At 43.8% G+C, this 144,179-nt stretch overlaps 1 protein-coding gene across 1 annotated transcript; it reads left to right on the top strand.

Annotated features, from left to right (window-relative positions):
- The first annotated feature begins 47,825 nt into the window (after nucleotides 1-47,825).
- On the top strand, nucleotides 47,826-122,046 carry AHR (aryl hydrocarbon receptor). The gene is made up of 11 exons (XM_029070839.2): nucleotides 47,826-48,009; nucleotides 62,766-62,953; nucleotides 91,958-92,070; nucleotides 96,200-96,289; nucleotides 99,368-99,491; nucleotides 102,286-102,416; nucleotides 104,822-105,024; nucleotides 106,348-106,457; nucleotides 107,081-107,222; nucleotides 110,269-111,490; nucleotides 119,240-122,046. Exons 1-11 carry the CDS (start codon nucleotides 47,951-47,953, stop codon nucleotides 119,405-119,407), a joined length of 2,550 nt encoding a protein of 849 aa, XP_028926672.1. The 5' UTR covers nucleotides 47,826-47,950; the 3' UTR covers nucleotides 119,408-122,046.
- The last annotated feature ends 22,133 nt before the right edge of the window (nucleotides 122,047-144,179 follow it).

Below are 144,179 nucleotides of genomic sequence, written 5' to 3'. Positions count from 1 at the left end.
TGCGTGACTGAGGCTGCAGGGACATACGGCCAGCTTGGCAAACGCTTTCACCCATCCCACCTCAGCGGAGCAAGTCTTAGGCCACGATATTCAGTTGTACGAAGCAGCATGGCCTAGTGGCTACAGCCCGGGCCTGGAAGTCAGAAGTTCATGGCTTCCAATCCCAGCTGTGCCACTTGTCTGCTGTGTGCCCTTGGGCAAGTCATTTCACTTCTCTGGACCTCGGTTACCTCATCTGGAAAATGGGGATTGAGACTGTGAGCCGCACATGGGACAGGGACTGTGTTCAACCTGATTTACTTCCACCCCCCGGCCCCCTCAGTTCTTAGTACAGTGTCTGACACATAGTGGGTGCTTAACAAGTGCCACAATTATTATCATAATTATTATTATCATTGTTATTATTATTATCACTGACTTCATATTTCCCTCTCCTGCAAGCTCCCAGAGAAGGAGCAGGAGTTGGCCATACAGTCTCTTTAGGATGTAAATTTGAGACCATAAAGAGCCCTTCCCCACTCTCTTCTATTCAAACTCACGGGGATGTTATCACACACCTTCAGGAACTCTTGTGGAGTCTGCTGCGCTCCGCTGCAAACAGGTTTTGGTCAGATGCTCAGCCCGGGTGACAGAGAACAACCTGATTATCTGCCACATTATCCTTCTAGACCTCCCTCTCCCTCTGGGAGAGAAGGCAGCCCTGTGGCCAAGTTGAAATCGATCAGTGGTATTAAATGAGGGCCTTGTGCAGATCGCTGCACTAAGCAATCGCAAGAGTATCGTACAGTTGGTGGACATTCTCTGCCCTCAAGGAGCTTACCATCTAGGGCTGGTTGTCTGGAGACCTGCGTCCTAATGTCGGCTGTTCCGTTTGCCAGTTGTGTGAGAAGCAGTCTGGCCTAGTGGATAGATCACGGGCCTGGGAGTCGGAAGGATCTGGCTTCTAATCCGGGCTCTGTCCCTTGTCTGTTGTGTGACTGGGCAGTTCACTTCTCTGAGCTTCTGTTACTTCATCAGTAAAATGAGGATTAAGAATGCGAGCCCTATGTGGGACAGGGACAGCGTCCAACATGATTATCTTCTATCTACCCCAGTGCTTGGTACACGGTAAACACTTAACAAATACCATTATTATTATCGTGAGCAAGTCACTTAACCGCTCTGGGCCTCGGTTCTCTTATCTGTAAAATGGGGATTAGAGGTTGTCTTGCCTCTCCCCCTTAGCCTGTGAGCCCGATGGGGGACAAGGACCTTGTCCTAGGTGATTATCTTGGATTTACCCCAGCCCTCGGCTCATCGTAAGTGCTCCTCAATCCCAGGTTTTACTATTACGTGTTTTGGATCTGCTCCACTCCAGGGAAAGTCAAGACAAGAACATTCACCATCCCACATCCCAAGTTACCTGACCCTAGCAGTGTACTGCCAATTGGCTAGTGGACGTGAGGTGGGGACCGGTCATTCTCGGTCTCCTTCGCTGGAGCCTCCTCCCCCTCCCATCCTTTAACTGTTGGAGTTCCTCAAGGGTCAGTTCTTGGCCCTCTTCTGTTCTCCATTTACACTCACTCCCTCGGTGAACTCATCCGCTCTCACGGCTTCGACTACCATCTCTACGCAGATGACACGCAGATCTACATCTCCGCCCCTGTCCTCTCCCCCTCCCTTCGGGCTCGCATCTCCTCCCGCCTCCGGGACGTCTCCACCTGGATGTCGGCCCTCCACCTAAAACTCAACATGAGCGAAACTGAGCTCCTCATCTTCCCTCCCGAACCCGGTCCTCTCCCAGACTTCTCTATCACCGTGGATGGCACGACCGTCCTTCCCGTCTCTCGGGCCCACGATCTCGGTGTCATCCTTGACTCGTCCCTCTCGTTCACCCCACGCGTCCTATCCGTTACCGAGACCTGCCGGTTTCACCTCTACAATATCGCCAAGATCCGCCCTTTCCTCTCCACCCAGACGGCTACCTTACTATTACGGGCTCTCGTTATATCCCGGCTAGACTACTGTGTCGGCCTTCTCTCTGACCTCCCTTCCTCCTCTCTCGCCCCGCTCCGGTCTATTCTTCACTCCGCTGCCCGGCTCATCTTCCCGCAGAAACGCTCTGGGCATGTCACTCCCCTTCTTAAACAACTCCAGTGGTTGCCTATCGACCTCCGCTCCAAACAAAAACTCCTCACTCTAGTCTTCGAGGCTCTCCATCACCTTGCCCCTTCCTACCTCTCCTCCCTTCTCTCTTTCTACCGCCCACCCCGCACGTTCCGCTCCTCCGCCGCCCACCTCCTCACCGTCCCTCGGTCTCGCCCATCCCGCCGTCGACCCCCGGGTCACGTCCTCCCGCGGTCCCGGAACGCCCTCCCTCCTCACCTCCGCCAAACTGATTCTCTTTCCCTCTTCAAAACCTTACTTAAAAATCACCTCCTCCAAGAGGCCTTCCCAGACTGAGCTCCTCTTCCCCCTCTACTCCCTCTGCCATCCCCCCTTTACCTCTCCGCAGCTAAAGCCTCATTTTCCCCTTTTCCCTCTGCTCCTCCACCTCTCCCTTCCCATCCCCACAGCACCGTACTCGTCCGCTCAACTGTATATATTTTCGTTACCCTATTTATTTTGTTAATGAATTGTACATCGCCTCGATTCTATTTAGTTGCCATTATTTTTACGAGATGTTCTTCCCCTTGACGCTGTTTATCGCCATCGTTCTCGTCTGTCCGTCTCCCCCGATTAGACCGTAAGCCCGTCAAACGGCAGGGACCGTCTCTATCTGTTGCCGACTTGTTCATCCCAAGCGCTTAGTACAGTGCTCTGCACATAGTAAGCGCTCAATAAATACTATTGAATGAATGAATGAATGAATGAATGAGAAGGCAGGATAGTAATATTAGTAGTAGTAATAATAATAATGGTACCTGTTAAGAGCTTACTATTTGCCAAACACCGTTCTAAGCACTTGGGTACGTACAAGTTAATCAAGGTGGACACAACCCCTGTCCCATATGGGGCTCACACTCATCCCCGTTTTACAGATGAGGTACCTGAGACACAGAAAAGCTAAGTGACTCATCCGAGTTTATACAGCAGGCTTGTGACGGAGCCGGGATTAGACCCCAGGACCTTCTGACTCCAGGCCTGTGCTCTATCCACTAAGCCAAGCTAAGTAGTTGTGGTAGGTAGAACAGTCTTGGGATTTAGGATGCACAGAAGAAAACAATCTTTCATGCCTTCTGCGACCCTCTCCACTGAGCCCTCTCCTCCAAGAGGCCCACCCTGACTAAGCCCTCTTTTCCTTCTGCATCACCTTGACTTTATCCCTTTATTCATCTCGCTTCCCAACCCCACCGCACTTACTTACCTATCTTTAGTTCATTTATGTTAGACTGTAAGCTCACTGTGGGCAGGGAATGTGTCTGTTATAAGTATCCAATAAATACGATTGACTGGAATGGGTGACTAAAGGTCAATGACCTCACACCAGGCACTGCGTAGGTGCAGGATATTAGTCTTCAGAGGGGGAATTGGCTATTTTTATGCTTTGAAGTAACTGTCACACACTTTAATTTATCACATTGTTTCTCACTGGATATAAATACATCATAACTTAAATGATTCCAGCTGTTGTTTGGATAAATTTACAAGCAATGATTACATTAGGGAGACTTAATCCTCCTAGGTTCTCTTGCCATACAGAGTAGTCACGTTTTTCAGTGTTGTATCAAAGCAGATTTCCCCACTGTCTTTCAGATCACCAGTATGCAATTTTAATCATAAATCACTACTTTGTGCACTAAATGGTTCCCAGCCTAACATCTGAAGTTTACTTTTTTTTTTAAAAAAAAAGGCATTAAGTGCTTACTATGTTCCAGGCCCTGTACTAAGTGCTGGGGTAGATGCAAGGTTGGACACAGTCCATGTCCTCCGTGGGGCTCACAGTCTTAATCCTATTTTACAGATGAGGTAACTGAGGCCTGGAGAAGTGAAGTGACTTGCTCGAGGTAACACAGCAGACAAGTGGCAGAGCCAGCATTAGAACCCTGACTTTTCTAAGAACGCTGTTCTTTCTAACTCCCAGGACCGGGCTCTAGCCTGGCCAGGCTGCTCCAATTTCTTCTTTCTCTGAGATGGGGAATTCACAGTCAATCACTTTCTGATAATTAAAATCTCTCCCCTCCCCATGAAAGCACTTCAGAGAAGCATTGAAAAGTCACAGCGCCCATTTCCATCTCCAGAAGCAGGGTGGGCTAGTGGACAGAGCAGGGGACCGGGAATGAGAAGGACCTGTGTTCTAATCCTGGTCTGCCGCATGTCTGCTGTGTGACTTTGGGCAAGCCACTTCACTGGGCCTCGGTTACCTCATCTGTAAAATGGGGACTGAGACTGTGAACCCCATCTGGAGCAAGGACTGTGTCCTACCCGATTGACTTGTATGTAACCCAGTGCTTAGAACAGTGCTTGGCACATAGTGAATGATTAAGAAGTACATAACTATTACTAGTAGTTTCTTGTATCATCGCACACCTTCTCTCCACAAACTAAGCACTTTGTGGATGTTTTGTAGGTTTGTGAGGTTTTTAGAGTCAGAGAGCAGATGCTCATTCCATTGGTCCAAGCTGCATCGTTCATGCCTCTTATTTTCTGGGTGCTCTCTGAGTCACCCCGTTGACACTTTCCTGAGTTTAGGCCGTATTGCGGTTCTGTAAGCCCGGTATGAGAAAGGCAGCTACTGTATTTAGCAACAGCTCCCATAAATCATTCTTCAGCTGCCTTTGAGTCGTAAACCACCTTCTTAAATAGACTTGTCTGTCAGTGTTTTTATTGGCTCCAGGTAGTAAATGTCAGCTGTTGGCCCCGCTGTAAGAATTCATGTGGGCAAATCGGATTTTTCTTTTTCGGTCTTTTTTTCTTCCGAAATAGATTCACGTACGACAAACAGCCATGCGTTCTCCGGGTCCTTGTGCATGGTTAATGAAAAAAGCTCAGAAGTTGAATTTGAAAAAGATACTTTCAGAAAGTCTCCTCGCTGGGCTCCTGAGGGCAGTGTTGACTTCCGAAGGCCCGATTCCTGCAAAGCATTCCTAGCTCTTGGAAATCGCCGATTAAGAAGAGAAGAAAAACTGTAACCAAAAGGAATAATGTCCTGTATCCCTCTCTCAATATGGCAGCCAAGGATACCTTTTCCCAACTCCCAATCTGTGCGTCCGTTAAGGGACTAAGGGCTATCTAGTGAATCACCACAGGATTTAAGCTATAGGCCCAGGGATGAGATAAGACTTCTCTTTTGGGCAGAACATACTGTTAACTGGAGCTGTCCTCGTGGGGTGTCCGCCCAGTTGGTCAAGACTGACCTGAGAGGAATAAAGAAAGGAGAATCAAAATGGCCTAGTGGGCAGAGCAAAAGCCTGAGAGTCAGATAGACGTGGGTTATAATACCGGCTCTACCACTTACCTGTCGTGTGACCTGGGGCTAGATACTCAACTTCTCTGTGCCTCAGCTATTTCATCCGTAAAATGAGGATTAAGATCGTGAGCCCCACGTGGAACATGGACTGTGTCCAACCTGATTAGCTTGTGTCCACCCCAGGGCTTAGAAGAGTTTCTGGCACACAGTGAGCGTTTACCAAATGCCATAAAATATCATTTTGACATTGAATCTCGGCTGTGTGTACTCCATTTCTATTTGGATATTCACAGGGACGTGAAGAGCCTACACTTTGCCAAGAAAACTACTGTTTGAAGAAAGAGGAAAAGAGCAAACCCAAACTCTATATTTCTTAGCAAAGAAAGCATCCGTAGCCTGTTCCCCCATTCCTCAAAGGAGATGTTTCGAACAGCAGTGTATCACAGTTGATGCAGACCGTGGACAGCCATCTCGTCTCTCCAGTCAGACGTGATTATGTCAATCAGGTGTGTGCAACCCTGTCTGGCTCCTGGTTGGTTGTGGCGTCTGTCTGAATGTCAGCTGCCGCTTCTCAGTTTGGGGGACTTTTAGCTGCCGTCATCACCCACTGCTAGCCTTACCTGAATTCTGGGCACTTTCCTAGGGCCGCCAGTCAATCAATCTATCGATCGAGACCCCTCCCCCCTTCACCTCTCCGCAGCTAAGCCCTCTTCTCCCCCCTTTCCCTCTGCTCCTTCCCTTCTCCCAACCCATCCCCTCAGCACTGTACTCGTCCGCTCAACTGTATATATCTGCATCACCCTATTAATTTTGTTTAATGAGATGTACATCACCCTGATTCTATTTATTTGCCATTGTTTAAAGGAGATGTTCTTCCCCTCGACTCTATTTATTGCCATTGTTCTTGTCTGCCCGTCTCCCCCGATTAGACTGTAAGCCCGTTAAAAAGGCAGGGACTGTCTCTATCTGTTGCCGATTTGTACATTCCAAGTGCTTAGTACAGTGTTCTGCACATAGTAAGCGCTCAATAAATACTATTGAACGAATGAATGAATCAAGTGTATTTTTTGAGCACTTACACTATTGTGGCATTTGTTAAGTGCTTTTACTGTGTTCCAGGCACCAGGGTGGATACATGCAAATTGGGTCAGACACAGTCCATGTCCCACAAGGGAATTTACAGTCTTAATCCCTATTTTGCAGATGAGGTAACTGAGGCCTGGAGCAGTGAAGTGACTTGCCCAGGGTCACACAGCAGTTGAGTGGGGGAGCTGGGATTAGAACCCAGGCTTTCTGACTCCCAGGCCCATGTTAGAGTACTGAACTAAGTGCTTAGGAGAGTTCAATACAACAGACAAATTTAGCCGAGAAGGAGGGCAGGTCTGAGGGGGTAGATTTACTGAAGGACAACCTCTTGGTGAGGATAGTGGTGTTGTCCAGAGGCAAGAGTGCTCTAGTCCCAGCTCTGGTATATATTGTAAATTATATATTATAAATTATTTATTCATATTAATGGCTGTCTCCCCCTCTAGACTGTAAGGTTATTATGGACAGGGAACATCCCTGCTAATTTTGTAGTGTACTCTCCTAAGTGTTTAGTACAGTGCTCTGCACATAGTAAGTGCTTAATAAATACTACCGATTGATTGATTGGTACTGTCCTGTTGTGTTGACTTGGGCACTAATAGCAATAATTACGGCACTGGTTAAGAGGGCACTGGTTACATGGCCTAGTGGATCGAATGAGGCCCTGGGAATCAGAAGGACCAGGATTCTAACCTCAGCTCCACTTTGTGACCTTGGGCAAGTCACTTCACCTCTCTGTGCCTCAGTTATCTCATCTGTAAAATGGGGATGAAGATTGTGAACCCCGTATAGGACATGGACTGCGTCCAACCTGCTTGCCATGTATCACCGCCCAGTGCTTAGCACAATAAGTGCTTAACAAATTCCAATTAAAAAAAGAAGTGCTGGAGTAGACACAGTCCCTGTCCCACTTGGGGCTCACAATCTAAGTAGAAGAGAGAACAGATATTGTATCCCCCTTTTACAGAAGAGGAAATTGAGGTCCAGAGCAATTAAGTGTCTTGCCCAAGGTCACCCAGAGAATTAAGCTCTCTCCGCTCCTTAGCCCTGTGCTCTTTCCATTAGGCCATGCTGCTTCTCAAGTCCCTTAACTTCTCTGCACACAGTTCTCTCCTCACTAAAATGGGGTTAACATGACTGTGCTCACTCCCTCTTAGATTATGAGCCCTGTGGGACACTGTGTCAGATCTCTTGATCTTCTATTTACCGCAGTACTTAGCATAATCACCGATAAATAAATGCTATTATAATGAGTCCTTGAAAAATAATTTGACTATCCTAGGCAGCTTCCACAAGTCCTGAGTACAGTTTTACTTCATGCAGATTTAAGGCAAAAATGTAGTTCCCTAAGGAGAAAAGAGTGGACTAGAGAAATACTTGTTCCCTGCAGACTCGACCTCGTGACTTGTTCTTATTTATACTTAGTATACTGCTCTGCATTTAGCGATGGCTCCATAAGTACTGTTGATTGACTGCCTACCAACTGATGGCATCTTCATATACGCCTTTGAATTATTTGTGTCTGTGAGTAGGAGTGCGCTGAGGGATGTGTGAGAGAAAATATAGGTAAAGTGTTCCTAATTCCTATCTTTAACCACGGACTTGGAAGGAAGCCATAGGAAGATTGTCTCCCACACTGGAATTCTATTTCTGTTGCCTAAGATGGTGTTACCACCTGTTTGGGTTTGACATGAAACGTATGGGAAGTTGCGTGACTCTGTTCAGTCCCTGGAACAATCATTAGAATCCAGAATCTCGCTCCACCTCAGGAGCGGCCTTGAGCTCCCGGGCAGCGACTAGGGATATCCTCAAAGGCTCCAACGCATTTTTCTTGTTCTTATTTAGTACTTACTGCACACCCACAGAATTCTGCTTTATGAACCTCACTTTCACACAGTATGACTTCCCCACCCTTTAGAAGCTTCTAGTCTAAAATCACTCATTCATTCATTCAATAGTATTTATTGAGCGCTTACTATGTGCAGAGCACTGTACTAAGTGCTTGGGATGAACAAGTTGGCAACAGATAGAGACAGTCCCTGCCTTTTGACGGGTTTACAGTAATAATAATAATAATAATGTTAGTATTTGTTAAGCGCTTACTATGTGCCGAGCACTGTTCTAAGCGCTGGGGTAGACACAAGGGAATCAGGTTGTCCCACGTGGGGCTCACAGTCTTCATCCCCATTTTACAGATGAGGGAACTGAGGCCCAGAGAAGTTAAGTGACTTGCCCACAGTCACACAGCCGACAAGTGGCAGAGCTGGGATTCGAACTCATGAGCCCTGACTCCAAAGCCCGTGCTCTTTCCACTGCGCCACGCTGCTTCTCTAATCCCAGTCTAATCCCAGAATCCACATAAATGGATCTTGCACAGATCTGATTATTCACTTCTAATTTTTTTTCACTTTTCCCCTTGGGCCTTCTGTTCAGCTTTCGTTTCCCTCTAGACTGCAGATTTGTTATGGACAAGGAATACTTCTACCAGCTGTCATATCGTCCTCTCCCAAGAGCTTAGTACAGTGCTGTGCACACAGTAAGCACTCAAAAATTACAGTTGATTGATTGATTGTTAGATTTCTCTTTAGTTCATTCAATCTGTGGTATTTATCTGTGCAGAGCACCGTACTAAGTACTTGGGAAAATGTAGTAGGTAGAGTTGGTAGACATGATTCCTGCTCTCAAAGAACTGCAGTTTATTAATTCATTCATTCAATAGTATTTATTGAGCGCTTACTATGTGCAGAGCACTGTACTAAGCGCTTGGAATGTACAAATTGGTAACAGATACAGTCCCTGCCCTTTGACAGGATTACAGTTTAGCAGGGGTTTGGAAAAGAGCTACTTCGGGATTGAGAAAACCAAAGACCCTTATTGTACATAATCCCTGCTGCTAACAGGAAGTGTAAGATCGTGGAGGGTTTTGAATAAGAAAAGAAACCTGGAGTTTGGGAAATAGACCATTCTTGGCAAATGGAACAGGGAAACATGTCTTCCACCGTTGTTATATTGCACTCTCACAAGTGCTTAGTACAGTGATCTGCACACAGTAAGTGCTCCCTAAATACCGCTGATTGATCAGAAGAGGGCATGAAAAGACAGAGCCTGGAGTGAAAGAATTTGACACGAAGGCCTGTTTGTTTGCTTGACAAGAACTAGTGTCCAGAAAACGGTGACTGATTCGCTAAAATTAGATGTGTTACTCCACCATTCTGTTTTCTTTTTTAAATATACAAATCAGGATTAAATAAACAAATAGAGGAGCTAGTGTAAATTTGCTAGAAATCTTTCTCCAAGATCTTGTTTTTACAGAGAATATCAGTTCATATTAGAAAACTGAAAATGTTCCTCTTGTTCCTATTATCTGTTGCCTTAATTAAGACAGTATGACTTGAGTGAGTACTATATAGTTTATTCTAATAAAGGGCATCTTTATACTAGATACTATTCAGGCCTGGAGCTGATCAAAGGAAGCCTTTTCAGCTACAGCTGTGATGAGTGAAGCAATAATCCAAATTACCATCCTGACTAATGTCTGTCACCTGTTATATGTTGTAATAGAACACCAAATGCTCCCACAATAATGATGTTGGAAGTTGGGCCTGGCCCCTATTGTTGAAGGCTCTAATCTACCAGCTGCAGAAGAAAAAATTACCAAACCATGTATGTGCTTTGGTGTGATGCAGTGAGAGTGGAAAAGCAGGTGCTGATTTAGTTTTGGGTCTTAGCATCTGAAAACCAGAGGAAATTCAGTACCTATCCGAGATGATACTGAGTAAATCCAGTTCTCCTAAAATGCAGGAGTTGTAAACTTTTGGAATCCCGGATTAAGGAAAGTTCACACCGTATGTATGACTCACAGGACCTGATTACCAACATGCGCACATGACTCTTTTTGTAGGAAGACCATGTCACTTGGAGTCGGGGGGACCTGGATTCGAATCTCAGATATGCCGCAAGTCTGCTGTGTCACATAACCTCACCGAGTTAGTGTTAATTGAGTCAATAGAGAAGCAGCGGGCCTGGGAATTATTCATTCATTCAATAGCATTTATTGAGCGCTTACTATGTGCAGAGCACTGTACTAAGCGCTTGGAATGAACAAGTCAGCAACAGATAGAGACAGTCCCTGCTGTTTGACGGGCTTACGGTCGAATCGGGGGAGACGGACAGACAAGAACGATGGCAATAAATAGAGTCAAAGGGAAGAACATTTCGTAAAAACAATGGCAACTAAATAGAATCAAGAATTAGAGGACCTAATCTCAGCTTCACCACTTGTCTGCTGTATGACCTTGGGCAAGTCACTTCATTTCTCTGTGCCTCAGTTACCTCATCTTTAAAATGGGGATTAAGACTGTGAGTCCCACATAATAATAATAATAATGACCATGGTATTTGTTAAGCGCTTACTATGTCCGAAGCACTGTTCTAAGTGCCAGGGGTGGGGCGGGAGGATACAAGGTGATAAGGTTATCCCAAGTGGGACTCACAGTGGACTGAGTCCATCCTGATTATCTTGTATCTACCTCAGCATCTAGTACAGTGCCTGGCACATGGTAAGCACTTAACCAATACCATTTTGAAAAGATAGTATTTATTATGTGTGGGACACTGTACTAAGCACTTGAGAAGGTAGAATACAATGGAGTTGGTAGATGTGATTCCTGCTCACAGGAACTTACAGTCTGCAGGGGGAGTCAGACATCCCCCTAATAGAGTAGGGATAGAGCAAATAGTAGAATAGTAGAATATAAGAAGATTTGCCGAAGTACCATAGGTTGGAGGGAGGACCAAAGTGCTTAGGTGTTCTTAACTCCAGAATGTACATAAGATACCTGCTCTCATTGTCTCTTAGATCGTTAACCCTGTGAGGGACAATGACTGTGTCCAATTCCATTATCTTATCAACCCCAGTATTCAGCGACATGCTGGGCACTTAATAAGTTATTCATAAATACTACTATTGTTCCTTATTATTATTAGTCAGCCAGTCAGTCATATCTATTGCCCACTTACTGCGAATTATAAAATTATAGTTCAGTAATATTCAACTCACGATGTCCACATTAAACTCCAACCATAGGGTTCCAAGACGTTAAACAGAAGAATTTAGCCCAGAGAGCTGGGAAGGAATCCTTCTAGTCTCAGGATCGCCTATGCGCAATACAGTTATTATTGGCAACCGACCACATTGAATGTTACAAAAATCACTCTTTCCTCCTACCTGGGCAGCTCACTGTAAAGCTGGAGATCTAAAAATCCAAATAGAGAAGACCACCATGGCTTCTGTAGACTGTAAGCTCATTGTGGGCAGGGAACAGCTGTTTATTTTACACTGGGCTCTCCCAAAAGCTGAGTAGAGTGCTCTGCACGCAGTAAGTGTTCAATAAATAAAATTGACTAACTGATTCTGTAGGACTGACCAATAAGGATGCTCAACTTGGCACGAAGCAAGAGATCAAACAAAGCAGCATAGAATCTAGTCCACACTTAGAGCTGCCAAGAGCTGAACCTACTTGAAGTAACATATCTGCTTCATCAAACAGTTCCATCTACACCGATACGATCCCTACTAACGCAGACCAAAAGGGGTTCAGACAACCTAATCTTGATCCCTGCTAGATTATAAGCTTCTTGAGGGCAGGGAGCAGGTCTACTGACTCTACCGTACTCCCCAAGTGCACAGGATAGTGCTCTGCTCAGAGTAAACGCTCAATAAATACTATTGACTGAGTGGAGGGTAGCCCACCTTCCATCATACCCATTCTTTAGAGACTTCTTGGGAAAAGGGAAAGAGCACAGACAGGCTCCCATGCAATTTTTTTTTTTTATTAGACAGCCAGGATGGAGATCATTAGAATGGATTGGATATTCCTAAAATCTCAGCTGGAATAGTCTCATCAGTGATCTCTGAAGTTAAACACAGTGTTGCCCACATGGTAGGGTGCTTTTCTTAAGGAATACTATTGATCTGGGATTTGGATTTGTGAGAATGTGAAAAGGACCTGTTTCCAACCACTCTGCAAAGCTGTGGTTATGGTTTTGAATTGGGGAAGCAGCATTGTCTAGTGGAAAGAGCGCAGGCCTGGGAATCAGCAGACCTAGGTTCTAATCTCGAATCTGCCACTCGCCTGCTGAGGAGCCGCTTAAGTTGGACAAGTCATTTAACTACTCTAGGCCTCAGTTTCCTTGCCTGCTAATTAAGGATTAAATGCCCTTTCTCCCTCCTACTTAAAATGGGAGTCCCAAGTGGGATAGGAAATGTGTCCAACCTGATTATCTTCTATCTACTCCAGTGCTTTAACATAGTGCTTGACACATAGTGAGCAAGGCTGTAATCTCGATGTGGGCAGGGAACATCACTGCTTATTGTTATGTTGTACTTTCCCAAGCGCTTAGTACAGTGCTCTCCACACAGTAAGTGCTCAATAAATACAACTGAATGAATGGACTAATACCACTAATCATTGTTATCTTTCCAGCATTATCACTACACCATCAATTAGCTTGTATTTTTAATTATTGTTAACAATGCAGCTGACAGCACCTAGACATAATAATAATCTGTTAAGCACTTACTATGCGCCAGGCACTCTTCCAAGCACAGGGGTAGATACAACTTAATCAGGTTGGACAAAGTCCCTGTCCCTCATGAGGCTCACACTCTCATCCCCATTTTACAAATGAGGTAACTGAGGCCCAGAGAAGTTAAGTGACTTGCCCAGGGTCACACAGCAGACATGTGGCAAAGATGAGATTAGAACCCAGATCCTTCTGACCCCCAAGCCCATGCTCTACCTACGAAGCCACACCGCTTTGGGTAGCGTGGCTGAGCAGATTGAGGATGTAGGATCGATATTCCTCGCACTCCGTCCACCTGGAGAAGACACCCTTTGCTGTGCTTCTGCATTTGCCGTCTTGAGTGCTCGGCCCTATTTTCAAACTTCTTTCTTTTTTCTTTATTTTATTTTCTTTATTTCTTTCTTTTAACTCAGTTTCTTAAACCCTTACTATGTGTCAGACGCTGTATTAAGTGCTGGGGTAGATACACACTAATCCTAGTTGGATGCAGTCCCTGTCCCACACGGGGCTCCCAGTCTTAACCCCATTGTACTGATAAAGTAGACTGAGGCCCACAGAAGTGAAATGACTTGCCCGCATGGCAGAGAAGCGGCAGAATGGAATTAGAACCCATGTCCTTCAGACTCCCAGGCCCAAGCTGTATCCACCAAGACATCCTCCTTCTTGGTAGCCTGTTGCTCCCTAACTCTACCCAGGCCATCTCATTTCTGATTGCAGCTCACCGAGCTGGCTGTCATTCGTTCAATCGTATTTACTGAGCTCTTCTTGTCGTTGTTGTCTTATGCCGTTGAGTCGTGTCCGACCCATAGCGACACCATGGTCACATCTCTCCCAGAGCGCCCCATCTCCATCTGCAATCGTTCCGGGAGTGGATCCAGAGAGTTTTCTTGGTAGAAATCCAGGAGCGGTTGACCGTTGCTGCCTTCCGTGCAGTAAACTTGAGTCTCCACCCTCGACTCTCTCCCGTGCCGCTGCTGCCCAGAGCAGGGGCGTTTTAACTGGTAGCAGATGGCCTTCCTCTCCCTAGCCACTGTCCAAGCCAGGAATGGAATGGACAGGCCTCTTAACGACTCTCCCTCCCATAGTCAAGACTGGTAGAGGACTGGAAACTCTCCAGGTGTGACTCTGAGAGGGGGTATTGAGCACTTAGTGTGTGCAAAGCACTGTACTACATGCTGCTGCTACTGTTTCTGTGCCCTTCCACAGCTCTTCTCAGTTGCCTAAACATCATGCTTTGGGCTGTCTTTTAAACTGCTTTTTCTACACTTGTCCACATAGCAGCTGTTTATCAACTGTGTGTGACTTTGGGCAAGTCACTTAACTTCTCTGTGCCTCAGTTCCTTAATCTGGAAAATGGAGATTAAGACTGTGAGTCCCACGTGGGACAACCTGATTACCTTGTATCGACCCAGCGCTTAGAACAGTGCTTGGCACATAGTAAGCGCTTAACAAATACCAAAATTATTATTATTATTGAGAGCCTTCTTTGTCATTCCCTCACTTCTTGCATCCCGCCCAGCATTGGTATGATGGAACAGACATTGCTTCATTGCTCATGAACTGATTGTTTACAGATACTCTTGTTCCTTTTGATCTATTCACATGTGGGTGATTGTGTATATATACACACACATTATACGTGTGGAAATCAGTCACCAATCTCCAGCACCTAATATCTGTAAATTATTTATATTAATGTTTGATTCCCCCTTTAGACTGCAAGTTTGTTGAATTCAGGGAACGTCTCTACCAACTCTGTTGTATTGTACTCTTCCAAGTGCTTAGTACAGTGGTCTGCACACAGGAAGCACTCACTAAGTATCATTGATTGATTGAACAATATACTAGGTAATTGGGAGAATATAATTCTAGTAATAAGCCCAATTCTTGCCTTGGAAGACTTTAAAATCTAATGATGTAACTAAAAATTGAGAGGCAGCATAGGCTGGTGGATACAGCATGGGACTGAGAGTCAACAGGACCGGGGTTATAATTCCGGCTCTACCACTAGTCAGGTCTGTGACCTTGGGCAAGTCAGTTAACTTAGCTGTGCCTCAGTTTATTTCATCTGTAAAATGGGGATTAAGACTGTGAGCCCAACGAGGGACGTGGACTATATCCAAAGTAATTAGTTTGTTTCTACCCCAGGGCTTAGTACAGTGTCTGGTTCATAGTAAGCAATTAAATACTGAAAAAGAAGAAATGACACTGTTAGGGAAAAGCTGCTTACTATCATCATGCCTTGGGTGAGGAACTAATCAGTTAGGTCTATTTGCATTTCTAAGAAGCAGCTTGGCTTAGTGGAAAGAGCATGGGCCTGGGATTGAGGGGATGGGGTTTCTCATCCCGGCTCTGCCACTTCTCTGCTGCTTAGCCTTGGCAAGTCACTTAACTTCTAGAGAACTAAGCCCCAGTTTCCTCATCTGTTTAGTGGGGATTCAATTCCTGTTCTCTCTCATATTAGACTGTTAGTTCCATTTGAGACAGGGACAGGCATTTATCTTATGGCTAAGTAGAATGTTTGGCCAACAGCACTTAATAAATTATTATTATTATCATCATGGTTAGTGTTCAGTGAAAAAGCCTAATTCAAGAAATAGAATATCTCATTTGTACTTCCCTGATGGAGGAAGGTTAAGTAATCAAGTGTTTGATGGATGGAATTTGACAAGAAAGAAAGCAACTAAGAAATGACCAGCTCTAAGTATTATCTGTGAAGTGGCCATTCGTGCAAGTCCTACCTTTAAACTTGAACTTTAGTTTCCACTCTGAGTTCTAAGGCATGTATGGGCTGATCATGTTTCCTCACCACTTATCAATCAAAGGTTTTTATTGAATGTTTGCTGGGTGCAGAGTATTATTCTAAGCAATTAACCAATCAATTACATCTATTGAGTGCTTACTGTGTACAGTGCACTTTACTAAAAGCTTGGGAAAATACAATATAGCAGATTTGGTAGACATATTCCTGGCCCACAGAGAGCTCACAGTCTAGAGGACTAAACACTAATGAAGAAGCACTCATAGGTCAAAGCACTTGGGAAAGTACAATACAGTTGTGTTGGTAGACAGAATCCTGGCCCTCAAAGAGTCTAGAGTAACGACACGCATTAAAATAAATTACAGAGGAGGGGAATAGAAGATGATAAGGATAATCAATCAATCAACGGTATTTATTGAGCTCTGACTGTGTGCAGCTTATTGTAGTAAGCACTCGGGAGCAATCAATCACTCATTCGTATTTACTGAGCAAATGGAGGACATTGTGCTAAGTGCTTCGGAGAGGACGACACAACAATCTAACAGACACATCCCCTGCCTATAATGAGCTTTCAATCTAGAGGGGAGACAGATATTAATATAAATCCATAAATTATGGGTATGTACATAAGTTCTGTGAGGCTAGTGGGAGGGTGAATAAAGGGAGCGAGTCAGAGCGATGTAGAATAGAGTGGGAAAAGAGGAAAAGAGGACTTAGTCAGGGAAGGCCTGTTGGAGGAGATGTGCCTTCAATAAGGCTTTGAAGGTGGGGAGCGTAAAATTGTCAGATCTGAGGAGGAAGAGTGTTTCAGGCTAGAGGTAGGACATGGGTAAGAGTTCAGAAGTGAAATAGAAGCGATTGAGGTACAGTGAGTAGGTTGGTATTAGAGAAGTGAAGCGTGTGGGGTGGGTTCTAGTAGGAGAGTAGTGAGGTGAGGTAACAGGGGGCAAGGGAATTGAGAGCTTCAGAGCTGGTGCTAAGGAGTTTCTCTTTGATGCAGAGGTGGATGAGCAACCCCTGGAGATTCTTGAGATGTGGGGAAACGTACTGAACGTTTCGTAGAAAAATGATCTGAGAAGCAGAGTGAATTATGGACTGGAGTAGAGAGAGGACGTTGGAAGTCAGCAAGGAGGCTGTTACAGTATTAAAGGTAGGATAGGATAACCTCGCGTGGCTCAGTGGAAAGAGCACGGGCTTTGGAGTCAGAGGTCATGAGTTCAAATCCCAGCTCCGCCACTTGTCAGCTGTGTGACTGTGGGCAAGTCACTTAACTTCTCTGTGCCTCAGTTACCTCATCTGTAAAATGGGGATTAAGACTGTGAGCCCCACGTGGGACAACCTGATTCCCTTGTGTCTACCCCAGCGCTTAGAACAGTGCTCGGCACATAGTAAGCGCTTAACAAATACCAACATTATTATTATTATTATTATTAACTCTTGGATTAGCATGGTAGCAGTCATGATGGAGAGGAAACAGATTTTTGTGATGTTGTGAAGATTTAGGATTTAGCGATAGATTTAATATGTGGGTTGAATGAGAGAGGAGTCAGGGATAGCATCAAAGGTACAGGCTTGTGAGGCAGGAAGGATGGTGTTTCTGTCAGCAGTGATAGGAAAATCAGGGGGAAGACGGAGTTTGGAAGGGAAGATAAATTGGTATCCCCTCCCTGCCCGCAATGAGCTTACAGACTACAGGGGGAGACGGGGACTAATGTAACCCATTATATTAACTGATATAAGCGAATAATTTCCAGATAAGTACATAAGTGCTATGGTTTTGAGGATGAGGTGAATACCAAATGCTCAAAAGGTATAGATCCAAGCACATAGATGACACAGAAGGGAGAGGGAATTGTAGCAAAGAGGGCTTAATCAGGGAAGGGCTGAGGGAGAAATGGTCTGTAAATTCTGTGAGACTGTGGCTAGTGGTCCTCATGCAGAAAATAAAAAGTAGAGGCGAATTAGCTGAAAAAAATTTAGGGAAATGTTTCTACAACCTCTGATTCACTGTTCTGAATTTTGGAAGACATGGACAGGACAGAGAATCATTTATGAATATCCTCTATCTTCAGAGTTACTTTGCTTCTATTTGGTTTTCAAATGTATTAAATGAACTACTGCTGGGGGTGGACATATTGAAATGTAATGAATCTGGAGAAGGATTTTCATTTTCCAAAAAACATCATTTTAAGATTTATGCTCTTCAGTGATAGGAATATCAGGTTTCACACTGCAAAATGGAATCAGCAGAGCAATCTGTGATCCATTACTCTGACGCACCAGCAGGAAAAACTAAAGAATGAAAGTGTTTGGTTTTTTCCTAATCCTCTTAAACTGCTAGCCTGTCTAGCATAAATTATGCTTTAACCCTTTATACGATGAAATCTTGATACAATAATAATCAGTGGCATTTGGCGTGCACTTACTATGTACCAAGAAGTGTTCTAAGGGGTGATGATCCCACCGTGCGATGATCCCATCAGCTCCTTGATGGAGCATTTAATCTCCTTGCCCCCTTCTGCCTCACCTCCTACCACAACCCAGCCCACACATTTCATTCCTCTAATACTAACCTTCTCACTGTACCTCGATCTCGTCTATCTCGGCGTCTACCTACCTCTGGCCTGGAAAGCCCTCCCTCTTCGTATGGCACAGATAATTGCTCTCCCCGACTTCCAAGCCTATTGAAGCCTTCCTCCAAGAAGCCTTCCCTGACTAAGCCCTTCTCTCCTCTTCTCCCACTCCCTTCTGCGTCACCCTGACCTGCTCCCTGCATTCATCCTCCCTCCCCTCCCCACAATATATCTTTTTGTAATTTATCTATTCGTTTATTAATTTATTTAATAAATTAACTTATTTAATATTTATTAATATTATTATTCATTTATTCATTCATTTATTTACTTGCTCAAATATATTAAAGTCTGTCTCTCCCTCTAGACTGCCTCTAGACTGTGAGTCCACTATGGGCACGGATTGCGTCTCTTGTTATATCGTATCGTATTGTATGTGCTTAGTACAGTGCTTTGCACACAGTAGACGCTCAGTGGAAAGAGCCTGGGCTTCAGAGTCAGAGGTCATGGGTTCGACTCCCGGCTCTGCCACTTGTCAGCTGTGTGACTGTGGGCGAGTCACTTCACTTCTCTGTGCCTCAGTTACCTCATCTGTAAAATGGGGATGAAGACTGTGAGTCTCACGTGGGACAACCTGATTACCCTGTATCTACCCCAGCGCTTAGAACAATGCTCTGCACATAGTAAGTGCTTAACAAATACCAACATTATTAGTAAATACGATTGAAAGAATAAATGAATTTATATGAATGTGTCTTCCCTTCTCGACTGTAAGTTTGTTGTGAGCAGGGATTGTGTCTGTTATATTGTCACACTGTACTCTCCCAAGTGCTTAGGACAGTGCTCTGCACACAGCGTTCAATAAATGCAACTGACTGACTGACTGACTGATCTGCTCCTGAATTAGTCTTACAAAATGAGAAGTGTGTTTATGCTGCCGCTCCTCTAGGCAGAACTATTCCAAGAATACATGTTGCAAGGAAGATAAATTAGGTATGTGGGTCAGATGAAGGAGTTGAAACCAATGTGAGGTTTGAAGTCCACCAGAGAGCTCCAATTATCAGCAAGGCTACTGGGGTAATTCCACATGCCCTAGTTAAACATTTTAAGGAATTTACACAGAGGCTTTAATTCCAAGAGCTATATTACAGGAAATCCATCATAAATAGTGATTATCTTTTAATCTCAACAATAAATATAATGAAGCTAGTTAATCCCCATATTGTTTTAATATGAAAAGACCAGAGTGATCTGAGAAATAAAAATGAATGAAAGACACTGTGGCCTAAGAATCTGGAGTCTGGAGACTCCACTTCTAATTCCAGCCCTGCCACGGGCCTGCGCTATGTATTTGGGTAAGTCCCTTGACCTCTCTGAGCCTCAGTTTCTTTTTCTGCAAACGGCGTTAAGCTCTCTGTGCTCCTTACCTCTTAAATTATCAGTCACTTGGAAAAGAAACTGGATCTGATGACCTTGTATCTACCCCAGCGCTAGGTGTAAATGCTTAATAAATAACACAGTGGTTTCCGTAATAGTGGTAATTCTTTTAAGTGCTTAATGTCTGCAGACCGCTGAACTAAGCACTAGGAAAGAAAAAGTTCCCCTCTAGACTGTAAATTCACTATGGGCAGCGAATGGGTCTGTTTATTGTTAAATTGTGCTCTCCCAAACGCTTAATACTGTGCTCTGCACTCAGTAAGCAGCATGGAGCATCGTGGCCTAGTGAGTAGAGGGTGGACCTGGGTTCTAATTCCACCTCTGCCACTTGTCTGCTGTGTGACCTGGGGCACAGAGAAGTGAAGTCACTTGCCCCAGGTCCCTCATCTGTAATATGGGGATTGAGATTGGGAGTCCCCTGTGGGACAGGGACTGTGTCCAACCCGATTTGCTTGTATCCACCCCAGCGCTTAGTACAGTGCCCGGCACATAGTAAGAGTTTAACAAAAACCACAATTACAAAAAGTAAGCACTCAATAAATGTGATCAACTGACTGACTGACTGAATTAGACATGGTCCCTCTCCTTCAGGGTGCTCATAATCCAAGACTATTAGGGAGGAGATTGGTGACAGAGATGGAGCAAAACCATCAAGATAACATAAAGACAGTAACCAAGAACATTAGGGGACAGTGTCTAGAGGAGCAGAATTTCAGGCTCCACATGGCCCAGAGTCGATGGTCATATCCATGGCCACATTAACCGCTCCAGCAGCAACATTCACGGTCTTCCCGAGGATTAATGGAGGGGCTCCAGACTGCTGATGCTTTTCTCTTTCCATGAGGGAGGTGCTAGGCGGGTTGGGATAGAGGCCTCTCAGTGACGTGGTAGAGCGGGATTATTTGAAGCGCTAATTTGATGGTAGTGAGCTAGTTGCTTCAAAGTTATTACACTCACCAGCGCTCGAAACAAATCCTTAAACAGGATTAGGGTATTCTAGAAGCAACATCTGCAGGAAAGGGGATTTTGCCGTTGCTGTCAATCTGTGTTAATTATATCCTTCGCATAAACCGCAGATCCACATAATTATGAACATTGTTAACTTTCAGCTTCTTGTCAGCCTTGGCGGGTCTCTTTCAGTTTTTTTAATCTGATTTCATAGTATTTACAGTTTAATTTACCCATGAATCTCCCTGTACTTGAGTGCGTCTCCCAACAAGGCTTCTATTAATAAATGTCATTCCAAAGCAAATAGAATGCTTTACTAAAATGGTAGAACAGACGGTAAATGTGCCAGGCTTGGGGTACATAAATTACAGTCAAATCAGACACAGGGCTCACAGTCTAAAGGAGAGGAAGAATAGGTATTTAGTCCTTTTTTAAAAATAGTTGAGGAAACTAAGGCTTAGAGAAGTTAAGGGACTCTCCCAAATTCTTACAAGCGGACAAATGACAGAGCTGGGATTAGAACCCAGGTCTTCTGACTCCCTGGCCTATGCTTTTTCCATCGGTGACCTTCTTCTTGCCAAATCTAATGGCCTCTACCTCTCAGCTGCCTTCAGCACTGTGGACCACTCCCTTCCTGAAACATTATCCGGCATTGGCATCACTGACACTGATCTGTCTCTTCTGATTCTCCTCCTAACACCACTGATTAATTGATCGATTGATTGATGATGAATGTTCATTTCCAATCCAATATTTTTTCTTATCACATTGTTTTTCTTGTAGTTTAAGATAGGGATAAATTCCCTGCAATGAAGTTTGTTGTCATTGAAAAAATTGATTTTTTAAATTGTATTTTTTGTATTTGTTGCCGATTTGTACATTCCAAGTGCTTAGTACAGTACTCTGCACATAGTAAGCGCTCAATAAATACTATTGAATATTTCACTTAGTGGTATGAGCTCGCTGCTCAGGTGTCTACCAACTCCGTTGTAAGATGTTCTTCCAAGTGCTCAATACAGTGCTCTGCACATAGTAAGTGCTGAAAAAATACAATTGATTGAAGGATTTTCAGAGTAATGAGTATAAGCAAACTGATTCTACCCTCCTAATATTATTACTATGGTATTTATTAAGGACTTACTATAGGGCAGTCAGTGTACCAAACGCTGGGATGGATATAAGCAAATCAGGTTGGACACAGTCCCCGTTCCACACAGGGCTCACAGTCTCAATCTGCACTTTTCAGATGCGGTAACTGAGGCCCAGAGAAGTCAAGTGAGTTGCCTAAGGGTACGCAGCAGAGAAGTGGCAGAGCCGTGATTAAAACCAATGACCTTCGATTCCCAGGCCCAAGCTCTACCACCAGGCCGTGCTGAAAACTGGCACCTTAGGGCTAAAATGACTGTATTTGGACGATATGATTTTTGTTTGACTTTGAAATTCCCTCAAGTCAGAAAGCCTCAGACAATTCTCTCCATCCACTGGTGTGAAAAACATAAACCTCATTTGTGAATCTGGTTGGGTGTTTTTTTGATCTTTTTTTTATGGTATTGTTGAGAGCTTACTATGTGTCAGTCACTGATCTAAGCGGTTGGACAGACACAAACTAGTCAAGTTGGACACAGTCCATGTCCCACATGGGGCTCACACTCTTTCAGTAAATCTATTTTAAGCCTAACCTCTAGAAGCCATGAGATACAATATGCCAGAATGGTATACAAATAGGACTCGCTGTGAGCAGGGAATGTCACTTTTTATTGTTGACTAGTACTTTTCCAATTGCCTAGTACAGTGTTCTGAAAACAATAAATGCTCAGTAAATGTAACTGAGTAGAATTGAATTGGCTCTCAAATTTTTCAGTACCCCTTTCCCTGTATTTAAGCAACTTCTTTTTAAATACTTGGGTAAGATAACACACATATCTGCATATTAGGAGTAATAATAATAATAACGTTGGTATTTGTTAAGCGCTTACTATATGTAGAGCACTGTTCCAAGCGCTGGGGTAGATACAGGGTAACCAGATTGTCCCACGTGAGGCTCACAGTCTTAATCCCCATTTTACAGATGAGGTAACTGAGGCACAGAGAAGTGAAGTGACTCGCCCACGGTCACACAGCTGACAAGTGGCAGAGCTGGGATTTGAACCCATGACCTCTGACTCCCAAGCCTGGGCTCTTTCCACTGAGCCAAGCCACGAGGTCTAGTGGAAAGAACACTTGCCTGGGAGTCAGAAGACCTGGATTCTAATCCCGACTCTGCCGTTTGCTTGCGGGAAGATCTTGGGCAAGTCGCTTAACGTCTTCGTATCTCAATTTCCTCCTCTGAAAAATGCCTCAACACCTCATATCCCTGCTTTTTAGACGCTGAGCCTCATATGGGACAGAAACGGTGTCCAACCTGATTAACTTGTATCTAATCCAGCTCTTAGAACATTGCTTGACAGATGGTAAGTGCTTAAAAATCATTATTATTATTATTCATCAACATTCATTCCCAACGAAAACTAACCAGAAAAGAACGAGACGTAGATCCACCGAATTACTTTCAGCTCTGCTGCCTGAATTCCTTTGGCCTGAATCTGACTTCTTTGTCTTAGCAAAGTTGAGAATTGGTAGTTTCAGAGTTAGCACTGTCCGTAATAGTGATCGAGCACCTTCTTTGTGCTGAGCACTGTACTAACATCTTGGGAAAGTTCAGTAGAGCTGGTAGATATGATCTCTGCCCTCAAGAAGCTTGCACTGTTGTAGGTGCTGTGGAGAAGATTAAAACAGTTTCTAACTTGGTGGAGTTTTCAAACTAATAATGGGTGAGGCAAGAAAAGAACATAAAGCATGAAATCCATCAAATCATGTAATTTCCCCCCACTGCTAAACTGTGAGCTCATGGTGGACAGGGAGGGATTGTCACTGTTTATTGTTGTAATGTTCTTTCCCAAGAGCTTAGTACAGTGGTCTACACATTGTAAGCGCTTAATAAAAATGATTGAATGAATGAAGAAGAAGAAGAAGAATGTTGGTATTTGTTAAGTGCTCACTTTGTGCAGAGCACTGTTCTAAGCGCTGGGGTAGATACAGGTGATCAGGTTGTCCCACGTGGGGGTCCCCATTTTACAGATGAGGTAACTGAGGCACAGAGGAGTTAAGTGACTTGCCCACAGTCACACAGCTGACAAGTGGCATAATAATAATTATGGTACTTGTTAAGCGCTTACTATATGCCAAGCACTGTTCTAAGGGCTGGGGTAGATATAAGTTGATCAGGATGGGCACCACATGGGACTCACACTCATCCCCATTTTACAGATAGGATAACTGAGGCACAGAGAAGTGAAGTCACTTGCCTAAGATCGCACAGCAGACAAGTGGCGGAGATGGGATTAGAACCCAGGTCCTCTGACTCTCAGGCTCATGCTCTATCCTTGAGCCACCCTACCATTTCTGCACAAATAACTCAAGTGCTGGTCCTACAAGCTTCAGGACAGACTTTTCCCTCCCAGCTATTGCTCTCAATCAATGGTATGTATGAAGTGCTACTATGTGCAGAGCACTGTGCGAAGCATTTGGTAGAGCACAATACGATAGAATTGGTAGGTATGACCATCTCATTTCAAATGGCAACGGGCTAGGAAAAAGGCACCGCTGTACTTTCATGGATGACATGTGCCTGGTTGTAATGGATTCTCTCTCAACAATACTCATACTCAAGGTTCAGCTTCGCCGTTTTTTGGTTTTGGGTGGAGTTTTATGGCATCTGTTAAGCCCTGACTGTGTGCCAGGCATTTTTCTAAGTGCTGGGATAGATACAAGCTAATCAGTTTGGACTGAGTCCATGACCCACATGGGACTCAGAGTGTAAATCCCCATTTTACAGATGAGGTACCTGAGGCCCAGAGAAGTGAAGTGGCTTGCTCAGGGTCACACAGCAGAATAGTGGCGGAGTCGGGGTTAGAACCCAGGTCCTTCTGACTCCCAGATCCCAAGCTCTACCCACTGGACCGCTTCTCGATTAGTGAAGGACGTGGAATGTACTGGCCTAGAGTTTTAACTTCATGTGAAGAAAGAAGAGATTGGATCCACTTGGTACCGAGAAGGATTATTCTTGCCACTGGGGATGGGAGAGGCTACAAGCAGACTATTAGGAAGCTGTTAACAGAATGCTAGTCTGGAAGCGATTAAGATTTATTTTAGGCCTTAGGAAAGGGAAGGACAGACCTGTGAAATATCGCTGAGGAAGAATCTCCAGGACTTGACGATAGTTAACATGTGGACAACGGGTGGCAGAAGAACCGAAAGTCGCAAATGAAGGACGGGATGTGAGCGATGAATGGAATGTCAGAAGAAAGTTTAAGAGCAAGATGAGGGATTTGTATCTCCGCACGTTCGATTACGTGTCTTATGTCCTAGCTTTGAGGTGGATTCGGAGATAAACGTGGGGAAGAAGAGAAAGGGAGAAGGTCAGAGATATAAATGTCAGAGGTATTGAAGATATTGAAACCATGTGAGCAGAGGAGCGGACCAAGAGAAAGAAAATAAGATAGTCTCACTTTTATTTCTCACTTCACAGATACATGGACGAGGCAGCTAGCTGTAAACTCCTTGGGGGCAGGGGCTGAGTCTTCAGTAATTTTTTTCTTGTATTCTCCTAGTAGTTAGGACAACACTCTGCAGTTGATAGGAACAAAATAAATGTCACGTAGTAAATGCGTGTGTATATATTATATGTATATACATTTATGTGTGTGAGTGCTTACTTAGGTAAGTATACTTACCTATTATTTAGGTACACATAGAATCCTATGTTGCTGTGCAGGTTTTTTTGGTCAGTAATAGATTTAGAGGCTCCAGGATTTTTGTGAAGTTAGATGAGGGTTGCTTTGTGGAGCTGTTAAACTCGATGTTTTGTCTTCAGGGTGGCTTCTCTGCAGACCTACTGATTGGTGAGGCTTATCTTTGGGGTGGGGGGTGGGCGAGTGTGTGTGTGTGTGTGTGTGTACGTACCGTTCTTTGGATTCAAAGACGTACTGCCGATGGTGAGATTTTTCCACACGTAGATGTGTGAAGCTAAAAACGGCTAACGTGTAACAGAGAGCCCTTTCACGCCGCACACATCGAAAGGTGATCTCGGCCGTTCGATTGCATTTGTAAGTTTCAGTGGCCGACATTATTTTGTCATTCTGCCTCTTTGCTGTCTCAGGCTTCCTGACCCTGCTACCCTTAGGGAGCTGTGCCACACTGTATCCCGCCATACAGCGGGCTGGTTTGGGCCTGCCAACCTTGCCTCTCAGTGGTCCATCCTGTGACCGCCCCCAATCTCTGACTTTAAACTGTTTCTTTTATCCTTCTTGCTTACGGTTCCCCTACTTTAGCTCATCATACTAGTTGATACTATTGCATTAAGGTCTGGGGGTGGTTTTTGACACTGACCCACTGTTTGTGATCTTGCCCTCTAGATTTTGTGCTCTCTGAGGACAAGGATCATGTATATTAATTCTACCGTATTCTCGCAAGTACTTAACACAGTCCTCTATACTAGCAGGTGCTCAGTCAGTCAATCGTATTTATTGAGTGTATACTGTGTGCAGAGCACTGTTTTAAGCACTTGGGAGAGTACAATATTATAGTAATAATAATAATGGTATTTGCTAAGCACTTACTATGTGCAGAGCACTGTTCTAAGCGCTGGGGTAGATACAGGGTAATCAGATTGTTCCACGTGGTGCTCACGTTTTTTTTTTTAATCCCCATTTTTACAGATGAGGTAACTGAGGCCCAGAGAACTTAAGTGACTTGCCCAAGGTCACACAGCAGACAAGTGGTGGAGTCGGGATTAGAACCCACGACCTCTGACTCCCAAGCCCGGGCTCTTGCCACTAAGCCACGCTGCTTCTCTCTAACAGACACATTCCAGGCCTATGACGAGCTTATAGTCTAGAGGGGGAGATGGTTGTTAATGTAAATAAATTACATATATGTACATAAGGGCCTGGGGCATTTGGGTAACCCAAGGGAAGGTTCCAATTCCAGCTGTACCACTTTGCTGGGTGACCTTGGCCAAGTCACTCAACTCCTATGCACCTCAGTTACTTCATCTGAAAATAGTTATTAATACTGTGAGCCCCGTGTGGGACATGGACTGCGCTACTGATTGTTGTTTAGGGCATTTGGGTCGGTCAGGAGAAGGTTTTAAACCCGGATCTACCACCTGTATGCTATGTGACCTTGGGCAAGTCACTCGGGAAGAAGCAGAGTGTAGTGGATAGAGCATGGACCTGGGAGTCAGAAGGTAATGGGTTTTAATCCCGCTCTGCCACTTGTATGCTGTGTGGCCTCGGGCAAGTCACTTCACTTCACTTACTTCATCTGTAAAATGAGGATTAAGACTGTGAGCCCCATGCGGGACAGGGATCGGGTCCAACCCGGTTTGTTTGTATCCACCCCAGCGCTTAATACAGTTCCTGGCACATAGTAAGTGCTTAACAAATACCTCAATTATTATCATTATTTTGAATCTACCCTAGTTCTTAGTACAGTGCCTGGCACGTGGTAAATGCTTAACAAATATGTTTTTTTAAAAAAGCTTTTCAAAATGTTGAATGTGGCAGCTATGAAGTCCCTTAACAATATTAAAAACCATCTTTATGAAGTTTGAGACAACAGCTTTGTCAGTAAACATTTTAATTTTTGATTTTTACTCACTAATCCATCAATGCGAGTCCTCGGACTTTGTGCTTCCTTAGCGGCACAGTTAAGTGACAGCATTCGGCTCTGTGTTGTGGGTGAACATCTTGAGTTACATATAAGGTCTCTCACCGATGCTATTTAGTTCATAATTTAATTTTTTTCCTGAGAATTGTGGGTCTCTAGGCTTTGCTGATCAAAGAAGATGATTAAGAATCATTTGCATGTCTTCATTTTATTTGGAAATATTTATTGAGTACCTGCAGTTTGCAGACCTCTGACCTAAGCACTTGGGAGAGTACAATAAAATAAGAGATTTGGTCCCTGCTCTCAAGATTTTATGAGGGGGTCTGATAGACCTGATACCAAATTGTAGCACACCATATATTGTCTCCGCGGCCTGACAACTACGGAAGGACGTAAAGGAACAGAAAGAGCTGGGACTCTGTAAATCCCACCACTAAAACTTCTATATTGCATTTGTGAATGTTACAGAGCTGTGACACCATCAACAGCCTTGGCACTGGAAGTTGTGATTTATGTTTGGCCTCTCTAAGGAGTTTGTCTTGATCCTAGATAATAGCTCCCTGACGATAGGACTGGTGTTTTGGGGATTAATCTAAATGTTTGTACAACACAAGATTGTCTTTTTCAACCATTCCTTGCACCATACCCAAGGACACAACAGACACAAAAGACACCTAGACGTTTATTAGAATATATAGATGTAAATGAAAATAAATAAAATTTTAAAACAATGATATGACAATGCATGACAAAAGTGGGTAATGTGGTAACATTATGACCTCTCTGTGGGCAGGGAATGTGTGAGTTGATTGTCCCAAGTGCTTAGTACAGTGCTCTGCACACGGTAAGCACTCAAATATGATTGAATGAAAGAATTGAATCCTATTTTATCTACATACATATATATAATGAGTGTCATGATTGAATCAGACATTATAATTTCAGTGAAAATAGTCACATCATTTTAAAGACAACCAAATGCCCTAGTCTGTGGTAAAAAGCAAGATTTAAAAAATTTGACGGCAAGAATGGACAGTTTAAAAACCCAAATATTTAGGAGTATTTGAAAAAAATTGATTTCTGCCATACAATAGTTCATTAGTCATATACAAATGATACCATAACCCAGTTCAAGGCCAATAAAGGAGCATTCATTAATCAATCAATCAATGGCATTTATTGAGCACTTAAAACTCACCTCCTCCAAGAGGCGTTCCCAGACTGAGCTCCTCTTCTCCCTCTACTCCCTCTGCCATCCCCCCTTTACCTCTCCACAGCTAAACCCTCTTTTTCCCCTTTTCCCTCTGCTCCTCCACCTCTCCCTTCCCATCCCCACAGCACTGTACTCGTCCGCTCAACTGTATATATTTTCGTTACCCTATTTATTTTGTTAATGAATTGTACATCGCCTCGATTCTATTTAGTTGCCATTGTTTTTACGAGATGTTCTTCCCCTTGACTCTATTTATTGCCATTGTTCTCGTCTGTCCGTCTCCCCCGATTAGACTGTAAGCCCGTCAGATGGCAGGGACCATCTCTATCTGTTGCCGACTTGTTCATCCCAAGCGCTTAGTACAGTGCTCTGTACATAGTAAGCGCTCAATAAATACTATTGAATGAATGAATGAATAATGTGCACAGCACTGTACTAAGCATTTGATAGAGTACAATACAACAGAATTAGTGGACACATTCCCTGCCCATGAAGAGGTTACAGTTTGGAGGGAACTGTACCTTTCTCAGAACATCCCCTAAAAGTGGAATTAGTTTTATTTTTGAAAAATCTTATAAAATCCGGCACAGACTAGAGTTGATGTAGAAGCAACTTTGTTACCATTTCTCACTTCAATTTTTTTTTAATTTAGCTTTTTATGGGCTTTGAAACTTCTCAAGAGAGTTTAATGGACCTTAAATTTTAAAGCAGGCCATGGCCTTTCCCCTTCCCAACTCACCTCGCTACTCTCTTTCTACAACCCAGCTCACACACTTTGTTCCTCTAGTGCTAACCTCCTCACTGGGCCTCTGTCTCGCCTGTGTCACCGCCGACCCCTCGCCTACATCCTGCCTCTGGCCTGGAATACCCTCCCTCCTCAAATCTGACATGACTCCCCCCCTTCGAAATCTTATTTTAGGCCCATCTCCTCCAAGAGGCCTTCTCGGACTAAGTCCCGCTTTTCCTCATCTCCCACTATCTTCTGCATCACCCTGACTCCCTCCCTTTGTTCTTCCCCCACTCCCATCCCCACAGCACTTATGTCCATATCTCTAATTTATTTATTTGTGTGGATGTCTTTCTCCCCCCTCTAGACGGTAAACTCACTGTGGGCAGGGAATGTGTCTGTTTATTGTTGTATTTTCCTTTCCCAAGCACTTAGTATAGTGCTCTGCACACAGTAAGTGCTCAATAAATACAACTGAATGGATGAGTGAATGAACAGTATAATCATACATTTGAATTAATCAGTCTAATACATACATTTAGTTAATATGATGAGAGTTCTGGACAACAAAGTCTTATTAGTGTGAGCAACTCAACAAACAGAACTTAGGGGGGAAAAACTCATCAAAAAGAAAAGTCATTAAAATGATTTGTTTCCTGTTTATATACTGTAAGTCCAGAAATGTTTGGATCATATGTTGCTCATTATTTGCTGTTCATCATGGTAATTTTTACAGTTACAATCAAATGCTTCCTGCTTCCTCACAAAAGTAATTACCAGTAATGTAATGTTTCATCGGAAGCCCTATAAAATGAGTTACTTGAGATGATTTCATACCATTTTCCTAGGTTGCATTATTTTGTTTAAAAAAAGATATATGATGAAACTTTACCCATTTCAATTTAGAATCTCATTATTCTCCTATCTGGGGAGATAATCGTGTGTTCATCTTCCTAAAACATCTGCTCACATTTCCCCCTCTCCTCCCAAAACTCTAGTGGCTCCCCATATCCCTATAATCCATCATATTCATTGAGTGCTTACCGTGTGCAGGGCACTGTACTGAACGCTTGGGAGCATACAATGAAACAGAGTTGGCAGACATGTTCCCTGCCCACAGGGAGCTTATAAATGAGCAAAAACTCCTGAGCGTTGGCTTCAAGGATTTCCAATAGCTCTTTCTGCTCTTTGAAAGCAGGGCTCATGTCTGCCAACTCTAATGAATTGTGCTGCATACAGTACATCACACACAGTATGTGCTCAGTAAATGGAGCAAGGATTGATTCGTTCATTCATCTACTCCCTTCCAGACCACGCTCTACACTCCCTATTATCTTGCTCTATCACCTCTCCATATCAGCCAGTCATATTTAGCTAAACCCTCTTCTCCTCCCTTTCCCTCTCCTCCTCCCCCTCTCCCGCCCCACCCCCTCAGCACTGTACTCCTCCGCTCAACTGTATAGATCTTCATCACCTTATTTATTTTGTTTAATGAGATGTTCATCACCCTGATTCTATTTATTTGCCATTGTTTTTATGAGATGTTCTTCCCCTTGACTCTATTTATTGCCATTGTTCTTGTCTGTCCGTCTCCCCCAATTAGACTGTAAGCCCGTCACTGGGTAGGAACTGTCTCTATCTGTTGCCGATTTGTACATTCCAAGCACTTAGTACAGTGCCCTGCACATAGTAAGCGCTCAATTAATACTATTGAATGAATGAATGAATGAATGAATATTTACTGAATATTTACTGTGTGCAGAACACTGTATTAAGCGCTTGGGAAAGTACAGTACAAAAGAGTTGGTAGACACATTCCCTCAAGTATTCATGCTCTCCCCGCTTCAAATCTACCAAGCCACAGGTCTTCCCTTCAGAGTCCTTTAAAAATTCTACCTCTTCTTTGAGAGAGTCCCCAAATACTAATCTTCCTCTCAGGTTGCAGCACTTTTTTTTAACGGTATTCGTAAAGTGCTTACTATGTGCCAGACACTCTACTAAGCTCTGGGGTAGATACAAGCTAATCAGGTTGGACACAGTCTATGTCCCACATGAGGCTCACAGAATTTATCCCCATTTTAAAGATGAGGTGAGGTTGTTAATGAGGTGTATATCTCCTTGATTCTATTTACCTTGATGATGATGTCTTGTTTTTGTTTTGTTCTCCCCCGGTTAGACTGTGAGCCCTTCAGAGGGCAGGGATCGTCTCTGTCTGTTGACCAATTGTACATTCCAAGCGCTTAATACAGTGCTCTGCACATATTACCCTATTTAGTTTGTTAATGAAATGTACATCGCCTTGATTCTATTTATTTCCTATTGTTTTAATGAGATGTTCATCCCCTTGATTCTATTTATTGCTATTGTTCTTGTCTGTCCGTCTCCCCCGATTAGACCGTAAGCCCGTCAAAGGGCAGGGACTGTCTCTATCTATTACCGATTTGTACATTCCAAGCGCTTAGTCCAGTGCTCTGCACATAATAAGCGCTCAATAAATACTATAATAAATACTATTGAATGAATGAGTGAATATACAGCTGTAATTGATGCCTCCCTTTCTCCCACATTAGACTCTAAATACCTTGAGGACAGAATCGCATCTTTTGCGTCTGTTGAATGTTCTCCTGCTCTGCCCAAAAAAGGCACTCAATCAATACAGGTGATGATACTAAAATGAAAAACCAATTACCTTTTCAATCCCAATGCCAAGATTGAATGCTCAATCAATGAAAGTATTGATCAATGCAAGGTATTGATTGAAAGCATACTTTGTGCAGAGCACTGTGCTAAGCACTGGGAGAGTACAGTAGAGTTAGCGGACACGATCCCTGCTCTCGAGGAACTTAGAATCTAGCAGGGGAGACAGACATTAAAATAAATTACCGGTAGTGGGAGAGGCAAATAAATGTAATGATGTGTATATAGATGTAACGGGGAGTGTGAAGATCAATTGACTTTTGGTTTTGCAAGCATACTGAAATGGCAGTTGGGGAGTAGACAGTGTGATGGAGGAGAGAATTTAAACAGAGTAGGCCTCCTGGAGGATCTGTGATTCAGAACAGTCTTTAAGAGGCTCTGACCTCACAATAGCATTAATCAAATGGTATTTATTGAGATGAATTGAGAGTACTGTTCTAGGCACCATCTTATGTTCAAATCCACAATCGCGGTGAAGACAAAAACTGTTTGAGCATGTGCGAGGAAATACACCATAATGCTCCCTGGTGGCTCCTACCTTTAATTAATAGTAAGAAGAAGAAGAATTATCTTTGCTAAGTGCTTACCGTGTGTCAAACACTGGGGTAGATAAAAGGTGATCAGGTTGGATACAGTCCCTGTCTCACATGAGACTCACAGTCTTCATCCCCATTTTACAGATGAGGTAACCGAGGCCCAGAGAAGTGAAGTGACTTGCCCAAGGTCACACAGCAGATAAGTGGCAGAGCTGGGATTAGAAGCCAGGTCCTTCTGACTCCCAGGCTCGGCCTCGATCCGCTAGGCCCTACTGCTTCATTGTACTGTTATTAAACAGAATCTGAGCCCCAAACCTGAAGATTAGCCTTGGCTAAAGATCTGCTCTCAGAATCCCCAGGCCTAGGGTGGGCTCTCTCTTGAGACCACATAGTGAATTTCAGCCAAGTAAAAGTGATCGATCGGTGGATGATCATAGGAAGCGGTGCGAAGCTGGCCACGGGGTCCAGGGTCTAGCCACGTGGAGCTGGTCCGCCTCTAGACCGGAAGTTCTTTGCAGACAGGAAACATGTACCAACTCTGCTAAACTGTAATCTCTCACACTCTCAGTTCAGGGCTCTGCACAATATGATAGAGTATCTGACAAACTGAAAATATGGATTGAATGAGAAAGATGAGATGAGGATAATGCCAAGGTTACGGGTTTATGAGACAGGGAGAGCGGTGGTGTTGCCTGTGATTATGGGATAGTTGATAAGGGGACAGGGTTTGGGCAGGAAGATGAGGGTTCTTTTTTGGACATGTTGAATCTGAGTGGAAGACATGAAGAAAGGTGAGTTCAAGAGAAGAAGATGGGTCTTGGGGTAGAGAGGGGGATTTGCAGCATGGCTCAATGGATAGAGCGTGGGCCTGGGCATCAGAAGGTCATGAGTTCTAATCCCAGCTCCTCCACTTGTCTGCTGTGTGGCCTTGGGCGAGTCATTTAACTTCTCTGTGCCTCAGTTACCTCATCTGTAAAATGGGGATTAAGACTGGGAACCCCAAGTGGGACAGGGGCTGTGTCCAACCCGATTTGCTTTTATCCACCCAGCACGTAGTATAGTGCTCGACACACAGTAAGTGCTTAACAGATATCATAGTCATTTGAGAATCAACTGCACAGGAAGTCATGGGAGTGAATGAGATCTCCAAGAGAGTAGGTGTAGATGGAGAATAGAAGGGGACCCAGAACTGAGCCTTGAGGGGGGCGGGAGGCAGAAGAGGAGCCAGTGAAAGACACCGAGTAGGGGCAGCGGAAAGATAAAAGGAGAATAGTGGAGAAGACGGTGTTAATGAAGCCAAGGTCAGACACCGTTTCCAGGAGATGTTCTATAGTGTCCTCAGCCCATAGAGTTTAATCCTGTCAGTGAAGGCCTCTCCATATTGGAAAATATAGGGAAAGGATTCAAAGGGTGGCATCTTATAAACAGAGGCTTAATACTGGGAGAAATGATAGTTTCCTAATGGATGCACTGGTAGAAATATATATTTCTGGGGAATATATATATATATATATATGTAATATATATACTTCTGGGGAAGCAGCGTGGCTCAGTGAAAAGAGCCTGGACTTTGGAATCAGAGGTCATGGGTTCGACTCCCGGCTCTGCCACTTGTCAGTTGTGTGACTGTGGGCAAGCCACTTAACTTATCTGTGCCTCAGTTACCTCATCTGTAAAATGGGGATTAACTGTGAGCCTCACGTGGGATGACCTGATTACCCTGTATCTCCCCCAACGCTTAGAATAGTGCTCTGCACATAGTAAGCGCTTAACAAATGCCAACATTATTGTTATTATTATTATTATTATATAGATATTTAATTTGTGTCATTTTCTTCCTACTGCAGTTTTGCAAATAATTCACTGTAGGATTCGACGACAAGGGATCACTAAGGGGCTGGTGATTTAAAGAGGATTTGTCCTAGGCAGCAACTGAAGGGAAATCCTGGATTTCTACAGTTTGGATGGGTCCTGGAAGGCACAGGGATTGGGTCACCCACATCCTCTCAGGAGACAGGTGAGAAGGAAGAGTGTCAGCAGAAGCGGTGCTGAGGAAGAAGAGGCACTTTCCACGCCGCGGTGAGAAGCTGCGATCTCAGACCTGACGCAACCCACACACTTCCTCTATGGCTCTCCCTTGAAGTGTCTGGAGTTCGCCTTTCCCTGTGACTTGGAGTCTAAAGACCCTCAATCCAATTTTCCCAATACCTCAAATTACTCCTCACCTTCAATTAGGTGCTGAGGGAAGAACACTTTTCTTCTAATGCTTTTTACTAAGTGCATACTATATACCAAGCACTGTATACTAAACGCTGTAATAGGGATAAACTTTTCAGATTAGACACAGTCCCTGTCCCTCGTGGGGCTTACAGTCTTAAATCCCATTGTGCAGATGAGGTGACTGAGACAAAGAGAAGCTAAGGGACTTGTTCAAGGTCACACAACAGGTACGTGATGGAGCCGGGTTTAGAACCCAGGTCCTGTGACTCTCAGGCCCGTTTTCTTTCCACTAGGCCACACTGCTTCTCAACTAAAGCCTCCTGTCTCTTCCAGGAACCTCGTGGTCCCTTGCTGTCTGTCCTGTGCATGCAGTCACTGCTGCGAAAGAGAACCATTACGAAGGTCTCGGTCGAAGATCTAAACTGTAATTCGCTATGAGTCAGTTCAAGGAAACTTTACTACATCAAAAATACACATTCATCTTTGAAAACCTTAAAATATTCTGGCTTTCAGATTTTTTTTCTCTCCCGTATTCCATCTCACTGTGACTCAAAGTTTTAATTTTCTAGCTAAAGTTACTGGAGATCTAAATGATTAAAATGACTTAGTCTATGGCAATTATATCAATTTACTTGGCTTTACTCTGCCTTCTGCTCCTTGGCAAAGAGTCAGAAGATACAGAGAAGTGATAACTCTAAAAAGGATGTGAAAGACTGATTAGTATCTCCTTGGTGATATATTTTGCCATATGTTTGTTTACTGAACAAAACAATGTAGAGATGAGTGAAGTACAACTGGGAAGTGAAGATATTCACTGACATGTCTGATTTATATTTAAACTGCAATCCTGTGTTAGGCATTTTGCTGAGTTTAAACATATCCTTAGAAGTCACCATCTAAAGTATGAAGTCTGAAAACATGCCGGAATAGCCTCTGACCTGGATCTATGTTGAAGAAGCTGCGATCGGGTCTATCTTTGCGACGATCTCTCCCAAAGCACTGTATTAAGAACACTTAGAGTTCCCTCAGTTTTGAACTGTCCATCAACGATATTTCTCCTCCTCTTTTGGCTCCCTTTCAAACCACCTATTTGCATGTCTTCGCTACCATTAACACTCTCCTAAAACAAAACTACTAAATGAACTTCCTCCCTCTTTTTTCACAACAGATAATTCACTTCCTTTTTCAAGAAGATCAAGTGAGTCTAACGCGAGCTTCCCCTCCTGCACTGTCTGCCTCCGGTCATTCTCCGGTCACTCTCCCCGGTTTTCCTACCCTTTACTGGTCAACATGGCTGGTCTTTCTCTACAACCCTGGGCTCCGTGCCCATTCCCTCTCTTCTACGGAAATGCACGGCTCATCATCGTCCCCATCATTTACCATTTGCATAGTCAACGATACTTACCGAACACCTTCTGTTTGCAGGGTTCTGTACTGGAAGCTGAGTAAAATGAATAGAAGACTAGTGGCTAGGCCCTATCATTTAAGCTCCCCACCTAAAATGGGGGGTGAGGGTTGGAGGCCAGAAGGAAAAGCAATCTATCTCTCTCACACACAAACACACATACAGAGGCTAGGAAGAGTCTAATACTGCAGAATGAATAATGAAGGCAGAATACAGCCATTCGAAGGGGAACTCCTTGTCCCAGACCTCAAGATGTAGGACGGTCCCGAGTGTCTTCACCGGATGGCGGAGCTGGCTTCCCTTCTTGCTCCTTGGGATTCCTCTCCCAGGAAATTGTGGGTAGGCTGAGGGAGCTGGCTCTCAATCATTCCTGTTACTACGGAGGGCCTGGCCTTCTCCTTTCCCGGTTGCCGGCGGTGGTGAGGGGAGGGGGGTTGTGACGAGAAAGGCCAAATCTCTGGCCTCATCTCTATGTTGTTATCCCCACCTCTGGGAAGAGGAGCTATCTCCTTCTTTCCCTGGAGGTGGTGCTCATAGCAGGAGCTCAATAAATACTGTTGATTAATCTTTATATTATACATACACATAAATTATTTATTCACATTAATGTCTACCTCCCTCTCTTAACTGTAAACTCATTATAGGCAGGGAACGTCTCTGTCAACTCTATTTACCATACTCTCCCAAGCACTTAGTAATAATTAATAATAGCTATGGTATTTGTTAAGCGCTTATTATGTGCCGAGCACTGTTCTAAGCGCTGGGGTGGATACAAGGTAATCAGGTTGTCCCACGGGGGGCTCACACAGGGCTCTGCACATAGTAAGTGCTCGATAAATATTACTACTGATGATGATGATGATGATGAATTGATTTGTTGGAAGGAGGCACCTGAGGATTGAGCCTCTAGCCTCACGTCCCACTGCCGGGGAAGTAACAGTTGGGGAAATACTAAGCCATGTGGGCAATCGGTGGTATTTATTTCACGCTTACCATGTGCAGAGCACTGGACTAAGCACTTGGGAGAATACAGAGTTGGTAGATGTGTTTCCTGCCAACAAGGAGCTTACAGTCTAGAGAGGGAGACAGACATTAAAATAGATTATGGTTACGCACATAAGTGCTGTGGGGCTGAGGGCGGGGTGAAAACCACAGGCTTAAAGGATATAAATCCAAGTGCCAGAACTACACAAAATGGAAAGGGAGTAGGGGAAATGAGGGTTTAGTTGAGGTTGGCTTCTTGGAGGAGATGTGGTCTTAATAAGGCTTTGAAGGAGGGGAGAGTGGTGGTCTGTCAGACACAAAGGGGGAGGGAGTTCCAGGCCAGAGGCAGGATGGTGGGGAGGGGTCCTGGTGACATAGGCTCCAGTTACTGAGTAACTCAGTAACTGAGTCGGTTGGTGTTAGGGGAGTCAAATGGAAGGGCTGGATTCGGCTAGATTAACTTTTATCTACCCCAATGTTTACAATGGTACTGATGCATAGTGAGTGCTTAACAAATACCATAATAATGATAATAATAATCACAGTAGGAAATCAGCAAGGTAAGACAGGAGTGGGTGAGGTGATTGAGTCAGTCACAGAATCCTGTCAGTTCTTTTTTTTTCCCAGTGGTAAAAAGGAGGAGGAGGAAAATGAGGAGGAGGAAAATGAGGAGGAGGAGGAAAAGAAGGCGAAGGTGGAGGAGAGGAAGGTTGCGGGGGGAGGAGGAGGAGGAAAAGGAGGAAGAGGAGGTTGAAGAGGAAAGAAAGAAAGAAGCAGTTTTGGGGGGCTTGGGGAAAGCATCTGGAAGCAAGTTCTCTGAGTGAGCACAGTCATGGGGCGCCACAGCTTCTGGGTCTCTCCTTGAGGCCTTAACTGGCCCCACTGATGCTCCCGTAGAAACCAGCTCAGTCCTCACAGACTGTGCAGCTTCTGAGCTGCTGACAGCCTAGAAACCTGCTCCCAGGGGCTTTTCTTTCCCCAGGTTCCGGGAAAGGCAGGGCCACCCCTACCCACCCTCCCTCCAGAGATCACAGCTATTCATTCATTCAGTTGTATTTTTGAGCGCTGACTGTGTGTAAAGCACTGTACTAAGAGCTTAGGAGAGTACAGTATAACATCAGGCACATTCCCTGCCCACAGTAAGCTCACAGTCTAGAGGGGGAGAGAGATATCAATATGAATAAATAATAGCTAAACAAATAAATTACCAATATATACAGATATATACATGTGTGCTGTGGGGAAGAGAGGGAAGATGAATGAAGGAGCAATTATGAGCAGCACAGAAGGGACGGGGAGAAAAAGAGAGAAGGGCTCAGTCAGGGAAGACTTCCTGGAGGAAATATACCTTCAGTAAGGCTTTGAAGTGGGGGAGAGCAATTATCTGTCTGATATGAGGAGGGAGGGTTTTCCAGGCCAGAGATAAGGTGTGAGAGAGAGATCAGCGGTGAGAGAGAGGGGTTTGAGGTACAGCTACTCACCTATCTCCTACCTCTGGCCTCATGGGGGAAGTCTGGGGACACATAGACTCTATTTTGTAAATAATGATGATAATAAAAAATACCCCAGTAATGAAAATTATACTATGAGCTCATTGTGGGCAGGGAGTATTGCTGTTTATTGTTGTATTGTACTTTCCCAAGTGCTTAGTACAACGCTCTGCACACAATAAGCACTTAATAAAGACAACTGAATGAATGGGTGAATGAATTTGTTAAACTCCTATTAGGTGCCAAGCACTGTTCTAAGTGCTGGGGTAGATTCAAGTGAATGAAGTTGAACACAGTCCCTGTCCTTCATGGGGCTCCCGATTTTTGTAGGAGGGAGAACAAGTATTTCTCCGAGTTGGGCTGCCTGGTCCACCCTCTGCTGAAGGCCCAGTCACTGGGCTGCCATCTCGTTTTCAAGAGGAAGAAGGAGGCCTAATGACAGCTAGGCTTTTTACCACCTCAGCTTCGGCCCTGACTCCGGGACCACCTCCAGTCCCTCAGGTTGGAAGCAGGAGGGGCAGGAGGTGGGGTAAAACAGAGCTGGGAGATTGGAAACGCCCCTAATGTCCCTGGAAATTCACCACATGTGTTGTTGTCACAGTTTGGGAGGGAGGGGCCTAAATGCATCACCTCTCTAAAGATGGTGGTCATGGGTTCAAATCCCGGCTCTGCTATTTGTCAGCTGTGCGACTGTGGGTGAGTCATTTAACTTCTCTGTGCCTCAGTTACCTCATCTGTAAAATAGGGATTAAGACTGTGAGACTCATGTGGGACAACCTGATGACCCTGTATCTACCCCAGCGCTTAGAGCAGTGCTCTGCACATAGTAAGCGCTTAACAAATACCAACATTATTATCATTATTATTATTATTATTATTTTGTCGACACGGGTCTATGACTGCTAGCATCAGGATGAAGGTTAACGTAGGCTTGCTGGAAGTAGAAACATGGCCAAGGTCACATTTTTAGGGGAGAAAATTTCTCTCCCCGAACAAATTTTCCCCACAGGGACTCTGTTCATCGGATATTTATTGTAGGATTTCCATTATGAAACAGAATGGAGTTACTGTAACTTTAGAGAAAAGAAGCCTGTGAAATGATAAAACTATAGTATTTCATGATGATCTCATGACCCATTTTATGAAGCTGGCAAACCCTCGGTGAATTTCCTAGACATCTAATAAAGAGGTGTTTTCTCATCTGTGTCTTTTTCACCAGAAGCAAAATAATAAAATGACTAGGTGCCAAGGACTGGGCTAGATCCAAGATACTCAAATGATGAGTGTAGGGAGAGTGGGTACTTTAGTCCCATTTTACAGATGAGAAAATTAAGGCCAGAGAGATTAAGTGATGCCCTCAAGATGTCACACTGCAGTTCAGGGACAAAGCTGGGATTAGAACTCGGGATGCTTGTCTTCCGTACCCACACTCTTTCCACCAGGCCAAAACAGGAATCCACCAGGTCAATTTCAAAATCGCAAAAGTGATTAAAGGGAACGCTATTTGAATAGAAAATGCAGGTTTTATTTTTAACCATTTTGAGCCTTACCATAGCAAATCAAAGGCAATCGTGCAAAAAACAAACTGATGATAAAGGATTTTCGAAATCTAAGTATTTCGCCTTCCCATTCCTCTCGAAGTAGTGCCGCTGCTTTGGAAGCGGAGATGCCTTTCTAAAATACAAAATCCGAGCTGTAGTTAAATCTCGGTTTGTATAATAGTAACTAAGGAGAAAACCCCGATTTTGAGTCATAAACAGCTGTTCTCCGATTCCACAGAGGACAGAACAAGGGGAAATGAGTGTTACAGCAGGGGGTAATGGGATGGGGGGGAGGGGGAATTTTTGAAATTGGAATGGTCAATCCCCATCGGATCGAAGGGATCTGTATGTGGCCCCGCTGGAGATAGGGATGGACGTGGCGGCCTTAAGCAAGAGCAGGAGGAAGCCGGGGCAGAACGGAAGATCCGGGGGTGCCCAAGGGGATCCGGGACCCCTCGAGGTGGCCTCAAGGTAGAGGTCGAAGTGGTGAAGGCACATGAGCAGCAAGAGAAGACAGGTTTGATGATGGGGATGAGTAGCAAGGAGCAGCTTCTGGAGGGCGATAGTATTTACCAATAGTATTGTACTCACCCAACTTGTCAGCTGCGTGACTGTGGGCAAGTCACTTCACTTCTCTGTGCCTCAGTTACCTCATCTGTAAAATGGGGATTAAGTTTGTGAGCCTCACGTGGGACAACCTGATGACCCTGTATAATAATAATAATAACAATAATAATATTGGTATTTGTAAAATGCTTACTATGTGCAGAGCACTGTTCTAAGCGCTGGGGTAGATACAGGCTAATCAAGTTGTCCCACATGAGGCGCACAGTTAATCCCCATTTTACAGGTGAGGTAACTGAGTCATAGAGAAGTGAAGTGACTTGCCCACAGTGACACAGCTGACAAGTGGCAGAGCAGGGATTCGAACCCTTGACCTCTGACTCCCAAGCCCAGGCTCTTTCCATTGGGCCACACTGCTTCTCTATCTACCCCAGCGCTTAGAACAGTTAAGCTCTTAACAAATACCAACATTATTATTATTATTAGTGTAGTGAACACAGTAAGTGCTCAGTAACAATAATAATAATAATAATGAATAAAACTGTGGTATTTAAGTGTTTACTATGTGCCAAGCATCTACTATGTACTCTGTACTTACTTTGTATTAAGCGCTGACGGGGACACAAGTAAACCGAGTTGCCCGCAGTCCTTTCCCTCAAGGGGTTTACAGTCTCAATCTCCATTTTACAGATGAGGTCACTGAGGCCCAGAGAAGAGAAGCCCGTTGTTGGGTAGGGATTGTCTCTATCTGTTGCCGAATTGTACTTTCCAAGCATTTAGTACAGTGTTCTGCACACAGGAAGCGCTCAATAAATACGACTGACTGACTGAATGAATGAATGAATGAGTGACTAGCCCAAGGTCACCCAACAGACAGTTGTGAAGAGAACATGGGAAGAGCCAGGGAACGAACAGCGTCACTGTGCCTGATGCCATAGAGAAGCAGCGTGGCTCAGTGGAAAGAGCACAGACTTGGGAGTCAGAGGTCGTGGGTTCCAATCCCGGCTCGGCCACTCATCAGCTGTGTGACTTTGGGCAAGTCACTTCACTTCTCTGGATCTCAGTTACCTCATCTGGAAAATGGGGATTAAGACCGTGAGCCCCACGTGGGACAACCTGATTACCTTGTATCTTCCCAGCACTTAGAACAGAGCTTGGCACATAGTAAGTGCTTAACAAATACCAAAATTATTGTTATTATCTAATGCTTGTAGATCCCACTGATTGACTGATAGATTAGGCGATGAGGCTGGAGCCGATGAGGAGAGGTTTGGAAACCAGGAGGGGACAAGGTGATTGTAAGGTCCTTATGGGATTGGGATTGTGTCTTCTTTTGTCCTACCTCAAGTGCTTGGAAATTGCTCTGCACAGAGTAAGCGTAGCTCAATGGAAAGAGCCAGGGTTTGGCAGTCAGAGGTCACGGGTTCTAATCCCGGCTCTGCCACTTGTCAGCTGTGTGACTTGGGGCAAGTCACTTAACTTCTCGGTGCCTCAGTGACCTCATCTGTAAAATGGGGATTAAGACTGTGAGCCTCACGTGGGACAACCTGATTACCCTGTATCTCCGTCGAACAGTGCTCCGCACATATTAAGCGCTTAACAAATACCAACATTATTAGCTTAGTTTTGGTCTTGCACTCTTACTCCTGAAGTGCTCTCACATTATTTACCTCACTTTTTGTGGAAAGAGCCCGGCCTTGGGAGTCAGAGGTCATGGGTTCGAATCCCGGCTTCCACCACTTGTCGGCTGTGTGACTGTGGGCAAATCACTTAACTTCTCTGGGCCACAGTGACCTCATCTGGAAAATGGGGATTAAGACTGTGAGCCTCACTTTAGGACAACCTGATTACCCTGTATCTACCCCAGCATTTAGAACAGTGCTCTGCACATAGTAAGCGCTTAAATACCAACATTATTATTGAGAAGCAGCGTGGCTCAGCGGAAAGAGCCCGGGCTTCGGAGTCAGAGGTCATGGGTTCGAATCCCGGCTCTGCCACTTGTCAGCTGTGTGACTGTGGGCAAGTCACTTCACTTCTCTGGGCCTCAGTTACCTCATCTGTAAAATGAGGATTAAGACTGTGAGCCTCACGTGGGACAACCTGATTACCCTGTATCTCCCCCAGCGCTTAGAACAGTGCTCTGCACATAGTAAGCACTTAACAAATACCAACATTATTATCCCAATTAGGAGGAGGTGTGAGAAAATCATTTGCGATATTAAGGTTTCCAGTGAGGAGGTATGGATCTGAAAGCTGGACAGTGAGAAAACAATAGAAAGAACATCAATTCTTTTGAAATGTGGTGGTGGAGAAGGCGTCCGTAAATACCACGCACTGCCCGAGAAACAAAGGAATGGATTGGGGAGCAAATTAAACCGAAGTGGTTTTTGGAAGGCCGAATGACTCGATTTAGAGTAGCGTATTTTGGACCCATAATCAGAGGACTAATTCTCTGGAGAAGACACTAACGCTAGGAAAATTCCAGGGAAAAGGGGAAAGAGGCAGACCGACTGCTAGATGGACAGAGGCCATAACGACGATAACGGAAGAACCGTTAGAAAGGCGGTGGATTATGGCAGAGGACGGGACGTTCTGAAGAAAGTAACTCCATGAATCAGAAACGACTCGGCACTTAATGAATAATTCGTCAAGCGCTTACTACGTGTCAAGCACTGTTCTAAGCGCCGGGCAGTGTGCTAAGTACCCATTTCCCATGTTCTGGAGAAAGAACATTTCCCATGTTCTGGAGGAAGAACATTTCCCATGTTCTGGAGAAGGAATATCTATGAATCGGAAACAACTCGACGAACCCTAATAATAATAATTTGCTAAGAGCTTACCATGCGCCAAGCACTGTTCTAAGTGTTGGGCACTGTTCTAAGCACCCATTTCCTCATCTGTAAAATGGAGACTCAAGGGGTGCTCTCCCTTCCACTAAGCCTGGGAGCTTCTTCACGGGGGGCAGCGTCTGTGTCCAACCCCATTGTCCTGTATCTACCTCGGCGCTTACTACAGTGGTTGGCCCAGGGTAAGCGCTTAACGGATAGCACAATTAGTGGTCTTCCTTTGGGAGCGCGAGCCAGGTGTGGGGCGTGAAACGTGAGCTCATCTCCTCCAGGAGGCCTTCCCACACAGAACCCTCCCTTTCCCTCTGCTCCTTCTCCCCATTGCCCCGACTCCCTCCCTCTGTTCTACCTGGTGCTAAGAGAAGCAGCGTTTCTCGGTGGAAAGAGCCCGGGCTTGGGAGTCAGAAGTCATGGGTTCTAATCCCGGCTCCGCCACTTGTCAGCTGTGTGACTTTGGACAAGTAAATTCACTTCTCTGTGTCTCAGCTACCTCATCTGTAAAATAGGGATCAAAACTGTGAGCCCCAAGTGGGGCAACCTGATCACCTTGTATCCCCCCAGCGCATAGAACAGTGCTTTGCACATAGTAGGCGCTTAACAAATGCCATCATTATTATTACCCCCTCCCCTCCCCACAGCACTTGTATATATACGTACATATTTATTAATCCCACATTAATCTAATCCCGCCTCCGCCGCTTGTCAGCAATGAGACTTTGGGCAAGTCACTTCACTTCTCTGTGCCTCAGTTGCCTCATCTGTAAAATGAGGATTAAGACTGTGAGCCCCACGGGGGACAACCTGATTACCTTGTATCTACCCCAGTGCTTAGAACAGTGCTTGGCACATAGCCAGTGCTTAACAAATACCAGCATAATTATTATTATTATAGCGAAGCAGCGTGGCTCAGTGGAAAGAGCCAGGCCTTGGGTGTCAGAGGTTGTGGGTTCTAATCTCGGCTCTGCCGCTTGGCAGCTGTGTGACCTTGGGCAAGTCACTTCACTTCTCCGGGCCTCAGTTCCCTCATCTGTATAGCAGTGTGGCTAGAGAAGCAGCGTGGCTCAGTGGAAAGAGCACAGGCTTAGGAGTCAGAGGTCGTGGGTTCCAATCCTGGCTCCGCCACCTGTAAGCTGTGTGGCTTTGGGCAAGTCACTTGACTTCTCGGTGCCTCAGTTACCTCATCTGTAAAATGGGGATTAAGACTGTGAGCCCCAAGTAGGACAACCTGATTACCCTGTATCTATCCTAATGCTTAGAACAGTGCTCGGCACATAGTAAGTGCTTAACAAATACCAACATTATTATTATTATTTAAGGGGGATGAAGACTGTGAGCTCCACGTGGGACAACCCCTCCCCACCCCATCCTCTGCTCCTCCCACTCTCCCCTCCTCCTTCGCCTCAGCACTGTGTTCATTTATAGATATTATTTATTACCCTATTGATTTTGTTAATGAGGTGTACATCCCCTTGATTCTATTTATCATGATAATGTTGTCTTGTTTTCATTTCGTTCTGTTTGGCTCTGCCGTCTGTCTCCCCCTATTAGACTGTGAGCCTGTCATTGGGCAGGGATTATCTCTATCTGTTGCCTAATTATACATTCCAAGCGCTTAGTACAGTGTTCTGCATATAGTAAGCACTCAATAAATACCATTGATTCAATGAATGAACAACCTGATGACCTTGTATTCCCCCCTCCCCAGTGCTTAGAACAGTGCTCGGCACATAGTAAGCGCTTAACAAATACCGACATCATGATTATTATTACTCTATTTATTTTATTAATGATCTGTATGCAGAAGCAGCGTGGCTCAGTGGAAAGAGCATGGGCTTTGGAGTCAGGGCTCATGAGTTCGAATCCCAGCTCTGCCACTTGTCAGCTGTGTGACTGTGGGCAAGTCACTTAACTTCTCTGTGCCTCAGTTCCCTCATCTGTAAAATGGGGATTAAGACTGTGAGCCCCACGTGGGACAACCTGATTCCCCTATGTCTACCCCAGTGCTTAGAACAGTGCTCGGCACATAGTAAGCGCTTAACAAATACCAACATTATCTATAATTCTATTTATCTATTTTGATGGTAGTGAGGCCTGTCTACTTGTGTTGTTTTGTTGCCTGTCTCCCTTTTCTAGACCGTGAGCCCACTGTGGGGTAGGGCGACTGTCTCTGTGTGAGCCCAATTGTACTTTCCAAGTGCTTAGTACAGTCCTCTGCCCCCAGAAAGAGCTCAATAAATACTAGTGAATGAACGAACAACCTGATGACCTTGTATTCCCCCCCACCCCAGCGCTTAGAACAGTGCTCGGCACATAGTAAGCGCTTAACAAATACCGACATCATGATTACTATTACTCTATTAATTTTATTAACGATCTGTATGCATCTGTAATTGTATTTATGTATTTTGATGGTAGTGAGGCCCGTCAACTTGTGTTGTCTTGTTGCCTGTCTCCCTTTTCTAGACTGTGAGCCCTCGGTGGGGTAGGGGGATTGTCTCTCTCTGAGCCCAATTGTAATAATAATAATAATGTTGGTATTTGTTAAGCGCTTACTATGTGCCGAGCACTGTTCTAAGCGCTGGGGTAGACACAGGGGAATCAGGTTGTCCCACGTGGGGTTCACAGTCTTAATCCCCATTTTACAGATGAGGGAACTGAGGCACAGAGAAGTGAAGTGACTCGCCCACAGTCACACAGCCGACAAGTGGCAGAGCTGGGATTCGAACTCATGAGCCCTGACTCCAAAGCCCGTGCTCTTTCCACTGAGCCACGCTAATTGTACTTTCCAGGCGCTTAGTACAGTGCTCTGCCCTCAGAAAGAGCTCAATAAATACTATTGAATGAATGAACAACCTGATGACCTTGTATCCCCCCCACCCCCTCAGCGCTTAGAACAGTGCTCGGCACATAGTAAGCGCTTAACAAATACCGACATCGTGATTATTCTTACTCTATTTTATTAATGACATGTATACATCTAGAGAAGCAGCGTGGCTCAGTGGCAAGAGCCCGGGCTTGGGAGTCAGAGGTCATGGGTTCGAATCCCGGCTCTGCCCCTTTGTCAGCTGTGTGACCGTGGGCGAGTCACTTCACTTCTCTGGGCCTCAGTTCCCTCATCTGGAAAATGGGGATGAAGACTGGGAGCCTCATGTGGGACAACCTGATGACCCCGTATCTCCCCCAGCGCTTAGAACAGTGCTCGGCACAGAGTAAGCGCTTAACAAATACCAACATTATTATTCTTACTCTGAATCTCCCCCAGCGCTTAGAACAGTGCTCTACGTATAGTAAGCGCTTAACAGATACCAACATCATTTTTATTATTATTATTATTACTATTATTATCATTCTATTATCTATTTTGATGGTCATGAGGTCTATTTATTTTGTTTTGTTGCCGGTCTCCCCTATCTAGACCGTGAGCCCTTTGTGGGGTAGAGGTTGTGCCTATCTGACCCCAGTTGTACTTTCCAGGTGCTTAGTACAGTGCTCTGCCCACAGAAAGAGCTCAATAAATAGCTTTGAATGAGTGAATGAATGAATGAGTGAATGAATGAATGAATGATTGAGGCGGGAGGTGATTGACAGTTGAGGCTCAGGGCGGCGGGAGAGAGGCGCCAACGGCGTGCCGTGACGTCATCACGCCACCAGGCGGCGCCGGAGGGGGGCGGGGGAGCGGCTGGGCCACCCTGCGCAGGCGCACTGGGTGAGGCCGTGGGGACGGGGGGCGGGGAGATCCCCACAAGGGGCGGGGCCACCGCAGGCTTGAGCCGGGGTGATTCGAAGGGGCGGGGCCTTCCCTTGAGGGGCGTGGCCGGGGAGAAGGGGGCGTGGTCGTCGGGGGCACGGGAGGAGGCGATTGGCCGGAGGCGTGGCCGTGGTGACGGGGGCGGGGTCGCCCGGGGCACGGGAGGTGGTGATTGGACGGGGGCGGGGCCGTGGGGACGGGGGCGGGGCCGACCGAGGCTCGGGAGGAGGTGATTGGTCGGAGGCGTGGCCGTGGAGACGGGGGCGGGGTCACCCGAGGCTCGGGAGGAGGTGATTGGTCGGGGGCGTGGCCATGGAGACGGGGGCGTGGCCGCGGGGAAGGCGGGGGCGGTGTCGGCGGCGCCTTTGAGAGCGGGCTGGTCCTTGGAGCGGAGCGCACCGCACAGCACCGCACCTCCTCTCCTCCCGCCTCACCTGCGCCAGCACGAGCCGGAGCGGGGCACCCCCGGACGGCCGGCCGAGCGTCCGCACAATGAATAACACCAACGTGACCTATGCCTGCCGCAAGAGACGGAAACCCGTGCAGAAAACGTAAGTGTCCCCCCCCTCCCCCCCCCAGCAGGGGCAGGAGCCCACCTGCAGCGTTTCGAACTCGGGCCTGGGAGTCGGAGGTCCTGGGTTCGAATCCCCCGCTCCGCCACTTGTCAGCCGGGTGACCTTGGGCAAGTGGCTTCACTTCTCCGGGCCTCAGTGACCTCAACTGGAAAATGGGGAGGGAGGCCGGGAGCCCCACGGGGCGACAGGGACGGCGGCCAACTTGATCTGCTTGGATTCACCCCAGCGTTTCGCACAGTGCCTGACACGTAGTTAAGCGCTTGGCAAATGCCATTATCGTCGTCACCGGCCAGGGGCAGGGACATGCATCGGGCAGGAGCAGCGGCATGCACCGGGCAGGAAAGGGGCATGCACGCGACATGCACCGGGCAGGGGCACGCACCGGGAATGCACCGGGCAGGGTCAGGGGTATGCACAGGGAATGCACCGGGCAGGGTCAGGGGTATGCACAGGGAATGCACCGGGCAGGGTCAGGGGCGTGCACAGGGAATGCACCGGGCAGGGGCATGCACAAGGAATGCACCGGGCAGGGTCTGGGGTATGCACAAGGAATGCACCGGGCAGGGTCAGGGGCATGCACAGGAAATGGACAGGATCAGGGGCATACACAGGGAATGCACCGGGCAGGGTCAGGGGCATGCACAGGAAATGCACCGGACAGGATCAGGGGCATGCACATGGAATGCACCGGGCAGGGTTAGGGGCACGCCCAAATAATGCACCGGGCAGAGTCTGGGGTATGCACAAGGAATGCACCGGGCAGGGTCAGGGGAATGCACCGGGCAGGGTCAGGGGCATGCACAGGGAATGCACCGGGCAGGGTCAGGGGCATGCACAAGGAATGCACCGGGCAGGGTCAGGGGCATGCACAGGGAATGCACCGGGCAGGGTCAGGGGCATGCACAAGGAATGCACCGGACAGGGTCAGGGGCATGCATAGGGAATGCACCGGGCAGGGTCAGGGGCATGCACAGGGAATGCATCGGGCAGGGTCGGGGCATGTACCTGCCCCTGGCAGGATCAGGGGCATGCACCGGGCAGGGAGGGCCTTGTCCGTGCCCCTCTGGAGCCCGGAGCTGGGCGGCGGCGGTCCTGGGGCAGACCCCCAACCCAACTCCTGAGCCCCCAGGTGGGCCCTGCCCTGCCCAGCCCTGCCCGCCGGGCCCGGAGGAGCAGGTCCTTTGCCAACCGCCCCTGCCCCCGTCACCCGCCCGCCTCCACCCGCTTTTTCAACCCAGCCGTATTTATTGAGCGCCCGCGCTGTCCGGAGCACCGCACTAAGCGCTCGGAAAGCCCTCGGCTGCAGTCGACAGAGACCATCCCCGCCCCCAAAGGGGTCACCGGCCAGGCCGGGGGGCGGCGGGGGGACACACAGCCATTAAAATAAAGTGTAAAAAACCATCAGTACAAATAAATAGAATTGAGAATTAAAGTTGAAATAGAATTGAAATAAATAGAATTAAAGATAGAGTGCTGGGGATAAGTAGAATTAAAGATAGAGTGCTGGGGATAAATACAATTAAAGATAGAGTGCTGGGAATATAGAGAATTAAAGATAGAGTGCTGGGAATAAATAGAATTAAAGATAGAGTGTTGGGGGCCGGGCACCTGGGGAAGAGCAGGGATTGTCTCTATTTGTTGCCGAATTGTACTTTCCAAGCGCTTAGTACAGTGCTCTGCACACGGGAAACGCTCAGTAAATACCATTGAATGAACGCATGAACCCAGACTTCCAACCAGCTCTACTTAATAAGCATATTATTAGTGTTCAGTTATGCATCTGCTGGAAAGGACAGGTCGCACCCCTTTTTCCTCCCCTGAAGAGGGTTCAGGTTCTTCTGACTCAAAAGGGACCGTCTTTGGCATGTACTGAACGCTTAGTACAGGGCTGCGCACCCAATAAGTGCTCAGTAAGTACGATGGACCGATTTTTCAGGTCCCTCTCCCCTGTTAGATCGGGGACTCCCTTAAGGATAGGGCTCGGGCCTACCAAATGGAGTGGACTCTCCCAAGCGCTTAGTACAGTGGCCTGCACACAGTAAGCGCGTCCTGGACCTAGTTGGTTCAGAGCTGTGCTTGCGGTTGGCAGCCTTCACCTATAAAACTAGGATATGGACAGTTTAATCAGGAGGAGGAATCGGTTTTATAATCAAAGAGAACATTTTGATGCCATGTGTTAAGCACTCACTATGTGCAGAGCACTGTTCTAGTGTCCTTGGGGTATGGGATTAAACCTTCTTTTTAAAAGTAGAGTCGCAGATACATTTATTGAGTTAAAGATCTGTTCGAGAGGATGGTAGAAATGATTGAGGTCAGAACTTTTCCTTAGAAAGGTGAATCTGAAGGAAGCAGTTTCCATTTTAAAAACGTTTTACGGTTGGGGTTCCTCCCGTATACTTTGCGTCTTCAGAGATCTTAATAAGAAGTAAGCTGGGAAATCTGAACTGACACCGGCCTGTGAGATGCTGCTATATTAAACACCCCTAATTAAAATAGCGTGTGCCACATTACATCACACTAAAAAGAAAGAAAAATATTCTTGGGTCCTCTCGCTGAGTCGATGACTTCCTGCTTATGGGATTAGTTCTGTGAATACGGGCAATAGCTGTTGCTATTTAAAAAAGAAAAGTTTATATTGGGCTTAAAAAATTCCTCATAAATTTTCAAATGTAAAAATATATTCAGTTTTGGCTTTGTACTTAGCGTAGGGCTGTGACCATTTTACGCTTTACACAACATGAAGCGTTTTCCACCGGTGTGCCTTTTTCTTCTTTTTTTTTTGAGGTCAGACATCTGAGAAAAGGTAATCAGAAAATCTGTAATACTAAATCTGCATTCGCAAGCATTTAAATGTTTACCAAATATGCAATTAAGAAACTTACATTAGTTCTGCAACTCACTAGGCTTAAGGGGAGTTTTTTCCTTTAAATCTGAAAATATTTACCAAAGTAAGCTTCAAACATGAAATGGGTTTTTATTGTCCTTGTACTCTTTTCAGCGTACAACCGAAAAATCCCTTTTGTGTATACTGCTTGGATTATCCTTTCACTTCCTCATTATGTATTACTCAGTTTTCTTTTCCTCCTTCCATTCCCATCTTAATAGTTGATTTGCTGTTGCTGATTAGTTTTTGATATGATTGGCATTTGAGCATTCAGATTCTAGACCGCTACCAAGTCTAAGTGAATCGATTCGTTCCTAAAAGAACCGGTGCTGTGTGCCTTCCTAAGAATTTAGAGGAAATGGTATCCAACTCATGGGTAGATCAAATGCAAGTAGCTTTTCACCCAAGTGATTAAATACATTTTTTATATATATATATATAATACATATGTGTAAATATAGTAATATATGTAAATATATATTTCTCAGAATATAGTTTTCATTTAAAGTATTTTTCAAATGGCTTGTTGCCGGGTGTGTGCCAAATACTATGCTTAAGATTTATCGCCCCCCCCCCGCCCCACATTTCCCTATTAGAGCCTGGAAAAACCTTTCTTCCATTTGCAAAATTTGTGGAACCACTCTGAAAATTAGTGGCGTAAATTGAGAAGACTCATCAGTATTGGATGAGAAAATGTTAGGTCAGTTAAGTTTTAATTGAGGCAATCAAGCCTAAATCGGACAACCTCGATAAAAGAGCTCTGAATTCTAGCATCCGACAGAGGCTAAATTCATTCCTGCTGCTACTGGGTGTTCTGTCTGCAAGTCAGATTAAATGTGCTAGGGGAAATGGGCATGTAATGGTTTATGACTGAAAACGTACAGTTGATGTCATTGTAATAGAAACTCTGACTAGAAACCTTGCACCAGCTTAAATGTGAAACCAGTCACTTCAGACCAAAGTGTATCTCTTATAAAACTCTGCAGGACAGCAAGTACCAAAGTACTATTACTGCTATTATTACTCTTGTAAACCCTAAACCTTATGGTGGCTTTTATTTGCATTCATTGAATAGTGTAAGCTCCCTCCAGTGGCTACTATAGCACTTGTATTGTTTTTCTTTAGTGAATGGAGACCGAATCAGATAATGGGCTTCTTTTTGTGAACCCCAGATACCTTAAAATAAAATTTAAAAAAATGAAAAATCTGGGTTGGCGGGGATTTTCAAAGACTCCTCATCCAGTCCTGGCACCCACTTTCAATCACGACCACACCTAAATTGAGACTCTACCCTGTTTTCAAAGACCTTCTGAGAAGATTGTTTCCACAATCCCCTTCAGTAATCCCTTCCATCTTTAACAATCTGTACTTTCAGTAGGGTCTTTCTTTTTTTCATAACCTCAATCCGCCTTGCTGCAGTTTTCTCTTGATCTAGCCTCAGTGGAAATTAAAAACAGCTTTTTTTTCCCCCATAGGTGTAGTCATGGGCCTAATAGGGTTGTTGAATTTCAGTAACATTTAGATGTACTTTCCCAAAGTACTGCTTTGTTCAGGAGATGCTTTCTATGTATTTTTGTCATATCAAAATTGCTAGAAAGAAAGTCCGTAGTCCTAGAACTTCAAAATCCAGGACCGAGTTGGTGAAAGTGTCTTGTAGTTTTCTGATATTTGGAATCATGGAATAAAAAAGATATTTGTAAAAATACCTCTTTTATCCATTCTTGGTGTACCCAACAAAAAAGTTTCCTTCTGTTGCGTCATTTCCTATAATCCCATTTTTATGTATGTTGTTCCCTCTTCAGAAGACTATAAACTCTTTTGGACTATAAGGTTGTTGTGGGCAGGGAATGTGTCTACCAGCCCTGTTGTATTCTCCCAAACTCTTAGTTTAGTACTCCGCACACAGTAAGCGCTCAATACATGCCGTGGATTGAGTAGGGCTGTCGTTTATCAAGTGGAGGCTTCGCTGTTCACAAAACATGAAAATAATAGATGATTTTGCTTCCAAAATACACCATGTCACCTCTTTTTAATGAATTTAACTCCACCCTTTGGTGAAGTTTACTCTTCTTTATTAGGAAGTGCCCCTTCCTTCCATTTTGAGGGGGGCAGAAATAGGAAATGTAAAGGCAGTTTACTTAGAGATGGCTGCCTCACAAGTCAGTGATTTTAGGTTTAGGAATTTTTACAGTGTGTTATGAAACCAGCTGGACCTCTGCCTCCATTCTGATGAAAGTTATTTATTTTTGATTAGTTATAAATGACGCCAACATTAAGATTCATGTACTTACACAAATAAAGGGATTCCTTAAGTCTATAATGAAACATATTCAAGGAGACTGATGTAAATCCTTTCCAAATAAGAAAATATCTGACAAACATCAACCTGACATGACATGAATTAAAAGAAAACCTGCTGTTCTTAAGGCATTCCTCTTTGTATAGATGTAGAAAAAGTATTTCTCAGATTATTACAGTGTCTCTTAAAAAGAGGATTTGTCATCTGCAGTTTTCCTCCCACTTCCCAGTAGGTTTTTTCAGTGATATAAGCAAGTGCCTTACAGTGTGAGCCAAGAGGCCCCTGAAATTCTTCTCCTCTTGCCATAGCATGATACTGATTTTTGTTGTTCTTTTATGTGTTATGTCTCTACCTTTTAGGCTGCTTCAGTGTTTTAGTGTTTCAAAACTCTTGGTGTGTCTTTCTCGGGTCCCTTTTGCCCCATTTTATAAGTCTCAGATTAAGAATCCCTTGAGGGCCAGGGACTGTGTTTAATGCCCACCCGTGATTTCATTCCCGGTGCACATTTATAGTGCCCTGCACAGAATAAACTTTTGACAGATATGATTATCATTACTACTATAGGTTGTAGCTCTTTATAAGTCAGTGCAAGCTAAAACACAAATTAGAGCTGTCACGGAAATCTTTGCTAGGGAAATAGTCTTCCAAATGCCCTGCAGAGAGTAAACTTTTGATAAATATGATTATCATTACTACTATAGTCTGTAGCTCTTTATGTCCCAGTGAAGGCTAAAACACAAATTAGAGCTGTCACAGAAACCTTTACTAGTGTAATAGTCTTCCAAATGGAAAAGCATTCTTCAATTTTATTCAGAAATATTACTCAAAAAGTGCTTATAATAGGTGCATTATTTACTTGCATTATTTGCTCACAACTTAGTACACTAAGTAAATAGAAAGCTAAAAACTGTGCTATCCTATCGCCATTTTTAGTAATTCATCACAGTGAAATTGCTTTTAAATCACACACCTGCTAAGTAGATTGGCAATTCTTTTAATGTAGTCATGTAAACACTTGCAAGTATCCACCGACACATGCGTAAGTGTACCATAACGTTTTTCTTCCTTTTCCCCTGATTTTTTAATTTCATAATCCTTTTGAAGCATATCAAATTCTTCTTCAACTTTGCATTAGCTACACTTGATAAAAATAACAAGGAATATGATTTTAAAGCAAATGAGAATATTGAAATGTTTACTGTCATATTCCATAGTTGGTAAAGCAGTAATGAGCAGTGCAGTAGTAGGGTGTGATGCTTCCAGTTTGTGATTTTTTTTTTTTTTTTTTCAATATGTTCATGAACATTTCCACTGAAGCAGTCATTTATGTTCTGAGATGCATGACTAAGGGAACGTGGCTAAATTAGAAACACAGGATCTTGTTTTACCCGATCGTCTTTAAACACTTTTGAAATTGAAGTAATTGAATACATTTACAGATGGTGGTCCAGAAAGCATATTTCATCTAATTTTTCCTCTGGCCTCTACAAACATATTATCGGGTTGATAGAAATGAGTATTAGTAGAATGACTTGAGTGTGCAAAAGTTTAATAGAATTCTAAGCCATTTTAAACCAACAATTTAGTCTTGGAAAATACAGGTAGCTGAATTGTTAGAAAATTATTAGTAGCCTAGAAGTGGGAGATCTGTATCATTCCCTTCAGTCGGGGGAACCACATGTAAATTTTATCCCGAGTAATCACAAGTAAACCTAAATAAGCCGATTAAAGTAAAGCGGAGCTACCTAAATGAGGGCTTGGTTTTTTTTTCTCATATTGAACTTAATGTCAAGTGTTTGCATGAATGGAGCCAATTTCACATTTAAAGTATTTAAAGTGACATTTCTAGAGTTGACAGACTGCTTATGACTGATAATTAATCCATATTGGTATTACAGTTTGAATTTCAGATTAAAATTGATTATGGGTGATTACAACTTTTGCAGAGAGTTTGGTTTTTAAAATTTAACCGACTGCAATATTATTAAATGTGTAGTTTTTGCCAAGTGACAAGCCATAAAACAAGACACGCCCTGTCCTCAAGGAACTTAAAATTTAATAAGGAAAAACAGAATAAACACAGACCGAAATGAAGGTGGCTAAGCGGCAGAGGCAAAGAAAAAACATGCAGGGATACACTCGGTTCTGCCATAACACATGTTTTCAATATGTGTTTTGGTAAAGACGCTTTTTAGGGAATCAAGGAACCTTTCTGTCCCTGGGTACGGTGTCAGGCACAGTGATTGCTGTAACACCGGTTTTTCTAAACATGAGGTTTTTCAAAGATGTGACCCCGGTGTTATAGGACAACTTGGGGTAACACCAATGCAGCCACAGAATTCACCGTCTTTTAACTGTAGGGAGACGGGGGGGACCAGATTCAGGATTGTAAAATCTGAGCTCGCTCCACAGCAGTAAGGGAGGAAGAGGGATGTAGTTTGACAGAGTGGGGTTGAAAAGCATGTCAAGAAGGAGAAGACGGTGTATGCCATGGAGCTTCCGGAGCAGGCAGGATCCATGGTCAGGATGGTGCAGAGAAAGGTACTAGAGAGATCCGAGAGAAGATAACAGTTGGCGGAACCCTTTCATGATGATGGGTGTCGGCAAGGGGAGCTTTTAGCCATTCCCGACGTGATAAAATCACATCAACTTTTGTTTGCAAACACGTAGCTGCCTTCTGGAACTGTTCTATATGATTGTTATTAGCCCAAATGGCAGTTTGCCGAAATCCCAGTAATTCACCGAGGCTTATCAAGAAGATTATGTTCAGCATCTCTAAGTATTGAGGGAAAGCCCATCGGTTTCGTGATTGCACTGGGGTTTTAAGAAGGGTGGAGTAATCTTTCCGTCAAATCTGGCATCAGCAAGGTTCTTTGAACACCATTGAAGTAGTTCTGTCGTCGTGAATATTCTCATTCTGCTGTTGCTCTAGAGCATGTCTCTCTGGATACGGTCTGACGACGGGGTGGGGAAGAAAGCGCTTTGGGCGGGTGTGCGGCATTTGATGTGGAATGAGTGCTACAGTGGAAGCTAGTGAGTGCTCTAGTGCGAGCTCTATCAGGACTGCACTCCTCACATTATAGGCAACTGTCTACTCAATATCAAACACCCTGACTTAAGAGAATTGTTGGGAAATTAGGAACTGTTTGGAGTACAGCCATAAGAGTAACTGCTTTAAAATAAATCCCCGAGGAAAATTTGACCTTGTGAAGCCTGAAAGATGGGCCCAATAATAATAATAATGGTATTTAATCACTTACTCTGTGCCAGGCATTATATAAAGTGCTACGGTGGATGCAAGCATTTAATTGTAAAGTTTTATGTATATGTATGGCAGAGACTCAAAAGACCAATGCGCTTCTTAATTTCTACTTCACACAGGGTAGAGATAATTATTCTCCTCTGCATATTAATCCTTCATTTCCCCTGTTTAGGGATTGTCTCACCATACAGCACTGATAGGACTGGTGAAAATGGGTGACAAGAAGATGATGATGATGATTGGAGTGACATTGTTTAATAAGCCCTAACTGTTGCTAAACTCGAGTAGGTACATCATAAGCAAATCAGACACAGTCCGTCCTACTGCGGGCTCATAGTCTAAAGGAAGAACCCTATTTAATCCCCATTTTATAGATAAGGAAACTGAGGCGCAGAGAATCTAGGTGACTTGCCCAAGGTCATTCAAGCAGCCTGGCCTAGTGGAAAGATTACACCCCTGGGTGTCAGGAGGTCCTGGGTTCTAATCCCGGTCTCATAACTTGCCGGCTGCGTGATTTGGGACTAGTGACAATGTCTCCGGCCCTCAGTTTTCTCATCTGTAAAAGGGGAACTAAATGCCTGTTCTCTGTCCCCCTTAGACTGGGCCACACGTGGGACAGGGACTGTTTCCTGCTTGATTATCTTGTATTTACCGCACCACATAGTTCAGTGGTGGGCACATAGCACTTACCCAATACCACAATTGTTTTTGTTGTTATCATTATCATTATTACGCAAGTGAGAGAACCAGGACTACAACTCCGATTTCTTGACTTCCAGGCCCATGCTCTATAGTGCTGCAGCGGCTGCTTAGAGAGCTAAAATGAAGTGCATGCAGGCAAGAAGGGCAGAAGAGACTATTCAAAGCCGTAATGAGCATTATCCCGAAATGAGGTGACATATCAGTAGACGGTTGGAGGACGGCAGTAACAGATTGCGCTGCCTGCTCATCAGAAATGGAGTACAAAACTGAGATGCCCAGGGGAAAATTCAAAACTAGTGCCCAAGCCCCGCAAAGAGCAAGCAGGATAACAAGATACGTTGCTCTCCCTTGTCCTGAGGGTACTCGTAAGAGGAATGGCTAAAATGAAGCAAAGGATTAAGGTTAAAATGCAACAAAGCATGAAGTTTGGACTTAGACTTTGTTTCAGTAGTCCTAATCAGTTTACCCTGGGAGGCTGTGCGGACTCCGCTTTGCTGAAAATTTGCTTAGAAGTGTATCTCTAACTATTCAAAATTTGTTTGGAGGCTTTTCGGCATGACTAGACAATTCCCAGATCCCTAGAACATTTTCAGATTCTCAGGGATCGAAATGGTGGAGTGTGTATCAGCGTGGCTCTGGCGACTTGGCCTCCGGACACTCCAAGCCAAAGAAGATAAGGTTTAGCTCCAGAAAAGACCACAACCCTCTAGCATTTTCCACTGCAGAGGTGAAACTTAGGGTTTTTCTGGAGCAGGCAGAGGCTATCGGAGCTCTAGTTGAGTTCAACAAGTGTGCATTGGAATTCCCCAAACTGCTGGGGGACCACAGTCCACCCCAGTGCTCAGTACTGTGCCTAGCACTTAGTACGCGCTGAAGAAATGCCATCATCATTCATCACATTACTTACACACCCCTATTTCAGACCTGGATTGGCAAATATTGCAAGTATTTGCCCAGAAAGAGCACAGACACTACTAAATATCAGACCATCTGTGCACCTTAAGCATGGGGAGCGAGTTCTTTTGGGGAAGACCTTTCAGCTATCCTATAATAATGGAGCTAGCTAGTATTTTTGTCTTCTGTGGTGATATATTAGGTAGGAGTTAAATCTTCAGTATCATTTTTTTTTCCTCTGTGATGTTTCCAAATCTGTTAAAAAATTTACATTGGTAGAAGTAGTTAGCTTTCTACTGCTGTGTTCATCCAACATAAATTCAAAATGAGACAGGATGACCATGAAACTTGCTTGATTTTTTTTTTAACTGATCGGAAGCTTTGCCCTCTAAGTTATTGTATTAATACTAATTCATATCTAATAGTTTTTAGACGAAAATCTTGAGGAGTTATCTCTTATTGTAAATAACTTTCTTGATTCTCTTACTGAACCCCTTGAGTGAAGTAAAGAAATGACCATTAACTTTTGTAACAAATTTAACCTTTGTGATTTTGACTGAGGCGAATCAGAATATAAGCACCAATAAAGAAACAGGGTTTATCAACTTGAATAATGTTTTTTTCAACCCAGTTATTTTAAACACCTACTTTTCTAAATACACCTTCCAGAATGCCTTTCATTAAAATTTGTTTTTATCTTTTTGCCCACATTCTATTTCTTCCTTAAATGTAGCGTCAATGATCAGTTCTTATCACCGCCTTAATTCATCAGTGTAAATGATGTCATAGGGATCAGACATATGGACTTTTATCTTCTCTGTCCTCCAGACTTGAAGATATTACTTCTGACAGTGAGATCCTACCCGTGTGTGCAGATTTGGTTAAGTAGGTGTATGGGTGACTTAATAATCCATTGTATATAAAGGTAGGAATTGGCTGCAATAATGTGCTTGCTGCCTGTGTGGCCAACAGTCATTTTTCAAGAATATCTGTTGATAGGCCAATGTTCTCAGAGCCACTGGTCAAAGGGAGCGACTTCTGTTTTGTTCATTGTGTGCAGACTGTCTCTCTGCTGTTGCCTGTCAATTCTTCTCCAACATTTGAGCTGACACTCTGCTTAAATATGTTTTAGAAACATTTGCTCTGCCCTCCTTACTAGCATATACCCCATTTCAACCTCTTGTTCAGCAGCGTCCTGTGTCACCCGGAGTCTTGTTTTCCCTCTTGCCCATCTAATGTATGTGATGAGCATTGTTGTGATGTGGGTGGATCGACAGTGTTCCAGGACCTTGCTGCTGCTGCTGTTGTTCTTGCTTGCCATCCTACATGACTTCTAGGTGGCAGTGAGCTCATTTGCTTGAGATGCTGGATGTGACTTGTGGTCGAACCGAGGCACAAAGCCATATAGAAAGTTGGACACCACATCTAATAATAATAGTGGTGGTTATTTAGTGCTTATTATGTGCCAGCCCACATACTGAGGGCAGGGGTAGGGACAAGATAATCAGATATCTGTCCCACATGGGATTCTCACTCTTCGCATGTTGTAACTTTCTTAAAGCTCAATGATTTGCATTTTTGTCTTTTTCTTTATGGTCCGTGTATTGCCTAATTTGGCAGAATTCATCTTTGGTTCAATGTAAACCTTTGTGGGTAGAAATTCCCTGATTCATATTAGTACACAACCTCACTCTTAGAATTTTGTCAGTACATTAGTGCTGAACTGGATCTGCAGTGCAGTTTGAAATCATCTGCACGCCGTCTTATTTATATGCCCCTGAAGCAGAGATACCCACTCCAGATGAAGTATGGCATCTTCTAGCTTGTCAGCGAAGAACAGATTGAATAAGACAAAAGGGAAACCTTAGCAGAAGGAAGTTTCTTTAACGCTCCTTCACCAGATAGATTCATTTCACTCAGTTCCAAAGTATAGACTCCGTACTTAACTAGTTCGTGAACAGTAAGAGCCAATCTCCTTTCCAGATGACCGTCATTGTTTAATAGCATCTTGGTGTAACCGTGCCATAGTGATTTTCTTTGTATCTATTGGTTTTCTAACCTCGGGGTTAAGATCCACCAAAAGCAGTTATCTGCCAGACCTATTCAAAGCAAGGTGTGGAATTTTAGACTCCTTTCCAGTGAGGAGTGAGCGATATATTTCTAAACAAGGAGGCTAAGCTATGTAGGGTGTTGTAAATGCTGCTGCTCTTTACCTCTTCAGCTTCCATGACCCACTACTTGTCCAGGAGTTTGGATTTGGGTAAAGCAGAGGACATCCCACTTCAATAGGACATGCACTTGGTATGCATAATATTTCAATAGCGGTGTTGCACTGAGCCATCTCCACCCTCATCCTGCCCCATTGTGTCCAAGATCATAGGTTGAAATGGGTTCTTATGGTTATGGAACAAAATACAGTACATTTTTCTGTAATATGGAGTTGTATTCCTTGGCCTGACCTGACACAGTAGTGAAATAATAATAATAATGACAATTATCATATTTAAGTGCCTACTATGTGCCAGGCACTGTACTAAGTGCTGAGGTGGGTACAGAGAAGCAGGTGGGTTAGAGAAGCAGCGTGGCTCAGTGGAGAGAGCATGGGCTTGGGAATCAGAGGTCATGGATTCTAATACCGGTTCTGCCACTTGTCAGCTGTGTGACTTTAGGCAAGTCACTTACCTTCGCTGTCCCTCAGTTCCCTCATCTGTAAAATGGGGATTAAGACTGTGAGCCCCACATGGGACAGCCTGTTCACCTTGTATCCCCCCAGCGCTTAGAACAGTGCTTGGCACGAATGCCATCTTTATCATTATTACAGGCAAATCGGGGTGAACATAGTCCCTATCTCACCTGGGACTCCCAGTCTCAATCCCCATTTTACAGATGAGGTAACCAAAGCATAGAAGAATTAAATGACTTGCCCAAGGTCACACAGCAGACACGTGTTGGAGTTGGGATTAGAATTTAGACTTTTCTGACTCCCAGACTCATCCACACGGAAGCAGTCAGCTACCTTCTTTGTGCCTCAGTTACCTCATCTGTGAAATGGGGATTAAAACTGTGAGCCCCACGTGGAACAACCTGATCATCTTGTCTCCCCCAGCGCTTAGAACAGTGCTTTGCACATAGTAAGCACTTAACAAATACCACAATTTTTATTTTATTTACTACCCGTACTGGAAGGGGAATTTCTATGAACAACTTTCCTGTAGGTGAGACAGAAGCAACTCTTGTTGGCAAATGAAGTTACCCGTCCAAAGAGGCAACCTAGTTACAAGGCCAGCACACTCTAGCAAGGTGGGGAAAGAGCTGGGAAGAAACAGCTGCAGGATTGAACCTGGGGAAGAAACTGCCCCAGCTTTACCGCTGGGACAAATGGTCATAACTTCCTGATCAGGGACGCCTTGCTGCCCCACACATGCACATTGACATACCCAAAGAAACACATTTTGGCACTTTTACAAAAATGAAACGTCAGCGATGTAAACCGGTATTTCCAGAAAACTACGCATGGGTGCATGCCCCTTTCCACAGAAACAGTCCCTTTATAGAATTGGCGCTCTTCATTTTGCTAATCCCAGAAATAGTCCTCTGGCTTTAGAATCGAAGGTAGATGAGAAACTTAGAATCGAATTGACCAAGTCATCACTTTGTTCTCATGGTTTCAGGTGACTTTCAAAACTAGTACCTTCAAGACTCCTGATTTCTCCAGTGGTTGAGAATATAGTAGCATGTGCCAGAAGTAGTCTAAAAGGTTTTCTGAACTCAAGTGCTCAGAACAGTGATGATTGGTATTTCTCAAGTGCTTACTATGTGCCAAGCACTGTCCTAAGCGCTGGGGGGGAAACAGAGTAATCAGGTTGTCCCACGTGGGGCTCACGGTCCTAATCCCCATTTTTCAGATGAGGGAACTGAGGCACAGAGAAACGAAGTGACTTGCCCAAAGTCACATAGCTGATAGCCGATTAGAACCCATGACCTCTGATTACCAAGCCCATTGAGCCATGCTGCTTCTCTAACAGTGTTGTACTTATGGTTAGCTCAGTATCATTGATGGATTGATTAGCTTACATACTTGACTTAATTGATTTCAACCTATGTATCTAATTTAATAAAAATTAGCCAGGCTCAAATTTGAAATCTGATGTTCAATGAGGGTGGTAAATCTTTGTGTTTCGAGAGCGCCTTTTCTCTGAAATCTCAAATTGCTATCAGTGTAGAGATCAGAAATTTACAGAGATAAATCGTTGAGGTTTGTGGCAAATAGCCCAATTTTACAGATGGAGAACCTGATACACGTGGAAGTTAAGTAATTTATCCAAGTCACAAAACAAGTCTGTGGTGCAGACAGGGACTCTGAACCTTGGTCCACAATTTTAACCACTAGACCTTATTTCATCTCACTTCCTTGCTGTTTTTTTCAATAATGTGAATGAATAGTTTTACATTAAAGCAGGCTATATTCAAAGCTTCCACACAAGCGTCATGTGTGGGAGAGGGGGTGTTTACATTTATGGAGGGAGATGGAGGAAACATCACTTTCACTCATTTACGTATCACTTCTGAAGCCTTAAATTATAATTAAACAGAGGTCTGATTGAGGCATTCAGTTAGTGCTGCTGTTAAAGTGCTTGTTCATTTTAATGAAAAACACTAATGGGATTTTTCTTTTCTGTCCCGCGACCCAGGGTGAAGCCAGCCCCATCTGAGGGAGCCAAATCCAATCCATCCAAGCGACATAGAGACCGGCTTAATACTGAGTTAGACCGCTTGGCGAGCTTGTTACCCTTTCCGCAAGATGTTATCTCCAAGTTGGACAAACTTTCAGTGCTTAGGCTCAGTGTCAGTTACCTGCGAGCAAAGAGCTTCTTTGATGGTAAGATGAGGATTTATCATTTCTTATCACTTATAAAAATATCCTATCGGTAATGAAAATCACCAGTAGTGGTAGCATTTATTAAGCACCTGCTTGATGTGGTGCATGGTATTAGGTGCTTGGAAGGTTCAGTACTTCAATATATTAGCAATAATGGTATTTTTAAGTGCCGAGTATGTGCCAAGCCCTGTTGTAAATGCTGGGGTGGAACAGGATAACCAGGTTGGACACAGTCCTGTCCACCATTTTACTGATGAGGAAACTGAGGCACAGAGAAGTGACTTGCCCGTGTTCACATAGCGGAAGAGAGACAGAGCTGGGAGTAGAACCCAGCTCCTCGGATTCCCACGTCCGTTCTCCTTCCAATAGGCCACATAACTTTTCTATAATCAAGTGACATGCTCACTGCCCACAAGGAGCTTACACTAAAGGGCGAGACTAACATAAATGTATATACAAAGCCATCAAAATAAAGGGATTGGACCGAAGCACTACAAAGGGTGTAAATAAGATTTAAAAGCTTGAGTTGGCCAAGGGCATGAGTTGGCTCGGGGTGCTGGGCGATTATTTGGGGAAATGTTTATGAAGAGGTGGGATTTTTAAGGGAGATCTGATCTTAGTGTGTTTGACGTGGGGAGGGAATGTGTTCCCACCTCGGGGAACAGTGCGCGTGAGGTGGTGGAGACAGAGGGAAGATTGAGAGTGAGGGATACTTAAAAGATTGGATTGGGAGGGAGTGAAGATGGTGAGTTGGAAAAGGAGCGAGTGAAGAGTTGGTGGAGCCAGGTGGTGGAGAGCCTGGAAGCCGACTGCAAGGAGCATTTGTTCTATGCAAAGAGATGCTAGGAGCCAGTGGCAGGTTTTGAGGAGAGGTGCGGGCCCAGTGATGCTTCAGGAAGATGGTCCATGCAGCATAAATATTTGGGAGTGGAGAGAGATTGGGAGGCCAGTGAGGAAGAAGCAGCATGGCATAGTGGGAACAGCATGGGTCTGAGAGTCAGAAGGACCTGAGTTCTAATCCTGGCTCCACAGTTTGTCAGCCATATGATCTTGGGTAAGTCGCTTCAATAGCACTTCAGTTACCTCTTCCGTAAAATGGGGATTGAGATGTGGGACAGGTACTGTGCCCATCCTGCTGAGTTTGTATCTATCCCAGCACTTAGAACAGTGCCTAGAAAGAGGAAGCTAGTGCAGTAGTCTAGCCAGGGCAAGACCAGAACTTGAACCAGGGTGATGGTACTTGGAGTTGGGAGGAAATGCAGGAAAATTCAGCAGGATTTGGCAGTAGACTGAATGTGAGAGTTGGCCGATAGCAGAGAATTAGGGATGACACCAGGATTGTGGACTTTGGCAGTGGGGGAGGATGGTGCTGTGGCTGGCTAAGATGAGAAAGTTAGGGGGACGTGTGGTTTTGGAGAAAAATGAGGAGCTCCGTTTTAGACATGTTTCATTCCTTTCAAGCCGTTTGGATTATTAAAATCAAGGAATCTAGCCACATATGAATAAAGTTTTAAGTTATCGATGTTCAGGAAAACTTTAGTAACACAGCCAAACATATATTGGCTTTTGAAATCAATTTTCCAGTGTAATGCATCAAACCAGATGTAGCCACTTAGTGAAATGTCATGAGCTTTTGAAAATTACGTATTTGGAAGTTGCGCTTTTCTTAATGAGTATTCCAGATTCTTGTCATCATCGTTCCCATCAAATTTTTAAAGGCTTTCTGAAGATTTGTTCTTTCCCCCCAGAGACTGCCTTGATAAAAATTATTACTGGCTCTGCCACAGTGTTTTCTTACAGATTTTCCATTAATTTATTTTCTCCCATGTGCTTTTTCTTAAATAATATATCCCTGGAATCCTCTAGCATTAACTTTGTTTCAGTTCCAGGAATGTGCCTAATGAAGAAACCTAAAATTAAATTTGGTGTTCATCCTGGGTAATTTAAAATTCTTGAAGTTGTAGCTAATGTTGCTATTTTCAATTTTTCTATCCTTTCAAGAATAGTGATCATCAATTCCAATGCAAGAAAGTAGTCATACTGATGCTCTCGAGTATATTCAAGGAATACAGTTTTTCAGAGTTAATTTTTAATCTGTTTAGGAGTATCCATCCGTCATAAAACCATAATAACCACTCCACACTCTTTAAGTTAATTTTAGTCTCTCTTCATGGTTGTGGGTTTTGTTTTAGAACATGAAGCTGAGAACAGAAGTTTCTTCTTTAAATTGTCTGAAGCCCACGTTAAGGTAAAAAATGTAAAGGCCACATGGTATCAGCCAAATGTATTCTGATGCTATGTAAATTTTTTTTCCTGTGGTCTGTTTTCTCCTTTAGATTGAAAGTGGGCTACTTCTTTGTCGTGTACTTTCCAAGAACCTAGTTCAGCGCATTGCACATTGCAGCGCTTAGAACGGTGCTTGGCACAAAGTAAGCGCTTAACAAGTACCATAATTATTAATTATTATTATGAATAGTATTATGGTTTGATAAATACTACTACTGCTTTGGTGTCTTCCTGAGATCGGTGTATTATTTGTATAACCTAACAGTTACCGGCAAAGAGTCGACCCAGGCAGATTACTAGGGAATGAACAGAGGAGGCCTGGGGAAAAGCGAACGGGAAGTCAGGGCCCCTCCCTTCCCCACCCCCCCCAGAAGCTTTTCTATTTCACTCTTGGCCTACGCACTGCGGTGTCCCATTTTTGGGTCCCTTTAAAATAAATGATTTGCTCTACTGTCTCCAGATGCCATTTAAGGAGCTGACATGCCCTTCATGACCTGAAAAGCTGCTAAGTGCAGGCGCAGAGTTGTGGAGCTTTCTCACCCCGGCTCCAATTTGTACGAACAGATTGAACTACTATCCTCCTGCTAGGAAAACAGTACACTGAAGGGAAGGGAAATTCTAAGAGAATAACAGGATGCAAACAGGGGGTGTGTGAATTCCTGCGGAAAGAAAAATATAAACGTGTAATCATATGATCTAGTTTGAAAGGAAACCAATGGTTTTGCTGTAACAATAGATATTTTTCAAAGAAAATACATCCATTTACTCCGAGTTTAAATAATCCAAACTCAGCGGGCCCAATGAAGCTAAGCTATCCTGAAAACTAGACTGCTGTAGTTCTTAAAAAGAACTTGGTTATAAATTAGTTGTGAAAAAGGGTCTATTCGTTACCCTAGCCTTCTCCATCCTAAACTGCCAGGACCGTTGTTGTTTTAAAGGGTGTACTGATGGACTATAATGCCATTATGAAGTAATTAATACACAGTTCAGGCTTTCGATGCGTCCAAAATAAATCAAAAACAGTTGAAATCCGTAGCTCAGTCGTGGGTACTTATTGAGCATTTACGATGTGCAGAGCAGTGGTTAGTAGGACTGAGCTCAAAGAGCTCGACTAGATTCCAAGCTCATTGTGGGCAGGGAAATGTGTCTAATTTTTTATGGTACTTTCTCAAGCGCTTAGTATAGTGGTCTGCACACAGCAAGTGCTTAATAAGTACGATGGAATGGATTGAATGAATAGGAAACATTAACAATATAATACGTATTTTGTATTTTCAGAGTAAGAAGATAAGCTTAATGGTTTGATTTAATTTCAGTGGAGGGCATTAACAGTTAATCTTTGCATTCCAAGGAGACCCCAGTGATACTGACAGTCCCCCATAAATGCATATTGTGACTGAAAAGGCTAATCTAGTCCCAGGCACATGATGCACATGAAAAGACTATTCCTTGTGTTGTCATCTCAGATTGCAGTTTGTAGTGTTTCATCCAGCATATCCAGTATATTGTCCATAAAATGTATTCCTTTTTTGAGAGCATTTTAGTACGTCACCCATTTATACGACAAGTAGTGTGATCATTTTGAAAAGAGTTGTCATTCCAGATGTCAGAAAATTGGCTGAGAACACTATATATCTAGATACCCTATTTTCTGTAACCATTAATGTTCACGTATTTTAATTCCATATATAGGAAAAAACAATTGCAAGGTTTTTCAAGATAATTTTTTTTAACGTGTCTTAAACAGCCTATGCTCTGGAGATAAAACCTTGCATTCATTTTTAGGATCCTGAATTAATCGATCATTATGTGCAGAATACTGTACTCAGGTCTTGGGAGAGTTCAGTGCAACAGAATTGGTAGACACATTCCTTGCCCACATGGAGCTTATTTTGTGCAAAATACAACATAACTAGACAATGCTTCCATTCTTCATGAATAAATTTCTTCACTTGTTTTTTTCTACTGTTTGCCTCTGGCACTGCATCAATTATAGGGTTAAAGGAATGCTCTAAGCATTTTGTAGAACAGCTTATGCTGTCGGGATTCTTCATTCTATTCAATAAATCAGTAGGATTTATTGGGTCCTTATTGTGTGCACAGCACTGACTGAACTAAGTGATTGGGAGAGTACAACGTGGAGTTGGTAGGCACATTCAGTGCCTATAGTGAGCTTGCAGTCTAGATGGGGATTATAAAAAAAATTATCATATACAATTCATAGAGAAGTACGTAAGTGCTGTGGGGCTGAAGGTGGGGTGAATACCATTCATTCCATTGTGACTGAACATTTTTTTCTTTGACTATTTTTGGGGGGGCTGTGGAGGGGAAGCAATCTTAAGCTTCCATTCCACAGTCAGGCCTACTTGCCTTCACAAATAGAAAAGCAAAGAGGCCAAGTATTACAGACCAGCTAGTGCAATGTAGGGGGGAAAAAACCCAAAACCCTGATTTATCAGAAATTTGATTTAGACTGACTGACTTTTTGCTCAAATACTGTAATAAATTGAAAATATATCTTTTGATACATTATGGCTTCAAATCGCATAGTGCATTTTGTCAGCAACTCACACCATATCCAAGAATTTAGAAATGACTAATCCATCTTCCCTGATTAGTTCCAGCTGGTCTTCCTCCAATTTGGAACGTGTTAAAAGCAAAATAGACCACTGTATGAGGATCCTGGATCTATTTTCCATTTAATGATATTTAGAATAGTTTTCCTTCCGAGCTGAAAATTTAGAGATTAGTTGCAAGGGCACATTCAAATGAGAAGGTACCTCACTAAGAACACAATTCTAGTTCACGTTAGAAGTCCTGAGTTCCAATGCCAGACAATTTTTGCAGTTGGAATTTTTAAAAAAGAACTTTTCTACTGTAACAAGTGATTGAACACCATTTAATCTAAGGGAGGTTGGATGATGTCCACCCCTGGAGAGCTTTATGAAGGTTGTTTAAAAAAATCCATAGCCTATTTTTCTGTCTACTGAATTACTGCATGCTGACCGATATGTATTTTCTCAATCCGGGCTGTTTGCTCTTATCATCCATGTAGTAAAATGAACAATCTTGCGGACTCTCTACCTTCTGGCTTTTAAACTGTTGATAGCTTTTCAGGAATAGGAAAAGACAATTAGCTACTTGTCAGTTTTGTAGCTGCCCGTCTCCCCCAATTAGACTGTAAGCCCATCAAAGGGTAGGGACTGTCTCTGTTGCCGATTTGTACATTCCAAGCGCTTAGTACAGTGCTCTGCACATAGTAAGCGCTCAATAAATACTGTTGAATGAATGAATGAAAAGTTGTGGAGAGATGCGTTTGTGAGTGGGGGATCTGTGGCGCCTGCCCTTAAAGCATCCCAAAAGAAGCCTTCTATTTTTAAATACATTTAATTCTCCTTTAAAGCCCTCAGCCAGCTCTTCCTCTCCTTTCTTATCTTTTTTTTTCCAATGGTATTAAGCACTTACTATGCGCCAGGCACTCTGCCAAGCGCGCTGGAGTGGATACAAGATAATCAGGTTGGACAGAGTGCTCTGAAATACTTACACTGTAAAGGAAGGTAGAAAGGAATAAAAGAGGATTGCTGATACAGTTTGTTTTCCATTGTAATTGATTGTATTTATCGAGCTCTTACTCTGTGCAAGGAACTGTACTAAGTGGTTGGGAGAGTACAATACAGCAGAGTTGGTAGATATGTTCCAGACCCAGAAGGACCTTACAGTTTAGAAGGGGAGATAGACATTAAAACGAATTAGGGGTACGAACCTAAGTGCTGTGGGGCTGAGGATGGGGTGAATAAATGGATGAAATCCAAGTTCCAAGACGATGCAGAAGGGAGAGGAAGTAGGAGAAATGAGGGCTTAGTTGGAGAAGACCTCTTGGAGGAGATGTGCTTTTATATTGTATTATAGTACCTTCTATTACCCAAACTACACTCCCAACCCCAGAGCCACTTTGCAGGTATCCTTACACTCTGCCATTTCCCCATATCTGTGATTTATCTTAATGTCTGTCTTCGCTTCTAGACTGTAACTTCCTCTGGGACAGGAATTGTGTGCACCATTTCTGTTGTGGTCTCCCAACTGCTTAGCACAGTGCTGTGTGCACAGTAATCACTCTATGATTAGACTGTAAGCCCATCAAAGGGCAAGGACTGTCTCTGTTACTGATTTGTGCATTCCAAGCGCTTAGTACAGTGCTCTGCACATAGTAAGTGCTCAATAAATCCTATTGAATAATTACCTGTGAGTCTATATTCTTCCTACCCAATTGAACACTTTTCCCTTCTTGATTTTATGCAAAAGTAGTCTAACCACCAGGATTTTGAGAGAGCTATTGTGTTTACTGTTGTCCACATCTTATACATGCCTCCGGATCTTTGCACTGTTTTGGAATTAGTTAAAACAGTATTAATTCTTCATGATACATTTTTAGAATGAATAACAGTTGAAAGGGGATTGTTATGTATATGGATTGGAAACTGTCAGCCTGTTGTGGGCAGGGATTGTCTCTCTTTATTACTACATTGTATTTTCCCAAGTGCATAGTACAGTGCTCTGCACACAGTAAGTGTTCAGTAAATATGATTGAATTGCCTAGGCTTCCCATTGGTTTTGTAACATAATATTTATTAGTATAGTCATGCAAATAACAGTTTAAATGATTGTCCTGCCTGATTATTGTCTGCACATTATAGAAGAGTTTGTCGTCTCACCGGCTTTGTCAAACAGGGCCCATATATACTATTTGGCATTTTACAAAAGAATTCAAATAAAGATGATTCTTTTTAGGAGTTCACAACCTGAAACAGAAAGCATTGGTGCAGACATCGTATGCACAAGGCCAACTTAATCCATTACAACCCCTATACAAAAATCTAAACAAGTCATGAGTTGTCAATCACTCACAAAAACGAGGTCATTATTAGGGTTATGGAAGATTAAAGAAGCATGATTCAGCTTTTTAAGGAAAGTGTTAAATCTGATAACCCCATTACTAATAGGCTTGGTGAATTACTGGTACAAAAAGGCATCAAGAGAGCCTAGCTTTTGGGTTGGCTTTTTCCCAAATTTTGGCTGGGAAAAATTGAGGTACATAGGATTTGGAGGAGTTGTCTGAAAAACTAGAACATAGTAGTTATGGGACTCAAACAATTTAATAGAGCTGAACTTTCAAACCCTTTAAAGAAGGATCCATTTCTTTATTAGGACACTAGTGTTTTTCCTTTCAGTTTAAAAATGATTGTTTAGTGAATATGTCAGCAAATTATACATTAGAAAGATGTAGTCCAAATGAATGCCAAGTTTGTAAACATAGTTAAAACTACTAATAAACAGATTATGCTGTCTTTACATTTTTCTTCCTTACTTTTTCCCCCTCTTAAACTTTCTTGTTGATTTCAAAATAGGTCATAGCTTTCCTGTTTTGATCATTATCTGGAGTCCGATAAGGAAATAAAACATCCTTGACTGGTTGGGCTGTGTTTACAGTTCCAGCCATTTATACTACTATCTCTAGCTCTTTTTTTTCCTTTATGTAAACAAAACTCCAACTCTAATGAAATTAAAGCCAACTGTTTCACTTGATCATCAATCTTTTTGGGGGGGACATGTGCAGACTTGTAGAGTTTGGGGAGAGAAAAAGCTCTCTTGCCTGAGGCGTTGGCATCTACTTTGGCAAAAATGAAGTTCATCCCTTAAAGGGCAGTAGAGGAAATCCATTTAACATTACATCTGATTAATTATACTTCTTGGTTGGAAATAAGTGCAATGTTTTTTAAATTTTTGAATATTTTCAATTAACTGGGATGCTTTTTTGCAACATAAACACATTGGGGCAGATACATGTTATGCTAATATTGACATTTTCTGGCAATTATTTACGAAGCCTGCCATAAAAATGCTGATGGTATTCTGAATGTTAGTGTTGACCCTTTCTACTAAAAGACATGGGAGGATTAAATGTATTAAAAAAAAAATTAGGGCTCAAATTAGAGAAGCAGCATGGCCCGAGTGGGAAGAGCATGGGCCTGGGAGTCAGAGAACCTGGGTTCTAATCTCAGCTCCACCACTTCTTTGCTGTGTTAAGTTGGGCAAGTTACTTTAACTTCTCTGTGCCTCATTTACCTCATCTGTAAAATGGGGATGAAGACTGTGAGTCCTAGCTATGTCTGACCCGATTATCTTGTATCTACCCCCCCACTTAGTACAGTGCCTGGCATGTAGTAAGCACTTAATAAATACCATTATTATTATTATCATTGTTGTTATTCAAAATGCATCTATATCAAACAATTGTATTTATTGAAAACCTACTCACTTGAGTTAGAAAGTGATTCCTGTCCTCAGGAAGTTTAAAGTCTAGCAGCAGGGATCATGAAAAACCTTAGAGGTTGCAAGAGTGAAATGTATCACCTGTCTCCCTTTATGTATTTGACAATTATTCTCCCCACCTTCAAAGCCTTACTGAAGGCGCATCTCTTCTAAGAGGCCTTCCTTGACTAAGCCTTCATTTTCTCTTTTCCCGCTCTTTCTGTGTCACCGTGATTTGCTCCCTTTATTCACCACCGCACCCTCCTATCCCCTTTAGAATAATAATAATGGTACATATCTGTAATTGATTTATTTATATCAATGTCTGTCTCCCCGTCTAGACTGTAAGCTCATTGTGGGTAGGGAGTGTGTCTATTAGATTGTTCATTCATTCATACATTCAATTGTATTGAGCGCTTACTATATGCAAAGCAGTGTACTAAGCGCTTGGGAGAGTACGGTGTAACAGCAGATCTATTCCCAGCCCCCAACGAGTTCACACTCTAAAGCGGGAGACAGACATTAATATAAACAGATAAATTGCAGATATATGCTTATGTGTTGTGGGGATGGGAGGGAGGATGAATGAAGGAGCAAGTAAGAGTGGTGCAGAAGGGAGTGGGAAAAGAGGAGAGGAGGGCTTAGTCAGGGAAGGCTTCTTAGAGGAGATGTGCCTTCAATAAGGTTTTGAAGTGGGGGAGAGCAATTATCTGTCTTTCAGTGCTTAGAACAGTGTCTGACACATAGTAAGAACTTAACAAATACCATTATTACTATTATTACATGAGGAGGGAGGGAGGGCATTCCAGGCCAGAGGTAGGATGTGGGCAAGGGGATCAAGATCAAGGTACGGTGAGAAGGTTAGCATTAGAGGAACAAAGTGTGGGTTGGGTTGTAGTAGAGTAGCAAGGTGAGGTAAGAGGGGCAAAGAGATTAAGTGCTTTAGAACCAGTGATGAGGAGTTTTTGTTTGATGGAGAGGTGTGGTGGTGTATTGTCCTCTCCCAACTGCGTAGTACAGTGCCCTGCACACAGTAAGTGTTTGACAAAACCGATTGATTGGGGTTAGGGAAATGATTGAAGAAAGCTTACTTTTCTACTCTGTCTTTGTAATTTGGAGGTCTCTTATACATCTGGTGTATCGACCATCTCAAATATTCAGCACACACCAAATTAGTAGCTATAGGCTAAATGTATAAAATTCACACTGTTTAGAAAATTAGGGGTTTTGGTGATTGTAATTGAAGGGGTGAAGGAAAGAGATAAAAGATATAAGGTAATTTAATCTGAATTTCGAAGATTGCATAGAGTATTTTCTGCTTTCCGAAGATGAGAATGACATCATGGTTGCTGTAAAGAGTATCTGATGGAATTGTACTGATCGCATTTTGTTCGTCAAATTACTTTAGACATTTGCAACACTAAAAAACAGACAGGCCAATCCTTCTTTATTTGTTCCAGAATCATCAGCACTCAATCACCTCGCCCCCTCCTACCTCACCTCCCTACTCTCCTACTACAGTCCAACCTGCACACTTCACTCCTCTAGTGCTAACCTTCTCACTGGCTCTTTCTCGCCTCTGACCCCTTGCCCACATCCTGCCTCTGGCCTGAAACACCCTCCCTCCTCAAATCTGACGGACAGTTACTCTTCCACCCCCTTCAAATCCTTATGGAAGGCCCATCTCCTCCAAGAGGCCTTCCCTGACTAAGCCCTCCTTTCCTCTTCTCCCACTCCCTTCTGCGTCACCTGACTTTCTTCCCTTGTTCATCCCTCCTCCCAGCTCCACAGCACTTAGGTACACATCTGTCATTTACATTAACATCTGTCTTACCGCCTCTAGTCTGTAAGCTGGTTGTGGACAGGGAATGTAAATGTGTCTGTTTATTGTTGTATTGTACTCTACCAAGCACTTAGTACAGTGCTTTGTACATAGTAAGTGCTAAATAAATATGAATAATTGGTAATAAATTTGCAAAACAGGAATTCAGACTGGCCAGGGACCGTATCCAACTGGATCTGCTTGTATCCACCCCAGAGCTTAGTAGAGTGTCTGGTGCATAGCTAAACACTTAACAAATACCATGATTATTATTAATAATAATATTGGTATTAAGCGCTTATTATATGCAGAGCACTGTTCTAAGCCCTGGGATAGATACAAGATAATCAGGTTGTCCCACATGTGGCTCACAGTCTTTGTCCCCATTTTCCAGATGAGGTAACAGAGGCACAGAGAAGTTAAGTGACTTGCCCACAGTCACCCAGCAGACAAGTGGCAGAGCGGGGATTCAAACCCGTGACCTCTGACTCCCAAGCCCGGGCTCTTTCCACTGAGCCACGCTGCTTCTCTTATTATAGTGATGATGATGAATGAATTAAGAAAACCTCTCCCGGGTAGTCATCAGACTTCTTTTCCTTTTCTGGCTCTTTCCTCTGCCTGTGTTTTTCCTGAGCTACTTGCGTTTATTGTATTAATTCATTCAATTGTATTTCAGTGCCTACTGTGTACAAATCACTATACTAAGCCTTGGGAGAGTAGAGTATAACAATAAACAGACACATTCCCTGCCCACAATGAACTTTCCATCTAGAGTCCGGAGAGCTTGTAGTCCAGTGATGAAGGCTTGCTGTGGAGGGTAGGCACAGAAGTTCTCAAAGGGTTGTGATCAAGTTGCAGAACTAAAGCAGTGAATGGATCTGTCTTAGTTCCGTCTGGTGGTATTCTTCTCTTTACTTCAGCCCGAGCAGGTGGGGTTTTGAGATTAAATGGCTTCCGTACTGGAATATAAGAGTTTTGGGGTGCCTTTATAAAGATCCGATGCTTGACCTAATGGAACAAATATTCTGAGCTTTTCTTCTTGATATTAAGTAAAGAACAGCGCTTTGCCATAGCGGTCTCCTCCATTTCAGTTGTTTATCTCTCATCTGTTTAGATTCCACGTCTGCCATATAAATAAAGCTCTTGCCTGTACTCTCCTCTGGTCACTGTAGACAGTGCTGCTAGTGTTTATTTTTCCCACCACCGTCTGGACAGTAGCCACCACCCCCATGATCCTAATCGAAGGTATTTTTCCTTTGCATCATCCTCCAGTCAATACAGAAGATGATGTGCACTTTAATGTGTCTCTAGTGATGCCAGCAGTCCATTTTCAAATTAAAACGTTCATGGTATTTGTTAGCACTTGCTGTACTAAGCGCTGGGGTGGAAACATGCAAATCGGGATGAACAAATTCCCTGTCCCACATGGGGCTCCCAGTCTCAATCTTCATTTTACAGAAGTGGTAACTGAGACCCAGAGAAGTGAAGTGGCTTGCCCAAGATCACAAAGTAGACAAGTGGCAGAGCTGGGATTAGAACCCATGACCTTCTGACTCCCAGGCCCATGCTCTATCCACTACACCACACTGCTTCTCTACCTTATGCATCACCTGCTCATTTAACTTGTTCAGGGGAAGGGAACTCCCAGTATGGGGGTGAAGTTCATAACCACATCAACTTTAACTTTAATCATTTCGGGTCCAGACTGGAATTCAACCGCCTGATTTAGAATCAGGGTGGGTCAGACAAGATTATGGATTTCCAGTACTGTGACATGTAATACTTGTGTCACTAAGGGTGCCGTTAGAGGCTTAAAGTCTTACTCCATTTGTAAAAACAGGGTTTTGTCCTTATTCCCCCACCTTTGCCTCATCCCTGGTCTCCTGTTAAGGAGGACCTGGACCACATCTGACTGTGAGTAGCTGCGTGGCCTAGTGGAAAGAGAACCTGGTTTCTAATCCCAGCTCCACCACTTGTCTGCTGGGCGACCTTGGACAAATCATTTAACTTCTCTGTGCCTCAATTCCTTCATCTGCAAAATGGGTATTCAGTACCTCCTGCTCCAGCTGCTCATATTACTTTTTAGCAGAGTCCAGTATGTACATTTACAAGCTTCTCAGCAATTCACCGGAATGATGTTGTATTCTAACAACCTTTCATCCTGCCTCATTTTCCTCTTTCTGTTTGCTGTCTCAAAACCTGGTGACATTTGTAAGGGGTAGAGAATAAGAGGAAGATAAAATGAGAAGAGATCTGTCAGAGCAGTAAAAATGGGAATTTGTGTTGCCACGTGTTGAAGACTAGTTTCCACATCACCAAAATGGAGATGAGATAGTTGTTTTCCCTTCACTTTAGATTGTGAGCCCCTTGTGTGACAGAAACTGTCCAATCTGATTATCTTGTGTCTACCCCAGTACTTAACACAGGAAAACCCTTAATAAGTAGCATAAATAAATATTTACTGTATGAGAGATCACAATATATTCCAAATAAATTGTAAACGTAAAAATAAATGCAGCACTATTTACTATCTCTGTAGATTTTCATGATCAGACTTTCTCTTATACAGCTGTGGTATTTTGTTGACATAAATAAAATGTTTGATATACGTTACTGAGGACTGTGTTTTCTCAAAATGATTTAGATACACATATCCTATCATAGAACACGTCAGCTTCCCTAAGGGATAGAATACAGGCCTGGGAGTCAGAGGGACCTGGGTTCTAATCCTGGCTTTGCCACTTGTCTGCTGTGTGACCTTGGACAAGTCATTTAAATTCTCTGTGCCCATTTAGCTCATCTATGAAATGGGGATTAAGACTGTGAGTCCCATGTGGGACAGGGACTGTGTCCAACCTGATTATCTTGAATCAACCCCAGCATGCTTATTGCTGTGCCTGGCATGTAGAAAGCACTTAATTAGTACCTTATTATTATCATTAATATTAGATAGAGCAGTAACCTTACTTGATTTTTAGAAGTATGACAGTGTTGACTATCTGGTCCTGGGCTGTTTTGGCTCAGCATTTGTGCCAGGGTGTTTAGCTTTGATTTGCCTTTTACCTCATTTAGAGCCGAAGGAGGTGCTGGAAGTGGTGACAAGATGCTGGCTTCACTCTTTACCCCTGCCAATTGTCTGTCACTCCTGGCCTGGCTTGGTGTGAAGTGGCCTTGCTTGTGGATAAAGTCTGAACAAATAAACTTAAAAGCTTACGTTATAAAAGTTAAATAACCAGAAATATACTAGTTTGAATAAGCCACAGACTTCTAGTTTGTGAATTATTTTAAGTCTCTTCAGGATAGTAGAAACCACTATTTAAATAATTTACTAATCTTCTAAACAGTCTATGTCTCCTTTACTTTGCTACTCACCCCAACGTCACATTGTTTATGTAATTATTCTTATACTTTACTATTTCCCTAATCTATTTTAATGTCTCTCTTCCCTGTAGATTGTAAGCTTGTTGTGGGCAGGAGTCATGTCTACCAACTCTCTTGCATTTTGTTTCCCCCAGCACTTAGTACAGTGCTCTGCACTAGTAATCACTCAATAAATACCACTGATTGAGCCAGTTGTCATCTCAGATTCATATTTTTGGTAATGGTTCAACAATGAAAACTCTACTAACTCTCGCCAGAGTCTCTTACAGAAGTAGTAATACCCAGTTAAAAGTAGCCAAGTTTTTTCACCACCACAACTTACTCTATAATACTAGCATTATAAGTTTAACAAGTAAATGTTAAACAGATTTTGATGTGGTACAGAAGTAACTACTCCAGAAATGGGATTTAGCTTTTATAGATATGCTAAAGAATTAGATAAAAAGGAAACTTTGTTATGGGCTTTCATCAAGTCACTTTTCTGTTCTAAATTAAGTACACTTTCCATCCTAGACCATTACCACCGTAGTGTGACCTGTGCTGTTTTTTGGAATCAGATTTGTGTTTATTTCTGCGTCCAAAGAGTCGTCTCTTTGCACTGAATGCCCACTAACTTCAAAGAACTCTCTGCAGAGGAAATCCTTGGCCTACAGGGACAAATGAAAATCTGGCCTTAGACATATGCGGAAGGAAATTATGGGTGGAGTTAAATACATGTGGAAACAAGACTAACGTTAGTTCAGATATCCATGTCAGAACGATTTGATGTTTTTCTATGTAAACTTTCCCAATGCGGTCAATAAATTGTGTTTTATCAGATATTTGCATTAGATGTGAGTTAGGAAATAATGGATTTTGATGGCCTGGTGTCTAAATTTATTGTTTGTTGCGCCAAGCCAGTGCTTGGATGTATGGTGTATTTGGAGATTTTTATGGGTTCTTTGTGGGTTTGGCAACTCAAGAGGTCTGGAGTACCTCTGAATTACTGCTGTTAAGGCATGAAAACGAGGACCTAGGTAACTCATGCCGATCAATTCTTTTTGTCGGAACTTGGGACATTGAGAACCATGCTAAGCTGTCAGCCTTCTCTATCTGAGGTTAGTAGAGTTTAGGGGAGGGAAGTAGGGATAATTTTGAGGTAAAAGACTCCTGATGTTCTAGGACATCTGTAGCTCTCATGTCATCCTGGGCTTTGGACTTCAGTAAACAAGAACTGAGCATGTTCCAACCCAAGTGTGAAAGTCCAAGTAGTGAGAGTGAATAGAAAAAGCATTGAGGTAAGTGCAAGGTAACCCTGTCGTTTAGCTGGGACAGTTGCAGTATTAAACATAGAACACTTTTCTCAAATGTTCTGTGGCAGCCTGCTGGTGTTCAGGATGTTCTTGGCCCAACAGGAATATATGGACAGGAGATCTTAGTGCCTTGGTAATTTATATCATTTCCATTTTTAACGTAGAAACCAAGTCATTAATTCATAACATCTGTTCAAAGTTGACTTATCGTAGCCCACCTGGACTACTGCGTAGCTTCCTCTCTGCCCTTCCTGTCTCCTTTCTCTTCCCACTCCAGCCCATACTTCCCTCTCTTGTCTGGATCATTTTTCTTAAAAAAGTTCAGTTCTCCTCTTCCTGTTCCTCAAAACCTCCATGGGTTGCCCATCCACCTCAGTGTCAAACAGGAACTCCTTTACCATCAGCTTTAAAGCCCCAGTCAGTTTGCCCCCTGGCTCTAGCCCGCACACTTGGCTCCCTAACACCAGTCTACTCACTGTGCTTCGCCGCCGCCCCCTCACCCATGTCCTCCCCCTGGCCTGGAGCGCCTTTCCCCTTCACATTCAACAGACAATCACCCTCTCCACCTTCAAAACCTTATTAAAATCACATCTCCTCCAAGAGGCCTTCCCTAAGCCCTTATTTCCCCTACTCCCCCTTCCTGTTGCATCACCCTGGCGTCCCTTGTCTTTGTATTCTTTAAGCACTTGATATTCACCCAATCCTCAGCCTCTCAGCACCTAAATAAGAATCTGTAACTTGTTTTAATGCCTTTCTCCCCCTCTAGACTCTAAGCTATTTGTGGGCAGGTAACCCTTCGGCATGGCATATTGGCTAGAGCATGCGCCTGGGAGTCAAAAGGTCATTGGTTCTAATCCAGGCTCTGCCACTTGTCTGCTGTGTGACCTTGGGCAAGTCACTTCAACTTCTCTGGGCCTCAGTTTCCTCATCTGTAAAATAGGAATTGAGACTGTGAGCCCCATGTGGAACAGGGACTGTGTCCAACCTGATTTGCTGTTTTCCACCCCAGCGCTTAGTACAGTGTCTGGAACATAGCACTTAACAAATACCGTTATTATTATTAATAACTCTGTTGTACTCTCCCAAGCAGTGCTCTGTACTCAATCATATTTATTGAGCATTTACTGTGTGCAGAGCACCATACTAAACACTTAAGGAGAGTGCAGTGCAACAGAGTTGGTAGATATGTTCCCTGCCTTCAATGATCTTTCAATCTAGAGTGGAAGACAGACATTAATATAAATTATGGATATATACGTAAGTGCTATGGGGTTGAGGGAGAGGTGAATAAAGGGTGCAAATCCAAGTGCCTGGGCGATGCAGAAGGGAGCGGGAGAAGAGGGCTGTTAATAAAATAATTTAAAAATCTGTATTACGGGAGATTAATAATAAATTGAATGACCACAAGTTCAGAAGTGCAGTTATTGAAGGGCATGTGATGCTTTTCTATCTGTGTGTATCAAACCTGTGTTTGATTTGTAACTTCTTCATTCAGTGGTATTTACTGAATGTTTATATATTTTCGTTACCCTATTTATTTTGTTAATGAATTGTACATCGCCTTGATTCTATTTAGTTGCCATTGTTTTTACGAGATGTTCTTCCCCTTGACGCTGTTTAGTGCCATTGTTCTTGTCTGTCCGTCTCCCCCGATTAGACTGTAAGCCCGTCAAACGGCAGGGACTGTCTCTATCTGTTGCCGACTTGTTCATCCCAAGCGCTTAGTACAGTGCTCTGCACATAGTAAGCGCTCAATAAATACTGTTGAATGAATGAAGTGTGCAGAGTAATCTACTAGCCATTTGGGACTGTATAGTGCAATAGAATTGGAAGGCACCATAGTGGCTCATCCACAAGGAGCTTACAATTCAGTCAAAAGTTTCTTAAAGATAGGGATTTAGTGCCTCCCTTTCTTTTCTATTCCTTGGAAGACAATATTGTCTTTTTTGAAACTAGAACTATCCAAATGCATTTCCTATCACCCGTGCCAATGCAGTCTTGCTAGAAACTAGTCTATTTCATCATTTTGAAAGATAGCTTTTGACCAATTCTCAGTCTTTTTTAGGTGAAATTCAAATTGTCACCTAATAAGCTTCTCCTGCCAAGTGTTTTCTTTACAGTGTGGTTTTTAACTTTAATAAAGTGAAGCCTATCGCTCTGATGGTGGAGGCCGCCAAGTATGATTAGCTTCATCCCAGAAACGTGCCAACTTGGAAAGGCCAAGCAACAGACATCCTTATGCCAAAAATAGTTTGGGCTAAATTAATTGATCTTAACATTTAATCCTGTCCATGGGGGGGGGGGATACCTTTCCTTTGTACGGCTCAGCGGAGAGCGTGTCTTTTTCTGTTCTATCTCACCTCCCACTCCCTTCCTGAAACCTCTCTTCCCTTCCTACCTGATAATTTTGGAATGAAATAGCTTGAAGTTGCCTTTCCTATTTATCTGTTGGTTTCTGATAAGAATGCAGCGCATCACTCATTTACTGCTGAAACAGATGCTGTTTTTTCAAATTACATTTCCAGCTCTTCGATCTTTAATCCTCGACCAGAATGTCCAAAACATTTAGAATACCCAGACCCTCTCCTTAAAGAGCCTAGTAATTTGGGGGTAAAGGAGGTCCAAATAGTGCATTCTATTTCTTGGTATGTGGGTGGTGATGTTTTTTAAAGGATAACTTTTTGTAAAAACTCTTCCTCATTTCCACTTGTTTTTATGGTATTCATTAAGCACGTGCTGTGTGTCAATCACTCTTGTAAGCACCGGGCCTGGATACAAGGTGGGATTACAGTCCCTGTCCCACATGGGGCTTACAGTCTAAATAGGAGGGAGAACAAGTAATGAACTGCCATTTTGTAGATGAGGAAACTGAGACAGAGAGAAGTCAAGTGACTTGCCCAAGGTCACACAGCACACCTATGTAGGAGCCGGAATTAAAACCCAGGTCCTCTGGCTCCCAGACCATCTTGCTTCACTTGTGAGAAAGTGGTTGGTGGGAGAAATAGACTGAGACAGGTTTTGAAATAAGTTGTTGGTTGGATGTCTTGGAAGAGTTGGAGTTGAGAGAACAAAGAGGGATCGATGAGTAGTGGAGAAAAAAGATCTAAGAGAGGGCCACTTCTAAAAGAAAGGTAGTCACCAAGGAATAGAAAGATTTGGAAAAAATGCAAGATTTAACTTCAATTTAAAAAAGCACCCAATTTCAAATTGTTTTTACAGTTTCAATGATGACTGTACAATACCTGTAACATGTTGCTTTTCCTCTCATTATATCAGCATTATCTACTATTTAAGAAATAAATATTAAAATCACATATTTGTAATAAACAATGTAAATTGCTATAAGTAGCAACTCAGCGCCTTTTGAATAAACGTATTAGTAAACATTTCGATAAATAATGGTAACGCTAATTTTCTAGTAGCGTTCGTCTGAAAACTTGTGATGTTTTGTTACAGTGCATCATTCTGAACTAGTGAAAAATTTTCCCAGTCATTTGTTTCATGAGTTTCCTTCATCACAGTAATAGAAATTCCATTTATCCAGCTCTTACAATATTCAAAGCAGGAAATTCAGGTCTGGGGAGAGAGACAGGATTCAGAGGTCCAGGTCCCCAGGGTCTCCCAATCTAATAAGAAAGGACTCTCTGTAAAAATAATAATAATAATAATGATGGTATTTGTTAAGCGCTGGGGTAGGCACAAGGTAATCAAGTTGTCCCACCTGGGGCTCACAGTCTTAGTCCCCATTTTACAGATGAGGTAACTGAGGAACAGAGAAGTTAAGTGACTTACCCAGTGTCACACACAGTTGACAAGTGGCGGAGCCGGGATTAGAGCCCACACCTCTGACTCCCAAGCCCGTGCTCTTTCCACTACGCCATGACAGAATGGAAAAGGACAACAACAACAAAAAAAATTCCCCACACCAACAAGAACTGTAAGAAGCAGCACGGTGTAATGGATAGAGCACGGGCCTGGGAGTCATAAGGTCACGGTTTCTAATTCCGGCCCCACCACTTGCCTGCTGAGTGACCTTGGATAAGTTACTTCTCTTCTCTGGGCTTCAGTTACCTCATCTGTAAAACGGGGATTGAGACTGTGAGCCCCAGATGGGAGAGGGACCGGGGCCAAGCCGAATTGCTCGTATCTTCCCCAGGACTTAGTACAGCGCTTTGCCCACTGTAAGCGCTCAGTAAATATGATTGAATATTTTTACTTCTGGGGAGGAATAGATCTCAGGCCTCTGGCCATTCTGGGCAGGGCTGCCCTGGGTCCAAACTGCTTGTTCCTCCTGTGCCCATCTGCCTGACACATGGTATAGGTAAAGCTGCCTGCCGGCTGTCCCCCATTATAAAGGGATCAGGCCACCCCTTCTTTCCTCCCCATCCATCCTTACCAGCCAATCTCCTCAGACCTTGGAGATCCAAACTCCAAATAAGTGGTATTTGCTAAGCACTATGTGCAAAGCACGATTAGTTAGAAGCTAATCAGGTTGGGCACAGTCCCTGTCCCACATGGGGCTCACAGTCTTAAATCCCATTTTACAGAGGAGGTAACTGAGGTATAGAGAAGGTAAGTGACTTGCCCAAGGTCACACAGCAGGCAAATGGTGGAGCCGGGACTAGAACCCAGGTCCTTCCGAGTCCCAGGCCCATGCTCTATCCATTAGGCTAAACTGCTTCTATAATTAAAGCTGATGTTCTGTATTTCGTGTTTTCACATTAATACCCACAGACCGCACATTTTTTCATTGTTTCATAACGTCAACAGTCGAACACTGCCTCCTGAATGTAAAGTGCATATTGATGATCTTTGGCTTCCAAATATGCTTCTTTTAGAATCAAACCCGCTTTGTACTTGGAGTTGGTAACAATTAGTCATTTAATCAAGAACTACCCTTTAACGAGTTTACGCACCGTCAGCTCCACAGCACTTGTGGACGAATCTGGAATTTCTTTTAATGTATGGCTCCCCTCTTGTGTGAAAGTCCCTTGTGGGTAGGGAATTTGTCCACTGAGTCTGTTGTATTCTCCCAAGCACATAGCACAGTCCTGCACACAGTAAGTCCTTAGTAAATACCACTGATTGTTGGATTGAACTAACCTCTCTGAGGAGTATTTTGGATAGCGTTGAACTATTGACTCTACTTGAGGGGTTATGAAATAACCTGAAGTTGACTTAATAAACTTTGTCCTGTTTTCCTCAATTTGGAGATCTTTGCCAAAAATTTATATAAACCAGTCCACAAGTTCTTTAAGCTGAGATCCAGTGGTGTGTAAGGTTGGTGCTAAAAATGACATTATCCTGGTGTATATAATTATACGAAGAAAAAGGTCCTAAAAATTGCTTTTGTCCTCACAACTCCATTTCTTGTTTAGTAGCATACCCATTAAAATGTAAGAAAATCCCTGTAAAAAAAACCATATTTTTTGGATCCATGATCAGAGAATCGACATGACTTAGTGGAAAGAGCACAGGTTTGGGAGTCAGAGGACATGGGTTCTAATCCTGACTCCAACACTTGTCTGCTGTTTGACCATGGCAAGTCACTTCACTTCTCTGGGCGTCAGTTCCCTCATCTACAAAATGGGGATTAAGACTGTGAGCCCCACCGAGGGCAACCTGATTACCTTGTATCTACCCCAGTGCTTAGAACATTGCTTGGCACATAGTAAATGCTTAACAGACATTATTATTACATATACTGCCTTTCATTTTGCGTGAATCTGAAAGGATGGGAGTGCAAGCTATTTTCTTCTCCTCTTCTCCCCTCAACAAAAATGATGCTCCAGAGCTGTCACAACCCAGCTGGACAATTGGATGTTGAACAGAGTCCCTGGGAATTGATTTAATGCAATGTCACAGACATACCTAAGTGCTTAGTACAGTGCTCTGCACACAGTAAGGGCTCGATAAATACGATTGAATGAATGCATGCACATGTGCACACATATATATGTGTACCAAAATAAAATCTAGACACAAATCAGTGGCATTTGATAATTTATTGAGTGCAGAGCACTGTACTAAGGGCTTGGGAGAGTACATCAGAGTTGGAAGACATGTTCCCTGCCCACAAGGAGCTTACGATCTAGTTCCCTCTTTGGACTGTGATTGGCAGATAGATATTAGAGTGAAACATGCAACATTTGTGACTTCAGAGCTAGTGTAAGAAACACCGTTGAAAGTTCTACCTGTCAGAATCCAACAAAACCACAGATCAGGTTCAGCATAGCTTTGTGCTGTTCCTGGAATAACAGTGAACCTAAAGAGGTTTGGTTTCTTGTAAGCCTCATTGAAATGAAGAATCCAAATGCTTTCCTTTTGGCACACGTTATTTTCCCTAAGCTTCTTCTCTTGAAAGCCGTCAGTTTGGATATTTTTTTCTAATCCAAGACAGAGTCAAATAATCATTACCTACATCCATCTAATAGGTGAGAGTTTGCTTAACTTGGACCGTCTCCACAGACCTGTTCTTCAGGGAGCAACGAGCAATACAGTCAGCAAAACAATTTAACTGTGAAAAAGCGAGGACAAAATCCCAAACTGAATTAAGCAGATCTTTCTCACATGGAGAGGCCAAACCCCAAGCGCACGGCCGGAGCATCAGAGCAGGGTTTATGAAGGCAAGAGAGGCGACGTGGATAGAGCACGGGTCTGGGAGTCGGAAGGACCTGGGTTCTAGTCCCGGCTCGGCCACTTGCCTGCTGTGTGACCGTGTTTGAGTCACTTCACTTCTCTGTGCCTCAGTTACCTCATCTGTAAAATGGGAATGAAGACGGGGGGCTTCGTGTAGGACAGGGATTGTATCCAAGCTGACTGTCTTTTTTTCTACCCCAGCACTTAGAACACTGCCTGGCATGTAGTAAACGCTTAACAAATGCCATGGGGGAAAAAATGTGGTTCTTTCAGAAACCTGGCCATCCACAGGCGCTCTCTGTCAAATAAGGAGGGTAGTTGAGATCCCTGAACTTCTTGTAGCTCTTTACCAACAGTCATTCAGGAAGCAGCGTGGCTCAGTGGAAAAGAGCCTGGGCTTCGGAGTCAGAGGTCATGAGTTCGATTCCCGGATCTGCCATTTGTCAGCTGTGTGACTGTGGGCAAGTCACTTAACTTCTCTGTGCCTCAGTTACCTCATCTGTAAAATGGGGATTAACTGTGAGCCTCACGTGGGACAACCTGGTTACCCTGTATCTACCCCAGCGCTTAGAACAGTGCTCCGCACATAGTAAGCGCTTAACAAATACCAACATTAAGAGTAATGTCTTAAGTGTCTTCATTGTGCTAAGCACTGTCCCGAGCCTATTTTGTGCCTTTGTATTGGGTTTAAATGTTTCATCACTCCAGTTGTGTCTGTCTCCAATCCCATCTTCCCTACCCGAGATTTTGAGCCCCATGAGGGCCAGGAACCGTGACTAATTCCCCCCTGTATTTTCTCTCCTAGCATTTAGTGCAGTGCTATGCACACAGTGGGCATTTAGTAAATACTACTGCTATTACTACCACCTAGCACTGCGAAAATAAAAAAGATGAGAAATAGAAAAGGCCCCTTAGGTCTTATAAGCTAAATGTGATGGGCGTGCATATGGGGGGACAGATATGAGAAGCAGCGTGGCTTAGTGGAAAGAGCCGGGCTTGGGAGTCAGAGGACGTGGGTTCTAATCCCGGCTCCACCACTTGTCATCTCTAGGTGACCTTGGGCAAAAATCACTTAACTTCTCTGTGCCTCAGTGACCTCAACTGTAAAATGGGGTTGAAGACTGTGAGCCCCATGTGGGACAACCTGATTACCTTGCATCTATCCCAGCACTTAGAACAGTGCCTGGCACATGGTAAGCTCTTAACAAATACCACTATTATTATTACTGTTGTTATACATTACTGAAACTAGAAATAATGGAAACAGGGCATTCTAAAAAGACATGGGCAATGATAGATTTCAAACATTATGGCTCAAGGAACAGAGTTTCAGGTCACCACGTCGGCAGGGCTTAACAGAGTCAAAGAGTCACGGGAGCTACAGGCTTCATAATGTTCTAATGGTCGAGAAGGTGTTACCCTACCATGTTATCGCAAAATAGCACGAAAGCTCTTTGAGGGCAGGGACAATGCGTACCAATTCTGTTGTACTCTCCCAAACACTTAGTACCAGGCTCTGCACCCAGTAAGATCTCAATAAATACCATCGATTGATTGACGGGAGCTCCTGGAGAATATCCCCCAGCCACATCCTCATTTTTCTTTGGTTTTATGTTTTCATAATTTCATGTTTTTGTTTTGCTTTCCTTTTCCTTTTTCTATTGTTTTATGGTTTTAGTCTAAGTCATTCTGTTCTTGAACACTAGAACTATGTCGAGTTGGATACAGTCCCTTTACGACATAGGGCTCACAGTCATTCATTCATTCAATCATATTTATTGATCGCTTACTGTGTGGAAAGCACTGTTCTGAGCACTTGGGGGTGTACAATATAACAATATAACACACATATTCCCTGCCTGCAGTGAACTTAAAGTCTAGAGGGGGAGGCAGACATTAATATAGATAAATAAATAAATTACAGATATATACAACTATATACATATGTGCTGGGGGATGGAAGAGAGGATGAATGAAAGAGCAAGAGCGGTGCAGAAGGGAGTTGGAGAAGAGAGGAGGGCTTAGGGAAGGCTTCTTGGAGGAGATGTCTTAATCAGTATTTTACAGATGAGATAAGTGAGGCACCGAGAAGTGAAGCGACTTACCCAAGGTCACTTGCCCAAGGCAGAGCCGGGACTAGAACCCAAGTCCTTCTGATTCTCGGGCCCGTTCTCTATTCACTAGGCGACGTGGCTTAATTCTTTTGACATCACATTCTATTCAGATAGATGCTTGATGTCAAAGGAACTTTCTGATTTTTTTTTAACTAATGTTCTATTAAAAACATGTATTAAAAATGTGTTTTGTGAGAGAGTAGAGCATATGACATTTCCTGCAATTGTCACTATGTATCCTTGTTTGTGCTCCCACCAGAATTAAGATTTAATAATCAAATGCATGATAATACATTTTGCTTCATTTGATTAAGGCTAGTTTTAATGCGTGCATTATAGCCTAATTTTTTTAGGGGAGGCGAGGTGGTATTCCTTTTGATAGGAAGTGGAAAGAGCAATTTGTAATATTACAGTACTCTGCCAATAATTAGGTTAGAACAAAGCTAAAATTGCAGTAATGGGGAAAATGAGGAACTACATGGGTCTCCTTTTGCTTTTTCTAAAAGGAATTCATTCATGCTTTCTAAAGATTGAAGATATCAAGCCACTTCAACCCATTTTAGAAGTTACAGAAAATTACATGGGTCACCTCCAAACTGTTGCCCTCACATACCACAGTGGAGTGTAAATTATCAAGACTATTTTTGTGCAGTAAATGTACTGTATGAGTTTTTAATCATCAAGAGTGACATCAGAATCAAATACGGGCATAGTAATGTGTACTGGATTAGAAAACCCCCTAAGGGGCTTTCAGGCTCTTTTCACTTCACTCATAATTACCAAATGATAAACTCAGAATGTGGTATTATTCATTTGCTTTGAAGTTCAGAAAAAAACTACAATCTTATGATAGGCTCAAAATCCTCCTACAGACATTCTTCATTATCTAGTCCTGTGCTAATGGAAGAGAGGAGTGGCATATGTAATCTAAAAGAACTATTAAAGTGAAACAGGAAAGGCATCTCATGTCTACGTAGGCAGTGGTCAGAGGGGAGACTTCTGACATTTGACAAGATAGTTGGGGGAACGTAGCCCGGTGAATCCGCTGGTGCAAACTGTGTGTGCTGCAGTGTGGTAAAAGCCAGGGGAAGAGAAGGAAGCCCGCCTCATGACTGGTATGAAGCTAGCCTGGATGGCAACAATAATAATAATAATAATAATGATAATCATGGTATTTGTCAAGTGCTTACTATGTGCAAAGTACCATTCTAAGCGCTGAGGTTGATACAAGGTAATCAGGTTGACCCACATGGGGCTCAGTCTTAATCCCCATTTTACAGATGAGGTAACTGAGGCACAGAGAAATTAAGTGACTTGCCCAAAGTCACACGGCTGACAAGTGGCAGAGCCGGGATTAGAAGCCATGACAAGTAGAAGAAAGCGTTGACAGTACTAAGGGGTTTCTCCAATTCACTTTGGGAATTTCCTTTATGTCAATGACAGTCATGAAGAAAGTAATCCCATTGGCAGTCAGAAGGGGAGTGAATCAGTTACAGATGCTTGTGAAAAAAAGGTTGATATTTTGGGACTTGCTGTTAGTGCCACCATGTGCTTCTTGGGACAAAACTGGATGCTAAACAACATTTTGGAATATGCATAAATACGGTGTTCTATTTTTCAAATAGGGAAGACTCTGGTGGAGATGACTATGATAATGTTTTAGATCCTTGATATCAGATTTGTGTGTGTGTGTGTGTGTATTTTTGCCTATCTTTTTTTTTTAAATGAGTAGATATTGTTGGCTTAAACTTTCACGCTTGATGTCAGTCCAGCAGTAAAGTCTTATGAAAAAATCTATTCTGTCTTCTTTGAAGAAGGACAGAGAGAAAAGCACAATTTCTTTTCAAAGTCTCCTTGCTTCAAAATCTTAATTCCTTTTAGCGATCCCCTTGTTCGTCTGGCCCTGCCTCATATAATAGAAAGTAGTACTGGGCCTGAAGACACCTTTTAATTGTGGAGTGTAACTTTTATTAGATTAAATACATTTTTGCCATTTTATAAAAGATTAGCCAGGTAATGTCATTGGAGCATACCCCCACCAGCGTCCTCCTTTTCCTTAATTATGTTACTTGTTAAGCATTTACTTTGTTCCAGGCACTGTTCTAAACATTGGAATGGATACAAGATAATCATTCTAGACAATTCCTGTCCCACACGGGACTCACAATCTAAATCAGAGGGAGGAGAATTTAATCCCCATGTTGTCTTTTCTTGTGCCGTCGAGTCGTTTCCGATCCACAGTGACCCCAAAGTCACATCTCTCCCAGAACGTCCCACTCCATCTGCAGTCATTCTGGTTGTGGATCCATAGAGTTTTCTTGGTAAAATCCAGAAGTGGTTTGCCATTGCTGCCTTCTGCGCAGTATACGAGAGACTCTGCCCTCGATTCTCCCATGCACCCCACCATGGATGAGTTTAGACTTATAACAGGTTGCCTTCCACTGTTATAAACCACTGCCCAAGCTAGGAATGGAATGGGTAAGCCACTGCTTGACTATCCCTCCCATAGCTGAGACTGGTAGAGGACTGGAAACTCTCCAGGTGCCTCCCTGAGAGGGGAATTCCCATGTTACAGATGAGGAAATTGAGGCACAGGATGTTAAGTGACTTGCCCAGGGTCACACCACCAGACCAGTGGTGGAGCCGGGATTAGAACCTAGGTCCTCTGACTCTCACGCCCGTGCTGTTTCCACTAGACTACACCACTTCTTTGTGATCTTCCCCACCCCAGTCTGTTCTTCACTCCGCTGCCCGGCTCATCTTCCTGCAGAAACGTTCTGCAGAACTCCCCTTCTTAAACACCTCCAGTGGTTGCCTATCAACCTCCGCTCCAAACAAAAACTCCTCACTCTAGGCTTCGAGGCTCTCCATCACCTCGCCCCTTCCTACCTCTCCTCCCTTCTCTTTTTCCACCGCCCACCCCGCACGCTCCGCTCCTCTGCCGCCCACCTCCTCACCGTCCCCCGTTCTCGCCTATCCCGCCGTCGACCCCTGGGCCACGTCCTCCCGTGGTCCTGGAACGCCCTCTTTCCTCACCTCCGTCAATCTAATTCTCTTCCCCTCTTCAAATCCATACTTAAAGCTCACCTCCTCCAAGAGACCTTCCCAGACTGAGCTCCCCCCTTTTTCCCTCTGCTCCCTCTACCCCCCCTTTACTTCTCCGCAGCTAAACCCTCTTCTCCCCCCTTTCCCTCTCCTCCTCCCCCTCTTCCGTCCCACCCCCTCAGCACTGTACTCATCCGCTCGACTGTATATATCTTCATCACCCTATTTATTTTGTTTAATGAGATGTACATCACCCTGATTCTATTTATTTGCCATTGTTTTTATGAGACGTTCTTCCCCTTGACTCTATTTATTGCCATTGTTCTCGTCTGCCTGTCTCCCCCGATTAGGCCGTAAGCCCGTCAGAGGGCAGGGACTGTCTCTATCTGTTGCCGATTTGTAAATTCCAATTGCTTAGTACAGTGCTCTGCACATAGTAAGCGCTATTGAATGAATGAATGAATGAATGATCTTCCTTGTAGCCCATCATCTTCCCCAGGTCATCTTTTCACCAGCCATTTACTAGTAGTTTAAGTAGATGGTTGAGAGGCAGCATGGTATAATGGAGAGAGTATTGGACTGGAAAGCCTGAGACCCCGGTTCTAGTTCCAGCTCTTCCACTTGCCTGCTGTGTGACCGGCAGGGTCACTTCACTCCTCTGGGCCTCAGTTTCCTCTTCTGGAATATGGGGATAAAATAAATGGTTTCCTTCCCGGAGAGACTGAGCACTGTGTAGAACAGGACACAGTGTTGTCCTATTCCCCGGTGGTCTAGTGGTTAGGATTCAGCGCTCTCACCGCCACGGCCCAGGTCCGATTCCTGGTCAGGGAAAAAAATTTTAGAGAAGCAACGTGGCTCAGTGGAAAGAGCCTGGGCTTTGGCGTCAGAGGTCATGGGTTTGAATCCCAGTTCTGCCACTTGTCAACTGTGTGACTGTGGGCAAGTCACTACACTTCTCTGGGCCTCAGTTCCCTCATCTGTAAAATGGGGATTAAGACTGTGAGCCCCACGTGGGACAACCTGATTCCCCTGTGTCTACCCCAACGCTTAGAACCACTCTGCACATAGTAAGCGCTTAACAAATACCAACATTATTATTATTAACAGGACTAGTGTCGAATCTGATTTATTTCATGTTTATTTCATATTTATTTGCTTAGTTTGGGACTTGGTCCGTAATAAGTGGTTCATAAATACCATCATTCCATTAGGGAGTTGGGCTATTTATAGCCCTTAAGCTTGATGAGGAGATGAGTTCTTTTACCAGGCCTACTCTGTTGCTCCCACCATAGCCCTTTGCTTCCCAGTCTAAAACATTATGCTAAAGTCTCATCGGCTGGAGAGGTTCTGTTCAGTCCCGAGAGACACAAGAATGCATCCAGGCAAAGCCTAGAATGGGAAGAACAAATCCTCTCATGCCCTAATAAAGGCTCTGACTTCTCTTCTAAACCTGTATTCAAAATCTTCAATGCGATGAAGCCTTGCACATGTGCAGAGTAGTTCTTACCACACTTCCTGATTTGAACTCTTGATTCATAAATTGGGTTTCGCCCTCTGGAAGTAAGGTTCATTTCTGTTTTTATGTTTTAGACATTTTGACAACCTTTAGGCAATTAAATGTAAGACTGAAGGGAAGTACAGTGTGATCGGAAGTTTAAATATAGAAAAGTCTAGAGTTGACTAAATCAAGATTTTACTTCTGACGTGACCAGGACTAAGCGTATAAGGTCATTTTCAAGGGCTGGAGATTGGAGTCTTCCAGTTGCCCAGTACATTACTCTGCCCTTGTAGGGAATGAATGGATGGATGGATGTGTGGATGGATGGACAGAAAGATGGATGGATGACAGATGTTTTAAGCCTAATGATATTTGAAAACTATTTGTGCTGTGGTTGTCCTTGATAAAGTGTAGTCTGTATAAATGTGTATCCATTAAGGATTTGCTCTCATGGTAAATTGTTTCTGCTTAGTCATTTTACCACTGACATCTTCAAAATGCGCAGTAAAATGAAACCTTAAACTTCAAGGGTTTTTTAAGGGTTTTTTTTCATTTAGGTTTTTCCTTTGGTGATGTTTTATGATTATCATGAAAAAATAAATGTTTTTCCCCTTTTAGTGGCATTAAAATCATCCAGTTCTATCCAGTCGGACAAAAATGGCATTAATGATACCTGCAGAACAAAACGGAGGGACAGCCTAAATCTACAAGAAGGAGAACTCTTATTACAGGTAAGGTTTCATCATAGGCTAATACATGCTGAGTAAAAACAGATCAATGGCTTGGATTTCTAGAAAGAAATGCAACTTTTATTTTTCCAAATATTTATAAAAATGTCCTACTCCAGTTTCCTGCACTCATCATTTTAATCACATTCTACCCCACATTCTACTCATCATTCAATCACATTATCTCATTTTTAAACACTTGCATATTTCAATTACCACCCTTACACTGTTCTCTGAATGCCCTATTATTTTCACAATAATAATAATAATTGTGATATTTGTTAAGCACTTACAGTCTGCCGGGCACTGGATTAAGTGCTGGGGTGCGTACAAGCAAGTCAAGTTGGACAGAGTCCCTGTCCCACATAGGGCTCCCAGTCTTGACCCTTATTTTACAGATGAGGTAACTGAGGCACAGAGAAGTGAGGTGGCTCATCCAAGGACCCCCAGAAGCAGCGTGGCTCAGGGGAAAGAGCATGGGCTTTGGAGTCAGAGGTCATGGGTTCGAATCCCAGCTCCGCCACTTGTCAGCTGTGTGACTTTGGGCAAGTCACTTAACTTCTCGGTGCCTCAGTTACCTCATCTGTAAAATGGGGATTAAGACTGTGAGCCCCACATGGGACAACCTGATTCCCCTGTGTCTACCCCAGCGCTTAGAACAGTGCTCGGCACATAGTAAGCGCTTAACAAATACCAACGTTATTATTATTATTAAGTAGCAGAGCCTGGGTTAGAACCCAGGTCCAAGAGTGAGCCTTGAAGGTCTCTCACCATTCCTTCTCAGTCTCTTTCCCAGGCTTCTCCTCTGCCCCCCACCCTCTATCCATAGGAGCCCTTCAAGGCGCAGTCTGGGTCCCTTTCTATTCTCCGTCTATACCCTCTCCCTTGGAAAACTCCCACAGCTTCAACTACCATCTCTTTGCAGATAATTTCTTAGTCTGCATTATCAGCCCTGACCTCTCTCCTTCAGTGCAGTTTCACACTTCCTCCTGCCTTCAGGACATGTCGAACTGGTTGTCCGCCAGTACCTAAAACTTAACATGTCCAAAACAGAACTCATCTTTCTACCCAAACTCTGCCCTCTCCCATCTTTCCCATTACTGCAGACAACCACCACCACCCTTCCTGTCTCACCAGAACATAACATTACCCTAGAGTCATCTCTCTTATTAAACCCATATATTTAATCTGCTACCAAATCCTTTCAGTTCTACCATTACAACATTGCTTAAATCTGCCCTTTCCTCTTCAAACTGCTACTTTGCTAATCCAAGTACTTACTATATACCCCCTTGACTACTGCAGTAGCCTCCTCGCTGACCTTCCTGCCTCTCCCCATTTCTAGTCCATACTTCACTCTGCTGTACAGATCATTTTTCTAAAAAAGTACAATTCTCATCGCCCAACTCTTCAAGAAAATGCAATAATTGCCCAGTCAACTCCTCATCAAACAGAAACTCCTCATCGTAGACTTTAAAGCACTGATTCAGCTTGTCCCCTCCTATCTTATCTAGCTGATTTCCTGCTACAACTAACTCAACCTGCAAATTTTGCTCTTCCAGTGGCAACCTACTTAATGGATCTCAATTTCATCTACCTCTCTACCTCACCTACATCCCCTGGAACTCGCTTCCCCTTCGTAAAGGGAAAGACCACCACTGTCTCTGGCTTCAAAGCCCTAGTATTTGTTGCAGAATTGTACTTTCCAAGCATGTAGTACAGTGCTCTGCACACCATAAGTGCTCAATAAATACAGTTTAATGAATTGAATAGTAAGATCACATCTCCTCCAAGAAGCCTTCCCCCATCTAAGCCCCATTCCCTCTCCCTCCTGCATTGCCTGTGCGCTTGAACCTAATAATTATTATGGCATTTGATGAGCGTTTACTGTGTCCAAACACTATTCTAAGCATTGGGGTAGATATAAGTTAATCAGGTTGGACACAGTCCCTGCACTGGCTAATTAGGATGACGATCAGGTACTAAATTCCCATTTACAGATGAAGAAAGAGAACCACAGAGTGATTAAATAACTTACCCGAGGTCCCACAGCAGGAAAGTGGTGGAGTCAGAATTAGTACCCAGGTCCTCGGACTCCCAGGGTCATGTTCATTCAATTAGACCCTGCGGCTTCTCTTATCTGTTCTCTTTAAATCCTTGATATTCACCCCACCCTCAGCCCCACAACCCCTTTTTTACAAATTCATGATTTAGTTTGATATCTATCTCCCCTGTCTAGACTGTAAACTCCTGGTGGGCCAGGAACATATCTACAAACTGTTGTATTCCACTCCCCCAAGCATTTATGACAGTGCCTTGCACACAGTAAGCACTCAATAAGTACTACTGATTAATTGCTTGATTGATTAAGCTAAAAAAAATCAAATAAAAATCACCTAAAAGGAATTCTATTTACCTAAGTACATAAGACATATCTTACTGTATTAGACAGCCCATGCATTCCAGAGTTCTGCTTCTGATAGTGGCAAGGAGAGATACCTGGGGCCGGTTTGTCGATTGAGTGTTTGGCTAGCAAACTCATGCATAAATACTCAGCATGTATCTGCCCTCTCTGTGCAAGCCTAATAGCATTCTTAACTTTTCTCGCTATATCTCAAGTGCTTCTTTGGCACATTGTAGACCAGTTTGCTTGTTTAATTTTCAAGGTACTGATTCTTTTAAAAAAACAATGTTTTATGTATCTCTAAATGTTATGTTACAGCTCAATCTTTTTCAGCTGTTTAGTCAATTTCATCTCACATTTTTTAACCTTTTTTCTTAGGGTTGGTTTGGTTTACTCTTTCATCATCATCCCAAGCATTTATTGAGTGTCTACTGTGTTGTCACAAGGTGACAACCAAAACCCTTGTTCTCCCAGCCATAGTCATTGAAGGAAAGGTGATGATAGGCCGGGTCCTGTTTCCCTAGAAACTTGAGTGAAAAGCACAGTAACAAAATTAAGTTCATATTAAGAGAATTCTTAATGGCAAAATGGATTGTTTTAGAGTGTAACAGATAAGCACAAATTAGAGCAGTCTAATTTTTGAATTTTAATGAGAACCCTGAAGACATTTGCTGCTCTCAGATTCAACTATTTGCAGGTCACTGTTTGCAGCCTCCCTCTGTTCTGTAACCTCGTTGTAGGCAAGAAATGTGTCTGTTTATTGTTGCATTTTACTCTCCCAACCTCTTAATACAGTGCACACAGTAAGCGCTCAGTAAATACAGTTGAATGAATGAAAGAATATTTGGGCAAATTGATCTTAGGGCCATGCTGAAATGCATCATTTTGGCTTCATCTTCTTCCACCTTCAGTGTCGTGGGGTGGTTTGATAGAAACACCTCCAGGTGGGCACATTTCTTTCACAACTGTGAGATTAAAAAGTAAGGTTATTGCAATAATTTACAATTATCTATAAATCCGTAATAACACCTTGGTTTTCTTCTTGATGCCCACACGCATATCAAACGTTTTAAGAACTATATCACTTTAATGTAATTTGTGAAAACAATAGATTTCTAAACTTTTAAATTTCCTGAAATTGGCACATGGGGTGAAATTCAAATAATAGCAATGAAATAAAAAGGGAAGAGCATGGCTGTTTTCAGCTTTCAGAAGTGTAATTTAGCCAATCTCTTGCTGTCCTGATTTTAGATGGCTTCAAATTTCCCACATCTTGGGGGATTGGGTGAGGGATAAATGCTATGAGGGAAGAGTGACAAGTTTTCATTGTTTAGTGATTATGTCCCTTCTTGCAGCTCTAAGTTTTCCTGTGCATACTGGAAATTCTCCATTTTTACCAGCCAAAGACATTCTGTCCCCAAAATGGCATAATAGAGATTTCTGGTTAATCTTGTCACACTCATGGGGATACAGGTGTTGCACAATTAACTTTGAAGCATTATTTTTTCTGAAAGAATCATGTGAAATAGTATTTGCTTTAAAGATAATGAATATGTCTTAAGAAGAAACTACAAACCACACCAACGTTTAACCACACCCCAGTTGTGAGGACAAATCATTATCTCCTCACAGTTAATCTCTGTTTAAGTTTTATTCTCTTGAATTAAATTTGAATAATCTTTGTCTTTTACTCCACTGATTTGTCTACGTGCCTTTCATTTTCTCTAGGCTTTAAATGGCTTTGTGCTGGTTGTTACAACTGATGCTTTGGTCTTTTATGCATCATCTACTATCCAGGACTACCTTGGCTTCCAACAAGTGGGTGTATTTTACTTTTTCTTATGCTAACTATAGTAATAGTACTAATTACGGTACTGAGTGCTTATTATGTGCCATGAACTGTACCAAGCGCTGGGCTGGATACAAGCAAATTGGGTTGGACACAGTCCCTGTCCCATGTGGGGCTCAGTCTCAATCCCCATTTTACAGATGAGGTAACTGAGGCAAAGAGAAGTGAAGTGACTTGCCCAGGGTCACCCAGCAGGCAAGTGACAGAGCTGGGATTAGAACCCATGACCTGAATCCCAGGCCCGTGCTCTATCCTCTATACTATCAGCATGGCTTAGTAGAAGGATCCGAGGCTTCGGAGACAGAGGTCGTGGGTTCTAATTCAGACTCCTCCATTTGTCTGCCGTGTGACCTTGGGCAAGTCACTTCTCTGTGCCTCAGTTACCTCATCTGTAAACTGGGGATGAAGACTGTGAGACCCATGTGGGACCACCTGATTACTTTGTATCTCCCCCAGTGCTTAGAGCAGTGCTTGGCACACAGTAAGCGCTTAACAAATACCAACATTATTATTATTACTATTATTATGTACTTTGAGTGTACATGAAGGCTTTCTTTCTAATATCGCCTACCCAAATTTGAAAGTGTATTTGTGTAATCCCCTAAATTTCATGCTTTTATACCCTGCTCTGTTTCAGAATGAATATAGAGGTATTGAAGTTTGATGCCTAACAAAATAGGTGTTTTTCCATTGTCTCGTTAGAGAGAGGACACGTTCACACTTTATGTATTTTTCCTGGAACTGGTGTTTTGCAGTCTCTCTGGTTACTGCTCAAGTCACTCTGTTTTGACTTGCGCGTGATTCATGGTGGATGAGTTACCTTCTTCCATATTAAGATTTAATTGGCTAGATCCTGGCAGTGTTATGTGAAAGTTAGTGACTTCAAAAGGTTTATTTATCTCTTTCAAGCCATTAAACAAGTTGGTATTGGGCTGCCAGTTGCCATGCATTCAGAACTTAGATTTCTTTTTCTTTTCAAGAGGCAGGCAAGTGCAAGCCCCCAGGATGAAATTCATACTTCATCTGAAGTAGATGCAGTGTATTTTCTGAAATAAAGTATTCAGACTCCAGGGACAGAGGGGGAGAAAAATGAGGTCTGAAATTCACCACAGCAGCTGGGTAAAACAGTCCCTAAGTCTACAGTCCAGTACAAAAAAACTGACAGGCGCATTCCCTGAACATAACAAGCTTATAGTCTAGATGACTGCTGTTAATTAGGAATGTGCCTGCTAATTCTGTTGTACTGCACTTCTGCGTGAGCTTAGTACAGTGCTCTGCATGTAGTAAGTGCTCAATAAAGACCATTGATTGACTATGTTGGTAGACACATCCCCTACCCACTGCTAAGCACTCAGTTGACAGTGATGGATAAAGTCAGTCCGGTGGCTGTTAAAGGGGACGCTGTCCTTTAAATTTGAGGGAATGGGCCAGCCTGCGTGTCCCCAGGCGTTTCTGTAAAATCCAGTCTGCACCAGCCCCCTTCTCTTTCTCAATTAGCCCATCCTTGGGGGACTGGTAGTGATAATAATAATAATGATAGTGATGGTATTTATTAAGCGCTTACCAAGTGCCAAGCGTTGTTCTAAATGCAATCAGATTGTCCTTTGTGGGGCTCACAGTCTTAATCCCCATTTTACCGATGAGGTAACTGCAGCACAGAAAAGTTAAGCGGCTTGCCTAATGTCACACAGCAGACAGGTAGCAGAGCCGGGATTAGAACCCAAGACCTCTGGTTCCCGAGCCCGTGCTTTTTCCACTAGGCATTAACATACCTGGGTGTTAATCACCCCCTAGCTCTTCATCTCTCCCTCAGACTATAAACTCCTTATGGGTAGGAATGACTCAGTCATATTTATTGAGCGCTTACTGTGTGGAGAGCACTTCATTCAATCATATTTATTGAGCGCTTACTACGTGCAGAGCACCGTACTAAGCGCTTGGAATGTACAGTTCGGGAACAGTTAGAGACAATCCCTGCCCATCAACGGGCTCACTATCTAAATGGGGGAGGCAGACAACAAAACACAACAAGTAGTCAGGCATTCAGTTCCATTAAGCGCTTGGGAAAGCACAAGTACAAATAGCAGACACTCCCTGCTCACAACGAACTTAGAGTCTACGGGGATTGTGTTTACCCACTCTTTTGTATCGTACTCTCCCAAGCACCTCATATAGTCCTTCCTACCCAATAACAGCTCAATAAATACCATCGCTTGCTCGATTTATTGATTGATTGAACGCTGCAAGATAATTAGTTCAGATACAGTCCTTTGCCCACATGGAATTCCCCTCCTGAGCCTTCCTCGACTCCCTAGCAGAAGAGAAATAAGCAGAGGGGAGGGGAAGGAGTAATTATGGTCTTCCCTCTAGACTGTAAGCTTGTTCTGCTTAGAACGCTGCTTGGTGCGTAATAAGCACTTAACAAATACCATCATAATTATTATTATTGTGGGCAGAGAAATAATAATAATAGTGGAGCTTATTAAACACTTACTATGGGCCAAGCACTGTTCTAAGCACTGGAGTAGATACAAGTTAATCGAGTTGGACACAGTCCCTGTCCCACAGTGGGCTCACAGTCTTAGTCCCCATTTTACAGATGAGGTAATTGAGGCCCACAGAAGTGAAGTGACTTGCCCAAGGCCACGGACCAGACATGGCGAAGCTGGGATTAGAACCCAGGTCCCTCCGACTCCCAGGGCCATGTGTCTGTTTATTGTTGGATTCTCCCGAGCGTAGAGTACAGTGTTCCGCACACAGTAAGTGCTCAATAAATACGACTGGAAAAAATAAATTGAGAAATGTCTGTTGGGTTGTTAATGGCCCTCAGACCACAACGCAGAGACCACGTCTCTGAGTTTGGACAGCTCCCTTTAGGCAGTGAAACAAGAGCCTGTCAGAGTTTTCGTTCGTCGATCAGTGGTATTTACTGAGCCCTTACTGTGTGGAGAGGTCTTTACTAAGCCCTTGGGGGAGTCCAGTTTAACAGAGTTGGTAGACACATTCCCTTCCCACAAGACGCTTATTCCTTTTGCTTTCTCTTTCAGTCAGATGTTATTCATCAGAGCGTGTTTGAACTTATCCACACTGAAGACAGGCCTGAATTTCAGCGTCAGCTTCACTGGGCATTAAATCCCGTACAGTATGCGGACCCGGGGCAAAGACTGCCAGGTAAGATGACTTAACCAACCTGTTTTTTGTTCTTTTGATGGGATGAGGGTTATTTCATTTCATTATTGTTTGATTTTGAAAAAAAAAAAAAGAGGCAGAAACTAGAAATGTTGGCTTGTTAAAAGAAAATATGCTTATGGTGTTTGGATAAAGTGTTTTTAGTAAATGTGCCGGAAAGATGAGTTCACTGATTATCACATTTGTAAATTGCACAGTTTGTGTTCATTCAGGACACAAGTATAAAATGTAGTGCTTAAAATGCGTAATTAGTATGGCGTTGATACCCACAGCTGGCTTGCCAGTAAGTCAGAGGGGGATCGAAGATGAACCATTCAATGAAGCCATCAACTTTCCATCTGGAAGATCTCTTGATAGGCCGTAAGGGCCCTCAGTTTTTCTCACTGAAATAGATTTAGGCCCTTCTCTGGGGTAGGATTGAACCACAGAAGCATCAACGAACATCGCAGGGCAAATCGACAACATTATACGGGGCCGTGCTGTTTTACAAATGTGAGTGAAAATTCTCTATACCCAGATAGTAGTTAGGTGATAGATCATGAAGCTACCCCTGTGTTGTGCCTCCCAAATCCAGCTGTGAACCAGGGTCATCTGACCCTTCAGAAGGAGGAGTTGCAGCCCCTTTATTCACCGCCCCTACAGCCCCACAGCACTTAAGTCCATATCTGTAATTTTATTTATATTAATGTCTGTCTCCCCATCTAGATTGTAAGCTCACTGTGAGCAGGGAATGTGTCTGTTCTATTGTTATATCGTACTTTCCCAAGCACTTAGTGTAGTACTCTGAGAAGCAGTACTCAGAGAAGCAACATGGCTTAGTGGAAAGAGCACGGGCTTGGGAGTCATGGGTTCTAATTCTGACTCCCCCACTTGTCAGCTGGGTGACTTCGGGCAAGTCACTGAACTTCTCTGGGCCTCAGTTACCTCATCTATAAAATGGGGCTTAAGACCGTGAGCCCCACATGGGCCAACATGATTCTGATTAACTTGTATGTACCTCAGCACTTACAACAGTGCTTGGCACATAGTAAGCGCTTAACAAATACCATCATTATTATTATTACTCTGCCCACAGTAAGCACTTAGTAAGTTGATTGATGGACTGTTAACTCAGATGCATGTAGCCTACCTCTGTTCTCATGTGAAATGTAAGCAGGGAATGGAAGTTCTAAACTATATGTAGTTTAGTGAGTGTCTACAAAAGGTCACTGACTACTTCATCAAGATCATGCTGATTCCAGAGGTTAAGCATTTGAACAGCTCAATTCTGTGTGGTCTTTTTTAACATCGTTATACCAACTGGGATATGTACTAGGCGTGAGCTTCATTTAGCTTACCAGGTACTAGCAGAGGAAACAGCTTTATAGACAGTTTTCCCTCCAGCGTCTATGCCAGCTAACAGCAAAACTCTCATTTTAATGCTGCGGACGTGTGCTAAATGATATTGGTTGACAGATGAGCCATCATAACTATCATATTTAAACTCACTACCCATTAGTCATCCATTGTCAAGCAGGATTATCTAGTAGATAGAACACAGACCTAGGAGTCTGAAGGTCATGGGTTCTAATTCTGACTCCGCCACTTGTCTGCTGTGTGACCTTCAGCAAGTCACTTATCTTCTCTGTGCCTCAGTTGCCTCATCTCTAAAATGGGGATTAAAACAGTGAGTCCTCTGTGGAGCATGGACTGTGTCCAACCTTTTTAGCTTGTATCTATGCCAGTGCTTAGTACAGTACCCATAGTAAGCACTTAACAAATACCATTAAAAAAATAGTCCAGACTGTAAATTTCAGTGGTGTATGAGTTTACAAGCAGAATTTAAATGTGCCCTCTGAAAGACAGAGGTCATGTCTATTCCTACCTATGTATTCTCTTCCAGCATTTAGTATAGTGCTCTGTACAAAGTGGGTACTTAATAAAGACTATCACTACTCCTAACTGTGAATGAAAACAAGCAGTATTTAGATTTTTAAAATATTTTGTTACTTGTGTTGTTTGAATTCTTTATTGTACATAAACAATCTGTTAATTGCAGTAAGGGAATAATACTCCTAATATTTCATGTTTTTTCTCCAAAAAAGATATTCTTGGTTTGTTTGTTTTTTGGTTCTTTAGAATGATGGAGCTATCAATCAGGAACAAAGACACTTTACCAAAATGGGAATAACAGGAGTAGGGCATTAGGAATCATCTTGATTTTCATATTTTGGAAATTGAATTGTTTGGTATATTAGAAATCTTAAGTATCTTTTTTCAAGCATACTTGGAAATGTTTTACTATTCTGTTGACGGTGTTGTCAACATTATTCTTTTCTTTGTCATATATAGATCATATACATTTTCTACACTCAAAATATGCTATTTTCCTTTCATTTGAATTTCTTGAAAGCCCAAGATGAGTGAATATGTATATGTGCACGCGCGCACACATGTATTTAATGTTTTATATACGAAGAGGATTGTTTTACAGTTGAGTTTAAAATGCAATAGTACTAATAAAATTTTTTCATAATTCATTACATATTTTTCAGCTTGAAAAGTAGCACATAAGGGGGTTAAAAACCTCATCACATGTTTTAAATATGATACCTTTCTATTTCAGTTAAACCCAAATGCTACTTCTGCCTAATATATTGAATTGTGACTAATTGTACCTAATTATACCTAATGTAGTGAGTAATTTTTAAAACACATGCCAAGTGATATACCTATGAAGTAGTGAAATACCAATATTCTGCTCTAATCTGATTTTGTCGATTTTTAATATTTGCAGAAGATAGTGAACTTTCACAGCCAACAACTTATTATAACCCAGAACAGCTTCCTCCAGAGAATTCTTCTTTTATGGAAAGATGTTTCATCTGTCGGTTAAGGTGCCTCCTAGATAATTCATCTGGCTTCTTGGTAAGTGTCCAACTTTTAAATATAGTATTTTTGACCAAAAATTATGAAAAATGGAAGAACAGTGGCAAACGGTTGAAGAAACCTGCAAAGAAGAGAAAATTTTAGACTTAGCATTTTTAGAATCAGTAATAGTTTTAGTAACTGATTTTCATATACATGTATGTGGACATATACTTATTAAATGGTAGTAATAATGATTCTCCCTCATTTTTGTTTAATGTTATCTTGGTTTTTGTGATCTTCCCATGGAATGCTCCAGCAGGAAAAGGCTTTAGTAATTCTGTAGCCATTCCCCTCAGGTAACTACAATGTCAGGAAGCTTTTCTGAAGGGGAATTGTTGCAACATATTCTTTTCTTTTTTTAGGAGAAGAGTTTTCAAATAATAAAAACTAGGTCCTAGACTAGATCCATGTCCTCAGCTTCTCTTACACTTGTAGTCTACTGCTCTTAATTTCACTGACTGGTTATATTGCCACTAAAAACGTGGGCAGGCAGTAGTGAGAATTCAGTTGGCAGTTTAGATTAAAACATTTCAAGTGAGAGGAAGCTAATCTGGCCTCATGATTAAAGAGGTATCAGTTGATTTCAGTACCCCTGAAATCTATTATTTGGAATAGTTAGGAGCTGTAGTCTGAAACTCAAGCCCAGTAGAATCTTTACTTCCATAAATTGCCTCTACCATGTTATTCCCCACTCCTCATTTTTGAAGAGGAAATCAAATATTTTTTGAAGTCATTGATTGTAATCCTTGCTGGGATAGGTAGTAGGGTAAAGATACCCAAGATACAGGTTTGAACCTCGCAGCTTTCATTTTCAAGAGGTGCAGGTGTGGACCAGGGTAGGAAGAGAAGGGAGAGGGTTACTGTAATTCATCGAGGACTTGGGAGAGTGCAATAGAAAGTGATATCTCATTTTTCTCTTCCTCCTCCTACTCTCCTTATTGCTAGAAATAATAGTTCCACCCCTGTTTTTAGGTTGAGACATTAATGTGAGGAAATATGGTATGTATATCCAGAAATTAATATATATATTTTTGCCATCTTGTTTTCTGACTTTGTTCTTATGTCTTATACTGCAACATTCAGCTGTTTTTCATTTTTTCTAAATTATTTGGTTGGATAAAATCCCTTCACATTAGGTGGTGTTTATATTCCTTCATTAAAAGAGCAAACTCTGATGATGCACAATTTTCAATTCAGTACTATTACATTTCACTGAGACTAGAACAGGTGCTAAGTAACTACATCAGTTAAAATAATTGAACTGTGCTTTGTTTCAGCAGTGTTGACTTAATGGTTAGAGTAGATAGAGCATGGGCTTGGGAGTCAGGATGTGGATTTATTCAGTCGTATTTATTGAGCACTTATGGTGTGCAAAACACTGTACTAAGCGCTTGAGTAAGTGTTCTAATCCTGGCTCTGCCACATGCCTGCCGTTTAACGTTGGGCAAATCACTTCACTTCTTAGGGCCTCATTTACCTCATCTGTAAAATGGAGATTAAGAATGTGAGCCCCCTGTGGGACAGGGATTGGGTCCAACATAGTAATAATCATGATATTTGTTAAGCCATTCTTTGGGCTAAGCAGTGGGGTAGATACAAGGCAATCAGCTTGCCCATGTGGGGCTCACACTTTTAATCCCATTTTGCAGATGAGGTAACTGACAGAGAAGTTAATTAAGTGTTTTGCCTAAGTTCACACAGCAGACAACTGATTAACATGATTAACCCCAGTGCTTGGAACAGTGCTCGGCACATAGTAAGTGCTTAACAAGTACCGTAATTATTATTAATCATTCTTTTTATCTATTTCAAGCGACAGCATTTAGGAGTATTAATAATTATTATTAGTTAAGTGCTTATTCTGTGCCAAGCACTGTACTAAACACTGGGGTAGATACAAGATAATCAGGTCCCACGTGGGGCTCGCATTCTAAGTAGGAGGGAGAACAGGAATTAAGTCCCCATTTTGCAGATGAGGGAACTGAGGCACAGAGAAGTTTGACTTGCCCAAAGTCACACAGCAGATATGTGGCAGAGCTGATATTAGGAGTCAGAGCACCTCTCTGCTCTGACTCCTAGCCCCTTTCCACTAGGAAACACTGCTTCCCCCAAACCACAGTCATTATTATTATTACTAGGGTGGTTAGTATTTGTTGTCTGAGAATAAGAAGTGGCAGGGGGGGAGGGGGACGGGCGTGGAAATTACACAATGTCTAATGTTCAGTACCAAGAGCTCAGTTGAGGTGGTCTCAGGATGAAACCATGATCAAACCCTGAGTAGGCTGATTAAGCCTCTTTTGCCCCATGCCAGATAAGCATGTGTACATAGAAGCATGTTCTCTTTTTTTTCCTGTAGCTATTCCATTCTTCAAATCATAACTTCGCTTTCCCTCTTTTTGAAGGCTATGAATTTTCAAGGACGCCTAAAATTCCTTCATGGACAGAACAAGAAAGGAAAGGATGGGACCGCAATTGCCCCGCAGTTGGCTTTGTTTGCAGTAGCAACTCCGCTTCAACCTCCATCTATACTAGAAATCCGAACTAAAAATTTCATCTTCAGGACTAAGCACAAATTAGACTTCACGCCGACTGGCTGTGATGCCAAGTAAGTCCTGTATTGTGAACGTTTTTGTTTCCTACAACATTTATTACTTTTATCTAAAATACACATGGTATTCAGATGCCTAGTACCCAACGTTTAGATGAGAGCAATCACACAGATTTTTAAAAAGTATTGAATACAGTATTAGCAGCCTAATTTTTTGGTCAGGTGTTTCCTAATTAGGAGTATCACAAATAGGATGCCTCTGGTGAAAGTACGCAGCAGCAGAATTCATTCATTCAGTCATAATTTTTGAGTACCTACTGTGTGGAGAGCACTGTACTAACTGCTTGGGAGAGTACAATATATCAATAAGCAGATCCATTCCCTGTCCATGAGTTTGCAGTCTAGAGGCTTGGCTAATTGTATTATAATTAATATCCAGGTTTTGGCTACCTGGAAAAGGCTCTCTGTCACTTCATAAAGGAAATCTGCAGCAGCAGAAAGGCAGCTAGAGCTGAGGAAGAGGCAAATGAAGACAGAAAGAAGGAGAGGAGAGTGGGAAAGGCCAGAAAAATGTAGAAGGAGGTTGGAGACAGGAATGATGGAAGAAGGGAAAGGGTAGAAGAAACGGCAGAGGAACCAGATAGTGTTCATAGTCAAGGGGGAAGAAGCAACTTGATTAGATGGACAGAGAGGTGAATAAAACCAAAAGTCCCATGATTATTTAATTAAATTTTGCGGGCAGGAAATGTGTTTACAAATGCCGATATATTGTACTTTGCCAAGTGCTTAGTTCAGTGCACCGCACACAGCATTCAGTGAATATGATTGATTGGTTCTCCATAACATAGTATTTTATTGAGCATTTCCTATTCATTCATTCAATAGTATTTATTGAGCGCTTACTATGTGCAGAGCACTGTACTAAGCGCTTGGAATGTACAAATCGGTAACAGATAGAGTCAGTCCCTGCCCTTTGACAGCCTTACAGTCTACTGTGTGTAGAGCATTGTACTAAGCACTTGGGAGAATGCAGTACAACAGAGATGATAGACACATTCCCTGCCCATTTATTTTCTCTTAGTATTTAGCCCCCAGCCACTAAATTTGCAGGGCTGTTTTAGCATTTTTTACTCCATTTAAAAGGAGAAATTTGGCCCAATTTGAAGTGGTCACAGTAGTTAAAATAAATTGCATTCATATTTAAATAACTGTCCCTACCTACCGAAGTGAGATTAAGAGACAAAGAAATCCAGGTGTCTTGTTCATTTTTACAGTCAGATTGGTCACAAGTGGTGGTCTACATGAGGCCAATTTGGATTATTTAGTGATTAAATTAATTTTGTTTTATTCTGATTCTTAAATTTATCTTTTCCCTGATAGAGGAAAAATTGTCCTGGGATACTCTGAAGCAGAGTTATGCGTGAGAGGATCTGGATATCAATTTGTTCATGCGGCCGACATGCTTTACTGTGCAGAGAACCATATCCGGAGTAAGTGTGATTCACCGTATTCAATATAAAATGTGGTAATATCCTAAAGGTGCTTTGAGGATTGTGCATGAAATGAATAGCTATATCTTCATTTGCTATTTCCAAAGCATTGTTACATTACCTGCCTCATTCTGGTGGTAGAGAGAACCTGGTGTTATTGTTACAGTTGAGGAAATTGACATCCAGAGATTAAATAATCTGCCCATATCTCACACCTGGGATGAGAATTTAGATCTCCCTACTCCCGGGCCCACATTCTCTCCACCACTATATATCCCTAGTGCTAGTAAACAGTTAATTATTTTAACCAAAGTGGGTACGAAGTAAAGACATCTTTCTGTGTTTTAAAATGTCATTAAATTGAGTTTTGCCTAATGAAATCATTATTGGTAATAGAACAGCGTTATTCCTGGAAATTAGAGAAGTACATTTTTCTTTAGTGTATTCTTTCCCATTAGAATTGACTTTCCAATCAATCCCTTGACAGATACAGACAGAAGATAGGACTGTTCATATGTTGCTTTTTTGATTATTTGTATCTGTGAAGACTAATCATCAAGAATAACATAATGTATAATACTTTTTCAACCAGAAAAATTAAAAAATATAACTTGTGATTCTAGTGATAAAGACTGGAGAGAGTGGAATGACTGTCTTCAGACTTCTTACCAAAGAAAACAGATGGGCTTGGGTTCAAGCAAATGCACGCTTAGTATACAAAAATGGAAGACCCGATTATATTATTGCAACACAGCGGCCTCTTACGTAAGTACAAAGACTCATTACTTGCAAAAAACAGAAATCCAAAGTTTCAGATAGAAAGTATTCTTAGGTGAAATTGTTTTCTAACTCCACTCCTCAGCCAACTTGGAGTTTGCCAGGATGTCAAGTGGTTAGGCTGAGTAGCAGAAGTAGAAATTTTCAATCCTGTGCTCTTCCATCCCTCACAGAGGAACACAACTTGGATTACTCTTAAATCTAAACATTATCATCCTTTTAGATCTCATGGAAACTGCAGCTTATTTAGCTATTATTTGTTGGTGGTTTTCAGGCCCAAATAAATGTTCCAGAGGATTGGGAGAAATTCATGCATATGAATAGTATAGTTGTCTAGGAGAGAAAGTAAGAAAATGCCTCCTTCAGACAGCAGGAAGGCAACCAGACTGGTTTTTTTTTTTGTAGATGTCACCATCAGAGTTAGAGCATTTGGGGCTTGTGGCTCATGTAAAGAGTAACAACAGTCATGTGTCCAAGCATGAGGTAAAATGAGAGGACCATAAAGCAGAAGAGATATTTCAGGGATCCTTTAGACAATTACCAAGAGATGTGGGGACCGTTTGGAAAACCACCATGGCCAGTCAGTGGTATTTAAGCACTTACTTTGTGGAGGGCATTGGACTTGGGAGAGTCCAGTAGAGCAGACTGGATTCTCGCCCACAAGAAGCTTTTTTTACATTCTAGAGGAGAAGAATGAAAGACATTTCAGATAGGGGGAATAGGAGAGTATAAGGGTATGTACATAAGTGCTGAAGAGCTCAGGGAGGGGCGAATGCCAAGTCCTCAGAGGGTCACAGATCCAAGGGCATAGGTGATGCAGGAAAGAAAGCGAGTGAGAGAAATGAGGGCTTAGTAAGAGAAGGTCTCTTGGAGGAGACGTGATTGCAGGATGGCTTGCATAGTAGGGGGTTTGGTGGTCTGTCAGATATAATAATAATAACAATGATAACAATTACGGTATCTATTAAAAGCTTACTATGTGCCAAGCACTGAACAGTGGAGTAGATACATTTAGGTTGAAGAGGTCCCTGGCCTCCTTGGGGCTCACCAAGTAAGGTTATGGAGGGGTAAAGAATTCCAGGTCAGAGGGAGGATCAGGGCAGGGGATTGGCAGCAAAATAAATAAAATCGAGGTACAGTGAGTAAATAGACAATAAAAAAGTGAAATGTGCAGGCAGGGGTATAGTATGGAATCGGCAAGGTGAGTTAGAAGGGGGAGGAACGATTGAATGCCTTAAAGCCGTTTCTGTTTGATGAAGAAGTGGATGGGCAACCACCGGAGGGTTTTTAAGAAGGGAGGGGATACTGACTAAATTTTTTATAGGAAAGCGATCTAGGCAGCAGAGAGAGGTGTGGACTGGAGTGGGGAAGAGACAGGAGCCAGTGAGGTAAGAGAAGAAGCTGAAGCAGTAGTCACAGCAGGATATGAGCAGTACTTGGGTCAGTATGATAGCGGTTTGGATGGAGAGGAAAGGGCAAATTCTAGAGATGAGAAGGTAGAAGTAACAGGATTTGGTGACGGAACCTGAGAGTTAAATGAGGGAAATGAATTGAGGATAATGCCAAAGATATGGGATTGTGTGATGTAGAAGAGGGTGGTGTAGTCTAAAGTGAGGAAAAGTCACCTTTGGGGGGACAGGGTTTGGGTGGGAAGATGAGTTCTATTTAGAATGGCTCACTCTGCACTTTGTAAGTAATGACCGCAGCTGACAACCGGAAGACTGTTTTACCCAGTGTTGGTTGTTGGTTACATGTTGATTGACCTCTCAGCCACGCCCTGTTCAGGGATAACAATACCAACAGTTGAATCATTTTCAAACTCAAAGAATAATGAAAAGAGCAAATAATGTATTCTGTAGTGTCACTGGCAGAACTACTTGAGAAAGAAAGCACTTAACAATGTAAGAAGGATCATGGTGTTTGTTAAGCTCTTACTATGTGTAGAAAATGAACTAAGCACTTGGGAGAATACAGTGTAGCGTATTTGGTGGACATTCCCAGCCCACAGTGAGTTTATGGTCTAGAGGAGGAGACAGGCATAAATAATAAATTAGGGATACGCACATAAGTGGTATGGGGCATTGAGGGAGAGGTGAATAAATGGTGCAAGTGCAAGGGTGATGCAGAAGGGAGTGGGTGAAGAGGAAATGAGGGATTAGACAAGGAAGGCCTCTTGGAGGACATGTGCCTTCAGTAAGTCTTTGAAGGTGGAGAGAGTGATTGTCTTTGGCATGTGAAGACAGAGGGATTTCTTCTAGACTGTCAGCCCGTTGTTGGGTAGGGATTGTCTCTATTTGTTGCAAAATTGTACTTTCCAAGCACTTAGTACAGTGCTCTGCACACAGTAAGTGCTCAATAAATACGATTGAATGAATGAATTTCCAGGCCAGAGGCAGGATGTGTGTAAGAGATCAGCAGCGAGATAGACGAGATCGAGGTATAGCGAGTAGGTTGGCGTTAGGACCGAGTTGTAGTAGGAAATCACAGAGGTAGAAGGGGGCAAGGCGATTGAGTGTTTTGAAGCACTTTCATATTTTAAATCAAATGCTTTGATAACAGCACTTTTGAGCACCCCACTATAGTGCACTGTACTTAAAAGCACTTTGGAAAATACAACCTGTCTCTCCGTCCAGGTAGTTTTCACTCTAAGGGGAGAAGCAGACATAAAATTAGAGTAGTCCAGTGACAAAAAAACAAAGTGCATCAGCAGGCATCGTTCTTTTGTAATATAACAAAAGCAATCTAAATTATGGTCTTTGAGTGAGATGATCAACCTGGCAACGATCAATCCCCTCTACATTTTCTGACCCCGTAAGCCAGAGTAGTACACAACCTTAGTAAAATTGTTAAATACAAACCCAAAGCACAATATTGATTTTTCTGCAGGGAGCTCAACATGAATACGCCATTCTTCTGGTTATGTCCCAACCAGAGATTGCGCTCAAGTGCCTCTGTTCTTAAAAACCAGGTTTTGCTAAAGGTGAGGAATCTCACCGCGGCTGAAAGCCTTTTTCTTCCCTTAATGTTATTTCAGAGACGAAGAAGGAATGGAGCATTTACGAAAGCGAAACCTGAAGCTGCCTTTCATGTTTGCCACGGGCGAGGCTGTGCTGTACGAAGTGACCTTTCCCTTCCCCGCCCTGATGGATCCCCTGCAGGTGCGGATGAAAGGCGGCACCGCAAAGGAGCCCACCGCCAAATCCGCGCTCGACCCAGACTCCCTTCACCCCGGCTCCGTCCTGGGGGCCATGTTGAGGCAAGATGAGTCCGTGTACCTCTGCCCTCCGGCTCCCAGCGCACTCCCCCTCGAGAGGAGCTTTTTGAACGCGGCGCCGGATGAACTGAGCCGGATCCTGGCTCGTGACTGGCAGGACGACCTCTTGCCGGTGGGCGACGGCAACGGCGCGACACGGGAGCCCTCCAAGCGCCCCCCAGATGGCCAAGACCAAGAGGGGCTCTTCGCGGAGAGCAAAAACAGTGATCTGTATGACATCATGGAAAACCTGGGCATTGATTTTGAAGACATCAAACACATGCAGCAAGATGAGGAGTTTTTTAGAGCCGAATTTGCCCGGGGGGATGACCTCGGCGACATTGACATAACGGATGAGATCCTGACCTACGTTCAGGAGTCCTTAAATAAATCCTCGTTTTTGTATTCGGGTTTCCAGCAGCCGCCCCCCGGGACTCCCAACTCTAGCTGCATGGTACAGGAACGGTTGCAACAGCAGCAGAAACAAACAGTGGAGCAGCAGCAACAACTGTGTCAGAGGATGAAGCATATGCAAGTCAACGGCGTGTTTCCCAGTTGGTGCCCCTCTGGGGGCAGGCCCCTTCCCTTCACTGCCCAAGAACCCCAACAGTATGCTTTTTCAGACACGCAAGGCCCTCCTCAAGACTTCCCTTACAAATCCGAAGTCTCCGCTTACGCCTGTGGGCAGGAATTTATCCCCTACAATCAGCCGCCACCCGTCCTACCCCCACCTGCAAACTTTACCCCGTTGGACTTCCCAGTGGGAAACTTCGAACAGTCCTCCTATCCCGGGACTGCCGATTTAGGAGGTTACGTCGGCTGTTTACAAGTCCCCGGGGGCCAACAGTGTGACCCGAACTCACAGCCGCCCATGGCCACCTCTCAGCCCTGCTATGCCGGTGCTGTGTCCATGTTCCAGTGCCAGCCCGAACCTCAGCCTGCCACTGTCGATCAAATGCAATACAACCCCATGGTCTCAGCCCCCCATGCCTTGTTAAATAAGGTGAGGATTGATTTTTGGGGGGTTTTTTTGTTTTTTAACCAGTTACTATTTTTCCATAATGGTTCTAACTTGGGGAGTGTCGATGGGGCCTTAAGACTGAATTATTAGGAATCGCCAACCCCATTATTAAACTCCTTGTGAACAGGGAAATTGTCATGTGCAATAGTTGTACTTCCCCATGGGCTTATGTCAGTGCCCCGCGCTGGTTCCCTGGTGAATGTCATTTCTAGTACTAATGCGCTAGGTTCTCTGCGGACCTCCTTGAAAAGTGTCGAATGGTGCCATTATGCCGCAAATAACAATCAAAAATTTTTTTTTTGAGCACTTACCATGTGCAGAGCACTGTACTAAGTGCTTAAATCCCTCTGTTACTTCCGAGTTGTCATGCATCATCCTGCCCATGCTTCAATGTATAAAGAACGCAACACAGAAAAAAAGGCCAGACCAATGAACCCTAGCATTAATTCTCAAGGAAAACCCTCACTTCCAAATGTGGACTTACCTCATTAAATTGCTTTACTTTCCACAAGCTTTCAGAAGTCACATCACAATCAGTTGTTATCATTGAGGTGGATTCTCCCCTTTAACTGTCCTTGCTATAGCGGGCTCCTTTCTAAAGCCACTTGTGCACAGTGAAGAGGAGAGGATGTTTGGGTCTTGCAGGGGTCTCGTCAGTGGAGCAGTGACCTTTCTTTCAGGAGCGAGGGCTGGAGAACTGTCTTCTTCCAAACTCCTGTTTTCAAAGCAAGTGAATGCTCAATTGGCAGCCTCTGCCACTAACTCATCTTTCTCCCTCTTTTTAAGTAGCTACCACGAGCAATTCTCTATTGACACTCAGAATCGTGGGTTCAAAGATGCACACAGGCAGACTTTTCTTTCTTCCCTTCCTCCCTGCCCCATAAATACGATAACTTCCCCTTAAAATTCCCATGCACGTACAAGATATTCGCACGGGGATTCCTTCGCATATATTCCAGGGACACTCACATAAGAAAAGTATAGATAGAAAAGTCACAGTGTAATGTGGTAGCCAAAGAAGATGGGCTGAACAGGTGGTATTTGTTAAAGCTGGGTACAAAAACAGGGTTTCTCTTTAGTGTGAGTCTACAACAACTGCGTTACAGGTAAAGTGCCTGCGTTTCAGCGGTGCGTGTATATGCTGGATGTACTTGCCTAATTGCCCCACCTGTTGCATAATTTCTGCAGTCCAAAAGAGTGAAGGGGCTAGTATGTGGGGAATCAAGCCTAGCAATCAAGGGAACAGGAGGAAAAAGGCGAAGAAGAAAAGGAAGAGAAAGGTTAAAAAAAGGCACTTGACACTTCATCTCTTCTATTGCAGTCTCCCATGTGCTGCAAAAAATAGGGGCTCGGTGAATTAAAGTAAACTTCCCTCCACCCCCTGGCCTTCTTCTCTTCCTACCCCAGAGTTCACACACTTCCATATGCCTACACCAGACCCATCTTTCCCTATGCCAGATTTGTATGTCTGTGGTGTTCTGGCCCTATTCCCTTTCCTATCCTGGCCCACGCTGCCGTGACTACTTAGAAAACGAATCTTTATTTCCTCCACAGGAATGAGCAAAGGCAATTAGGTATCAATAATAACAATAATCGTGGCATTTAATTGCTTACCATGTGCCAGTCTTAGTGGCAGGAGCGCAGGTTTAGGCGTCAGAGGACGTGGGTTCAACACGGCTTCGCCACTTGTCTGTTGTGTGACTTTGGGCAAGTCACTTCACTGCTCCGTGCCTCCGTTACCTCATCTGTAAACTGGGGATTAAGACTTCGAGCCCCTCGTGGGACAACGTGATTACCCTGTATCCCCCCACCCCCAGCGCTTAGAACAGTGCTTGGCACATAGTAGGTGCTTCATCATCATGATTACTAAACACTGGGATGGATACAAGCAAATCGGGTTGGATACAGTCCCTGTCCCACATGGGGTTCACAGTCTTAATCCCCATTTTGCATATGAGGTCAATGAGTCACAGAGAAGTTAAGTGATTTGCTCGAGGTCACACAGCAGATTAGTGGTGGAGCCAGGATTAGAACCCAGGTCTTTATGTTGCTGAATTGTACTTTCCAAGCACTTAGTACAGTGCTCTGCACACAGTAAGCACTCAATAAATATGATTGAATAAATGAATGTGAGTACAGAAAACACTTAGCTTATTCTAAGAACAAGGACAGGACAGGTGGCACTGCAGCACCAATGAGGAACGTGACTTTTCCCCAGGTCACAGAGTCAAATAATAATAATGGTATTTGTTAAGTGCTTACTGTGTGCCAGGCACTGTACTAAGCCCTGGGATGGATAGGAGCGAGGCACTGAGGCACAGAGAAGTGATTTGCCCAAGGTCATATGACAGATAGGTGGCGGAGCCGGGATTAGAACCCCTGACTTTCTGACTCCCAGGCACGTGCTCTATCCCACTGCGCCTTAGAACTTGGATCTCTTGGCTCCCCGTTCCCATTGGACTCTCCCTTCTTGATCCACCTTGCCTCTTCACAAACTAGAATCGGCTTTGGGACACTCAAACAGCTTTTCCCCCTCTTACCTTACCTCTCTGATCTCCAGCTAAAACCCAGCCCACAAACCTCGCTCGGCTGTCTCAACCTACTCTCTGTGCCTCGATCTCAACTTTCTCGCCACCGTCCCCTCACCCGAGTCCTCCATCTGGCCTGGAACTCCTTTCCCCTTCCTGTCTCATAGATCATCACTCTCCTCATCTTTAAAACCCTACTAAAATCACATTCTCCTCCAAGAAGCTTTCCCTGACTAAACCGTCACATCCCTCATTCGCCCTTCCTTCCGCATCACTTCAGCCCTTGGGTCTGTACCCCAGGGACTCTGTCATTCAGCCCTCCCCAGCCCCACATCACTTACGAACGTGTCCTTCTCTGAAAGCGTCTGTCTCCCCGTCTCCTCTCTGGGCAGGAATCATGTCTTACTCCTGTATTAATAATAATAATGATGATAATGTTATTTGTTAAGCGCTTACTATGTGCAGAGCACTGTTCTAAGCACTGGGGTAGATACAAGGTTATCAGGTTGTCCCTCGTGGGGCTCACAGTCATTCATTCAATAGTATTTATTGAGCGCTTACTATGTGCAGAGCACTGTACTAAGCGCTTGGAATGAACAAGTCGGCAACAGATAGAGACAGTCCCTGCCCTTTGACGGGCTTACAGTCTAATCGGGGGAGACGGAAAGACGAGAACAATGGCAATAAATAGAGTCGAGGGGAAGAACGTCCCGTAAAAACAATGGCAACTAAATAGAATCAAGGCGATATACATTTCATTAACAAAATAAATAGGGTAATGAAAATATATACGGTTGAGCAGACGAGTACGGTGTTGAGGGGATGGGAAGGGATAGGGGGAGGAGCAGAGGGAAATGGGGGGAAAAGAGGGTTTAGCTGCGGAGAGGTGAAGGGGGGCGGTAAAGGGAGTAGAGTTTGATAAATTCTTACTATGTGACAAACATTGACCTAAGCACTGGGGTAGATACATGATCATCAGGTCAGACGGTTCCCGTCTCATCCGGGACTCAGAGTCTAAGCAGGAAGGACAACCGACACTAAATCCCCATTTTACTGATGAGGAAACTGAAGCACAGAGAACTTAAGTGACTTGTCCACGGTCACTTGCCCAAGGGAAATGTCTTAATCCCCATTTTACAGTTGAGGTAACTGAGGCACAGAGGAAGTGAAGTGACTTGCCCACAGTCACACAGCTGACCAGCGGCAGAGCCGGGAGTCGAACCCACAACCTCTGACTCCTCTATTGTATTACTGTCTTCCAAACTTTTAGTCCGGTGCTCTGCACACAGTAATCGGTCGGTAAATACCATCGATGGATGGATAGAATAAGAATGTCATCTAGGCGTCAGAAGGACCTGGGTTATAATTCCAACTGCCATGCGAGCTTGGACGAGTCACTCAACTTCTCTGCGCCTCAGTTCCCTCATCTGTAAAATGGGGATTAAGACCATGAGCCCCTTGTGGGACTGGGACCGTGTCCAACGTGATCGGCTCGTACCTGCCCCGGCACTTAATACAGCGCCTGGCACGTAGTAAGCGCTTACGTACCTTAAAAAAGTTAACTTCCCGGGGCTTGGCACTCACTCTGGAGACACCGATGCATTTTGGAGGCATTGCTTTATGCTTCTGAAAACTCTTCTGTGCCTTAATTTGACTTTGATGGGAAACGAAAGTCATTCACCCAGAGCTCCCTGTTGGTACAAAATGCATCGGATTCCACTCGTAAAAGGGACAAAGCATGTATTCATAAAAGAGTTGGAAAACCACTTCTTATACAGTATGTGCTTTAGGAAAAGCTTTGAAGTTACGAGCTGAGGATTACGAGGCTTTATATGCTTTGGTAGCATCAAATTTCATTCGTTCACAGAGTTTTGGGGTGTAATTTTAATTTACTTCAAAGTTCCCTCATTCTTGTGAAGGGAAACACCCTTAATGAGAGTGGAAGGGCCACCACTGTCTTGGCTTGGATATGTAAGGTTCCTGAGGACTTGAAAATAGAGTACCTCTGAAACCCTCTTTCTCTGTACTGTCTCCTGGTAGGGAAAATGCGCACAGCTCATTTCATAATAATGTTGGTATTTGTTAAACGCTTACTACGTGCAGAGCACTGTTCTAAGCGCTGGGGTAGATACAGAGTAATCAGCTTGTCCCACGTGAGGCTCACAGTCTTAATCCCCATCTTCCAGAGGAGGGAACTGAGGCGCAGAGAAGTGAAGTGACTTGCCCACGGTCGCACAGCTTGACAAGCGCCGGAGCTGGGATTCGAACCCCTGACCTCCGACTCCCAAGCCCAGGCTCTTTCCACTGAGCCACGCTGCTTCTCATTTATCTTCAGTCAGCTCCATAATGGAGAACTGGAATAATGGGCATTTCTGTAGATGGTTCCAGTAAGCATTTAACCCTGTTATCATTCAGTCGTATTTATCGAGCACTTTCTGTGTACAGGGGACTGTACTAAGCACTTAGGAGAGCACAATGCAACAATAAACAGACATATTCCCTGCCCACGAGCTTACAGTCTAGAGGGGTTAACAAGCTCAAGTCATCCCTCTACTAAATTAGCCTTTTCTGGATCCCTTGGCCCCCACCCCAACTCATCTCCTTGCTCCCCGTTGTTTTTTTAATGGTAGATGTTAAGCACTTACCATGTGGTGTCCAAGTGTCCAGATGCTGGGGTAGGTAATCAGATCAGACACAGTCCTTGTCCTCCATGGGGCTCACAATCTAAATAGGAGGGAGAACGGGTAGTGAATCACCATTTTGCAGTTGAGGAAACTGAGGCACAGAGGAGTGAAGTGACTTGACCAAAGTCATACAGTAGGCAAATGGCAGAGTTTCAACTCCGAGGCTCCTCTAGGCTACACGGCTTCCCAGTTCCTGTCCAAACTCCGTCTAAAGGTGATAGACACCCCCGGCCTTCTCTGACGCTCCAACAACTTTTTTTTCACAACACACTACGATCATATTTTTGTCCCCTTCACCCCACTGAGACAGCAGGTCCTAACATCACCAGTGACCCCTCGTAGTCAAGACCGTTGAGCTGTACTCTGTCCCAGTTCTCTCTCAACTCTGGGCCGCCTTTGAGACTGGGCCATTTCTCTCCTCAAAACAGTTCCTGTGCAGGGCCACTCGCTCGACACTCACTTCCCCGGAGTTTCAGCTACCACACCTACACAGATGAACCCCAAATTTACCTCTTCGGTCCAAACCTCTCCCTAACATACGTTCGTTTTGAATGGTATTTGTTAAGCGCTTATTATGTGCCAAGCACTGTACTAAGTGCTGGGGTAGATGCCAGCTAATTGGGTTGGACGCATTCCCTGTCCCACATAGGGCTCCTAGTCTTAATCCTCATTTAATAGATGAAGTATCCGAGAGACAGAGAAATCAAGCGATCCGTCCGAGGCAGACGAGTGGCGGAGCCGGGATGAGAACTCAGGTCTTCTGACTCCCAGCCCCGTGCTCTTTCCACTAAGGCGTGCTGCTGTTCTGCATTTCCTTTTATCTTCGGGACATTGTCGCTCTGAAACGCAATCAGCCCCTCAAACTCGACATGTCAAACTGAGGTTCTCATCTTCTAAACCGATTTCTCCTCTTGGCTCTTTCAATTTTATCGATAACTCCATCATCCTAAACAGTTTTTGTGGGCAGGAGATCGTGTCTTCCAACTCCTACGAACTGCCTCCTCCAGCTCGCACTCCGCTCCTTCCGAGCTTAGCCAACTCTACTTCCCTTTCGACTCTATCTGTTACCGATTTGTACATTCCAAGCGCTTAGTACAGTGCTCTGCACATAGTAAGCGCTCAGTAAATACTACTGAATGAATGAATGACTCTCCCACTTTCCGAGTTTGGGCTCGGACTCTTTCCCTAACCCTGAGGTTCCTCTCCATACGAATCTGCCAGACTACAGCTCTCCTCATCTTCAAAACTGCCTTAACCGTCCCCTCGGTTCCACCCCCCTCAACCAATTCATTCAAAACCCCCTTGTCGTGTCAGTTCAGCACCCACCGTTAACATTTAGGGACGCAACGTGACGTAGTGGATAGAGCGTAGGCCTGGGAGTCAGAAGAACATGGGTTCTAATCCCTACATACGTCTGCTGTGTGACCTTGGGAAAGTCACTTCACTCCTCTGGGTCTCAGTTACCTCATCTGCAAGATGAGCAGCGAGACTGCGAGGGACTTCATCCAACCCGACTTTCTTGTATCCGCCTCAGCGCGTAGTACTGTGCTTGGCACATAATAAGTGCTTAATAAGTATCACAGTTATCAGTGGAAAGCTCATAGGCCAAGGACTCAGAGGACCTGGGTTCTAATCCCAGCTCTGGTACTTATGAGCTGTGTGACCTTGGGCAATTCACATAACTTCTCTGGGCCTCAGTTTCCTCATCTTAAAATGGGGATTCAATCCTACTCCCGCCTACTTAGGCTGTGGTTTAGGGACTCTGTCCAATATGATTGTCTTGTTTCTACCCCAGTGCTTAGCACATAATAGGCCCTTACCAAATACAGTATACTATCACTACTGATGAATCAGTTCCTCTCCTCAGCCCTTATGTACATATGTGTATTTGATTATCCAATTAATTCATACAACTCCACTACTCGTATCCTTGTTCTTCTACTTCCTTTAGTGGTGAATAATCTTTGTCCGATTTCCCCATTAGATTGTAAGCTTCTTGTGCACCTTGTTTCAGTTGTGCTTTCCCCAAGCACCTTAGTAATAATAACAATAATGATGGTATTTGTTAAGCGCTTACTATGTGCAAAACACTGTTCTAAGCGCTGAAGCACCGTTCAAGTTGGCACGCGGTAATGGGTGTTCAAGAAATACCATTGATCGATTAAAGGTTGCATGAACAACATTCCTATGAAAACAAGGCCAGGATGTCTCCAAGTAAGGACCCAGTGGTCAAATCAAATGCCTTCTCAGTCTGGGATTCTGCTGCCGAGGGAAATTAAATTTACAGAAAGATGTCTCTTGGTGGAAGTAGGTGCAAGTCGAGGTGACTACAAATTGCCGGCAAGGTGAAGATGGGAAACTGAAAGAGACCAGAACTATCTGCAAGAGTAATGTCTTGAAAAGATGACTTTGTTTTTCTCATTAAGATGAGGGCCATTTTGCTCCCTTCGTAGGACTTGATATTGATGTTTTTAAAAATTTTCAAAGACCGCTTCTAAATGCAATTTCATTTTCTCCAGTTCCAGAACGGTTTAAGCCGAGGAATATTAAATGAAGCCTATCCAGCTCAATTAAACGGCCTCAGTAACGCTCAGACGACCTCACAGCTTCAGTCGCTTCATCATCACCATCACCATGCGCCAGAGCCCAGCCCTTTTCCAGACTTGGCATCTAACGGGTTCCTGTGAGGCAGCGCAAGCCCTCCCCTTGGGTTTGGAACGCTGCTCGCAGTCACGTGTGAAGGGAGATTGCTCGTGACAAAAAACTGTGAATCTGGGGCGTCAGTGGTGCATACTCGAGGGGATCGATGAATTTGCACTGTAATCCCAACCCTGATTTTTATTTCATCTTTTGTTTTTTGGAGGAATTGAAAATCATAAATGAAAGTATGAGCATAACACTCAAATTGGAAAATGAGCTATTGCAGTATGACTCATGTACTTACATTTTGCATCATGCTGTAAAGCACAAGATAAGACAGGTGTATACTTTGGGAAATGAACATTTCGGCAAGTGTGAGGGTTTTCCGCCTTTAAACTGTTTCCACTTGGAAAAATGGAATACTTTGACTCAGTAGCACACTTACGTGTAAATCTTTTTCCTCAAATTTTGGGGGTCAGCCTTACTGCCTGTATTTTAAGAGCCTCTTATGTGGGTGGAACAAAATCTTTAGGTATAAACATTTCAGTGCATTTCTCTTTCCCTGTTGACCTAAGTGCCTCTCATTTGTGCTACCTGTTTCAGCCCAGGCATGTTTTAAAAAGATATTCATTTCTTTAACGATGAGGCAGAGTCCCTTGTCCAGAAAAAATTTTTTTTTTACATCGTTAGGTTCTTGGTTCGGGCAAATTTCACCTTTGCTTTTTGGTCAGTTCTTGCCCATTAAAACCAGCTTAAGCATCCGAGATTAATTTGAAAAGAAATTAAGGGTTTTTTTCTAATTGTATATTTAAGGACTGATTAGACATGTCTTTTCTTCTGTTGAAGTGTCTTAATTTAAAAAAAAATAGTAAAACTAGGTGGCCTGCACATCTATGCAAATATCTTCCATGACAAATGCCAAAAGTGCCAAGAATTAAATCTGGGCAATGTCAAAGGGAAAAGATGTATTGGTTTCCTTTTATAAAAAATTTTAAGTGACAATCAAAAGTTCTTAGCTGCAGTTTTCAAATTTGAGGTGGGCACAAAGCTTCTGTTAACAGTGATCATACTTTTTTAAGTAGATTCCAAAGAGGAACAGTTAGCTTTTGTTTACAGAAATCCAGTATCGAGATTTTTGTTCAAGTTGTAATTAGAATTTTTTTAGCTCTTTTCAGTTTTATGATCATATTTATAAATTTCATTTTTAGAACAGTGGAAACTTGTTTTTTTTTTTCTCATATTTGAGGATTGTTAGAATTGAAGACACCAATGTTTGGTGCAATGTATTGTTCTAAGTGAAATACAGACTTTTGTACATGTTCAAATTATTGCAGATTTTTGTGCAGTGTATAGTTTATGTAATGAACAAAGTTGTCATTTGTAAAAATTTTTTAAATGTTCATTTGGAAATATCACAAGTCATGCCTTATACACACACACACACACACACCCCCTCTCCCCACCCCCCAGCCAAAGTTTGAGTTTTGTGTGATATAACTATCAAAAACACACCTGCATTGCAGTTAATGTTCTAACAAACTTAGGTAACAGTTCGTTTAAATTGGAATTCCTTACCCTCGGACATAAAGGATGTTCGCCAGATGCAGCAGGTTCTGTAATGTACCATCCTCAACAAGGAAGAAAGCCAGGTTTACTCTTCGTGTGTGCCCCCCAGTTGTTTCTCTGCTGTGTGAAATGGGGTCTCTGAAGGGCGGAGCCATCCATTTTCCCATCACATTTGGTCCAGATATCTGGTGGAAGCGCAGAAGAAAGATCCAGCATTAGAAATGTCATACTTTTCCCACTGAATTTAGGATGAACCTGTGTGAAAGTGACAGCCCACACCTAGACCCTGGATCAGATAACACAAAATTGAATTGTCCGAAACAAAACGATCCTCGTTTTGCAGCACAAACTGTCACTAAAGATTTGAGACGGCGGTCCGGATTGCTGTTTTCTTTCTCCGCTAACACTTTTCCCTAAAGGTCTTCGCCTAAACCATCTTCTGGGCTCCCTTCCATCTAATGTCAAGTTGGTCGTGTATGTTTAGTGGAAGAAACTATACGGTTATGAAAGAGACCGTATGACAATCAACTATTAGGTACTGTAAAACTAAAAGGTTTAAAGGGATATTGTACAGTTATATAAATGTACAAATATATACAGCTGCAACTCGAATATATCTGGTTAAAGAGTAATCAGTTCTTTTAAACCAAATACACCTTAATCCACCTTAATCACTAAGTGCCCCGCATGCAGTATTACTAGCGTACTGCTCTACTATAAGTGATTTTATTTTTATACCATGTGCGAACTATCAGCTTGTTAGTGTTTTCCGCATTAGCTTGAGCCTATCGTGAACCCAGAATCATGGCGGTGTGTTTGATTCGCTCTTTTCTACACCAAACCATACTTAGAAAATAATCCAGCATTTCTGAATGATCAGTTTTCCGACGGTCAAAGCCTTCGATTGTCCAAGATTAGGGTCAGAGGCTCTTATAAACTAGTGTTAAACAGTATTACTCTAAGTAAACGTTTTCATGACTTGTATTTGTCCGATTTGCTATTGGCTGCACATGACATGCAGTGCCTTGTTTAAGATATGGTTTGTAGTACTCTTCATGCCTTCAAGTAAAATTTGTAAAGCATAATAATATATGGTAATAAAATAATCATCTAGTATGACTGCCTCGTTGTCTAAATCCACTCCTTTCCGGCCAGACAACGGACCACGATTTCTTGGTATCGTATCACATTTCTTCTTCTAGTGAAAGGCAGTTAAGGATTGAAAGTTGGGTAGCGAATTCAGTAATACTTAAACTAGACATGTTGGACTTTCAGTAAGGATGAGAGATAAACAAGGGCTTGAAGTAACGTTGCAGGGTCGAGAAGTACGTGTGCTCCTGAAATGTGCTGTCGTCCTGCCCCTGTGTTCTCGGTGCGATGGAGATGTTACGGTAGAGCGAAAGGCCCTCTAACTTGGCCCGACATCCACAGCTCCGTTTCACATCCTTCCCGGCCCTCAAGAGCGCTCTGTCGGAAATCCAGTCCTCTCCGCTGTCCTTAAATTTCCCATCTCTGTCACCCACAGTAGGTAGACGTAGACACACAAATGTCGGCTGACCTCTTAGGCGGTTTCCTAAGACAAACCAGACCTTGCTCGTTGCATCAAACGACGGAATCGGTCCTGCCGCCTGTTTATGAAAGTTGCTGCCATCAGGGGATTTCCACGTGGCCACAAAGCCAGCGCAGACAGGCAGTGACAGAGATGGAGAGAAGCCGAGAGGCACGAAACCAAGAAAGAGACCGAGTTTATTTAAAAACAGAATGCGAGTTCACGTTCTCGCAAGGTTCTCCGTTTCAAATGGTGCAGTCACTCTAACTAAAGCCCAGTGCTGCTGCTGCTAAATTGTAGGAAGTCAAACAAGGTCACAGAGACTGGACTGAGATGCTGGGAAAATACACAGTCCTGCACCCCGGTTCTTCACTTCTACTACTAGTCTACTATTAATAGGAATAACAACAACAAATACCCTTATTATTAAGTACATGGTATGTGCCAAGCACTGTACTAAGCATTGTGGTAGATTATCAGGTTGGCCACAGTCCCTGTCCCATAGGAGGCTCAAACAGTGTAAGCAGAAGGGAGATCCGGCATTGAATCCCCATTTTACAGAGGAGGAAACCAACACGGGGAAGTGAAGTGACTTGCCCAAGATCACACAGCAGACAAGCGGAGGTGCCCTGATTAGAGGCCAGGTCCTCTGAACTCAAGGCCCGTGCTCTCTTCACAAGGTCACGCGGCTTCTCTGTTGGGGCTCCTCATCCATGATGGAATAGGCCGGCGTATAATGATTCCCCGACCATTCGTCTCGGGTAGCTCCAGAATCAAGGGGACTACTCAGGTCGATGATAGGAGAAGCCTGGACTGAACATCATAAATCGAGAAGCGATTGTGGGCTAGTGGACAGAGCAAGGGCCTAGGAGTCAGGGGGATCCGGATTCTAAGACCAGCTCTGCCACTTTGCTGTGTGACCATGGGCAAGTCACTACACTTCTCTGTGTCTCAGTTACCTCATCTGTAAAATGGGGATTAGGACTGGGAGTCCTATGTGGGACGTGGACTGGGTCCAACCTGATTGGCTTTTATCTACTCCGGCGCTTAGTACGGTGCCTGGCACATGGTAAGTGCTTGAGTACCATAAAATAATAAAGATTATGCAGATTGGGTAATTCGGCAGAAGCAGCTAGGAGCTTTCCCCGAATTCCCCGATTATGACGGCCTTGTTGGGCACTGTGCCTGATCTGATTATCTTGTTAGGCATCCCAGTGTTTAGCATGGTGCTTGGCACATAGCTGAAGCTCCAGAGGTTGCTGCAGTAAAGTGAAGCCTTTCATTTTCTGAACATCTTAACCCTAACCCTGCCCACCTTGCCATTCTTTTCCTGGAAAACAGATCATCTGGGGAAGCAGAGAATTGGTAGATGGACATGTTGAAATGATCTATCCAGCCTTCCTTAAGAGGTACGGTCAGCCCAACACAATAAGATGCATTGCACGTAATTTGGTTCGACAGTATATGTTCCGTATTTGAAGCACTCAGATGTTCATCTAATCCAGATTTGAGGTGACAGCAGGTCAATCAAACCAATGCTATTTATTGAGCGCAAGCTGCGCACTGTACTAAGCACTAGGAAAAGTAAAACACAGCAGAGTAGTTGGACACCTTCCTTGCCCACAAGGAGTTTATGGCCAGATTTACTTCTCTCTCGGCTTGATCCGGGGCAGGGAGAAGTGAGGAGAAATCCGTGGGAGGGGAGAGGCTTCAGACTTCTCTTCACGTGGATGGAGGAGATGCTTTCTCCCCTACATCAGTACCTGCAAACTCTAGATTCATTTTCCTTTTTGATGATCACATTCATTGAGTGCTTAATGAAGAGCATTGTACTAAGCACTTGGGAGAGTACAACACAGATTAGAGTTGGTAGACATGTTCCCTGCCCACAATGAGCTTACTGTCTAGAAAAAGAGATAGACATTAATATAAATAAATAATTTGCAGATATTTACATAGGTGCTGTGGGGTTGATGGTGGGGTGAATCAAAGGAGCAAATCCAAATGCAAGGGTGATACAGAAGAGGTAGGAGAAGAGGAAATGAGGGCTTAGGGAAAGCTTCTTGGAGGAGATGTGCCTTCAGTAAGGCTTTGAAGGCGGGTCGAGTGATTGACTGTTGGATATAAAGAGGGAAAACGTTCCAAGCCAGAAGAGGTAGAGAGAGCGTTCCAGGCCAGAAAAGGTTGGCAGCAAGACAGACAGTATGGAGGTACGGTGAGTAAGTTGGCATTAGTGCAGTGTGCGGGCTGGAATGAAGTAGGAGAGCAGCTAGGTGAGGTAGGAGGAGGCAAGGTGATTGACTCCTTAAAAGCCCAAGGTAAGAAATTTCTTTCTGATGCAGAGGTGGATGGGTAACCACCTCTTCAGGTGTCACTGTACTCGAGATACTTGAGGAGTTGGAAAACATGGACTGAACATTTTGGGAGAAAAACAATCCAGGCAGCAGGAGGCTGTTACAATGATCAAGGAGGGATAGGGCAAGTGCTCTGGATTAACAATGTAGCACTCCGGATGGAAAGAGAAAAGATACTTTCTATTTATTCTTTCCTTTCCTCCCCTCTCCTACACAAGCTGTAACTTTTGTCCTCCTTTGGCGCACACATTCCAACTCCTAACTACTGGTTTTCCAGACAAAATATCCATTAACCATACCTCTGGTGGGACCCTTTATTAAATAATAATTGTGGTATTTGTTCAGCATTTACCACATGCCGAGCACTGTACTAGGAACTAGATCTAAGGTAATCAGATTGAACAAAGTCACTGTCCTACACTGGGTTTACAGTCTAGCTAGGAGAGAGAACAGGTATTGAATTCTCATTTTACAGATGAGGAAACTGAGGCCCAGAGATAGTGATTTGCCCCAAGTCAAACAACAGAACCCAGATCCCGTGGCTCCCTGACCTTGACTCTTCCCATTAATAATAATAATAATAATTTGTTAAGCACTTATTATATGCCAGGCAATGTTCTAAGCACTGGAATAGAGACAGATTAATCAGATCGGACACAGTCCCTGTCCCACATGGGGCTTACAGTCTCAACCTCCATTTAAAGATGAGGTAACTGAGGCCCAGAGAAGTTAAGTGACTTACCCAAGGTCACACAGAAGACATGTGGCAGAGGCAGGATTAGAACGCGGGTCCTCCTGACTCCCAGGCCCATGTTCTATCCACTAAGCCACGCTGCTTCTCACTAAGCCACACATGACAGCGAAAGCCATTCAAGTTTACACCTTACTGATGGTAAGTCGTACTTGCCCTCTCTTCACCTCCCAACTCCGTGGCATTGACCTTCAATCAATCCATCCATGGTATTTATTTAGTGCTCTCTGTGTGCAGAGCACTGTGCTAAACGCTTGGGAAAGTACGCTACAACAGAGTTAGTAAAGGCAGGGATTGTAGCGTAACTATGGTCTACAGGCATTCAGAAAAATTCCCAAGAGGGGAAAAAGGAGAACATGAGGATGTGGACATAAATGCCGTGGAGCTGGGGTGAATATCAAAGTGCTTAAAGGGTTCACAGCCAAGAGCAGAGGTGACACAGAGGGAAGAGCAGAGAGGGGAAATGAGGACAACTTAGATGGGGAAGATCTTCGGTTTTCGAGATGACTCTTCTCACAGTAAGACTGCACCCGGGAGTGTCAGAATCTGAGAGACAATCGCCTTGCCCACTTCCGAAGCCTGGCAAAACACAGGCAGCCTCAGTCTGGTCTCGTCACGAGAGAGAGAGGCCGTGGCAGACAGTCAATCAGTTAGTCAATCCTATTTATTGAGCACCTGCTGTGTGCAGAGCACTGTACTAAGTGCTTGGGAGAGTACAATTTAACATCACCCTGACTCGCTCCCTTCATTCAGCCGTCCTCCCAGCCGCACAGCACTTACGTGCATATCTGTAATTTCTTTATCTTAATGTCTTCTCCCCCTCTAAACTGTAAGTTCATTGTGGGCAGGGAATGTGTCTGTTTATTGTTATATTGTAATCTCCCAAGCACTTGGTACAGTGCTCTGCACATGGTTAGGACTTAATAAATATGATTGAATGAATCAATCAATGAAGGAATATAACAGATATATCCCTGCCCACAGTGAGCTTACAGTTTAGAGGGGGCACCAATACAGACTTCATTGGCTCTACTTGGAGATCTTATACTCAATCCCTACCCCCTCCTTCCCCTCCTATGGCAAGGAGCTAGGGATGATGTCTCAGAGCTGGCAAGAGATTGTATCTCCGATGGTCTCACGAGTGCAATCTTAGTCTCATCATTGCTGAACCGTACGCAGATAAAATCAATGAACACTCCTGGAAAAGAAATGTCTTCTTCTACAAGTTACAGAAATCCTGAATATTACCAGATCTGCCTGTCATTGCAGAATGATTCTCAACAATTCATCAGTGTGGACCCTTGTTTTGTGGCTATAAAAGTCCCTTTCCCTCAATCCATCAATCAGTGAATGCCTACCTCGTGCAGAGCACTGTTCTAAACACTTAGGAGATCACAATATAGTTGGTAGACTCTATCCCTGTCCTCAGAGAGCCAAATTAGGAGAAGAAATGTGCGTTTAAAATCCTGATGGGTGGTTTTGGAATGTGGCTAGTCTCCTGTAGAAAGAGGCTCAGAGCTTAAAAGGGACACTCTCTCTGCTTTATGTTCTACTCCTCTGCTAGAACCAAGAAGTCTTTTGCTTTCCATAAATGCTTCATTGAGCTACTTTTTAGACCCCGTTCGCTACTGATCAAATTATGCGGTTTGTTTTAGGATTGCTACTGAGATCACCTGCTATAAATATCTAGCAAATGTCCCAAATTCTAACTCACATCTGGTAAAGTTTGTATCAGCTCAGAAAGTGTGCAAAGACCAATTCTCCCTTCAGTGAGCTAAGAGTATGTCAGAGTGAGAAACTGAACCTTCGTTTTAGCTAACGGGAATATGGATTTTAAGGGAGAAAAGGCATGACCTGGTATAAAGAGCTTGGCCCTTAACAGTCAGCAGACTTGCGTTCTAATTTCGGCTCTGCTGCTTGTCTCCTACGTGACTCTGGGCAAGTTTGCAACTTCTCTGTGCCTCCTTTTCCTCATCTGGAAAATGGGGATTCAAAATCAATCCATTATATTTACTGAGTGCTTACTATGCACAGAGCACTCTCCTAAGTGCTCTGGAGAGTAGAGTACAACAGAGTTGGTAGACACGTTCCTTGCCCAAAAGGAGGAGGGAAGGGGAGGGGGAGATAGACATTAAAATAAATATGGATATGTACTTGAGTACTATGGGGCTGAGGATTGGATGAATAGAGGGTGCAAACCCAAGTTCAAGGGTGACAAGGAAGGGAAAGAGAATAGGGGAAATGAGGGCTTCTTCAGGGAAGGCCTCACATTAAACTGTGATTTTAATAAGGCTTTGAACGTGGGAAGAGTTTTCTCTCCCCTTGAAGTGGGAGCCTCAAGTGGGACAGTGACAGTGTCACGCTTAATCATCTTGTATCTGCCCCAGCGCTTTAGCACATTGTAAGTACTTAATAATAATAATAATGATGATGAATAATTACAGCATTTGTTAAGTGCTTACTATGCTTGAGGAATTGTACTAAGTGCTGGGGAGGATACAGGCAAAATTGGGTTGGAAACAGTCCCTTTCCCGTGTGGGCTCACAATCTCAATCCCCATTTTACAGATGAGGTAAGTGAGACACAGAGAAGTGAAGTGACTTGCCCAAGGTCACACACCAGACAAGTGGCAGAGCTGGGATTAGAACCCATGACCTTCTGACTCCCAGGCCTGTGCTCCATCTACTGCGCCATGCCGCTTCTCAAATTGGCAGGGGATGTGTCTTCTAGTTCTGTCGTACCGTACTCTCCCAAGGGCTTTGTACAATGTTCTGCACATAGTAAGTACTCAGTAAATACCACTGATTGATTAAATACTACAATCATTATTGTGATTATTATTATTATGAAGGGGGAAGAGGCAGATTGGCTCAGAGGGAGCACAACAATCTTTGAGGCTGCTCTCCTTCAGACCCACACCTTCATTCATTCCATTCAATCCATCACTAAATAATAATAATAATGATGATGATATTTGTTACTTACTATGTGCCAAGCACTATTCTAAGCACTGGGGTGGATACAAGGAAATTCACTCAATATTATTTATTGAGCACTTACTATGTGCAGAGCACTGTACTAAGCACTTGGAATGTACAATTCGGCAACAGAAAGAGACAATCCCTGCCCAGTGACGGGCTCACAGTCTAAACGAAATCAGATTGTCCCACATGGGGCTCACAGTCTTAATCCCCATTTTACAGATGGAGTAACTGAGGCCCAGAGAAGTGCAGTGACTTGACCAAAGTCACCCAGCTGACAAGTGGCGGAGCCGGGATTAGAACCCATGACCTCCGACTCCCAAGCCCGGGCTCTCTCCACTGAGCAACGCTGCTTCCTGTCAGTCAACAACATCGTTAAAATCCACATTTTCCTCTCCAACCAAACTGCTACCATGTTAATATAATCACTCATGTTATCCCGCCTGGATGACTGCATCAGCCTCCTTGCTGACCTCCCAGCCTCCTGCCTCTCCCCGCTCCAGTCCATACTTCACTCTGCTGCCTGGATCCATTTTCTATAGAAATGTTCAGTCCATGTTTCCCCCCTCCTCAATAAACTGCGGCGGTTGCCCATCCGCCTCCACATCAAACAAAAACTCCTCACCTTCGACTTTAAAGCACTTCATCAGCTTGCCCCCTCCTACCTCAACTCGCTATTCACCTACTACTACTACTACTAATGTTGATATCTGTTAAGCGCTTACTGTGTGCAGAGCACTGTTCTAAGCACTGGGGTAGATACAGGGTAATCAGGTGGTTCCACATGAGGCTCACAGTCTTCATCCCCATTTTACAGATGAGGGAACTGAGGCACAGAGAAGTCAAGTGACTTGCCCACGGTCACACAGCTGACAAGCGGCAGAGCCGGGATTCGAACCCCTGACCTCTGACTCCCAAACCTGGGCCCTTTCCACTGAGCCACGCTGCTTTCACTGCTGCTATTACAACCCAGCCCGCACATTTTGCTCTCGTAATGCTAACATCTGTTCCTTGATCTTGTCTATCTCGGTGCTAATTCCTCACCCAAGCCCTGCCTCTGGCCTGGAACTCCCTCCCTCCTCAAATCCGACAGACCATTACTCCCCCTCCTTCAAAACCTTTAGGGGGGCACATCTCCTCCCAGAGACCTTCCCTAAGCCCCCTTTCCTCTTCTCCCACTTCCGCATCGCCCGGACTTGCTCCTTTTGTTCATCCCCCACACCAGTCCTACAACACTTATGTCTGTAATTTATTTATAATGTCTGTCTCCCCGGAGCTCGACTGTAAACTCGCTGTGGGCAGGGAATGTGTCTATTGTTGTATCGTATTCTCCCAAGCTCTTAGCGCAGCAGTACCTTGTGCACAGCATGCAGTAAGCGCTCAATAAATACGACTGAATGAATATAGTAAGCGCTCAACAAATACCATAAAAAAAGTTTGCCAAATGGCTTCGTGTTCGTGTCCCAGCTCCTCCAGGGAAGGCTCAGCCACATCGTCCACCCCAGTTGGACCCCAGGTCGCTCGAGCCCCCCTAGACGAAGACCTCGTGAAAGGTTACAATCTCCAGGCCTCTTCCTCCCCCCTTCCCCCCGGGGTCGATCGAGAGACACCGCGGTCCCTCGGGGGTTCTTCCTTCCGGAAAGTCAAAATAGAGGCGAGTCTGTCAACTCACATACGAGAAAGCTCGCAAACGGTTCCTACCACTGTGAGTTTCAAATAGCGTCAGCCCCAGGAAAGGCCCTCAGCTCTGCCGACACACTCGTGATTTCAGTTTACAGTCTCTGGGCTATTTTTACTTTCCACATTAGTACTTTATAAACAGAATTTGGGCAGGATTAGTTTACCTTCCGTAATTGTAATTGTTTCCTGTTTTCTAGGACTGGATCTGGGCCAGCATTAGAAGCGTGGGGAGTTCCGTTGCCTAATTATAAGGATGATTTTATTTATGCTTGGGACGAGATGCTTTAAACCAACTCTCCAGCTAGGGTTTGGTTTGGGGACACTCATTTCTTCTCAGGAGGTTTTGTGGCCAAGATACTCTGTTGTTTTTTTGTTTTTCTGTGAGGCCTGATGGGAAGTTCTTAGCTCTTCATCTGCTCCTCTGGAAGCCTGCACCTCTGGGAAGGACGCCCTTTCAAGCAAACCTCTCTAGAGCTCGGCTGGCTTGGTGCTGCCTCCGTGGGGTCTCCCGATTGCTTTGTATCAGGTGGTCCCTAGATGGGCGATACGTTAGGCCGGGGGAGGCAGGAGGAAATCGACTGCGGGACGACTCCCAGAAAAGCTTCCAGTCCTGGCCCGACTCGGCAAGGGAGGCCGAGAGGAGGAGAGGAGAAAGGGAAGGAGGTCGATCGCCTCTGAACCTTCACCCAACCAACCCCCTAAAGGAGAGTTCCCCTCCAGACTCTGCAATTTGTCTGCTGGGTGACCTTGGGTGATTCACTTGTCCGTACCTCCCTTTCCTCATCCGTCAAAAAAGGATTAACTGCCTGTTCTTCTTCCGACTTAGACCGTGAGCAGGAACTGTGTCTCATCTGACTTGTACCGCATCTACCCCCGTGCTTAGTACAGTGCTTGGCACAAAGTAAACACTCTGGCTTGGGAGTCAGAGGTTGTGGGTTCTAATCCCAGCTCTGCCACTTATCAGAGCAAGTCACTTAACTGCTCTGTGCCTCAGTTACCTCATCTGTAAAATGGGGGAAACGAGTGTGAGCCCCACGTGGGAAAATCTGATTATCTTGTATCTTCCTCAGCACTTGGAACAGTGCTTGGGACATATCATTATTATTAAACACCACAATTATCAAGTCACATTTTATCTATTCTAATTCTTCGTCCCCTCCTCCCCCCGCCACCCCCCTGCTGAGACTCCAGCATTTCCACATCACCCAAACACGTGGATACTCACCCCCTACTTCTCCCTCCTGCCACTCCCCATTACTCCCCCATCACTTATGTCATGGCACAGTGTATAGAGCAGGAGCCTGGGAGTCAGAAGGTCATTGGTTCTAATCCTGGCTCCACCATGTGTGTGTTGGGTGACCTTGGGCAAGTCACTTTACTTCTCTGTGCCTCAGTTACCTCATCCTTAAAATGGAGATAAGAGTTTGAGCCCCATGTGGGACAGGGTCTGTGTCCAACCCGATTAACTTGTATCTACTCCAGCTCTCAGAACAGTGCTTGGCACAGAGTAAGTGCTTAAAAAGTACCATAATCATAATAATTAGTTGTAATAGTAGTAAACATGATCCTCACCCTGAAGGAGTTTACTGTCTAGCAGGGGAAAAAGACACTAAAATAAATAACAGGAAGAGGTACAGAGTATGAAGGTATGTATGTATCCTCTAGACTGTAAGTTTGTTGTGGGCAAGGAATGTATCCATTATATTGTTATATTGTACTCTCCCAAGCACTTAGGAAGCACTCAATAAATATGATTAATTGATTATCAGAGTTCCCAATTGGGAGCCAAGGTGACCGGGTTAAGAGTCCCAGATATAGGATAGCTATTTGCATTTCAAGTGAAATGACTGCAGTCTATCTCTGTAGATTGTAAACTGATGGTGGGCAGGGATCCTGTCAAACACTACTGTACTATTGCTTCAGCCCCACAGCCCCGATGTTAAGATCGATAAATTTTATGTTATACATTATTTATATTAATGTCTCTCTCTCCCTCTAAACTGTAAGCTCCTTGCCCACAGGGAACGCGTCAACCGACTCTGTTGTATTGGACTAGCCCAAGAGCTTAGTGTGGTGCTCTCCACACAGTAAGTGCTCAATAAATACCACTGTTGATACCAAACTTTCCCAACTGCTCTGTTCAGGGCTTTCCTTCCCGTAAACACTCAATAAACAGTACTGATTGATTGAATGAAAGATGTGCTGGCAAAATCCTAAACATAATTAACCTAAGGCTAAATAGTCTCATTTTCAGGCAGCTTTTCTCAAGAGGTGGATTAAACACATAAATTAAGCTCTAGCAGGTCTTTTACTCAATCAATCAGCTTGCACTCAATCAGTTTGTCCCATCCTACCTCACCTCACTCATCTCCTATTCCAGCCCAACCAGCACACTCCGCTCCTCTAGCGCCAGTTTATTCCCTGGGCCCCCCTCTCATCTAATCTCGCCGCTGACCCCTTTCCCTCGTCCTCCCCTTAGCCTGGAACTCCTCTCCCTCCATATACACCAGAATAGTTAAAAAGCAAAGAGTAGAGGAGGGATATCAGCAATCCCTAGCATTCGTGAGCTTATTTATATCCACCCTCAGCACTGTCGACTATTCATTTATTGATCTATTCAACTGAACATGGCTATTTTGACTATTCTACTTCACCATCAGTCAATAAATTGAGGGCTTACTGGGTGCCGAGCAGCGTATTAGTGCTTGGGTGAATACAATACAACAGAGTTGGTAGAAACATTTGCTGCTCACAACAAGCTTTCAGTATAGAGAGGGCAACAGACATCACTGTAAATAAATAACTTCCTATGTCTGTCTGCCCTATCAGAGTGTAACTTCGTTGTGTGGGCAAGGGATGTGTCATGCCTTCATTTTGAACTTCCAAAGCGCTTAGTACAGTGTACTGTACGAGTGTACCAAGTGAGAAGCGGCGTGGCCTAGTGAATAATGCACGGATCTGGGTATCAGAAGAACCTGAGTTCTAATCCCGGGTGTGTCACTTGTCTGCTGTGTGAACTTGGGCACGGCACTTCACTGGGCCTCATTCGTTCATTCAATTGTATTTATTGAGTTTTTACTGTGTGCAGAGCACTGTACTAAGTGCTTGGAAAGTAAAATTCAGCAACAGATAGAGGCAATCCCTACCCAACAACGGGCCCGGTTACCTCTTCTGTAGAATGGAAATTAAAACTTTGAGCACCTCGTGGGACATGGACTGTGTCCAACCTGATGATCTTGTATCTAACCCCAGTGCTTAGTTCAGTGATTGATACATAGTAAGCGCTTAATAAATACCATTAAAAAAGGGGATGTTCAACAATACCATCACTAATAAAAACAGTGGCTAACCCACCATCTGGACTATCCAATCCTGCGTAAGATATATTATGCTCATTTTCACAAGAGTAGTTGATTGTGCAAGAATTTGTTTCCCTGAACAAGTTCCAGAGAGAGGTGATGTTTCCATCTGTATCACAGATATCTTTAGTAATAATAGTATTTTTTAGGTGCCTACTCTGTGCAGAGCACTGTACAGACCTCCGGAAAGAAAAACAAAATTGGAAATAAGACAGGGTCCCCGTCCCTCAGAGAGATTCTTACTCAAACTAAAGCAAATGTATTAAATAACATTTCCAGAAGGTTTTCTGACTTTGCCCTGACTGGACGTGCAATAGGAAAACCTTTCTGTCCTGGAATTTGGAGAATGCCGCGTCAACCCTCAGATTGGAGGTGAAACGAATATACTTTGATCTACTGACGTTATCTATAAACTTTCAGGTCTGCAAACCGAACATTTCATTTCTGCAGCTACCAGCACATTTTTGGGAAGATCAGAGTGTTGTGCAACGGGAGATTTATCTCGTGGCTGGGATCCGGCATCCCCAGAAGAGCGTTCGCCTCGCGAACTGTCTCTTTAATCTTTCCTGGCTGTTTTGGAGAGATGTGCCCAGGGCACCTGTGATTTTTCGCCGATGATAACAAGGTTGCTAAGCAATTGCTGAACTGGGAAGTGAAGGCAAACCGCTGGGGTGGGAGCCGGGGACCGGTGGTTCCCAGAGCTCCTGGCTGTGACTCCTCAGAGACTCTTTCCTCAGATTCTGGATGGAGGAGAGTGAGTAGGAGCTGTGTCCACCTGTTTCCTGTCACGGGGGCTCTTACTACTGCTTCCTAGAGGCTTAGGAGTGGGACCCCCTAGGACGTAAGCTCGTTGTGGGCGGGGATTGTCGCTCCTTATTGTTGTAATGTACTTTCCCAAGCCTTTAGTACGGTGCTCTGCACGCAACAAGCGCTTAACAAATACAATTGAATGAATGATCCTTCCTGGAGAATGACCCTTCAAGCAGCAGCGTGCCCTAATGGCTAGAGCACCGGTCTGGGAGGCAGAAGGACCTGAGTTCTAATCCAGGATCTACCCCGTGTGACCTTGAGCAAGTCACTTAACTTCTCTGTGCCTCCGTGACCTCATCTGTAAAATGAAGATTTAGATTGTGAGCCCCGTGTGGGACATGGACTGTGTCCAACCTGGTGATCTTTTATCTAGCCCCAGTGCTTAGGACAGTGTCTGGCACATAGTAAGTGCTTAACAAATGCCTCCCCAAAATAAATAAATCTCCCATCCCAGCAGGTCAGAGCATCAGGTTGGCCAATGCAGGCATGCTGAGCAGGGCCTCACTCTATGTCTCCCACTTGGACCATCTCTAGCCCCGAGGCCTAGACTGCTCTTGATGAAAGAACGGCCTGAGGTACACTGCTATTGTTAATAGAGAAGGTATATAATAATAATTATGGTATTTAAGAGCTTACTGTGTAGCAGGCACTGTACTAAGCAAATCGAGTTGGACACAGTCCCTGTCCCACATGGGACTCACAGCCTTAATTTCCATTTTACAGATGAAGTAACAGAGGCACAGAGAAGTGAAGAGAATTGCTTAAGGTCACACAGCAGAGGTGCTAGGATTAGAACCCAGGTCTACTGACTCCGAGGCCCGTGATCTAGCCACTTGGCCACGTGGGCAGAGAACGGTACTAAGTGCTAGGGAAATTATGATATAACAATATGACACATACATTCTTTGTCCACAATGAGCTTACAGGCTAGAGGGGGAGACAGACATTAATATAAATGCAATTATAAATGTGGACATAAGTGCTGTGGGGCTGGGAGGGACTTCACAGATCATCTTCCTGGAGCATTGCTCCACCCCCCCTCTCCTCTCCACCACTCTCTGCAACTCATTGCAAAACCCAAAAAACTCCTCACTGCCACCAGGTCCCACCTGATCCACCGTCTCTCTTCACCCACGATTCCCCCAACCCTCTCTCTTTGCTCGCCTCAAGCCAAGCTTCTACCAGTACCAAACATCTCCAAATCCCCCTGGCTTGAAACTCCCTTCCTCTCCACATCAGAGAAGTCATACGACTTGGCCAAGATCACTCAGTCAACTAACGGAGCCGGGATTAGGACCCAGGTCCTCTGAACCATGAGCCTATTCTCCTTCCACTATTCATTCATTCATTCAATAGTACTTATTGAGCGCTTACTATGTGCGGAACACTGTACTAAGCGCTCGGAATGGACAAATCGGTAACGGATAGAGACAGTCCCTGCCCTTTGACGGGCTTACAGTCTAATCGGGGGAGACGGACAGACGTGAGTTGCTACAACTTGAGACGATGGGAAAATGATCACAATCATGGTTAGAGGCAGGACTTTGGGTAAGTCACTTAACTTCTCTGTACCTCATTTACCTCATCTGTAAAATGGGGATTAAGACTGATCCCCACGTGGGACACCTGATTACCTTGTATCTACCCCAGGGTTAAGAGCAGTGCTTGGCACACGGTAAGTGCTTAACAAATGCCATCATCATCATTAAAATCTATTATTGTCTGTTCTAGGTAGGGCTATAAAAGTTCATTCCCAGCTTGTTAAAGCTTCCTGGAGATAGGGTGGTTACTTAGTCATATTTACAGAGTGCTTACTGTGTGCAGAGCACTGTAATAAATGCTTGGGAGAGTACAATATAACTGAGTTAGTAGACATGTTCCCTGCCCACAAGGAACTTACAATCTACATTCTCACTGAAGCAGCTGGGTGTGGGTGGGTGTGTGTTTGGCAGGGGGGGTTCTAATGGGTGGAACACAGGACATCAGGAACCCTGGATTTTCTTCCTGACTCTTCCACTTGCCTCCTGTATGACTTTGGACAAGTCACTTAACCTCTCTGTACCTCAGTTTCCTCATTCCTAAAATGAGGATTCAATACCAATTCTCCCTCCTACTTAGAACGGGGGCCTCTTGCAGTACCGATCGGACGGCATCTACCTCAGCACAGTGCTTGGCTCCTAGTAAACATTTCACAAATGCTCCAGTTATTATTATCATTTACCTGGTTTAATATTGGACAGAGCCGCTTTCGCCGGCCTGTTCCCTGTTGAGTTCCGCTACGATAACGGACGCTTTTCGTTCCTTTCATAAGCCTCGGCACTGAATCTCCCTCGGTCTCGGCTGCTGCTGCCGGTTCCGCCATAATAATAATAATAATAATGTTGGTATTTATTAAGCGCTTACTATGTGCCGAGCACTGTTCTAAGCGCTGGGGTAGACACAGGGGAATCAGGTTGTCCCACGTGGGGCTCACAGTCTTAATCCCCATTTTACAGATGAGGGAACTGAGGCACAGAGAAGTTAAGTGACTTGCCCACAGTCACACAGCCGACAAGTGGCAGAGCTGGGATTCGAACTCATGAGCCCTGACTCCAAAGCCCGTGCTCTTTCCACTGAGCCACGCTGCTTCTCCGCCATCTGGAAGCAGCAGCTTTGTTAAGATTTCAGGAGGGACCCGAACACCCTCCCTAGTCAAGCAGAGGTCGGCTCACTTTAAGCCTGCAAGGGTTTGCTTGAAGGGACTGTATTTAAGGTGATTCGGCAAGCTACTCAGAACATCTTGTTTCCTACAAGCTTAACTTGTTCTGCCCGATAATCCCAAACATCAGAACTCCCAGATTCTCCAGGAAAATAATAGTAATCATGATAACAATAATAATGATATTTGTAAAGTGCTTACTATGTTCCAAGCACTGTTCTGAGCACATGGGTTCTAATCCCAGCTCCACCACTTGTCTGCTGTGTGACCTTGGACAAGTCACTGCACTTCTCACAGTCTCATTTACCTCATCTGTATAATGGGGATTGAGACTGTGAGCCCCATGTGGGACAGGGACTGTGTCCAATCCGATTTGCTTGTATCCAGCCTAGTGTTTAGTACAGCGCCTGGCACAAAGTTAGCACTTAAATACCATAATTATTATTAGGGTTGTTATAAAATGATCAAGTCCTACATAGGGCTCATAGTCTAATTAGGAGGGAGGCCTGGGGTCTATTCCTGACTCTGCCACTTGCCCATTATATGACCTTTTTTATTTTATGGTAGTTAAGCGTTTGCTACGTGCCAGGCACCGTATTAAACACTGGAGAAGGTACAAACTTAACAGGTTGGACACAGTGCCTGTCCCACACGGGGAGCGTGGTCTTCTTCCCCATTGTACAGATGAGGTAACTGAGGCACAGAGAAATTAAATACCACGACCAAGGTCACACAAGTGCCAGAGCTGGAATTAGAACCCAGGTCCTCCTGACTCCCAGGCCTGTCCTCTATCCAATAAGTCACGCTGCATCTCAAGTCACGTAACCCCTCCGTTGCCATTTTGCAGATGAGGGAACTGTGGCTCGGAGAAGTTAAGTGACTTACCCAAGGTCACACAGCATGCAAGTGGGGGAGCCTGGATTAGAAACCGGCTCCTCTGACTCCCAGGTTTCTTTCCACTAGGGTACACTGCCTCCCCGGTTTTCAAAGTGCTCCACCAACTGGCTTCCAAAGAGGCCCGGCCCACCCCCCTGCTCGTAGCCCCCTTCCCCCCCGCCCCCACCAAGTCACAGCTCGGGCTAATGCGACCAGCCGACTTCTGCATCATTCCCACTTTGATTCCGGTGCCCAGCCTGGCGTGCCAGCTCGTTCGTTTTGATAGTCTAATTGATTTCTTCCTGGCTCTCGGGTCGCATCTGCCCGATTGTTGCTGTGAGACATTAGCTCTGCGGGGAGACCACGCTGCTTAAAGTGGAATCTCGACTAAATAGTTTCAAAGCTGAACAGTTTGACAGGCTGCAGTGGGGAATCCCAGAAGCGGGTAGCTGCTCTACGCAGGTCCGGATGGTCTCACTGGGCCTGGGGCCACTGGGCCTGAGGACACTGGACGCTCCTGGTCAAATGGAAACCTGAGGTCCACTCTTCAAGGGCTTGAAAGAAATAGCAGCAGCAGTATTTCTTGAGCACCCACGCGTTGTGGGGCATTCTTGTAGCCACTCGCCAAGTGCAGGATAAAGATGTGGCTGAGTCAATACTGGATCCAGAGGAATAACAGCAGGGAACTGCTACAGCAAAGAGTACGCAGAAAATCCCTGGAATCGGATCTACTCACTCTTTTTTTTAAAAAAATAGTATTTGTTAAGCGCTTACTATGTGACAGACACCGCTCTAAACTCTCGGGTAAGGACAGGTTAATTAGGTCAGACACAGTTCTTGTCCCATATGGAGCTCCCAGACTAAGTAGGAAGGAGACCAGGTATTTAATCCCATTTTACAATTGAAGAAACTGAGATACAAAGAAGGCAAGTGACTTGCTCAAGGTCACACAGTAAGCACTTGGAAGATCTGGGACTAGAATCAGGCCCATGCTCTTTCCACCAGGTCAGGGGGCTTCCCAAACAATAAATCAATCATATTTATCAAGCGGTCACTGTGTGCAGAGCACTGTACTAAGCGACTGGGAGAGTACGATATACAGAATTAGTAGACACATTTCCTGCCCACAGCACGCTTTCAGTCTAGGGGGGAGACAGACATTAATATAAATAATTACATATATGTGCATAAGTGCTATGGGGCTGAGGGACCTGGGAATAAAGAGTGCAAATCAAAGTTCGAGGGCGACTCAGAAGAGAGTGGGAGAAGAGGAAATGAGGGCTTAGTCTGGGAATGCCACTTAAAGGAGATGTGCTTTTAATACGGCCTTAATAGTACTTAAGACTAATTAGTACCAAGTGCAAGCACTTAGCACCGTACTCTGCACACAGTAAGCTCTCAGTACATTAATACTGATTATCTGATTACGGCATCAAAGTCTTTACTGGTCTCCCCACTTCAAGCCCCTCCCCTCTTTAGTTTACTTTTCAAACAGCTGCAGGTTTCTTCGAGTAAAAACGGCGTTCAAGCCCTACCGTTCTCTCTTCAAAAGCCTCCACCGCCCACCCATCTCTTCTAGCATAAAACTAAAGCCCCTAACTAGAAAGGCTCTCCACCTTCTGCTTCCCTCTTAACTATCTGCTCTTTTCTCCTCCGATGATCCAGTCTCTGCTCCTCGCCCACTCACGGTGAAGCTTTTCCTCAGTCTTAAGGCTACCTACCATCTCCATCAATTTCTCAATTTCATTCATTCAGTAGTATTTACTGAGCGCTTACTACGTGCAGAGCTCAAATCCAATCAGCAGCCTAGAGTTCCCCCAAATCCACCAACCCCCTCTCCTCCCCTTCTTCAATCCCTCTGAGAAAACCCCCTCCTCCAGCATGCCTTCCTCGGTTGATCCTCGCCTTCTTAGTGTAGCACTGACCCACCTTAGCTCTCGTGGGCATATCTGCTCATTTGTTATATCATAATAAAAATAACGGTGATTATTCACAGTGCTAAGTGCCGGGGCAATTACAAGATAGTCATTCATTCGCAGTTATTGAGCGCTTACTGTCTGCAGAACACGGTGCTAAGCGCTTGGAAAGTACAGTTCGGCAACCAATAGAGACAATCCCTACCCAACAAAGGACTCACAATCTGGAAGGGGGGAGACAAATCAGATACATTCTCCATTCTACATGGGGCTCATCATCCAAGAGGGAGGAAGAACAGAAAGCCACAGCTCCATTTTCCAGAGGAGGGAACAGAGACACAGAGAAGTGAAGTGACTTGCCCAAGGTCACCCAGAGGATCAGTGGCTGGACCGGGACTAGAGTCTCCTGACTCCTGGACCCGTGCTTTCTCCTCTAGGCTCCACTTTGAATTCAATGTCCTCATTTCTTACAGCGTGGCTCACTGGAAAAAGCCCGGGCTTGGGAGTCAGAGGTCATGAGTTCCAATCCCAGCTCTGCCACTCGTCAGCTGTGTGACCGTGGGCAAGTCACTTAACTTCTCTGGGCCTCAGTTACCTCATCGGTAAAATGGAGATTAACTGTGAGCTCAAGTGGGGCAACCTGATTACCCTGTATCTACCCCAGCGCTTAGAACAGTGCTCTGCACATAGTAAGCGCTTAACAAATACCAACATTTTATTTTTTTTATTTTTATTTCTTAAGCACTTACTATGTGCCAGGCACTGTACTGAGCAGTGGAGCGGATACAAGCAAGTAGGGTTAGACACAGTTCCTGTCCCACATGGGGCTCACAGTCTTAATGCCCGTTTTCCAGATGAAGGAAGAGAGGCGTAGAGAAGTGAAGTGACTTAGCCAAAGTCACACAACGGACAAGTGGACAGAATTAGAACCCAGGTCCTTCTGATTCCCAGGGCCAGGCTCTATTCACTAGGCCACGCTGCTTTTCAGTTTGTCTTCTTTCGTCTCTAAATTTTATTCTCCTACCTCCCCCTCCCCCTTCAGTTACCAGATAATAATAATGATAGTAATAATAATAATAGTTAAACACTTAGGCTGTACCTAGCACTGTGCTAAGCACTAGATTAGCTACAAGCTAATCAGATCAGACACAGTAGTCCCTGCTTCACATGGGACTTACCATCTAAGTGGGGAAGGAGTACAAGTATTCAATCTTCATTTTACAAGTAAGGAAACTGAGGCACAGAAAAATTAAGAGACTTGCTCAAGGCACACAGAAGGAAAATGGTGGGCCAGGATTAGAACCCAGGTCCTCTCACTCCTAGTTCTGGGTTCTTGAATCAGTCAGGTCTTTCCTAGACCAGCAACTGCCCCTCTGGATAACCCATCCAGGTCGACCCACAGGGGATTTGGGGCTACTTTATGCAAACGTCCCCTGTCAACTCTCCCTAGAAGAATCCTGGTTGTGAAGGAGAGAGAGAACCTGTTTCTGAGCCACCACCACCAATAGGTCTATATTCGGATGACTCAATCTGTCAATATTTGGTGATTGTCTCTCCCACTCGAGCCACGCCACGTACCTCTGCTGTCCTTTTCCTGGTTCCCAATAGAAGCAGCGTGGCCTAGTGGATAGAGCATGGGCCTGGGAGTAAGAAAAACCTGGGTTCTAGTCCCAGCTCCACCACCTGTCTGCTGTGTGACCTTGGACGGAGCCACTTCACTTTGCCTCATTTACCTCTTCTGTAAAATGGGGATTAAAACTATGAGTCCCATGTGGGACGTGGACTGTGTCCAACCTGATTATCTTGTATCTATCCCAGAGCTTAGAACAGTGCCTGGCACTTAGTAAGTGCTTAACAGATACCATTTTTTAAAAAAAATACAGTGCCTCACGCCCACTGGGCAGTCAGTACATGCCATCGCCTTCACCTGCCCTCTCTCCCAACGTTGAAGGCCAGAGTACCAATACCGTGGTCAGCATGGATGGCCGCTCCATGAGAGTGAAGGAATCACCCCGAATCGATCCCCCGGCCTGGGTGCCTAGGAGGCGAACCCACTAACTTCTCCCCTGAAGCATGTTGGACGGGACAGGCAGCCATGTAGGCGCGTAAGCTCTTCGTGGGGAAGGAGCAAGTCTACCATTTCTGTTCTATTGTACTCTCCCAAAACGCTTAGTACAGCGCTCTGTAGTGAAGTGACTTACGCAGATCACACAGCAGGCAAGTGGCAGAGGAAGAATTAGAACCCAGGCCTGTCCCCCTTCCACTAGGCCACGAGCTCCATCTGCTCCCTTCTGCCATTATACCCCAGGTTTCATTTCTAAGCACACACACCCTTTCTTGTTCTCACTCTGTCACCTTTGACCTCTTGTTCATACTCTTCCCCCTGCCGGGAACTCTCTCCGACTTCAAATTGTGGGAACTCCCTTCCCTCACCAGACTCCAGCTCTCCTATCTTCAAAGCCAACTGAAAATCACCCCTACCTAGGATACCATTCTGTTTTCTTCTCTTTAGTCCTTACCACTGGCTTTAAAGCACTCACTCAGCTCACCCCCTCCTACCTCACCTCACCGATCTCCTACTCCAACCCAGCCCATGTACTCCACTCCTCTAGCACCAGTCTCGTCTATCTCCCGTCAACCCCTTTCCCACATCCTCCCCCTATCCTAGAATTCCCTCCCCTTCCATATTCGCCAGACTCCCACTCTCCCCACCTTCAAAGCATTATTCAGGTCCCATGTCCTCCAAGAGGCCTTCCCCAATTAAGCCCTCTTCCCCCCAGCTCACTTTCCCTTCTGTACTATCTACCTACTGCAACCTGTGACCTTCGGGCATTTGATATTCGCCCCACCCTCAAACCCGCAGCACTTATGTACCTATCTCTAAATTATATATTATCAATTCTTTATTTATAGTCACTGTCTGTCTCCCCCTCTAGACTGTAAGCTCGTTCTCTGCTGGACTCTGTTGTATTGTACTCTCCCAAGCCCTTAGTACAGTGTTCTGCAAACCTATGTGCTCAATAAATACCACCGATTGATGGAACGATTCTCCCTCTGTCACATCCTCCCAATTTAAAAGCCCTTCCTGGTGGCTGTCAGTGTGTGTTGATAATACAGGCCCTCTGATTTAAGCCCCTATTTCTTCACCTTTCCACCTTTCTATTCTCTTTTTCCTCCTAATAGCCATTTAGACTACAAACTCCTTTAGAACAGAGATCATTCCTTATACTTCCGTGGTACTATCCCAAGAGCTCACCACGGTGCTCTCTGCTCACTGGCACTCCATACTCAACAAATTCTCAATACTACTAATTGATACTCGCGAGTGCTCGGCGCATAGTAAGCGCTTAACGAATACCAACATTATTATTAGCGCAGTGCTTTTCACACAGTAAACGCTCAAGAAATACCACCGATCGATTGATTTTTAGAATGGTGTAATGTGCTAACTGCTGCACTTTTCTTGTTATTCTTCTTCTAATTTATCGCTTTAGACTGTAAGTTCCTGGTGGGCAGGGGACGTGACTACCGATTCTGTTACACTATACTCTCCCAAGTACTTAGTACTGCTCTATTAACAGTAAACACTAAGATGACACTGGTTGATTTTGCTAGACTTACCTTATGTATCTGCTCTGGTTTCCTGCTTTTTAGTTTTGATCCCCTTATGGAACAGGGATCATGCCTGAAATACTACTTTTATGCCTCTCCCAGCATTTAGGACATTTCTCCTTCCTTCTTTGATCATGTGCCCTACATGAGACAAGGACAGTATCCGGCCTGATTATAATGTATCTACTCATTCATTCATTCATTCAATAGTATTTATTGAGCGCTTACTATGTGCAGAGCACTGTACTAAGCTCTTGGAATGTACAAATCGGTAACAGATAGAGACAGTCCCCGCCCTCTGACGGGCTTACAGTCTAATCGGGGGAGACGGACAGACAATTACAATAGCAATAAATAGAATCAAGGGGACGAACATCTCATTAAAACAATAGCAAGGTTCTAATCCCGGTTCCGCCACTTGCTGTGTGACTTTGGACTCCAATGCTTAGCACAGGACTTGGTACATAGTAAGTACTTAAATACCATTACCACCATTATAATTTTTAAAACCACGATAATTATTATTATTATGGAATTTAAGTGCTTACTATTTGCCAGCCACTGATCTAAGTGCTGGACAAAAATGAGCACACGCATTCATTCATTCATTCAATAGTATTTATTGAGCGTTTACTATGTGCAGAACACCGTACTAAGCGTTTGGAAT

The sequence above is a fragment of the Ornithorhynchus anatinus genome, chromosome 8, assembly GCF_004115215.2.
Source record: "Ornithorhynchus anatinus isolate Pmale09 chromosome 8, mOrnAna1.pri.v4, whole genome shotgun sequence".
NCBI classification, from domain to species: Eukaryota; Metazoa; Chordata; class Mammalia; order Monotremata; family Ornithorhynchidae; genus Ornithorhynchus; species Ornithorhynchus anatinus.
This window is presented reverse-complemented; position numbering and strand designations above follow the sequence as displayed.

Bases quoted from the DNA above. Each gene is read 5' to 3' on its own strand.
- AHR (XM_029070839.2), top strand. From the start codon at position 47,951: ATGAATAACACCAACGTGACCTATGCCTGCCGCAAGAGACGGAAACCC. The intron at 48,010-62,765 runs GTAAGTGTCCCC...CCCGCGACCCAG, and splicing joins CGGAAACCCGTGCAGAAAAC to GGTGAAGCCAGCCCCATCTG. The intron at 99,492-102,285 runs GTAAGATGACTT...TAATATTTGCAG, and splicing joins CCCGGGGCAAAGACTGCCAG to AAGATAGTGAACTTTCACAG.